This window comes from Colius striatus, chromosome 1 (genome assembly GCF_028858725.1).
Source record: "Colius striatus isolate bColStr4 chromosome 1, bColStr4.1.hap1, whole genome shotgun sequence".
Taxonomy (NCBI): domain Eukaryota; kingdom Metazoa; phylum Chordata; class Aves; order Coliiformes; family Coliidae; genus Colius; species Colius striatus.
This window is the reverse complement of record NC_084759.1, coordinates 202,880,689-203,003,127: the sequence shown is the minus strand read 5'-3', so window position 1 is coordinate 203,003,127 and position 122,439 is coordinate 202,880,689. Positions and strand designations below refer to the sequence as shown.

The window sequence follows — 122,439 nt, the reverse complement described above, 5'->3', positions numbered from 1 at the left end:
AGTCCAAAGGGGAGGAAAAGCATCCCCTATCTAAAGACTTGACAGTCATTAAAACATCAACTGACTGTCCAGCCAGTCAATTATCACTCAGAATCACAGCTACAGAACTATATAGTCTTCTACAGATGTTCTTACATCTGTGCAAAACACATTCTCCACCACAGCAACACCCTTACAACATCTGTTGAATACTTGCAAATGCTTTTCCAATATATAAAGAACACTGTCTTGCTTTAAATGCATCTACAGTCCTGCTACCCTCTGCACCTTCTTAAATCATTTAAAAAGGTATTTCCTTGTTGTTTACAATGTACTAGTCTCTTGATAGCTCTTTGCCCTATCTATTTAAATGGCTTTTAGATTTTCACTTAGTAACAGATTACACCAAGCCTCCATCTTATCACAGGAGTTATTAGGACCTAATCCTCTGTAAGCACTGAAGTTATTAGACTTGTGAGAATACTTTTTTCCCTTCTATAAATAATGTGTTGAGTAGGAAAAAAAAAGGAAGATAGAAAAAAAAGGCTACTTGCATCCCTACTCACCCAGGCAACAGACCCAACCCCAGAGAGAAAAACTGCCTCTCCTGCTCCTCCTCTGCCCCTAGCAGAGGAAAACTCATTTGTTTGTACCTAAAGGCTTCTTGGGAGGAAAAGCAAATTGAACTAAATAAAAATCCCTTTGACTAGCTGGGGTCAGTTGCCTTGGCCATCTTTGTTTCCTCACAGCTTCTTGTGCCCACATTGTCCCTCCTGCTCCCAGTTCACTCACTGGTGGGACAAGGTGAAAAGCACAATGGCCTTGATGCTGTGCAAGCATTAAAGTGTTACCATCATTTTCTTCAGCATAACCCCAAAATACAGCCTCATAGCACCTACCAGGCAGAAAGTTATTCCAGCTGAAACCACGACAAGGGATGAACCCCATCTTGAGTGGGTGGCAGCTGCAGAGACTGAAGTAGGCAACACTGATGCAAAGCAAGGTGTTTCTCATCAGAAAGTGTGGTTTGCAAGCAAAGAGCCATTTTTAGATTGTTTTTTTCCATTTTAAAACAGATTCAAGGCAAAGGAAAAACAAAAAGAGGAGAGGGTCCGGAACCCAGACAGAGAGGGATCTGCAGAGACCTTCTTATTCCCTTCATCCCCACATTAACAGCACACAACCAGGTGAAGCTGCTTCTCTGCTCAGGCACGAGGTCACTCCACTCCAATGCCCCAAGAGTACAGGGGCTGCAAACTGATTTTAAGAGCTGTTCAAGGGGCTGCAAACCGGGAACAGAGGTGTAGTGCTTCCACTTTGCAATGGCTCCATTCCTTCCCATCTCACTGAAAACCTCATGAGCTGACACTACTTCCCTTCAGCTCTTGGATTTTGCCATCTGAGTCCCACTGCTGTTTGACAGCTGTTTTCCACGCCACTCTGCTCATAATTAATGCTGTTTGCTGCTATTTTGATAAGAGATCACAATCCTCTCCCACCAAGTCTACTTCCTCTGCCCTCCTCCTCACCAGAAAGTCCTGTGAGGCGAGCTGCTGGCTCCTTGGGCATTAAAGCTTGCTCCTGGCAGGGGCTGGAGAAACGGGAGGGAAATGGGGTGGGCAAGATGGAGCAGAGCCCTTTTGGAAGGTAAAACTTCAGCCTTCACGACTAGGGGTGCAAACAGCATCTCCTGCTAAATAAAAGCATGGTAGGTTTCTGGACAGCATCTCCAAGGGGCACAGGGAAATGGGCTCGCCTCTTCTCTCCCCTGGATGAGGATCCAACCCCAACCAGGCACCGACAGCCTGCCATGCTGGAGCATCCCATCCCATCTCCTCCCACGGCTACAAACCACGGATGCTTCAAAGTTAACATCTTGTAACCACGGTAAAACAATCCCACAACAGCAGCAACGAAGCACCGCCTGCACGAGAACAAGGAAGTTTCTCTTGCCTTTGAAAAAGCCTCACTTCTCCACTCCCCTGGAAAACGCACTTTGCAAAAGGCAGCTGGGAAGGGCACAAACAACTCCCTGAAAACTCCCAGCAAACTCTCGTTTGCTCACTTTGCAAAAGCTGTCATGGGGTTTTTAGGGTAAAAAGAGACGATCATTGCAACATACGCTGCTTAAACACCTTGAATTTGGCAGCCTAAAATTCCATGCGAGGCAACTTCGGAGCATTTTTACTAAACAACGGGGGAGGGGAAAAAGCCCACCCCAAGCACAGCAACCTCACATCCCCAGCTGACTGCACCGAGGCGAGCAGCAGAGGCTTGACAAGGACAGTCCATCCCACGACATGTCTACTGTTAATGCACCAGACATCCTCGCTGGCTCTCTAGGCGTTTTTAAATGGGTTTGGTGGGGTTGGTGTTTTTTTTCCTCATAGCACGTCTGTAACTTGGGCGTTCAAAGGCAAATCGGCTGGGTTCCCAAGTCCTCAGCTACTTCTCATGGTTTCCTCGCAGCACTTTTCCCACCGCTGAGTCCTGAGGAGGGGACCCCAAGGATGGATCCCACGTCCTTCCCTCCGCATTGAATTCACCAGCGCACCCCTCCCAGCGACAAAAGAGTTGAACTCAACGTGTGGCAACCTCGGCTTTAACCTTTTCCTCCTCTCCAAATGTTTCTTTTCAGATTTTAAAGACACCTTAACCCGCCATGTTGAACTGACAAGCTTTATAAATATTCATTTACCGCAGTTCGGGAGCGCTACGGGAAAATATGGATAGAGCAGGGCTGCACATTTTGGCACAGCTCATCGCTTTCTTTTCTTTCTTTTCTTCCCATCCGCCTTTTGCAGCAGCTTTTTTCTTTTTTTTTTTTGTCCCCTTCCCTTTTCCCCTGCAGACACAGAAGAAACCCACCCGCACACCCAAAATAACTCTTTCCGAGACGTGCATCATCACCCTAGTAAATCTGAAAGGCACAAGCATTTGATCAGGAAAGCACCCAAATGATAGTTACTACTTTAAAAGAAAAAGGAAAAAACGGGGGGAGGGGGGCGGATAAAAGAGAGAAATGAAAGCATCCAAAATACGATGCGCTGAGGTGAAAAGAAAACCTCTGCACGCTTGCGATTAATTGCACGGGCACAGCAAACCCTGCCCGCGGTAAGTCCCGCCGTGCCCGGCCCGGGGGAGGCAGTCCCGGGGAGCTGGCGGAGTGGGAGCCCCGAGGAGCGGAGCGGTAGCCCCGGGGAACCGGGCGAGCGGTAGCCTCGGGGAGCCGGGCGAGCGGTAGCCTCGGGGAGCCGGGCGAGCGGTAGCCTCGGGGAGCGGTAGCCCCAGGGAGCTGGGGGAGCGGCAGCTTCGGGGAGCGGTAGCCTGGGGGAGCGGTAGCCTGGGGGAGTGGAGCGGTAGCCCTGGGGAACGAAGCGGTAACCCCGGGGCCGGGCGCAGGTAGCGGCTGCCGCCGGGGAGCTGCCCGAACCGCCCCGACACTCGCTCGCAGCCACTTCCCAACAACTCCGCCACCGCTTCTCTCCTTTGGAAGGGGGTGGGGGAAAGAAAAACCCACCTTCAGCTTCCCCCGCTTGAAAAGAGGAATCAAAGTAAAAATCACACAAAAAGAAAATATTATTGTCCTCTGGAAGGCAAAAACCGCAGTAAATCACGGGAAACGCCAGCCGGGAGGGTTTAAGTGGGGAGCTGCCGGGCGCGATACCTTACCTGAACAAGTTTGGTCGGTTTATTTTTGGGGAGGGGAGTGTTTTTTCTCTCTTTTTTTTCTCCTCCGCGCCCGAGTGCGCAGCGTTGCGCGGAGCGGAGCCGACCCGTCCCTGCGCCCGCACCCGCGGCACACTCATTCCAATATGGCATCCGCGCAGTGCGCATGCCTGCCGCTCTTTTTAGGGCTCTTTTTTGTGTGTGTGCGTGTGTGTATTTAGCAGCCAACTCCTTCGGTGACCTTTTTCAGCAGTTTCCAAAAATATTTCAACCGAAAAAAAACACCACCGAAATGAAAATAAATGACACACGCATCCCAAGTAGCATCTCCGCGCTGCGCGCCCGCGGTGCCTCCGCGCCCCGGGCCGTGCCTCCGCTGGGGGAAAAAAGGGGCTCAATGACCCACGGGAGGATTGAAATCCACTCGTGAAAATCACTGCGATCTCGTCCTCCGCGCGTTAATAAAGGCGGTGAAACGGCGGAAAGCGTTCTGTACCGGCAGCTCTCTCTCCCATCTCCCCCTCCCTACAGCTCTCCGCAACCTTTGATTTCGTTTTTCCCCCCCTTCTTTATTTTCGCCAAGAAACTTCCAGGGAGGGAGACGGGGAAAGATGAGAAAGCAAAAAGCATCGCGTCTCCTTCCCCAGCCCGCCCGTCCCTCCGCTTCGCCGGGCTCCCGCCTTACCTGTTTATTCCCTCTTACAGAAGATAATAGCTTTTAAAAGACGTATAGAAAGAAGGTAAAAGCACACGGCAAGATGCAAAATCAACTGGTGCGCACCCCCCGCGCCCCTCCCGGCGCTCAGGCACACGCACAACTTTCTGCCGTTTGCACATGGGGTTATTGATAGTGTTTTATATATATATGTATATATGTGAATTATTTGTTTAGCGGTTGCAGGGGATTCGTGGCAGAATTGCGCTGAGCGTCGGGGTGCGCGGGTGCAGGGGTGTTCGCACGCACAGCCACGCTGCGGGGTTTGTTCTCATTATAGATATGTGTGTGTGTGTGTGTCTTTTCCCTTTCGAGAAAATCGGCACCAATGCAAGGCTGGAAAGTCTGCCCGGACCCTATTGCTGATGCTCCCTCCCCAGACTATTCCTGCTCCCCGGGATGCCAGGGGCTGGGCCTCCCGTGTGCAGCCGGGATGCCTCAGGATGCTCCACCCGGCTGCTGCCCGGCTGTCTTCGGGGCTTTCTCCGCCCGGGTTTGCCCTGGCTGTGTTGTATTTTGCAGGGATTTCGATCCCTCCCTTGCAGCACTGCCCAGGGGCTGCATAACGTTTCTTGCTAAGGATTTTTGTAGCCTGGAGTCCGTTCAGGCAGGGCATGCATCACTGGCAGGGCTGGGGATGCAGAGTGGATGATTTTGGAGCATTCTCCGGGATGAGGAGCTGGCGAAGCGAACACACATTCAACAGGTCTGGAGGAGAGCACAGGGAAGGGGGCATCGTTGCTGATGGGCAGCAGCAGTCCTAGGCTTTGTCCTTTCCATCATGAAATTCACCTCAAACACTGTCATGTCTGTCCCCACGGCCAGGCTGCCGAATTTGCATCTCATCCCAAAGGCTCAGATGCAACCGCTGCCTCCAGTGATTTTCCTCCAGGCATTTGTGAGCCGAGGTTTGAAGTTTGCAGGTGAAGTGTGCATACCTTCTTGCAGGAGCAGGGGAGTGCTGCAAGGAGGGGACACACCTCAGGACACACAGGTTTCCCATGTGTGGTCCCAGCTCTAGTCTGCTCCACTGCAATCACCTCCACACTGGTTCTTGCTAGGGATTCATCACTGAATCTTCACGTTACCTTCCTCTTCCACTCTCCCCATCCCTTTTCTTCCCTACCAGCCTCTCACAGGCACATTAGCACACCACAAGGCTTTTGTGAAGGAAGTGAGGAGTGTAATAGATATGAAGAAAGGTGTTGTTTGTTTTTCTGGGATACATTTATGATGATGACATGAAAGACTGGAGAAAAGGGCAAACATTGCAGGCAGCACACTCCTCCACCACAGTCCACCTTCTTACCGTTCACAGTCCATCTCTGAAAGGTCATGGAGATGGGTTCAGTCCCTCCTGTTCCAGCAGAGTGCCTGTAAAACATACAAATCAAGCAGCTCATATTTTTGCAGGCTTTGGGTGGGATGGGATTTCAAAACAGCAAAGGGAACACTGTCAGAACTTCAAAATAAGTAAAAAACCCAACAGATGTCAGGAAAGCATTGAAGTCCCGTTTCTCCAGATGATCCTGGAGGTGGCTGACATTTTCAGCATGGTGACATTTTCGGTTTTCAGCATGTTTTCAAAAGGGAGATGTTCTGCAGTGTCTGCGCTCTCCCTCCGTTCAACCTCCTCTAAATTAGGCTACGCTGAGGTAGCTCTGGCTGCAGCATAGTTCAACCTAAAGGTAGTGGTGGGTGACACTGCCATCACACACCTTAGGAACACAGTAACAGAGGCACTCACAGCTTTTCAGATGTTTCTCCATCTCCTTTCCATTAACACTGAATGCCTTTGTGCTTTATTTCCAGTCAGAATTAAATGCTTTAACTTCTTTAATTAACCTCAGGAGCTGAGGTTCCACTGACCTCTCTGAAGCTTCTTCTCTCCTCTTGGTCTTGGTTTTCTCTGTCCTGCCCTCTTTTAGCTTTATTTAGAGATGTAGAAGAAAGGATTGTCCAAATAGTTTGTGATCTAAATTAGCACCATGGATGATGTCCAAAGAGGTGGATTAAAAAAACAGTGAAACTAAGCAAGGTTGTGGAAGGAAACCCCTTTGGATATTTTTTTCCTAAGTGGCTGCTACAATAAGACTTTCAGGTATGAATGAAAAGGTGCAGATTTATATCAGGTCTGATATGAAAGTGATTGTAACAGCTCCTATTGGCAGCAAAGGCTTTGGATCTTGCTCATAGCTGAGAATACAAATCGATTTAGTGGACATGAACTGCAGGAATGGCTGAGGGATTTCATTTTGATGCTACCTTTTAGAGCATCACTGGGAAAAAGAAAGCACTGTGAGAAAAACTGAATTGTTACAGTATGGTATCCTAAGATGTAAAATAGATTTAGTCCCTGGTGAAAAAAGAAAAACCCACACTGAGATTAGCTCTGGTTTTAGTCTCAGTGACATTGTGTTCTCAGGGATGTGTCTTCAAAGGATCAAAAGCAAGATGGCTGCATGAATGTCACTGCTATCCATGCTGTTTAATGGCACATCAGTGGCAGCTGTGTGACACCCAAACTTGCATTTCAAGTTGGCAATAGAAGTTTCACATCAGAAATGTATTGTTGTGGTGATTTTTAACAAAAATGCCCTTATGCAAATAGCTGTGATTAAAAAAAAGATTTACCTGAGCATCAAGTACTCAAGTTGCAATGATCGACCATCTGCCCTTGTCTCTGCTCATCACCCACAAAGGATATAACCATTCACACCCTAAGTTTTTCATAGCTGAGCAAAAGAAAAATGCCCCAACCCAGTGAAATTCAGATAGCCCCATTACTTTAGTTCGGATATCAGCAGTTGCCTGAGCTCCAGGACAGATTATCAGCTCACAAAACCTCTCTCATTTTCCAGACTGTCACCTCCAGCAGGTTCAGCTTTCTGGAGAAGTAGTGGTAGGAATGTAAAAAGATCCCCTTCACAAAGAGACACAGGCATGCACACACAGACATTATGGCATTAAGACTCCTATTTTCTCTCTTTTCTCCTGGCTTGGAAAAATAAATGCCCTGGAGGACATTACAGGATTTGTAGATGGATGTGTATTTGGATCTCCGTTTCTGGCCCCACTTTAGTCAGGTGCCTGAAGGACTCAGAGGATCCCACAGGCTTAACAGGGTGCTGAGATGAGGCCTTGTACTTGCAGTGTCAGGACATGTTCATAAACATGAGTAAATGGCATTAGCCTTGCAGACAGTGCAAATGACAGGATCTGAGACAATCCTTCTATTGGTGAACTGGCAAAACTCAGGCTCAACAGGTTCATTGGTGAACCAATGAACTGGGATGACTGGGGCAAAGTAATTTGGCAGCAGCCAGGTCTATACCCAAAGGAGCTCCACTGTGGGGAGATTTACCTGCTTTGGGATGCTGCCATCCAATCACTCTGCACTGCAAGAAGGGATAAGGCTGTGAAGCTGACGCTGGTGAATTATTTGAGTATGGTTAGAGGTATCTAACCTGAGTGAGCTGAAGCAGGGAGGTTATCTAACAGCAGCCTGATGTCAGAGGGAAGACCTATGGACTGTCTGGCACCAGCTCCATTGCCAAGTGCAGCTCTTCTGTCATAGACATCTTCTTTCCGTGGGACTGCTCCTGAGTTCATAGTGAAGCTGCTCTGCATTTTCTCCCTGATATGCATCCATCTCTTCAGCTTCAAAGTCTCACAGCGTTCAACCCACCTTATACTCAATCTTTACACGAGTCAAAAATGACCCTAAGGCTCTTATTTCACTGTCATTGTGTCTTGGAACAAGTTCTATCGCTTCCTTACACCTTTGTCTTCTTCTTATTCATCAGCCCTAATTCAGAGAGAAGTTGATCCCTGGAAGCTGGTACTGGGATGCTCAAAGATTAGTTTCACAGTGCCATCTCCTGGAGAGTGATGTCAAACTTAAGTTGCGTTTTTCAGGTACCTTTTTTTTGCCTGATTTACTGGCGAGTGCTGGGTGCTTTGAAGGCAGGTGTTTAAGGCATGATCTAAGGGAGAGATAAGCGTAAGTGAAGCTAATCCAAAATTTAAACTCCCTCGTTATGCTTTGCAGTAAAAGTCCTGCTTCTTAAACGCTGTGAACAGCAATGAGATTACTGCCTTGGGACTCATAAAATGTTCACCGGGTTATAGCCTCACATCACTTTGCACCTCTTCCTTGACAGCACCAGCCCTGCATGGAGTGTATGCAGAGATAAAAATCTGGACCCTTTCTGTATCCTTTCTCTGCAGCAGCTCAGGGGATATTGTAGCAAAGGGATCATCACCTTTCAAATGAGAGGTCTCAGGGCCAGGCATCCCCGTGGCCTCCAGCAGCAGCTTCCCTGCAGACCCCTGACCGGGTCATACACAGCACATGGAATCCCACACATCAAATCCACAGCCCAAAGCAGTCTTCAGTGCAGCTTTCATACCAAATGTTATGTATTTTTTTATTGCCTGTTGATTAGAAACCACCGTGGTGGACTTGTGATTATTCAGCAGAGGGACAACTAGCTTTAGCATTAACTGGAAAATCTGATCCTGTGCATCATGTCTGCAGCTCAAGAATGCCTAGAAAGCGTGGTCTCAGTGCTAAACAATAGCTCTTCCACCTTAGCAGTAAATGAAAAGGAAGCACATGTTATATCCAATAAATCACAGCACTGAGGTTCGATACTGAGGCTCACAGCTATGACTCTTATTGATCATGCCTGCAGTGCGGAAGAGATCCATTCTCATGTCAAGAACTTGCTCATTTCTACCTCTTATTAACAGCTTCCTTATTTATTTTGAGTATTTACAGGCTTTTCTTCAGCAGCAAAACACCTCCTGGAGGTTTTTTAACCTCTAAAATCTGGTGTTGGGAAGAGTTGTTGGGGAAACCGAGGCAGGAGGAGCTAAGCTCTCACACACAGATGTGCAGCCCCAGGGAAAGGGTGCAGTGTTGGAATTGGATGTAGGCCTCAGGTGTAGGGCTGCATGGCACAGTTGTTATAGCTTTCACTTAATAGAGGTGTTTCTGCCCAACTCAGTGATGCTAAACAAGTCACCTCTCCATTTCCCTTCCCTTTAATACAGGAGTCTCTGTAATAGCAGGACAAGACTAAAACCTCTGTCTGACAAGGATGACCAGGAGCTCACATCTTATTAAAACATGGAAATTGTGTCTCACCATCTGCATTTCTCATCATTGCTGGAGCACCCTGATGGGGGATCAGAACAGCTCTTGCACATTGAGTGAACTCTGTGTCATCGTGTGCAAAACCAGGAGTTGTTGTGGGTCTCCATGTGCCCTGCTAGCACAGCAGGCTTGAAAGACAGCCAGAGCACTTCCACCATCTGGGCAGTGAATTAGATTTATGAGCTGGTCAGTTGTGAGCAGAAATGCCCTGATACCTTCCCATAACACCCTGAAAGCCCATCCATGATATGCTTTAAGCTCAGTTTTCTCTGGCAAACATCTCCCCTTGCAACAAAAACAAACCTTGCAATTATACACTCTTCTCTTCTCTTCTCTTCTCTTCTCTTCTCTTCTCTTCTCTTCTCTTCTCTTCTCTTCTCTTCTCTTCTCTTCTCTTCTCTTCTCTTCTCTTCTCTTCTCTTCTCTTCCCACCTTCTCCTTCCTCCTCCCTGCTCACCTCCATCCCCAAAATAACAGTGAAGAATTCAAAGGGCATATAAATGTTCTTGTTTGTATTTACAAAACAAAGATGAAAATGATGCATTTGGCAGCATCTCCCTGATGCTGACTGTGAAATGGGCTTGTGGATGGCTCTTACTCTTTTTAACAGCTCCTTCTGTATTAAGGAGGAAGATGAAGAATAAAATGCCACTAATTGCACATAAAGGCCCCAGCTTCCACAACAGTGCAAATGTACATTGTATTCAGCTTCATCTCCATCTGCCCCTCGGAGCATAATTGATGTTTTATTTTAATTTGAAGAAGCTGACATTTCTATTTCTTCATTGCCAGGTTGTTAAGCACATTTAGTAAGAGTGTATGTGATTGGAGCAGTCTACAATATACCATTAAAGGTAATAGGTAACATATTTAAGGTCATAACAAGCTCGGGAGTAAGTATCACAGACCAGGAATCTGGAGGGAAAGTGTATAAATAATTTCCTTTCTAGGACTCTGTTAAGCAAGTCATGGCTGTGGGTTAATAAATAAAGAAAACAGCTTTTTTTTATGGAGTGCATTTTCTGATCTCGTTTCAAACTGTGCCCCTTCAGTAGTTCACGTCCTGACTATAGGTGATCATGGCTTTACTCTAGACTGACTGACCTCTGAAGTGACAGTCTCTATGCCTCAGTTTCCTCATCTCTAAAATGGAGAGAGAAATAGTTCCCTGGCTTTGCAAACTGCTTTAAGAATTCATTATTGAAAAACAACAGTATCCTGTACCTTATAGTTGAGTCTTGCACATCCAGTGAGCCTTTTGCCCTGAAATAAATCCTGTGGCATCTCTCCTATTACTTGTCTCTTCTCCACCCCTCAGAGATGCAGCTATGTAGGATTCTCTCCCTCCTGAGATAATGCAAAGTCTCTGAAATATTCCTAAAGCCATATCTTCTTTAAAAACATTATGCACCAGTACAGGCTGGGAGTGAACTGCTGAGGAGCAGCTCTGCAGAGAGAGAGCTTGGAGTCCTGATTGATAATAAATGAACCATGGATGAGAGGACAGAGTGTACCCTCAGCAAGTTCACTGATGACACCAAACTGGGAGCAGGGGCTGATTCCCCAGAGGCTGTGCTGCTGTTCAGCAGGATCTCGACCAGCTTGAGAGCTGGGCAGAGAGGAACCTCATGAGGTTCAACAAGGACAAGTGCAGAGTCCAGCAGCTGGGGAGGAACAACCCCATGCACCAGGACAGGCTGGGGATTGAACTGCTGGAGAGCAGCTCTGCAGAGAGAGACCTGGGAGTCCTGATTGACAAAAAACTGAACATGAGCCAGCAATGTGCCCTCGTGGGCAAGAAGCTAACGGCAGCCTGGGATGCATCAAGAAGAGTGTGGACAGCAGGTCAAGGGAGGTTCTTCTCTCTCTCTACTCTGCCCTGGTGAGGCCTCATCTGGAGTCCTGTGTCCAGTTCTGGGCTCCTCAGCTCAAGAGGGACAGGGAACTGCTGGAGAAAGGCCAGTGCAGGGACACCAAGATGATCAGGGGTATGGAACATCTTTCATACAAGGAAAGGCTGTGGAACCTGGGGCTGTTTAGTCTGGAGATGAGGAGACTGAGGGGGGATCTTATTAACATTTATAAATATCTAAAGAGTGGGTGTCAGGAGGCTGGGACATCCCTTTTTTCTATAGTAGCTAGCAACAGGACAAGGGGTGATGGGATGAAGCTGGAACACAAAAAGTTCCACTTAAATATAAGAAAAATCTCACTGTGAGGGTGAGGGAGCCCTGGCACAGGCTGCCCAGAGGGGTTGTGGCATCTCCTTCCTTGGAGGTCTTCAAGACCCGCCTGGACACATTCCTGTGCTACTTGATCTAGGTGAACCTGCTTCTGCAAGGGAGTTGGACTAGATAATCTCTAAAGGTCCCTTCCAACCCCTACTATTCTATGATTCTATGACCTTTGGTCTGAAAACTCTTATGTTCCTCTATTACAGAATCACAAAATCTAAAGGGCTGGAAGGGACCTCAAAAGATCATCGAGTTGTGGCCAGCAGTAGGATGGAAGTAGAGCTCTGTCCACAGAGATAAACTCTGATCTGATCAATATCACAGAATCACAGAATGGTAGGGGTTGGAAGGGACTTGTAGAGATCATCTAGTCCAACCTCCCTGCTCAAGGTCCCACCTAGATGAAGTTGCGCAGGAACATGTTCAGGCAGGTTTTGAAAATCTCCTGAGAAGGAGCCTCCACACCCTCCCTGGGCAGCCTGTGCCAGGGCTCCCTCACATCAACAGTTAAATGGTTTTTCCTTATGTTTAAATGGAACTTTTTGTGTTCCAACTTTTGTCCATTACCCCTTGTCCTGTCAGTGGACATTATAGAAAAAAGTGTTGCCCCATCCCCTTGACATTCACATTTCAAATATCCGTAAGTATTAATGAAGTCCCCGTTGAGTCTTCTCCAGGCTGAGCAGTCACAGGTCCTGCAGGCTTTCCTCATAGGAAGATGTTCCATTCCCCTGATCATCTTGGTGGCCCTGCACTGGACTCTCTCCAGCAGTTCCCTGTCCCTCTTGAGCTGAGGAGCTCAGAACTGGACACAGGACTCCAGATGAGGCCTCACCAGGGCAGAGTACAGGAGGAGAAGAACCTCCCTTGACCTGCTGGCCACACTCTTCTTGATGCATCCCAGGATGCCATTGGCTTTCTTGGCCATGAGCACACATTGCTGGCTCATGGTTAGTTTATTATCAACCAGGACTCCCAGGTCTCTCTCTGCAGAGCTACTCTTCAGCAGTTCAACCCCCAGCCTCTACTGGTACATGGGTTTGTTCCTCCCCAGATGCAGGACTCTGCCCTTGTCCTTGTTGAACTTCATGAGGTTCCTCTCTGCCCAACTCTCAAGTCAGTTGAGATCCTGCTGAATGGCAGCACAGCCTCTGGGGAATCAGCCAGTACTCCCAGTTTGGTGTCATCAGTGAACTTGCTGAGGGTACCCTCAGTCCTCTGATCCGGGTCATTGATGACAGCACAGGACTGTGAATTCATGTTGCTCCTCTGAAGAGTGACAACAGGAGCCAAGGTATGGGAGGGAGTAGATTTTTCTCAGGACACACTTTAAAATGGACATGATTTTCAGCTCAAATTTTCGAAGAATCAGGCCTCTAGAAGTAGCTGTCCAGGCACGGATGGGACACGCCTCCTGGCAGCACAGGCTCCAAAGACATTTTACCAGCTATTTCAGAGCATTCTGCTACAGCTAAAAGGCAGAAAACACAGCATGCAAAGTCATTCAAAGGTGTCTGCACAGCAAAGGCAGAATTTCAAAAGAACCAGAGCAAATTCAGGCCCAGTGGGAGAGAGGCAACGTTTCCCTTTGACTGCTCCGAAAATCTTCCCTGTGTGTGCTCAGAAAAGTGGCCCTTGTGAGGGCAAACCATACCCTGACAGAACAATATCCAAAAACTGATTACGGAGGCACAGAAAGGTGACTTTCCCACGTGACTGGTCACAGCTCAGTGATCCATCATTAGGCCATTCTGCCTCTCCATTTTTCATCTCGCCAGGTAGTTCTAATGCTAATCTCCTTAAATGCCTTTTTATAGCTGGTAGCTGGAGGCTCGTTGAGTTAGGAAACCTTTACAGTTGTACGGTCGTTTACAGGGCTGCTTTAAGACATGGCATATATTATGTATGAAGCTTTATAACAACCATCCATATCAGAGCTGATGGAGAACATGAAAGCAATACAGCAGCACTCCTTCCTACAGCACTTTGTTACAGGTGACAAGAGAGAGGAGATCCAAAGACTGAGGGAGATCAGTAGCAGGGAATTATTTTCCTAAGAGACTCCTAAAGAATGTAATTATACATAAGACTTTTAAATCTATTCCTTTAAAAAGAACTCCTTTAATTAAGAAGAAGTCTGATGCCATAAAATGTTCAAGGTTGTATTCATCTGTCTGAACTGGGATATATTGAGATAACTGCGACTAAAGTATTAATCCCCTTTGTAATTGGTGGAGGAAATCACTGTAGGGAGCTGGATAGGAAACTCATCTCACCATGGGGTTAATAGCAAATGTTGTATCTATGCTTGAGACTTCCTAACTCCCACATTTGAGTATTCACTCCAGTCATACCCTGTCTCAGCACAAGAGAGCTGGCTTCCAGGACCAAAGCAGCCTGTGAGACCCCTTGGTCTGGATCTTCAGTTGAAAAGTCTCAAATCCAGCCCAGAGGCAAGAAGAAATCCTGGTCCCACAGATTCCAGCAGGAAGCAGAGAATCTCTGTCGGGTCACTACTCAAGTGGTGAAATTATGCTTGTATTTATGAGTTTTACTTCATAGGATCTACACTGCTTTGTACCTCTTTGAATTAAAACTCCAAATGAGTGCCATAACTGGGAGGAGTTTTCCTCCTAGAAGATAAAGTAGAGTTTGCAAAACTACATTAAATTGACTGTCACTGTAATCCTTCCCAATGTATACAAAAGTCCCAATCATCCTCCTTCCTATCCCAAAACACATCTGTCCACTCCCATCTCCATTTTTCAAGGCTAGTTATAAATAGAAAGTCTTGCTGCTCCTGGGGTTTAAACAGTTTTGCTTTAGTGCCAAAGTGGAGCACAAATGTGAGTTTCACTCTTAGTGATTTCAGCCTTTTCCTTTCCAGAGAACCCAAGAGCCAGCTCCTGTGAATAAAACAACTGACAATCACTAAATGCTTTTCATTTATACCCACAGAGCATCTGGGTCACCTTTCCCAAGGAATGCAGTTGTGTTCTCACTTCTCTACTGTTTTTGCCTGGGCCAGGATTTTGGTAGTGGGCAGCTACAGGGGTGGCTTCTTTAAATAAAGATCTGCCACAAGCTTCCCTTGTAGCTGATAGGACTAATGCCACTCAGTTCTAAGATGGACCCCACAGCTGACCAAGTCCTGGCCAATTAGTGATGGAGGTAATGCCTCCGTGAGTAACGTATTGGAGAAAGGGAAGAAGTTGTTGCACAGTTGCTAAACAGCAGCAGCAACAGGGAGTGAGAATGTGAGAACATCTCCACAGACACCAAGGTCAGTGGAGAAGGCGGAGGAGAGGGTGCTTTGGCCTTGATAGAAAGATTCCTGTGACCTGCGATGAAGACCATGGTGAATCAGGTTGTCCCCCTGCAGTCCATGGAGGCCACGGGGAAGCAGAGATCCACTCGCAGCCGATGGAGGATCCCACACCTGAGCGGGTGGATGCCTGAAGGAGGCTGAGACTCCATGGGAAGCTCTTCCTGGAGCAAGTTCCTGGCAGGACCTGGTTGTCCATGAGGAGAGAGGAGCCCAGGCCAGAGTAGGTTTGCTATGAGGACTTGCGATCCTGTGAGGGACCCATATTGGAGCAGTCTGTTCCTGAAGGACTTAAACTTAGGGAAATAGTCTAGTGGTTGATAGGGCTGGACAAAGGCTGGACTTCATGATCTTAAAGGTCTCTTCCAGCCTAAATGATTCTACGATTCTATGACTGTTCTCCTGGTGGGTGACCCACCCTGGAGCAGGGTGTGAGGAGCTGCCCCTGTGGCAGGCCCCATGCTGGAGCAGTCCGTGAGGAACTGTAGCCCATGGGAAGGACCTACGCTGGAGAGGTTTGTGAGGGACTGTCTCCCATGAGAGGGACCCCACACTGTAGCAGTAGGAAAGGTGAGGAGGCCCCCACCTGAGAAGAAGCAGCAGCAAAGTCCATCTGTGATGTACTGACAGTAACCTCCATCCCCTGTGCCGCTGGAGGGGAGGAAGAAGAGTCCTGGGAAGAGGAGGGGTGGGAGGATGTGTTTTATTTTCCCTGCCCTGTTTTGATTGTTCATTATAAAATCAAAGCATTTCTCCCCAATTGGAATCTGTTTTACCTGTGACTCTAATTGCCGAGTGATCTCCCTATCCTTATCTTGACTCACAAACCTCTCATTATATTTCTTTCTTCCCTGTCCAGTTCAGGAGGGAGAGCGATAGAACGACTTGGTGGGCACTTGGCACCCAGCCACAACTCCTTACCATAGTGGTCCACCTCCAGGTAGAGCAAACTTGTACAAAGGCATTATGAGACATTCATGAGAAAGACAGGTAGTGTAATGAGACTGAATGAAAATATATATGTCATGAAAGCTTGGAGTAAAAGCATTCTCTCCTAGGAGTGTCATCGTGTTAGCTGCACACACTGGTTATGAAAAGCTAATGTCCACTTTAAGTGGTATCAAGAGCTGGAGCAATTGAAAGATAATAAGAAGAAAATGAGCAATGAATCAATTTTATTGTGTGCTGTTGAAGAGGTCTCACTGGAAGAGTGTGCGTTGATACTGCCATATAAAAGGGATGGATGAGAACTGACAGCAACAGGGACAAGCACTCTCACACTTTCTGAAGAAATAAATGATTCTTCAAATTATTTTTGCCTTGGCTGATAGGATCCTGCTAAAAAAATCAGGATATTTTCCTGTGGAGTTCAGTATACATACAGCAAGTGAATGATGTGATCTTTATTTACAGAGAGAGAAAATACCAGCTTTATTGGAGAGACAAACTCACTTTGCACCTTTCCTGGAGGTTGGCTTCCCCAGGAAAGGTGACACTTGTACCGCTCAGTTCTCCCTGTAGGTCTTGTCTTTGCTGCTACATCTCCCCTTCTCATGTGCTACATCCCTGAGCCATCACTTCTCATTTCACCTCTTAGGTTTGGTACAGATGTAAATGTTACAAGTCACACTTGCATTCATGCTACCTCCTGATGCAGAAACACCAATCCAGAAAAAACCCCACAGATGCTGTAACACACTCCCAGCTGAAAACAGAGTTTTTAACTAAAAACTACACGGAACATGGATTCTACCTCTAATAACTGTATTGTTGATCCAAATATGGTTATCACCCTCTGGACTTTCACTTCACCTGCTTCCTCATCTCCTCAGTGGTGTAAAGTTTTGGTCTGTTACCTTGCTTTCTATCCAAAATTCATGGTCTTTCCTGGCTTCATTCTGCTGTCTATCAAATTCTGGTATTTTTTGTAGGTTGACATTAGGGCATTTTCATAAGCTCCTCTGAGATTGTCTTTTTCTTTCTTTGGAGTGTCTATTCTCCTTCATGGCTAGTCTCAAGCAAAAGATTCCACCAGACCTCTGAAACTGCCCCTTTGACTTGGAAAACACAGTATCTTCACACATTTCTTAAACCTTCTCCTTGGCTCAGTGTTCATTGATGCACATGACATCTTTCTAAAACTCCATTCCTTGTAGAAGTGCCAAATCCTGCAGTGCAGTTTGAAGGTCAGTCTCAGAATCTGGAAGAGCAACTTCCCTTTAAAATCTTGGGCAGCAACAACAAATGCAGAAGGCTGGGATGAACATTACAGTGCCTGCAACAGAGCTGCAATAGGCTCTGCCTTCATGAGAAATCACCCCAAAAAACATTACAGAGTTTACAAGAGTTTGTCCAGATCCATTACAAAGATGCTTTCCCTGGAGTAAAGAACATTTTGGTTTTATCTCTACACTCCATGTGTTTTTTCACCACGTTTTCAGTCTGGGTGTTAAGTTCTGCAGTCTGTGCTGTGACCTAGCTGTGCTCCCTAGAGAAAAACCTTACATTTTCTGAGTGATCATGCTGATTGCAACCACCAAGGCTTTACAAGCTCAACACACTCACATTACACATCCTCATCAGCCTTACTACCTGATGGTGATGGCTCTGAGACCTACCTCACCCCTAGACTGCTACCTAAAGAGCCCTCCCATTGACTGGAGGAAGCTCCAGTGAGTAGCTTACATCAGACAAGGATTAGTTTCAAATTTAGATGATCAAAGATAGATCTCTGTGAATGTCTTGCCCATTGCTGTGGGACAGTGATCAGAAGTAAACCCAGCTCTAGCTTTCATCTAGATGCTGGCAGGAGGGGGGTTCAGTTTATTAAGCCTGAACCCTTGGCTAAGGCTCAGCATAGTTGCAGATGTACCTTCTGCCCTTGCCTTGCCAATGAGTGAACAAGCTTGGTCCTGTTTACACTGGAAAACTTTTACAGGAAAGATCCTCACTGTTGAAAAGAAATTATCATACATCATAAAAGAAATTGAAGACTTCAAATATAACAAAATCTGCAACTAACTAGGAGTATTTCAGGCAGCTGCAGAAAGCAAGAGCAGGACTGTGAGGTTGGATGGATTTGTATGATCCTCTGTAGCAGCCACTGTCTTGCTCCTTCAAATATTTTTCTCTCTGCTAGAAATGGAAATGTAGTAAAAAAAGAGAAAGCCCTGGCTCCTGTAGGATATAGCTTCTCTGGACAGTTGCCAGGCATTTTGGATAGCTTTGCATCCACACAGTGCAGGGCTCGGGAGTCAGAGAAACAGAGTCTGATCCGCAAGCTGTGCTCACCCGGCTGAGCTCTGGGGATCCACTGTAAAGAGGTTAAAGATCCTTTTGTCCATTCCAAATGCTAAATTCAGACACAGGGCAAGGAGACACAATCTGAGAAAGCCTAGAAAGCCAACTTTAACTGCATATCTGCTTATCAGAGACCTTAAGCTGCTCAAAAGCAATATACTCAATGCCCTGCAGTCACAGCCTCTCCTCCAAAACAGACAGAGGCAGTGAGCTCAGTACCCATGCACATCTTTGCTACAATATTCCTGCACTAAGAGAAGTTGTGTGTTAGCTGTTTGTGGCATGGGTCCATTATTTGGGAACTAGAATGTGAAAACACATCTCCAGTAAAATGGGATCATTCAACCCAGACAGTTTCGTATCAGATCTCATCTAAGAGTGTGATTCACAGATTTGGCCTAACATCAACCAGAGTCAGGAAAAAGACTGCCCTTGAATTCAAAAGCACATAGGACTAGCTTAAGTAAGCTCATCACTGTGTTCATTGCTTTGGAAAACCACTGGATATCACAATGAATGAAAAATCATAACAGTAAAGTGATTATAATCAATTCTTCTGCCTTTTGCAAAACATCCATTCTGCAGCACTAAACCAATGCTTGCATGTTGGGTGATATACTGGGCTGGGACTCTCACTCTCTGGTTTTCTGAGTGGGATCCTAAGGATCACAAGAAAAGCAACACGTCTCGTTGTTTTTATTCCTCCCTCCCATTTAATTCCCAGTATGACCATTATGGACTCCTGTGCTTCCCACAGAGCTACCAACAGCTTGGCAATCTCCACACTTGACTTATCCTGAAGAAAAGATGTGCATGATTCTCAGCCAGCTAGGAGAGTAACAAAAAACTTTAAGACAGTGGGTGTTTGTAAGCAATCCCTGGGAAGAAACACCATAGGTTAGCATGAGGCAGATTTTACCGAGGTTTCTAGGCTGAAGTCAGGCTTCTTCCTGAATCCTAAACAGCATTGCTTGCTGCAATATTCATTGCATCATTTCTAATCCCAACACCATTACCACCTCTTTCCCTGCACAACCAGGTGTTTTTTTCTGGAAGGAAACACTCTCATTAAGAGTGAAACTTAGCCAGAGGAGCGAGTCCTCTTCTGAAAGCTTGCTGTACCTGTGAGGTTATATCACACTCCTAACCCATAGCTCTGCAGCTGAGTTTGCATCATAAATGCTAACCAGAGTCCTCCAGCAGGTTATTAGCTGAAAGTTAGGTAGCATTTGCTGATTTGGAAACATCCCAGGAGAGACAACTGAGGCCTCTTTCAGGATGGCTGTCTGCAGCCTGAACTGAAATAGCATCTCTACTGCAGCTGTAAAAAATGCATTAAAGGAAGTAGAAATGATGTCTGAGCTGTAACATTTATAAAACATCAAGGATGGCTTGTGAAGGAAACTGTGGTTTTCAAGTGGTAATGGAAGAAAGGTTTGGGAGTGGTGAATATTTGCCAGGTCTCAGCAAATTAGCATTTTATTTCAAGACTTTCGATGAGCGATAGAAGCCGGGGGGAAATAATCAAGGTCCTCTCTGGTTCATCCTGCATGAATTTTTGTGAATGTTTAACATTTCTGCAATTTCTCCATTTCCTAACTGATCTTTTTGCATAAAGAGTTACCCAGGCAGCATCCTGCATCCAGCAAAAGATCTGAAAGGACTCATCCACGGCCGTGCAAAGAAAAAGGCTTCCTTTTCCTCAGGGAAATCTCTGGTCTGCCAGAGAGACAGAAGAGCTGTAAAGAATGAAACTGTGTTTTATTTGATTTTTTTTTCTCTTTATCTCTTTCTTTGCCTGAGGAGGAGTTTGGTCCCTCTGAAATGGAAAGGCGTGAGACAGGCAGATGGGCAAGTGCTGCTGCTTCAGTGCGATCCTGCCTGAAATAAGTCCAGGCTGGGTCTGCCCTCAGAGGGGATGACGGGATAGTGGTGTGATCACACGTCTCAACAGTCACCAGAGATTGATTGACAAGCCAAAATATTGTCAGTGGTACCTCCAAGTCATATCTCCCAAAGCACAGGATGAAGACACTACCTGACTGGCCAATAAATAACAATGCATCCCAGGCAGAGGCTGGGCACATGGGCTAAAAAAAGAGGCATGGCAGCCCAGAAAATACAGTTCATGGAGGACTTCAGATCGGCTCATCCATCCTTCCACCCCAAGCAGAAATTACCTAGCTCCTCCTGAGAGAAGACTAAAAAGATGGATGTTCTTAAAACCCACCAGTGGCAGAATTTCTCCCTCTGCCCCCAACAATTTGCTGCATCTCTTAATTAGCCTTACTCCTCAAAAAGATGTCCTGATGCCAGCCTAAATCCTCTCTGTTGCAGTTCAGATTTGAAGCATTCTGCCCAGGCCACAAAGACCATAAACTCCAGCATCATCTCAAGCTTGAAGGAACTTGCATCTGTCCATGCCATTCCTACAAAAGATTCGCCCCAGCCACGAATCTGAATGTGGCATGTTCCCAAAGTCCAGCCCCATGCCAGGAGCTACAGAGAGCAGCTGATATTGTACTGTAATTTTTAGTTTATGATTTGAGAAGAAAGCTTCATTTTCAAGAAAGAACTTGATATGAAAAGCAAATTTTGAGCTTTTCAACAAGTTCTGTTCTGATCTAAATAGTCACAAATCCGGGGATCATCTTTTCACTAAAACCTACTGTGTTTCAGGTCCGACATTCTGTTGTGATGATTGTCTCACAGACACTTGCACAGCACTCACGAGAGGATTCTGGACTCAGGCAGAGTTTCCTGGCATTGCAGTGTAACAAATAATAGTCAGATGTCCTACCAAAATGAACCCATTCAGGAAATCTGGAGCATATCCAGAGACAGACACTGGAGCTGAGGAAGTGTCTGGAGCACAAGACTGATGGGAAGCATCTGAGAGTGCTGGGGTTATTTAGTCTGGAGCAGAGGAGGCTGAGGGGAGACACGAGCACTCTCTGCAATTCCCTGGCAGGAGGTTGTGGCAATGGGGTGGTCGGTCTCTTCTGCCAAGTAATGAGTGATAGAACAAGAGGAAATGGCCTCAAATTGTGCCAAGGGAGGTTTAGTTTCCCTGAGAGGGTTGTCAGCCCCTGTGCCAGGCTGCGCAGGGAGATGGGGGAGTCCCCATCCCTGGAGATATTGCAAAGCCGTGGAGCTGAGTTGCTGAGGGCCAGGGGTTAGTGGTTGGCTTGGCAGTGTGAGATCAGTGGCTGGATTAAATGGTCTTAAAGGTCTTTTCCAACAAAAACAATTATAGGATTCTATGTTTAGCATTATCCTGACATCTGTTAGAACAGAGGTGATGCTCCTGAACTGAGTAGCTGAGAACTGGACACAGGACTCCAGATGAGGCGTCACCAGAGCAGAGTAGAGAGGGAGAAGAACCTCCCGTGACCTGCTGCCCACACTCTTCTTGATGCTCCCCAGGATGCCATTGGCTTCTTGCAACAAGGGCACATTGTTGGCTCGTGTTAAGTTTGCTGCCCACCAGAACTCCCAAGTCCTTCCCTGCAGAGCACATCTGGAGTACTGTGTCCAGTTCTGGGCTCCACAGTTCAAGAGTGAATAGAGAGTTCCTGAAGAGTCCAGGGCAGAGCTACCAAGATGCTGAAGGGATGGAAACATCTCTCTGTTGAGGAAATGCTATGGGGCTGTGGCTGTTTAGCCTGGAGAAGCAAAAGCTGAGAGGGAACTTTATCAGTGCTGACAAATACTTAAAGGACATGTGTCGAGAGGATGAGGCCAGTTTTCTTCCTGTGGTGGCCAGTGCCAGGACAAGGGGTAACAGGCACAAGCTGGAACACAGAAAGTTCCACTGGAACATGAGGAGAAACTTCTTTGGTGTTCAGGTGAGAGAGCCCTGGCACAGGCTGCCCAAGGAGGGTGTGGAGGCTCCTTCTTGGCAGGTTTCCAAACCCACCTGAACACGTTCCTGTGCCCCCTGACCAAGGGGAACCTGCTTTAGCTGGATGAGCTCTAGACATCCCTTCCAACCTCCACCACTCTGCAGTTCTAGGATTCTACCAGGATCACTTTAAGGGCATCCAAAGCCATGGCAACATTCCAAAAAAAGAATAATAGACCTAAACCAAAAACTGCACTGGGGCATTGGATGTGGAGAGGAAGGGAGTTTCCTGCACTGTTACTTCCCTCAGCTCAGTGCAAGGAGCAGCAAATGCAAATAAGCTGGAATCCCTGGCTCAGTGCAGAGCATTCTGCCTGATCCTGAGCCAGCAGCTTTTCAGAGCTCTGTGTCCTCGAAGTGAGGAAGCCTTGAAAAATGTGTCCTCCCTCCAGGAGTTGTTTTGAAATCAGAGCTCAGCCATAGAGAGGGCTGCTGGGTGTGCTGGGTGTACCTGAGCTGCAGGTCAGACATCCCACTCAGCTGTGTGGGAAGGGGTGACATGAGGACAATTCTCATTAGCCATTGCAATAGGATGGACAATTCACAATGCTCCAAAACACCCCCACCTGTTTTTCTTTTCAAGCAGGAACAAAACAAAAGCATACTGTTCTCAAGGAATACAAGCAGCCCTTTGCAGGAGGAGATAAGTACCCAAGGTCAGGAAGAAAATGAATGAAAAAAACAGGATTACTGGGGGGAAAAAAATGCACTTCAATCTATCTAAGAACTGTGCTCCATAATTTTTCTGGCAATTGCTATGGCTGATTTCGATGATCAGATCTGCCTAGCCCAAAATGCTTACACTGATCCACGCTGCTGCCCTTGCCTGATGTGTTGAGCCCACATGCCACACTCACACAACACAGGAACAGCACACAAGATGCTCTGGTACCCAGCTGGGATCTCTCCAGTCAAGGTTAGGTTTTAGTGAGTGAGGAGAATGCTTTGAATGCAGTGGTGATAGGCTCCACCAGTGCTGCAACTCCAGTGCTGCAACTCAAGTGAATGAAAAAAGTCTCTTCAAGCCCAAAATGAACACCTGATTTTTTCAGTCACTGCCTTCTCAGCCAGAAAAGATGCATGAACAGCTCATAATGATGCTGTCCTTTTGAGAAATTAACATGTAGATGTGAAGAACAACTTTATTAACTTTCTGTAATATCCTTTTCTGATAACTTTCTCTGTACCTGAAAAGTTCTACCACAAACCCTGTCTCTCTAATGACACCTATTACTCCTGTGGGTTTTTCTGTAAGGAATAAATACACTATTTCCCTTCTAACTATTGTCTTCTTAAATGCTTACCATTCTTCATTCATTTCTCCAGATTCCAGCCTGTACACACCTTCATGTGATAGAAAAACTGGGCTGAACACAGCAACTACCCCAATTTTTCTATAAAACACTCCAGCTAATCTCCCACAACAGGATGTGCTTTCCTTGTTATATCTTTTTCTGTTATTAACTCACATTCTGTTTGCAGGATGTTTACATCTCCTGATCCTCTTCCCAGGCACTTGCTGCCTCCTTCCCTCCCTGTCACTCATTGCGTTTCATGCTGTTGACTTTGGAACCATCCCTCCAGTGTAAGAAAATCATTTCTGAGTCTCACCCTCATCTCACCAAAGTTTGCAGACTCTTCTATCCTTGATCATCACCTAAGGGTGTTATTTACCTCACCAAACTTTAGATACCTACCTTGGAAACATTGCACCTCTTCTGATGCAACCACAAACAGTTTTTCGAGGGGTTTAGAGGTTGTGTTCATGCAGAGCTCATAGAAGCCATATATTCTTTCCTTATTTACCAGAGAGTCACTGGGGTAGCAGGAAAAGCCTTCCCCAAGCCAAGATACAGCCAGTCATCCTCTCAGAGTCAAAAATGAAACTGGCCTAACACCATTTATTCTTGTCAAATCCACACTGAATGTTTTTGTTACTGCCTTATTACCCTCTGGATGCTCATAAGTTGATTGTTTGATAGTTTTTAATAGTATCTTTCTGGTTACTGGAAAAAACCTGCCCCGTCTGTGATACTCCAGACTCTCATTCCCCTCCCTCTCACAGAGACACAGCATTTGCCCTTCTCCATTCCTCTGAAACTTCCTCACCAAGTCCCCTGTGATGAATACCCAGCAGCCAGGCTTTACTCTGCTCACTTCATGGCTACTCATGCACAGATTCCTCGAGCCCTTTAACACATCACACTCGCCTCCTCTCACCTTTTAACCTATTCTTGCCCTGCATTAACTTTGCTACCATTGTTTTACATGAATTTGGCCTGGTAGTCCTTTTTTGAATGGAGGGGATTGGGGATATTTTCTGTGGTTTCCATTATTTGCTTTTCCACTCTCTGAGGACTCACAGATTTACTCCATCCTACATCTTCCTCTTGCTTTCATGCCTGCACAGAATTACCTGGATTGTTTTTTGCATCCCTTATTACTTGAAACCTCTTTGATGCCTTGGCTTTTCTGATTTTATCCTTAAGCATGTGGTCTATTCAGTTTTCTTGGGCCTTCTTTTTCTTTAATAACTCCTTTGTTTATTTCTGTTTCTTAGGAAATGTCTCACGTTCTTGCTTGCTTTGCTTTTTCTTATTTTGCTGTTTGTCAAATGCCATCATTGTTTTTTCACCAGTCTTTCTGTAAGTTCCCAAAGATCAATGGAGTAAACCAGCAGTAACTGCCCAACGCACTGTGATGCCTCCCCAGACATTTATTTGTCCAATCAAGAAAAGAATTGCAGCCTTTAACCTCTCTTCTCTGTCTTTATACTACTCTTTCAGCTGAAAATGACTGGGAAGTTCTGCTACCCTGAAGAGATAAGGGAGCACATTCAAGGGTTTCTAGAAGGAAACAGCCTCAGGTTGCAGCAGTGGAGGTTGAGATTGGAGCTGAGGAAGAACTTTTTCCCTGAGAGGGTTGTCAGCCCCTGTGCCAGGCTGCCCAGGGGAGTAGGGGAGTCCCCATCCCTGGAGATATTGCAAAGCCACGTAGCTGAGGTGCTGAGGGCCAGGGGTTAGTGGTGGGCTTGGCAGTGTGAGGTGAGTGGTTGAACCTGATGATGTTAAAGGTCTTTTCCAATCAAAATGATTCCACGATTCGCTCTCTGAACTTTCCTGCTTGGAAAACAGATTTGCATTAACTCAGGATAAAATCCACAGTCCCCAAGGAAAATTTTCCCAAAGGAAACTAAACAGTTGAGCTGTGGCTCCTGGGGGCATCAGCTCTGCACCACGATGGGTACAGCCCATGCAGCTGTATCTTGCCCTGTTTGCAGCTTGCATAGATCACAACCAGGGAGACACACACTTTAGGAACAGTGCTGGGTATAAACAGGATCCAAAGCCTCCCTTTGTGGCTGCAGGAGAGGTGGAAAACCCTGGGGAACACGGCAGGGAGACAGCTGTGGAGCGTCCCAATTGACACAATAATATAGCAGGATTTAGTAGCCAGAGCTCTCAGACAGAGCCCAGCCTTAAGGGCTTTCTGCATGGGTTCAGAAAATCTAAATATTTTGAAGTGCAAATCATGCTTTTGATAAAGCAAAGCTGTGGTTTCACAGTGGGGTGTGGAGCAGCAGTAGCTGCTAAAGGCTCTCTGCTTCCTCCCTCAACCAGGGGTGAAACCAAGGGGGTTTCTGCTTATTGCCCTCTTTTCACACTTGAGGTGCTGTGCTCTACTGTAAATGTAGCAGCACTTGAAAATAAGGCTTCAGACAACTTTGTGCTGCTGAATGCAGCAGCAGGGAGAAATCAGGGTTATTTGGGATAGCAAGAAAAGGGAGGACAGAGCCTAGGAAAAACTGTCCCCTTGTGCATACACAAGCAGGCCATGGAGGCCTTGCAGACACCATCTCTTACAGATGATTTGCAGGTTATTCATGGAACATGAATTTTTGTTGCAGAACTACCCCTTTAGTTTTAAATGTCTGTCTTTTGGCGGTGAGGTTTGTTTTTCCTGCGTGTTCACAGATTGCTGTGCCTTGCTCAGGCAAACCCAGGCTGAGACAGTTCCCAGGTGAAAAATTATCAGCCCTCAACCAATTCTTGAAAATAGTAATTTAGCAGCAGCCCAGGAAAATCTGAGAAAGTGTAAAATGTTAGAGCCTGCAGAGATCTGTGTTAAGATATGTATTTACCTAATAGATGCTTCCACATACAGCCTGTTGAAGTGGCTTATGTAAGAGTATCAACTTTAACATTTGCTTTAGAATTTAATATGAAGGCAACTGATTGCAAAACACAGATTTACCAGCCCAGGGGAATGAACCTTTTCTATGAAACTAACAGTTACACACGTAAAATCAGCTGAAAATGGGTTGGTGAGGTCAAACTTCCAGCTTGCTGACTGAAATGATTAAACCTCGCTTAAAACCAGTGAGGTGAACAAACATCTATCAACCCAACATTCAATTTACCCTTGAAAAAAAAAGAGGAGGGATTGTTTCTGGTGGGGATTATTTCAGTGATGTGGAGTCAGCACGTTGATACCAGGGGATGTGACTCAGTTGAGGGGCTTGGGAAATTCACAGCACGCAGGAAGAGGCAACTAGAGGAGGGAAAAGACAGAGCTAACCTATGCCCAAACTGCCTGGCACTCATCATCTCACCAGGGTAGGGGATTCCCAAGCCCATATATAATACAATTCCCTCCTGTGTTGTAAGCAGGACCTACTTGGGAAGCAGGCCAGCTCCCACGATTTTCTTGTAACATTTATGGCTGTTTTTAAGGCCATTGCTCAGAGTCATATGATATGATGAGATTTGCAGCCTCTTTGGCTTTGTAACTAAACACAAGCTCCTACTCCTCAGGCATGTGACCTCAGTACTCCCTAAAGACATCCTTAAGTATACTGAAAAGAGAGAGAAAATGAAACTTACCCTCTGGTGAGGAGGCTGTAAAGGGGGATGGGACCAGTATTACAGAGGCAAAAAACCCCTCAGGTTTGAGGCTGTAGTTTGAGATCCTGACCCCATCAGCAGACCCTGCAATGTTTCAGATCATCTTGCTACAGACAACAGGAACAAGAGTGTTGGATAATTTAGGTCAGAAAACTTCCTACATAAGGCAGGTTCAGCTCAGAGGTCAGACCAGGATACTCTAGGTTTAATTCAGTCTTGGATTTCTAAGGATTGGATTACTCAATCCCTCAAACTGGCACCCCAATCCCCATGAAGACCCTGATCCATCCTCCCCAGCCTGACATCCTAGTTCCTGCCAGGACCCTGTTCTGTAAATGGAGGGGGGTCAGCACAAAGAACACAGACACCAAACTACAAAGAAATTAGGCAGATTTTTTATTTGTGCTTTAAGCATGAAGATAAGTGAAACAATGCAGCAGGTGTAGCAAAGCAGAAGAGAGAATAAGTAAGGTAACACACTTAACTAACTACTACATAAAGTTAGTGATAGTAATTAAGAAAAATACATCCCCAATTGCCTTGCCTGACATCATCTACAGTCTCTGGGGAGCCTCTGTTGCAGCAAGGATTTGGAGAACCTGTCCCAGCAGCTGGGAGCTGTTCTGTGATGCCAAATCACAGAATCCTTACAGTTGGAAAAGACCTTTAAGATCATCAAGATCACTAACCACTAACCTCATACTGCCAGGCCCATTGCTAAACTGAACCATGTCCCTCAGCACCTCATCTATGCATCTTCTGAATATCTCCATGGTGATTCTACTATCTCCTTGGGCAGCCCCTTCCAATGCTTAACAACCCTCAGTGACAAAGTTCTTCCTAATGTCTAATTTAACCCTCCCCTGGTGCAACTTGAGCCCATTTCCTCATGTCCTGTTATTCTTTGCTACAGAGAAGAGATCAGCCCCCACCTCACTACAACTCCCCTTCAGGTAATTGTAGGGAGTGCTCATGTCTCCCTTCAGCCTCCTCCAGGCTGCACATCCCCAGCTCCCTCAGCCACCCCTCATCACACTTGTGCTCCAGACGCTTCACCAGCTTCTTTGCCCATCTCAGGACACACTCCAGCACCTCTATGTCCTTCTTGTAGTGAAGGGCCCAGAACTGGACACAATATTCAAGGTGCAGCCTCATCAGCAACTAGTACAGGCGGACAATGACTTCCTTGTCCCTGCTGGTCACACTATTTCTGATCCAAGCCAGGATGCCGCTGGTCTTCTTGTCCACCACTGGCACCAACTCTCCCAGGCCCTTTCCTTCCAGCAGCTTTCCAGCCCCTCTGCCCCAGCCTGGAGCTGCCTGGGCTTGGAGTAGCTCAAGGGCAGGACCCAGCACTTACCCTTGTTGAACCTCATGTTACTGGCCTCAGTCAATTGCTCCAGCCTGGCCAGAGCTCCCTGAAAAGCCTTCCTGCCCTCAAGCAAGTCTATATAGCCTCCCAGCTTTGTGTCATCAGCAAATTTACTGAGGGTGCACTCAATCCCCTCATCCAAATCATTAATAAAGGTGTTAAACAGAACAGGTCCCTGCACTGAGCCCTTGGTAACACCACTGTAACTGGCTGCCAGCTGGATTTAACTCCATTCACTACAACCCTCTGGGCCTGGCCATCCAGCCAGTTTTCCACCCATCTCAGAGCAGGTCCATCCAAGCCATGGGCAGACAATTTCTCCAGCAGGATGCTATGAGAAACTGTGTCAAAGGCCTTACTAAAGTCCAGGAAGGTTCCCTTCAGAAGAGAGTCTCCTATGACAATGATCTGCCTTTTTGTCTTCTTTGTGAAGCTGTTTTGATGTTGTGCACTGGTTGCCTGAGTTTTGGTAACTGCTGCAGCTGGGGAGAACCCCCCTCCTGGTCACTGCTCAGCTTCACTTGCATGGCCACACACCTCTACTGTAAAGGGATACCTAGGAAGGAGGAGCAGTCACACAAGGCACTCTGCTGTGCCAGGAAGCAACCTGCTGCCATTGCCCTCCATCCCTTGAGTCCCTGGATTCAGCTGGGCTAAGAGAGGAGGGGGAATCCTCTGGGTTACCCCTTGATTGACCTGCTGTAGGGAGGGTAGGGTAAAATCCTGACAGTCTATCTCTCACTCTCCCTCCCTGATGCTCAATCTGGGTTCCAGCTGAGCATGCAGAGGCCAGAGCTCTGGCTCTCAGCTGGTGACTACCATTGTCCCTTCCTCAAGCTGATAGCACTTATGCCTGTCCTCCTTACTCGCCTTGCCTGTGCCAACTACCACACAAACTACTGCAAGAGAAGCCAGCTTTTGTATTGTTGAACAAACAAGGCTCCAAAGCTCCAAATGTGGGAACATCTGTTTTCATTCTCCACTGAGATGCTGCCTAAAACCCATTCAGGGCTCAGGGAGGGACCAAGAGAGTTTCTTTATCTATTTGGCATTGATCATGTGGTTTTCACACAAGGCCATACAACTGGTTTCATGGCCTTGACAGCTGCCTCTGAACAAGCAAAGGAAAATTCTCATGGTGTCCATCTTCATTAATAACTGTACTCTCTCTAAGCTACATCTTTCACTAATAATCACATGTACTTCACCAATAATCAGATAGTGATTTTATACAATGTTTGGATGGAAGGTTCATCTAGAGGTCAACTTTGTTTTGGGGCATGTTGCTCAGGCCTCAGTACTTCAGACTCCCCCAGCCTTGCACCCCAAACACCACCAGGATTTCCCCCAGCCTGGCACCTCAAATCTTGCTGGGCCTCCCCCAGCCTCACATCCTATTCTCATCCCCATCCCATCCCATCTCCATCCCTATCCCCATCCCCATCCCATGTCATCCCTATTCCAGTTCCCATTTCCATCCCATCCTCATTCCCATCCCCACTCTCATCCCATCCCCATCTCCATTCCCATTCCCACCCACATCCCATCCCATCCCATCCCCATTCCTCTCCTCATTCCCATTCCCATCCCTATCCCATCCTCACTTGCATCCCTTCCCATTCCTCTCCTCATTCCCACTCCCATCCCTGCTCCATCCCCATTCCCATGCCTGTCCATATCTCCATCCCATCCCATTCCCATTCCCATTCCTCTCCTCATTCCCACTCCCATCCCTGCTCCATCCCCATCCCATGCCTATCCATATCCCCATCCCGTTCCTCTCCTCATTCCCACTCCCATCCCTGCTCCATCCCCATTCCCATGCCTATCCATATCTCCATCCCATCCCATTCCCATTCCTCTCCTCATTCCCACTCCCATCCCTGCTCCATCCCCATCCCATGCCTATCCATATCTCCATCCCATCCCGTTCCTCTCCTCATTCCCACCCCCATCCCTGCTCCATCCCCATCCCATGCCTATCCATATCTCCATCCCATCCCATCCCATCCCATTCCTCTCCTCATTCCCACCCCCATCCCTGCTCCATCCCCATCCCATGCCTATCCATAACTCCATCCCATCCCATCCCGTTCCTCTCCATTCCCACTCCCATCCCTGCTCCATCCCCATCCCATGCCTACCCATATCTCCATCCCACCCCACCCCGGTCCCCGCCCGCTCCGTGCCGTCCCTCGCTGCCATTGGCTGCGGCGCGGGGCGGGGCGGCGCGGGGCGGTGTTGGCGGGGCCGGGGCCGGGGCCGCGGCCGGGCGGGCGCGGGGCCATGGCTGCGGGGCACGGGGCGCAGGGCTGCGGCAGCGGCGCGTTGCTGGGCCGCTTCGGCGTCCTGCTGCAGGCGCTGCTCGCCCTCTGCGCCTTCAGCACCCTCATGCGTGAGTATCGCGGGGGGCCGCCCGCTTGCCGGGGCGGGGAGGGACGCGCGAGCTTTGCGTCGCCTCCCGTGGGGTTGGAAGCGGCGTGCGGGGGTCGTGGCTCCTGCCGTACCGCCCCGCCGGTTAGGGCAACAGATGCTGCTGCTTTAAACTCTTGTTTCGAGCCTTAATGCGACGGTAACGAAGCGCCGCGAGCGTGCGCATCTGTGACGGTTACTCCGTGGCTTAGAAAACGGTGGTGAAGGGTGAAAGCTAAAGGCTGGAGGCCGGGGGTTTGCGAGGGGGAGCAGCCGTGGCAGAACCAGGGCGGGTGTCGGGTCCGCCGCGGCTTGGTCGGAGTAACGGGGCCGGTAATTGGCACCGCGGCGTTGCTTTGTTTAACTTTCCGTGGAACTGTCAAGTTTTGAGGCTCGAAGGGCTGGGGAAGGAGGTGGCAGAGAGAAAGCGTTGTGCTGCTGACCGGTAAGGGGGTGAGGGTGATAGAGAGCAGCTGGGTAGTGAGGAAAGGTGGGGAAGGCTGATCCTGGAAGAGCTGAGATTTGCCGTTGTTTGTGCTGCAGCTGTGTTTTACTCGGAGCGACGTGTGTGTTGCTTCTCCTTTGGGTTAAGTGGTTTAACACGAGTCGAAAAACGTGCCAGAACTCGATCTGTTCTCCTTGTTCAATAGCCTGTGGTGACTGTTGGGGAACTAAAGCTCCCAAGTTTTCTGGCTGAGTAGCCGCAGATGATGAGGCTCCGTTACCCCTCTCTGCCTTCTGGAGAGCACTTTGGAAGGCTCCCGTGCTGTGGTTAACGCCAGGCTGCCAGGGAGGAGTGCAACAAGCTCTTCCTGTGCTAATTAATAGCTTTCTCCAGCCCAGTTGCAACAGTTGACTGCTTGTGTGTCACCAAATATAGGTAGTAACAACAGATTAATTTGGTGTGGCTGTTCCCCTTAGTGATGTGCACGGATGGGTTAATTGTCCCATCCACTCCACGGGGTATCTCATAAAATTAAGGCCAGCAGTTAATCATAGTAAAGTAATCCTGTGGATGAAGGCTTTGTAACCCCTGCTAGCAAATCATCAACTTTGTGCTGTTTTCCTCCTCCAAGGGCTAGTACTTCCTTGAACATTAACAACCTCTTGCTTAATTAAACTGAAAAGAAACCAAAAGCTGATCCTGTGAAGTTTCATTCTGAGGCTGCTTGATGACTGAAGCTGGGAAGGAAAAGTTCTGGCTGAGAACAGGGAAAAGCAGGTGTGTTTCCAGCCCTGGAATCTCAACTGCAGCATCTCCTTGGGCTGGTGGTCCTGAATTCCTACCCCCTTCCCCCGCCCCCCCCCCCCCCCCCCCCCCCCCATTTCTTGCCTGTGCCCCATTCACACATTGCCAGTTGCAAGCTTTCTCAGATGTGTTGTTGGGTCTGTTTGTATGCAGACTTCTAACCCAGGACTGTTACAGGGGGCTTACTGATGACTTTGTTAGGCAACAACTTGCTTTGAAGCAGCTCTTGGTCTGTTCATGTTGCTTGTTTAGTTGGCAGCCTCCTGGGGAGGAGAAGGCTCCAGCAGCTGGGAGGTATATGGGAACCTCTTGAGCTGGTGGTGATGTGTGTTCAGAAAGGTTCCTGAGAACCTTGGCTGTATCTTTTATCCAGCCTGGCATCAAGTTGGGCAGTCCCAACTGGATGACTGGCTCACCTAGAACTTTGGACACTGCTGTCACTGGAGTCAGTGTCAGCCTTTCTGTGATTCCTCTTCCCTCAGTACCAGGTCAAGAAGAAACAATCTCAAGTTGTGTCAGAGGAGGCTTAGATTAGATATTAGGAGAAAAAATTGCACCAATAATATTGTCAAGCATTGGCACAGGCTGCCCAGGGTAGTGGTGGGGTCACCATCCCTGGAGGTGTTTAATGGATGTGTAGGTGCTGCCCTGAGGGATATAGTATGTGACAATATTGGGTTGGTGGTTGAACTAGATGCTCTTAAAGGTCTCTTTCAGCCAAAATGATTCTTTGATTCCTGGGTATTTCTGTTGTTTGTGTGTCTGTGATTTCTGCTTTAGTGGGATGTTTCAGGCCAGCTTACTCAGTCTTACGGGTCAATGAGTGGAAATTCAATTCTTCTCTGAACCCAAACCAATGCCTTTTGCATTCTTTCTACTTTAAAATACCAGTTCAGCTCAGCTATAGGAACACTTGAATTTGATTAGGTAAGCTTCCAAATTATGCAGATACTGTTCAGAGCACTTGGAAACATATAAGGGAACCTGGACTAACAGTAAGGTTGTGTTCTGCAAAGCTTGCAGTGGTATGTGCATGGGATGTCCTCACAGGGTATGCAACTCCAGCAAATGGGCCCCAAGTATGGTCCACTGCAGGAAGGATACCTTTATATATTTGTGTCAGAAGAGATTGTGTCCCTATATTTCTATCTCTTGTGACTGTGGAAAGATCTTCTCCTGCCAACCTGGTAGGAGAACCCCAGGGAGGAGGAAGTTAGTCTGGTATGGTTGTCTGAATGGTATCAGTGAGGTGGCTGCTCCTCATCACTGTGGAGTGTGGGAAATGGGTCCTATGTGTGGTGAAAACGGGACCCAGAAGTAAATGATGCCCAGCCTTGGTAGGGAATTAGTAAATCTGTTCAGTGTGGTTATATTAGTCTATCAACTGCCATGAGCAATAGTGATGAGAGAGTTCATCTGAGCCTACAAATCCTCTCTTGCTTTTCCAGCAAGAAGGTCTTCAAAGTTGTAGTTGAACCTACTTCCAGCATGGTTCAGGGCTTGCTCTGGGTGCAGCTCTGCCTCATTTGGTAATCAAATGAAAATGAGTTGTTATCCTTCCCACCTGCCTGCAGTGGCTTTGGAGGTACTTTGGCTGCAAGGACACTTGCTACAAGGAACTGTAAAGGCAGTAAAGCCTTGCAGTTATGTGTGTGGCAATCAGGTTTCCTGTGCAACAACTTGCCCATGGAGACGTCATGACAAAGGATTGTGGATAATTGTGCAATCCCATCTGAAGTAGTTTTTAATGCATTGCCTTGATCATCACTCAGCTGACTGGAGAAAGGGTGTTGCAGTTATTTCAGCTGCAGATGCTGGGTGTGATTTGAGGGCTGAGTCTGTGCAGTTGCTGCTAATTGTTTAAAGCCTCCTTTTTTGAACAAGCTAAAGTTGTCCAGGTCTGCAACCTGCATAGCAAAATGCTTTGAAATGAAGATGTTGTGTAGGAACTTTGGCTGTTGCCTTCTTTGTGGATTGATTGAATGCAAGAGAAACTAGTTTGGAGAGTTCAAGGATCTTTTCCCCATGGTGAATGGGAAAAGCTTTCCTTGAAGCTGGTATACTTGTTTTCTACCCCACTACAAACAATGTGGAGGATGTGTGAGAATATTTATCCCTCTTCCAGCTTTCTCTCTTCCTGAAACTGTCTTGACAGTCGTTGGAGCCACTGGATGAGATTTAGTAGCTCCAGAGCACTCTTCACACAGTGAAACCTGATTTTCAGGTTGACTTTTGAAAATGTCTTCATCTTGCCTAATCTGACAGCAGTGTCCCCTTGTCTCCTCTTGCATGTCACTGCTGATTGCATTCTTTAAGCACAGTCCTGCCTTGAGCTTAGTCTAAGAAGGAGGAGCTGGTGCTGAAGCCTTCAAGCAGGGTGTGGGGATTGAGGTGCTCTGTTAACAAGCAGGGTAATGTTTAATTCTCGGGTCTAAGTCAGTTGTCTTGAGGCAGGACCACAGAATAGCAGTTTGCCAAACTGACAGTAAAAGAAGCTCTTGATTGTGGTAAAGAAATAGAAGCATCACCCCATTGCTGGTGGCTTTCTGGTCCCCATGGAATTACCAACTGACCTTCCAATACATTTTTATCCAGGATGGTGGGCAATTGGTTAGTGAAGATGAGAAACAGCATTGCAGTGTATGGAAGTATCTGAACTTTGAGAGGGATTGATGGAAGCTGTGGTATTCATCCCCATCACATAAACTTGAGCCACTTTTGGTGACTTTTTAGTAGGCCAAGGGGTAATGGCTTTAAAGGAGAGTAGGTTTAGACTAGGTATAGGAAGAATTTTTATGATAATGGTGGTGAAACACTGGCACAGGTTGCACAGAGAGGTAGTAGATACCCCATCACTGGAAACATTCAAGGCCATGTTGGATGGGGCTCTGAGGAACCTGAACTAGTTTAAGATGTCCCTACTCGTGGCAGTGGGGTTGCACTAGATGTCCTTTAAAGGTCTCTTCAACCCAAACAATTCTATGATCCTGCTCCAGAATTATCCTCAGTGTTTTCTATGTTGTGTTTTGGCTTTTTACCTGAAAATCTTTCTTAAGGGTGTGTGGAAGAGTGAGTGTATGTCAGGAAAGAGAAGCAATCCAAGATCACTTGATCTGTCCAGACTTCCATTCTGTTTTGAAATTTGCCCAGGACATTACAGGTTTACTGTGCCCAAGACAGGCTTTGCTTCCTCAAATACAAAAGCGTAACTATGTGTGATTGTGATCATTCACACACAGGTATGTTTAAATGGGAACTTCACCACTGCAGATGTTTTTATGTGCAGAGTAAAACAAAGCTACAGAGGTTAACTGTATCTCTGGAGATGCAAAGCACAAGGCTTTGATTGTGGTAGTCTGTGTTCAGCTTAATAAAGCACATCAAGTGCTGCACAGACCTTCCAGCTTTTGAGTATAACATATGTGTGCAAGCTCAGCCAGTTTTCAGACCTACTGAAGCAGAAGAAAGAGTCTTGAGAGTCCTGCCACGTGTAACTTTTAGGCCTAACCCACAGACCTACATGTAAATCAACCACTACAGTCAAAGCCTTGTGCTTCACAATTCCAGAGACAAAAAGCTGAGCAGTGAAAGCTGCCTGCTAAGCAGGGACTGTGGGGCTCCTGGTTTCTGAAGGAGTGAAATGGGTTGGGTGAGCTGAGGAATGAGCTGGCAAACTAGAACTGCATGAAGAGTTGTCTATAATGCAAGGGCTGCAGAATGGCTTGCACCTTGCTGAATTGCTTCTGCAACATGTAGTTAATAGTTGTCACTGTGGCTTTTAACTGTGTATAAGTTTTCTACAGGAGAAAGCTTACAGGGAAACGAGTCTTCAGTAGGTAAGAGATGGTGCAGTAAAGCTTTGAGGAGTCTGTTAACTTTTCAGCTGTTTTTTTAAACAGCTTTTGTGAGGGGAAAAAAAACTCTATGGCAGAGAGACATCAACAATAACTTCATTCTTCAGATGTTGTTCTCTCAAAGTTCTCAGATCTTATGGCCTTAAGGCAAAACATTCCTCATTTCAACCCCATTTTTTAAGAGACTGACTCGCTTTATATGGAGGGAGTCATATGGTGAGCCCTGATCCAGGTCATCAAAGGCTATGCCCTGTTCTCTGTGTGTAAAGCATGACTAATGCTTGTTACCTCAAAGCTATGGTTTGTGACCACATGGCACTTAGCTGTAATGATGTTGGCTGGAGAAATAAGACACACACAGGGTAGAGTTTAAAGCTGAGGACCAAACCAAAGTGCTACATGGCCTTCATTTGTGCAGTTAAGGTCCTGAAATGGATGAACATTCCAGCTGAGGTTCTTGATGTCTCTGCAGGGTGATGATGCTGCAGATGGCTCTAGTTTTCTATAGGGAATAGAAATAGATGGGCTCAACAATGTCAGCAACTACACAAGAAAGGGAAGAAGAGCAGCTCTTATATGAGATCTCAGGCAGGAAAGATGCCCAAGTCTTTATTTTTCAGTTAGAAAAGAACAGGACTATTTCTTGTGGTCCTCCTGCCTCAGCCTGGGAGCTCCCAGTGTGAAGGACTTTGTAAAACTCTACATAGGGCCACTGCTCCAGGAGCAGATTCTCAAGTTCCTGCTGTTCATGTGTGCTCTTCATGCACATCAGAGCACTCTAACCCAGAACAACCTCTTCTTATCTGAAAGATGCTGTAGTATAGCCCAGCAATAGCTGGTTATCTTCAATAGCAGCTAGTTCACTCTATGTGCTTCCCTGCTGCCTCATGTCTTGCAGACCTGAGGATAACCTAGAAACATATTTCCTATTCCTTGAAGTATCTCCACTGGCAGTTTGGCTGCAGGTGCTTTTATGTTCCTGAAGCATTGGCACAAGGGTATATGGGGAGGGTTGACTAAATACATCTAGCGCAGGCTAGAGGAGGCAAGTCAGTCACAATCTGTTTCCTTAAGCCACTTACAGGAGTTGTGCTGCTCCCTGAACTGATGGAAGGCCTCTCTTTTCAGGCTTTCCAGCTCAGACGTGTACTTATTCCATACTTCACTCTGCAAGCAGTGGCTGCTGCTTCCTCCCATTGTGTCTCTGGTCCAGCTGTCTGAGTAGCTGCATGCTCAGGCTAAGAATAGTGCAGACCCCAGGGTTTTGGCCTCTGTATCCTGCATGTTGGCTTCTTTCCTGCCTGGGGCTTGGAAAAAGCCTGGGAAAGGGTGTGTCCTTCAAAATAGGTTGGAATACGTTACTGGAGACTATACTGCCTTTAAATAACATGGAGATTGGGCAGGGGAAGAGCTTCTGTTTCCTCCCTGGTACAGTGGCTCCAAGTTCTCTTCTGCAAAGGCCAGAAGGAAAGGTCTGACCCTCTTGCTAGAGTGATGTTGCCCAAGAGAAAGGCTTTCTGGCTTTGTGGTAGGCAGTGTCACTAGCCCTGCTCCTAAAAGCAGGTGACAGTGTAACCAGTTCTGGGAATTGCAGCCTGGTTTTTGGTGGAATCATTTTAGGTGTGTTAACTCTGCAGCACTTTCTCTGAGTGGTTCTAATATCAAGTTAATTCTCAATATTCATCCTCTAAGGGTTGTTGCTGAGCTCAGTGGGGTCAGGCTTGTGTCTCTTGTAAATCAAGTCCTAGAAGTTGTAGGGTCTCCTTCTCTGGAGACATTCCAAACCCAGCTGGATGAGTTCCTGTGTGACCTACTCTAGGTGGTTCTGCTCTGGCAGAGGAGTTGGACTGGATGATCTTTCAAGATCCTTTCCAACCCTTGAGACTCTGTGGTTCTGTGACATCTCCCTCTCAAACCACAACTTCTGAACCCTTTGTGTGACTGTGATAAGGTTTACCAAGGTGATGGTCTGACTATCAGTGAGGCACACCTAAGCTAATCTTAAGGAAGTTAAGTTTTCCCTCCTTGATTTTGTAGAAACCTGACTGTGGTTTTTGTTTTTTTTCTAATCAGCAGGTAGCTGCTACTGCAGCTAATTCTGCCTAAATTTGGGGAGGTTTATTTCCAAGAGGGGTAAGAGGCACCTGTGTTGATGCTGGCATCTGTAGCAGAGCTATTGGAATGCAATGTGGAGTGGGGATGCAGGGAAGGTGCTGCATGCAGAGATCCTCCACCCTGTATGGGATGAACAACAGCATGAGGGAAGTGGGTGGTCAGTGCTGTACTTGTCTTAATTGATTGTAATAGAGTATTTGATTAAAGCCAGAAGTAGACTGTGGGGCAGCATTGCTGTGGACTGAGGGGACTTCAGGGAATACTGTGTCTAGAGCAGGCAAAGCTGTCCCTTTTCTACTTTATCAAGTAAACACCATAATAAATGTCCACTTATTCTTACTCCATACAAAAACCTGAGAATAGCTATTGTTGAGCTTTCATCTCACAGTTTTCTGACTATTTACAGCTCTCTAATGAAGGACTCTCTACTCCCAAACCATTTTTTTCTACATTTCACAGGTTCTTATTCAGATCTTCCACCCAGCCTGGTGCTCCTGGGGGAATTCCAGGCATACATGATCTTTATTGTCCTTGGCTGAAAAGGAAGGGCTTGGAAGTATTTTGTTTCCTGCCCTGACCTCTCAACCATGGGCAGGGAATTCCTCTCAAATTGTCACTCATCTTCCTTGCCTTTTGTTTGACTTCATGGCTTTTTATCTGCAATAACCAAAGCCAGTTGTGGGGGGAGAGTGAGTGGTAACTTGTGAGGACACCAACTCCAGAAGGCAGGCTGTCTTGTCAGTGATGCCTGTCTAATGGGATAGACCTGGGTCACTGCCTCCTGGCTCTTGTAGGAGCATCTTTCCACCTGACCAGCCTTTTTCTGAGATACTTTGGGGCAAGTGGCAGGTCTCAATGGTCACACAGCACCTTACCTCTAAGCTCAGCAGGGCTGTGTGCTTCAGGCTGGGGCTTACTTTTGTTTTTCTTGAGGGCTGTCCTTGCATTTCCTTCAGCAAAGCTTAATTTCTGAACTGTTTTCAGTGTTGACATCCACCCACTTTAGTGTGAAATGAAGTGTAAATGAAATAGGTTCAGTGCAGGGTTGGGTCCTGCAGGAATAACCTGGGCAAGCAGCCTCCATCCTCCTCCATTTGGCAGCTCGCTTTTTTCATGGTACTTGCTGTAGCATCCTGCTCTGTTACACTGACTCTCAGCCATGGACATGGTGTGTTCAGCTTTGTTTTACTCAACATCTCCTGCCAACACATGGTATCCCTACAGCAGCAGTGTGCAGTGCTGGGTGGGTTTGTGTTGTCAGAGAGGTAGGTGACTTGTCACAACTCCCAGATTTGCTGCTATTCAAAACACACATAGCTCTGCTCTGTGATAAAAGGAGCAGCTCATGGGCCATCAACACTGGCTTGGACTTACCTTAAACATACTGCAAACAGCCAGACTTTACATCAGCAGTGAAAATGTGAGCTGAGGCTGACTTGCCAATCTTCCCTGCTTGAAGTCAACCCTGGAGCAATTGTTCCCAAGCTGCATTCAGTTTCAAGGTTCTTTGCTGATTTCAGCTTTCAGGGATTTGCCTGGAAGCTTTCCTGTAGTTCTGCTGGTGGTTTTTTCCACCAGATTTGGGAGATGAGGAGAATCTAAAAGTTCATGTGAGTTTTACTTGCTTTATAGGTTACTAGAACCTGTTTGCTGTTTAGTGATGATGTGAAGAGGCATCAGGAGTCCTCAGTGTGTGTCTATAGCATGTCTGCACAGCAGTGACGAGCATGTGGGTCCACGAGGAGCAAATGCATGCCAGAAAGCTGTAGGATCTGTGCTTTCTGGCCTGTGGTGTGGTCTGGGCAGCTGCCCTGACTAGGCTTGCAGGTGTCTGGCAGTTTGGAGAGATCATAGAATGGTAAGGGTTGGAAGGGAAGTCTAAAGATCATCTAGTCCAACCCCCCTGCAGAAGCAGGTCCCACCTAGATCAGGAGGCACAGGAACATGCCCAGGCAGGTTTTGAAAACCTCTTGAGAAGGAGCCTCCACACCGTCCCTGGGCAGCCTGGGCCAGGGCTCCCTCACCCTTACAGTAAAGAAGTTTTTCCTTAAGTGGAACTTTTTGTGTTCCAGCTTTTGTCCATTACCCTTAGTCCTATCTCTGGACCTCAGTGAGTGGAGACATGTTTTGTGAAGAACTCAACCTGTTGCTTCAGAGCCCTGCTGTGCTCCCCAAACACAAATGAAGCAGTGCTGTTTCAAAGAGGACTTCATCAGCAACTTGAGTTTTCAAGGACCTGGTGCTACTTTTATATGGATTTAACACCACCCCTAACCTCTGGGTCTCAGCTACTGAACGACTCTGCTGCCTATTTAAGCTCTGACAATCTTGGCTGGATTTCTGGTTTAATTTGGAGACAGCCTGCTGCAGCTCTGCACAGTAAATGCCCTATTAAGCAGTTAATTATTTCTCTATAATACTAGCTTTTATCTTTAATACAACAGTTTTACTGTCTCTGATAATTACACAGTCTCGGATAACTCTCTTAAATCTAATGAGGCGTGACAAGCTGTGTTCAACAAGGCACCACACCATTAACTTCTTACCTCTTACTTGTCATCTTATCACACTGAATTACTGTATTTCTAGGGTGGCTGTGGATACATAACATGTCACTTCTCATTAAGAAAATAATGCAAGTCATCCCTGATGCTTTTTGTGGCTAGGCTGGTGGTCAGCTGGCTGGCCCAGGGGCTTGCAGACCCCTCCAACAGCAGCATTATGCTGTTTGCACTGTGAGCTGAGCAGGTTTGTTAGGCACAGTTTATCCACTACTTCTCTTCTGGCTACTCAAACAGCTTGGTTAGTCCATGGGTCATTTGCTTGCAGGTGGGTGAAGTGCAAGTGGCCCTTTGAGAGGCATCAGTGATAATGCAACTCGTTTGTGCTGGTGGAACACGTTGCTGTAGGGATATCTTGTGGGATTCAGCTGGAAAAGAGAAACCATGTTGGGGTTTTTGTTTGGGACAGGGATGGATCACAAGCTACTGTGGAAAATAACCTGACTTCTGCTTTGTTACTCATTAGTGGCCATAGTGGATGGGGTCATTGGAATGCTGGCTTCTGTGGTTTGAGATTGGCCTCAAACCCTTCAGATGATTAACCAAAGTCCTGGGGTTGGAGGGATCATCCTGTCACCTTGTCAGTAAAAGGTTGTTGAGGCTTCTGGCAGGGAAGTTCCTGCATCCATCCAGGTTGTCAGGAAGGCATTTCCCAGGGGGCTGAGCCCAGGCTGTGCCTTGGGGCAGATGGTGGGGCTCTGGCTGGCAGGATGAGTGCTCAAGTACAGCTGGACTGGACGGGTTGGTTATTACCCTCTAGAACGCAAGTCAACAAAAACCTCTTTCTTTGGAAGTCTTTTTAATCCAGCCAATGCTTTGGTGCTTGTTCCCAGCCTTTTCTGAGCCTGGGGCTGACTCTGCTGTTGGAGGTGGGTTTTGTCCTCTGGTACCTGGAGCCTGTGTGAGTTGTGCTGTCAAAGCTGTATGTTTTGCCACCAAGCAGGAGAGGAAAGCGCCTTGTTTCAGGTTATGATCTGAGTCATTCACATTCCCTGTGGGCATTTTATGTGGTGCCCATGGGACCAGCTACTGTGGTGTGCCTGGATTAGGTCAGTTCCTGGCTCTAAAAGTACAGTTTTTACTTGAACAGAAGCTGCTAGCTTCTCAGCAGTTTCATTAACTGAGAGACTAATGAGTGGGTGGAGTGTAAAGCTGGAAAGAGAGCTGGATACTAAGTTATGCTTAGAATTGTACTGGCCTTAGCAGCAGTGTTAGTGATATAAAATAGACCAGAGATGTTGCTTGTGCCCTGTTCCTCAACAGGCAGTAAGAAAACTCATGTCTAAAAGTGCATCTCTTTATCTCACTGGAGAGCAGGCAAAAGAATGTGGCTCTGATGCCCCAGATTTCATCTGTGCTACTTGGGGACCCTGTCTTCATATCCCCAAGCTACCTTGGGAAGCATCCTCATATGCTAAGAACTGCCAGCAGTGAGAAAAGTGGCTGCTTTGGCTGTAAATTTGAAGGCAGTGGCTGATTACACATAGCTGAGATGACTGAAGAGAAAATAGCTGTGACAAATGGAATGTGTCCCGACTTTTGGTTGATTTTGTTTGTTTTAGAGGAACTGACTTCCAATGGTGAAGATTTAGGGATGATAGAATAGATTAGCTGATGGTGTGTTTGGGCTCCTGCAGTCTGTGTGCCCTACAGTGCTCATCAGTGATGAGCACTGGGATGGGTGGAAGAATTTGATGATTAATGCTTACAATATGTACTCTTGGGGTGGCTTTTCTAACAGGGTTGTACATTGGATGTTGATTTGCACCTATGGGTGCTGGAGCTCTGCTCACATCCCTGGCTGGATCAAATGCACCAAATGAGTATTTTGCTTCCATTTTCCTCAGATTGAAATAATGAGCTGCTACTCTTCTTTTTCAATTCAGAATCCTGTTCAAGCTGGCAGCGTGTCTGGGAACTGATTGTGGCAGATTTAACCTGCTGTCCATCTTGAGCTCATTAGCAGTGATGAGGAGCAGAGTGGTTGCAGCAGCTGAGGCAAGGTCAGGGATCTGTCCCCTCTGTGTCTGCCTGAGGTTTCAAGGCAGTAGCTGGGATGATGGTGTCTCTGGCTCTGGGTGTAGCTCTTAGCAACCTGACCACAAAGCAAGACAAGTGACACTGAATGCCCTTTACTTTTATGCCAGGGATTTTTTTCTTCTAATTAATATATCTAATGTAGTGGAAAAGCCTCTTCTAGGTCTGCTTGTTCCAGAGCATCAGTACATATGTGTGTTTAAAGGCAGAGGAGTAGCTGGTACACTTTAAAATGGGTTCCTGGCTGGGGTGACAGCAAGACAGTCAAAAAGGGCTTCTGCGTGGGATGTAGTATGTGGTACTTGTCTGTTAGCAGCTCCTGTTTGTGTATGTAAAAGTTGGTTGAACCCAAGCAGACCATCAGATCTCTGTGACAAACTAACTGCAACCCTTTGAGGTGCTTCTGCAATGGCCAGACCACACTGAGCAAAACTAGGTAAAAGTCATAGAATGGTAGGGGTTGGAAGGGACCTTTAGAGATCATCCAGTCCATCCTCCTGCAGAAGCAGCTCCACCTAGATCAGGTCACACAGGAACGTGTCCAGATGGGTCTTGAAGACCTCCAAGGAAGGAGCCTCCACACTCTCCCTGGGCAGCCTGGGCCAGGGCTCCCTCACTCAAACACTGAGAGAGTTTTTTCATATGTTCAAATGGAACTTTTTGTGTTCCAGCTTCATCCCATCACCCCTTGTCCTGTTGCTAGATACCACTGAAAAAAGGGATGTCCCAATGTGCTGTTATCCCCCAGGTAGTAACTGAGAGAAATAGCACCAGAGGACTCCCTAGGAGAAGAACAAATGTGAAGGGCTGCAGAGAGCAGTGTCTTCTATGGCCAGAGGGACTTCATTTAAAGAACCATAGAAGGGGCTGGGCTGGAAGGGATATTTAAAAGTCATCTAATCCAACTCCCCAGCAGTGTTTTAATACTAACTTGTAGCTATGTGAACTCACGGGGGTTTTGAGGCTGACACCAGTACCTTCATGCTGGAGATGTGAGCAAGGTTCTGCTTCCTCAGAGGTCCTCTGGTCCTTTCAGCTGCAAGGAGGTGTCTTTATTGCACTTTATTGTCTTTATTGAGTCACTGCTGTGATTCAGAAGCTGAATGGACTCTCGAGCCATATAACTTCACTGTTGTCACCATAATTTCCATATTCCTGTAAGAGTTATTAGGGCTGGTATGTAGCAATGAATCCTCCCTAGCTGCTCTTAAGGCTCTTGTTTGGCATGAAAATGCTGGTGCTGAAGGAAGCCAAAAGCACACGGGTACCTCCCAAACACCTCTGCTGCTCATGCCTCTCAGGTACCTGTGTGATGTGATCTAGGTGGACCTGCTTCTGCAGGAGGGTTGGACTAAATGATCTCTAAAGGTCCCTTCCAACCCCACCATTCTATGATTCTATGATGGGTGCATGTGTTACCTCTGGGTAATTTGAATCAGGTCCTTTGGCTTTGCTCAGTTTTAGACTGACAAATGCTGAGGGTTCTGCAGATCTGGGGTTTTTTTTACTTGTGCATTGAAGATTGGTGCAGACTTACAGGTGTATTGGTTCAGCTCTGCTGGTTAATGTCACCTCTCTACTTTTCTTTGCAGTGAAACGATTTAGGGAACCAAAGGAAGAGAGACGGCCCTGGAGGATATGGTGAGATGTTTGATTTGGAGCTTGAAAAGACCATGTGTGTGCAATATTACTTCATCTTTATACTAACAGTCTTCTATATCTTGAATATCCCAAATGGTGTTTAGTCACTGAATGAAATGCTTTGCTGCAGCTTCCCAAGGAGACCTCCATAAAGGAGCTGGTTTTCCCTAGAAGGAAAATGCTCAGCTCATCCAGAAAAGCTTGTTCTTGTTGTAGGTAGCTGAACCAAGAAGTTATGGTCCTCTCCAGTCTCTTGGTGTACCTGCACAGGGGCTGTCTCCCAGATAGGGTCAACTTTCATTCTTAAAGTCAATTAATGACTTTAGTGTCCCCTGACCCAGCTCAGGCATAGGCCAGGCAACATGTCTGGCTGTGTTGATGTAAGGTAGCTGGGTGTTGCTATCAGCTTCAGACACCTCTACAAAGCATGTCTGTTACCTGCAGGATTTATTGGGTGTGTGATTGGGATCAGCACAAGGTCAGGCTGAGTTGGCAGCATGGAGCTACCAGCCAAAGCTAGTGATGAAAAGCCTCCTCAGTTTGGTGGTTCTAAAGTAATTTGGGAATGTAATCCAGTTCCCTCTCTATGGGTGCAAAAAGTGTAAGTGTCTGAACACCTTCCCTGCACCTACTGCTGGTTGGAGAGACTAAGGCTGAGCTGGGCACTGAAGGATGAACTGCCCTTCACTGCTGGTTAAAACTCAACAGCAGATCTGCAAGACTGAGCTCCTACATGCTGAAGTAGCTTTTTTCTAAGCCTTTGGAGTTGGCCAAACTGACCCTTTTAGTACATAAAGCTTCTTGGGCACCAGGAATGCACCTTGGAGGAAAGCAGATCCATGCAGAGGCTTGGCTTGGGTGACTGCTCTGCTGCTGGTGCTCCAGGGCACAGATCCATTTGCTTTTCTTTCCCTCCTAGGTTTTATGATACTTCCAAGCAAGCAATAGGTGCTATTTTCATCCACTTTGCCAATGTTTTTCTGTCAGACCTCACTGAAGAGGACCCTTGCTCTCTGTAAGTACACAAGTTGCTTGCATTTATGTCCTACATCTGTAAAAGGAAGAAGCAAACCTACTGGACAACATCACACAGGGTGGAAACTGATCTTATTTAGAGAGTCTTGTCTCCTAGTCTATGCAGTCTGCTGGTCTGATGGAGTAGTGCTGCCATGCTCTTCTGCTGATTAAGAGCACCTGGAAATAAGCTGGCAGAAAGCTGCAGTAAATAATGCAGTGGTACCCTGCACAATTGCAACAGTGAAATGTGCCATTTGCTTGCACACCAGACTCAGTAGTTTGAATGCTCTCAGAGCTGTGCTGAGAATGCTTTCCTAAATGTGTGGGTGAAAGCCTTCATCCAAAGTAAAGATATTATTTTTGGATACTGAGTTGCACCTACCACGTGTATTCCCATAGTTTGGGGGTTTTCAGAGCCAGACTTTGGACTTCATGTAGAAATGCCACTTTTACTTCAAGGCAGCTGCTTTGTAGCTGTGAGTTTAGTTTCAGAGTTAACTTTATCCTCTAGAGAAACTCCTCTAGGCTTCAAAGTGCTGCTGAAAACTTTCTGCCCCATCTCCTTTTTATACATTAAAATGCTGCACCTTGATATGTTTCTTTAAACGGACACAAGTTTGGCTGGGACTGAATATAGCCTCTAAAATGATTTCTTGTTGTTTTTGAAACAGAGCCTGTTTTAAAATAAACCCTTTCATGCTTATGCTATGCCCTTTGGGGTTATTTTTCCTTAATGTGTGTTTTGTGTGCTGCCTGACTTGTCATCCTGAACCAAGCAGCTTTAAAACTCTACAGCCTCGTCACTGGGCTTTGAGGCTCATACTCTACATGTTCTGCCCACCAGAGCCTCATGTTTATATCTCAGTACTTTGGTTTTGGCAGCTGGAAACTATAATAAGCCAGTCTGAGCCTTTGGATGGAGAAAAACTTTAATGTTATGTTTTCAAACTGGATATCAAAAGCAGATTGTTATTTTCAGTGTCTTTATTCAGAGGCAGTGTCTGGAAAAGGAAATGTTCGTTCCTGGAGCTCTCTGCCCAGTAATTTCTTCACACTGTAGAAATCTGGCCTGATCTGGCAGAAGATTTTCCAGTAATGGAAAGCTGGCCAGAAAACCTTTAGCCTGAATGGTATTATTTTTTTTTCCTCTGGACTTCATTAAAATACCAACCCTTGGATGTGAGGCTGGACCCTGCAATCCCCAGAAGGTCCCTGCAGGTCTCCTGCCTCTCGTGTTCTTTCCAGTGAGACTTAAACATCCAAAGCCACTGAGCAAACCCATTGGGCCCAAGTCTCCTGGTAGGGATGGGTTCAACTCCTGCATCTACAATGTAGATCCTGAACCAGAGGCTTTTGTGGACCACAGGATGCAGGCTGTGCAGCCAAGGCTCATTGCCTCTCCTCCTTCTGCCTCTCAGAGCCTCTTGCAGCCACTCAGTGAAATGGACTTTTTGCCTCCTCAGCTGTGCAGTTTGCAGAGCAGCTGTTGTGTCTAAGAAGCTTCCATTTTCTTGTATTAAATTCCATAACTGTTTGGTTCTCTTCCCCTGAAACCTGGGATTTTGTCTGAAGACCATAAGATGCTGCAAATGGAATTCTTCTTTTTGGGAGGTAACCCTTAAGCAAGGCTGACTCAGGAAATACTTAATGCTGTGTGGATAAATGAGCAATGCCAGAGAGTTGGTGGAGCCTGCTCCCTTCTCTACTGAACAGGCTTCAAGACTAAGAAATTGCTGCTGTGGCTGCAGGAGAATCTAATAAAGGGAAAGGAAGTGAGCTTGGACTATTAAGTGGGTGGGTTGTTTTACATCTTGGGATCTTTTTAATAGATTTCCATATTGAAACAAAATGCTTTGGATAAGAACATAACTGAAACCTGAGTTTTCTTCTGCTTTTAGCTACCTTATTAATTTCATCCTTGATGCCACGCTGGGGATGCTGCTGATCTGGTTTGGTGTCAAAGTTGTCTCCTGGGTCGTGCAGCGGAAGAAGTACACGTGCCTGGTCTTTGGAGAATATGGTAGGTGTCAGCTGCTCTGCACAAAGGTGTTTTGTCTGCTCCCAGGGAGGAGAAAGTTTGGAGATAAAACATGTGAGCAGCCTGTGTCTATTATCCCTCCTCCAAGGAGTTTAAAGGGCAGGGTAATGGCCAGCATGTTAAATCACCAGGCCCCAGGTAACTCTGCCAAGCACACTGAGCATAGCAGTTGGTGATGACAGACTGAATGTTTCTTTGGGTGGATAATTATACCCCAGAATATGTGTATGAAAAATGAAGGTGTTTGCATGTGCTGGTAGTGACTTTTCTGTGGTTCATAGCATCATCTAATTGTTTTGGTTGGAAAAGGAGTTTAAGATCAAGTCCAACCACTCACCTCACGCCGCCAAGTCAACCACTAACCCATGTGTCTCAGTATCTCAGCTTTGCAATATCTCCAGGGATGGGGACTCCCTCACCTCCCTGGGCAGCCTGGGACAGGGACTGACGACCCTCTCAGGTAAAAAGTTCTTCCTCATGTCCAATCTAAACCTCCCCTGGTGGCAACTTGAGCCCATTCCTTAACATTTTGTCACTTTTTACTTAAGAGATTGACTCCTACCTCACTATAACCTCAATCAGGTAGTTGCAGAGAGTAATCATTTCTCCCCTCAGCCTCTTCTTCTCCAGGCTAAAAAGAACCCCAGTTCTTTTAGGTTCTTCTAGGGTTTTTTCTTCCTAGCCTAGCTCAAAACATGAAGTTGTTCTGCTCCAGATCAAGGCAAATGAAAGGCCACAAAACCAAAAGAACCCCCAAACAAACTCTAAAAACCCCTTCCCCTCCTCCCTAGAAAAAACGAACAAAAAACCCCAAACAATTTTAAGCATGCCCTAGTCTGACCGTTCTGTCTTCTTCAATTCCTGCCTTGAGCTGGAGAAAAGCTTTTCTGACTGTTTTTCTCAGTCAGCCCCACTAGAGGGTAGCACTTCTCTTCGGAAAGAGCAGAGCCAGGTTCCAGAGCATCAGTGCTCTCTGGGGCTGCAGGGAAGGGAAAAGTTAACCCTTTGCCTATTTTGTATCCAATATAGAGGGAAAAAATCAGTCTTACTTTGGTATGAATAGGATGCATTTACTAATTTCAGCCTTACCTTTAAGACCATCATTAAGTCCATTCTTGAAGGTAGTCTGATTCTTTGATATTTTCAGTAGCTGGTCTGATAACTGAGCTGGTGAAATGTGGACCAAACTAGGACCAGTGTGGAGACCCCGCTGACTTGTGAGCTCTTACACAGGTTGAACTTGAGCCTGAGTAAATGGGTCGTGGCACAGGGTGAAGGAGGTGGTTGGATTTGTGAGAGAGCAGAAGCAGCTACAGACTGGGAATGAGATGATAACAGATGGGTTACAATTGTCAAGAGGATGGGACCAGTCATTTTGATGTGGAGGCCACTGACAGGACAAGGGGTAAGGGGCACAGGCTGGAACACAGGAAATTCCACTGGAACATGAGGAGAAAGTCCTTTGGTGCTGAGGTGAGGGAGCCGTGGCCCAGGCTGCTCAGGGAGGGTGTGGAAGCTCCTTCTCAGGAGGTTTCCAAACCCACATGGACATGTTCCTGTGTCCCCTGATTGAGGGGAACCTGCTTTAGCAGAGGCTCGAGCTGGATGAGCTCTGCAGGTCCCTTCCAACCCCCACTATTCTGAGATCCTGGATTGTAATGATGGGATGTGGTAGAGCTGACTCTCATCAAACCTGAGAACAGCTCTAAGAGCTGCAGTGGTCTCCAGAGCAGGTTCAGCATCCTGACAGCATGCATTTGATGGGAACTCCCTCTTTTCCCCTTAATGATTCTTTCTCAAAGAGCTGAGGAGCCAAGCACACAGTGCTAAAGTCATTCAGATGGGACAGTAGAGAAATACAGATATTCTTGGTTCAGAGACTGGCATTTTTCCCCTTGGGACCAAGCAACAAGGACTCAAAGCCCAGCTGCAGTCATCCCAGGGCAAAGCTGCAGCTTCACATGCCACGTCTGCAGTTGAGCAGAAGCAAGGAAATGTTAATTTGAAGTGAACTTCTGTTGAGCTGTAACTGGCCCCTCATGAAGGCTGGCTTAGACTACAGAAACAGTTCAGTCCTCTGAGGAAATCTTGTTTCCATTAATAAACAAAAGCTGCTGCTGTTGCTTGAATTTAGCTTTTGAATTGGGGATTCAGTATCTCTTCCACTGCTCTTGATGCAGGTCTCTGTCCAGAGTGACCACAGTGGAAAAAACTAGGTTGGAATCAAGTGGCATGTCCAATGCAATCTTGTTGTAGGGGCAGGCCTGTGGTAGGGCTGGGGAAGGAAAACACTGCTGTCCCCATCTCGGGTGTTAAGCAACTTCCAAAACAGTTTGGAAGAAGCTCATAAACTCTGTACAGTTTGATACAGGCTCCAGAAACATGATTCACTTTCTGGTCTAATTGCTGTACCAGACTTCATGTTGCTTTCCTCAGTTCTCCTGAGGAGTAAAATATCTCTTGCAGTCCTGCAGAGAAGGAAGGGCAGAATACTAGAGAAGCACCAAATCACTGTTGGTGAGTGCTGTTGCTCCAACCATCAGGAAAGAACAGTGTTGTCTTTGCCCAGTATCTCCAGTACCTATCTACCTGCATAGTCTTCAAGCAACAAACCAAAACATCTGTTGCAGCTGTTTCCTTTCTGACCCCTCTGACTCTTGATGTGTCTCTTCAACTGATGCAAACTGCTGCAGTTGTCCTTTGGGTTGAGATCCATCAGTCCTTTCTGATCTGCTGTTGGTACTCCAGTCTCCATGGCCCTGGGTGACTGCAATGGCTGCATTAATGGAGAAACAAAGGAAAGGGCAAGCACCTAAATTTATGCTACTATTTTAAGCATCTAGCTGTTCAGAAAAATCAGTTACTTTTGTATTTCCAAAAACCAGGAGATGGTATTCTGAGATGACCCTCTCTTTGCCTGAGCTCTCAGCCAAAGACTGCTGCAGCCAGGAACGATCTGGGTTTTAGCTGCTGGAGAGTCCTGTATGCTTATGTTCTGCTGTCATCAAGAGGAAAGAGGAATAAGAAGAATAAGAGGAAATGTCCTCAAATTGTGCTGGGAGGGTTTAGATTGGAGATGGGGAAGAACTTTTTCCCTGAGAGGGTTGTCAGCCCCTGTGCCAGGCTGCCCAGGGAGGTGGGGGAGTGCCCATCCCTGGAGATATGACAAAGCCATGGAGCTGAGGTGCTGAGGGATATGGGTTAGAGATGGACCTGGCAGTGTGAGGTGAGGGGTTGGACTTGATCTTAAAAATCTTTTCCTACTGAACAGATTCTTTGACTGTATCTTTGCCAAACAGCTCTTAATTTCTCTTTGGACTCCCTCTGAGCACAAGAAGCTGCCTTTTAAAAGGCTGCTGTCTCTTCTGAAGATGCTTGGTTGCTAAGATCAAAGATGGAGAGGTTTACTCTTCATCTTACTTCATGTAGACTTTGGAGAATGGTGGTTGACTTACACATACTCAGAGCTGACAAACTGCACAGATGCTGTGTGCACCATTGCTCTGGTAGGGTAGCAGTGAGCTATGTCCATAGATCCCTCTTGCACGGAGAACAAAGCAGAGTTTAAGCTGCTAAGGGCTCTGGAGGTGGATACTTAAGGTCTTGGAGGGGCTGTTGGAACTCTACAGCCTGAGCAGAGGAGATGATGGAGTATGCAGCTGAAGGCTGGCTCAGCTTTGTACCTCACCTCCAAACTGCCCCAGCCCTTTTCTCTCTTCTTCTTTGCCACAGCAATAAGCAGCTCCCCATAGGGAACTTCTGGATGGCTGGAGCATCCTGGTCATTTTAGTTGCGTCTAGTAACTCTAAAGCATCACTTGGAGCATTTCTTTTCAAGAAGCAAATACTATGTATTTGCATCAAGAGATGAGTTCTGCAATGGGCAAGTACAAGTCTCTAGAAGAGCATTAAGAAATGAGGGGGAGAAAAGCTAGCTCTTGCTTGCAAATGCCTCTCTGGACGCTGATGTGTATGACTGTGGTTGTGGTCACTGACTCTGAGCTTTGATGCTTTGTGCTCTTTCACTGGAAACGGAAAGGCATTTTGCCTGAGGGCCTTTCAAGTCTGTTTAGTGGCCTGTTGAACTCTGCTGGTCAAATATAGTTACAGGAGAATACGTTGTGTGCCAGCTGCTGAGTTTAACTGAGGACCTGTGTAGGCTGCTTTTGGCCCTGTCCTGATGTTGTACAAATTTCCGTAACAAATGTTCCCACTTCCTGCTACAGCCAAGGGAGCTGGCTGCTAATGCCTGAGGAAGCACTGCTCAAAATAACTTGGGGGCTGTCCTGTCCTTACCATGCTTGGCCTTTCTACCCTTAAGACCAGGGAGAAAAGTGAGGAGAGGACTGAGCATTGTGCTCAAATGAAGTGTGTTGTCAGGTGCCCTGCTCTGAGCAGAGCTGCAAACCTTTGAACCCTCCCAGATCTGTCTGGTAGCAGCAGTGTTTACCCTACTGCAGTAAGAGCATCTTACTTGCAGGGACTGAAGGCCCAGAGCAGTGGGGTGACGCTGAAACTGGGCTCTGATTCCAGAGAGGGTCTGGGATGTTGGCTGGACTCATCTGGCTGCTCTGATGGGTCAGGTCCCAGTCTCTGAAAACATGTTCTTGCCCTCAAACTGAGCACTTCTGTAACTCGGATGCGTTACTGCCCTTTCTTAGCCTCTTCTTCACGTGGCACTGATAATTAGATCCTGTGGGTTTGGACGTATCATTTGAGTATCTCTTAAGACTTTTTAATTTACTTTTTCTCTCCCTATTATATTGCCCAGTACAACTTTTGGTGCTTTCAAATGTTTGCTTCTCCTTGGCTCCCTCCCCCCAACCCTCTGCCTTGGCTGTGGTGAAGCATTTTTCCTACCTGCTCTGTGTGCACACTGTCCCTAAAAGACTGTAAATAAAGCTGTCTGGCAGAAACATGTGGGCTATGCTGACAGCTTGGTACATTAGACAGGCTGGATTAAAACTAATCCTGTTGTGTGGTAACAACTCAAACATCTCAAGCAGTGCTGCTTTTGCTCTGCAAGCACTTGGGCTCCCAGGCACGAGCAGAATATGAGATGTGCCTTTGTGTAAGGTTGCTGCAGGCACCAGTGGCCCTAAGTCTGCACCAAGGGCTTTGATGATGGGGAGCAGCGGCAATGCTGCTGGAGAACAGTCTAAATGCAGTATGTGCATCCTTTTGGGTGAAGAAGTGGTTGTGAGAAGGTTTGTGCAAAGGGTATTTAAGTTAAAAGGAGAGGCTGGTGGTAGAGTCCATGTGTAGAGGTGAGATGAAATGGATTACCTTCCAAGTAGGACTGGGGACAAGAAGCTGGAACCATGATACGTGTAATCTCCTAACAGACATGATGTGGAGTCTGCAAAGATCCTTTGGACCAGGTCCCCACTCTCCTGAAAGGAAAGCAAAGCTCTGGAACACTGGAAGTTCCACTTGAACATGAGCCAAAACTTGTTTGGTGTTCAGGTGAGGGAGCCCTGGCCCAGGCTGCCCAGGAAGGGTGTGGAGCCTCCTTCCCAGGAGGTTTCCAAACCCACCTGGTCGTGTTCCTGTGCCCCCTGATCAAGGGGAACCTGCTTTAGAAGGGGCTTGGGCTGGGTGAGCTCTGGAGGTCCCTTCCAATCGCCACGATTCTGTGCACACAGCAAAGAGGAAGGCATCTTTTATTTTCCATTACTTATTTATTTTTAACCTCCTGGTAGCAGATTGGGTTTTACTGGCTGGCAGTCTTGAGCGGTAGAAACTGCCTTTTAGGCCCTCACCTAGATTTATGTAATGGGAAATAGCTCATGTAAGAAGAATCCTCTCCAAACTATGGAGAAAAGTGCCTCTGGACAGTACTTAATCCATTAAAGATATTAAGTTATATCTGAGGATGCCTCTGACCTGAAGATGCTGCTATAGGAAACCAGCACCTAAATAAGGCCCATGGTTAGCTGGGATCAAGTTTTCCACCCTTGCTTCCTAACTGGAACTCTCTTCCCTGATGAGATGGTGACTCGTGTGTTACTGGCATTAGTCAGAGTTAAATGAATTAGTGGCAAGTTGGAGGTGGATGATGGCCACTCTGAGGTGGATCAGTGATCCTGGGATGACTTCAAACATGCTGAGGTAAGGAGCAGACAGCTGAGCTCCTTGGTGAAGAGGAAACAAGCCACTGTTGACAGCTGAAGTCATCCTTGCAGCCCTGTGGACAATGCTGCTGCTTCACTTCCAACTTTGTCCTGAGTTATTTTGGTAGCCAGCAGCCTCCTGTCCTTGAGACACCAAGATGCAGTAAAAAGTAACTGCAGAGACACTCTCTGATCTTTCAGGAGGGAGATGGAAGTGAAGTCCTGTCTAATTCTGTGCTGCAGAAGCTGTTTCTCTGCACAAACATCTTGTCCCATAGTCTGAAAAACAAAGCTCAGGATGGAAGAGGAGAAGGAGGAGGGTGCAAAATTGAGCTGCTTAAGGTGACAGTGCAGATAGCCAAATCTGCACCTCTTTCCATTTCCTTCCACTGCCTACCCTGGATGTGTAAGAAGTGCTGGTGTGTCTCTAACTCTGGAGGAGATTCACAGCATCTTCTGTAGGTGATGCAGAAAAGACCAGAGGGAGAAATATGAGTTTTTGAAGCTCCATGCTGTGGTGGAGGCACCTTTGACAGGGTGGCATGTGGTGGGTAGAAAGGTGTGCAGATCTGTCCTGCTTGGTAGTGCAGGCTGCTGTACCACTTGAAGCTGGATAAACTGGACAGAGCTCTGGTCTCAAAGAACAGAGGTTCCTGAGGTGGGATCTTGCAGCTGCACAGCAAAAACCATTCTCTAGCAAACGGACCAAAAGGTTTTCCTTTCCCAATGGTGGTTAAATCTCAAGAAAAGCAGAGAGCAATTTGATGGCTTGCTTGTGAACTGAAGGGGCAAGGTTTTCTTGGTTGAGGAGCTGTTAACCTTGGAGACATGGACCTAGGAAGGAGGTAGTCTCTTCTAGTGTCTGTGTGTCAGCTCAGTAAGCCAAAACCCATCTAGTACATAGTATGCAAAACTAGGAACCATAGCCTGCTACTTGTGCTGATGAAATGAACCCAAAAGGGTGTGAGGAGGGCAGGCATTTGGGAGAGATCCCAAACTGGCTGCTGCTTTTTGAGTGAGCTGAGATGACAGAGGGAAGCATTCCCTGATGTGCAGAGGAGCTGACTGCAAAGGGTGCTGTGACTGTCAGCTGTCTAGCCAGTGGGGGTGAGCACAGCTGACAACACACAGCAAAAGGGAAGCAGCTCAAATGCAGGGAGGACAGGACGGGGATGTTTGTTTTCCTGTTTGGTTTGCACTCGGAGCTCTGATAGCCAATGGTGAAATTGGTAGGTCTTGGGATATGGTACAAAAGGCCTGATTGTACTTAAGTTGTGCCAAAGACAGTGGCACTCATGTCTATCAGGAGAGGTTGTCCTTCAGGGGGATCAAAGCCTCTGCCAGCTGCCTGTACACTACTCCTCAGCAGACCACCCATTAAGCTGTTGCCTGCCAGGAGCAGACGTGTGCTTTCTGCAATCCTCAGGGCTCTGCTGCTTACACGTAACCTTCCTGGCTCCCTCCTCCCTCCCTCCCTCTGTGTGGTTGCCTGCTGGTCTGACTCACTCACTTACTGTCCTCCCACCTCAGCAGCTTCTCTGCACCCCTTGGTCCTTCCCTCTCCCCTCTGCCCCCTTCTCAATCATGGTTTGAGCAATTGAAAAGCTGGGATGCAAGGTGATCCTTCTGAGGTCTCTGGCATGAAAACATTAGCTGGATGCCCCTAATTCTTAACTGTAGCTTTGCAATGGGGCAGATAGTTTGGTTTGTTGCTAACAAATAACAGAATATAGGCAAATATACACACAAACCTGCTTTGTCCTTGCTGGGAAGCAGAACCCCTAGAGCTGGGCTTGGTTGGATACAGCTAACTAAACCTGGTATAACCTTACTTTAGTAAGTGAAGTATGTGCTTCTGGTCTCTGGCTGAAGGGTTGTGAGATGGTTTGGGTAAATGTGCTTTTGCAAACTCCTGGTGGTGTCTTCCCCTGCCACGTTTCAGCTCTGTTATGCTGAGGAAAGTGTGGCAGAGCTCCCAGGCTGCTTCCACCTAGCAGCATGTCCAGTGTCAGTATCTCCTGGTGGGTTGTCTTCCCTGGCACAGATGCCATTCCAAATGCCAGCCCTGTTGCCAGGGGTTACTGAAGTGGTTAAGAGGAAATGCTGCAGCTTTTCCTAAGCCCAGATACTGTAGCTCAGCTTTGCAGACCTGAGATATTCTGATGAGCCTGGGAAGATGATAAGCAGCTGGCAGGGTGCTTGCAGAGGGCTGAAGCAAGCACATGTAATAGATACAGCACCATTACTGTTGTTAACAATGCAAATATGCTTTTACTTATTACTTGGTAAGCACCTCATTGGAAACATTCATATTTAATTAGCATTGATTCTTTTTGAGTGAATTGCTGGAAAACCCAGAGCAATGGAGCCCCTGTCTCTTGCTCAGACAGCAAGTATCACATAGCCAGACATTCACTTGATCAGCAGAGAAGAATTCTGTTTAGGACTTGGAAGTTGATGCTTCTTGTATTGAAGCTGGTGACCAGAAGATTTCAGACTGCAACTGGGTGGATAGAGCTTGGCAGGAAGCAAGCTGCAGGTGATATCTTTTAGTGACTGGTTTATTTTAATCTTTGTCTAGAGGAGTGTGCAGGATGCTGATCCTTGTGTCAAGGTGGATCGGTCCAGCAGCAGTGTCTAGTCTTAGGGGCTTCTATTGGGATTAGCTTTAACTCAGGATTACCAGTCTGCTATTCTGGTCTAAATGGTCAGGATTTTGAGAGCTACTCCTATCCACTGGGAGGGAAGGGGAAAAGTGGAAGGGACCTATCTCTGCAGACTTCTGTAAGTTTGCTAATGTGAAGAGAAATGAAATCTCTAGGACCTTGACAGAAGGGTACTGAACAAGAGGCAAAGGAGATGCCACACATGCTTATAAGGAACAGTTTGAGTAAGGTGCTGAGGCTTCTGAGCTTTGAAGGTTTCTGTAAAGAGGATTTTAGTGATCTGTACTTTGAGAAGTAGGGATATGTGCACCTGTTGGCAAGTAAGCCACCTCCCCTTAGACCCCTGTATCCATCCAGCTCAAAGAAGCTCAGTGCTGTGGGGTCAACCTTGGCAATGCACTTGAAGGAGAGGGGGGAAGGCATCTCCAAGGCTCTGTGCATCCTTTCCCCCAAGTGAAGGACAACATATTTGATATCCAAACCAAGACTCCTAAAAGTCGATATGACCTTACAGTTGCCAGGAACAGCTTTTCCACTAGGCACTTCTGCTACTGCTGTGGCCATTGAGAGCCCAGGAGTGTCTGAGGCCTGGGATTGCTGGATAAAGACAAGGAATTTCAGGTCTTTCAGGCAGAGCCAGAGCTGTGGCTCTACCCTTTTAGAGAAGCTGCCTGCCTGCCTTGTAGAACACCTCTAGAACTTGCTCCAGCAAAGCAACTGATCTAGAAAGGAGAGGCAATGGGGGAGGAGATGCAAGACATGATTTTTTGCTGGTGATTTTTCTCCTCTAGGTAGGTTTCAGAGGTGGGTTGGTGGAATGGAGACCAGGGCAGTAGAAAGGTTGAATACAGGTAGCATTGGCATCTGAGATAGAGAAGGTTTTTTGAGTCAAGTCTGAAATTCTGTACTTGCTTGCTCTTCAAATTAACCAGAGGTCGAGTTAATTGCTGTCTCCATTCCAAAATCAGCTCTGAAAAGAGTAGAAAAAGAACAAAAAGCTGCTGGTGGTAATGATGTATGTGGTGTCTCATGGGGGAGAGCTCTCTTGCTTGTAGCAAGTTGAATTCAAGCACACAACTGCAGAATGAGACAAACATCAGCCCCAGTACAGGATGTCTGGGCAGGTGGAAGGGAGGTGCATTTTTGCCTTTCTGCACTTATTTTCTACAGCAGCTTGCAAAGATGCAAAGTGAGCTACAAGTCAGCTAAATTTTCTCTAATACAAGTCAGATTTACTTTTTCTTTTGAACTAGAAAGATCTAAGCTTAAGATCTTGGTAGGTTTGTGTTCTTCAATGGAGTAGTGACTTGGAGACCCAACAGGAACCCCATTCTGCCCCAGACATGTGCTCCTACAACTGCAGATAAAAAAATCTCTCCACTAATTCTAAGTCTGGTATTGAGTATTTGTCTTGCTGCAAAACCTGAAGTGGGGAAAGACTTCCTTGTCCCTTAGGGATCAACCACAAGGCAACTTTTCTGCAAGGCTATCTTCTCCTCTCATCCTCTGGCTCAGATTTAATGTGCTGTTTTCCCAGGTGACCCTCCCCAAGCTGCTGCCTGGATTGGCCAGTGTGTCCTCTATTTCCTGATAATGGTTTTTGAGAAGACTGTGATTAGCCTTGTCTTGCTTATCCCTGGTTGGACGAAGGTAAGTTCCTGAGCTGGGGTTTTTCTAGCCACAGTGTGGCTTGTTTCTTGTCAGCTTTGCCTTATTAGTGGTCCACATCATCACAGGGCTTTAATCCTTATGACTTGTTGATGTCTCTGTAATCATTAGCTATTACTTCAGTTTGGGGAAACATGACTTTCGTTAAGAAAGTTTGGCTTTTGGGGCATTCTCCTGCTAGTCAAAAGTTAGTGCAATAAGATGATTCTTTATCCTTTCCCTCCTTGGAAGAAATAAAATGTGCTGGGCTGGCAGCTGAGCTACTTCAGTTCTGCCAGAGGATTTCTACATTATGTAGTCCAGTCAGTTCATGTTGGTGTTTTGTGGTCCCATGTCTGAACTAGGAGGACTTTTAGAGGTTAATTTGGAAAGAGCTATCCCTATAGTATGTTGTCCTTTGCCTCCCCTGACTGCTTCTGTATGATAGCTCATGCAATGGTAAAGGTGTTGATCATAAATTTCTCCTGTAAAAAGTAAAAAACAACAATCCTGTGGCAGTTGTGGCCCCAGATTTGGTGACAGGGAGGTGTGATGGGTATAAAAACCATTTCAGGGTGTTGATGAGTAACTCCAATATTGAGTGCATTTACACATAGTACCTAGTACCTCCCAGGCTGATGTGACTTGACTGAAGAGTTATTTACAGCAGTCTGGGAGCACTTATCTATCTGTTCGTGTCAAGGGCTTGTGCTAAAGCAGTAGCACACAGTGGTGTCTTGGATGTGAAGATGTTGTACTAGATCCAGAGACGCCGCTGGATTCCTCTCCACATTTATCACACATGGCTGGTGTCTTTATCTTGTAGCTAGGCTCTAAGGAGCCAAAGAGAGTTCTAGCAGTTGTCATGAGGAGTTAAAGACCAGCACTTCTCATTTCTTGATCTGTCCAAAATCCTGTTTGGCAGCTGGGCTAAAGAAATAGCCCATGCAATCTAAGAGCTGGCTGAAGCAAAGGCAGTAGAGCCCTAGCTAGGAGGCTGCCAGTGTAAGGACACTAGTTTGCAGCAAAGGTCTTGCAACAGAGCTGTTCAGATAACAATTCTAACTGCTTTCTCTTTTGCAGCTTCAGCAGATCCTCCTGGGTTATATCCCAAACCCTCAGCTGGAGCTCGTCCTTGTCATGCTTGTTGTGCCTTTCATAGTCAATGTAAGTGATGCCTCTGCAAGTGCTGGGTGGATGGTTTGCAAATTATGGTGTCCCCCTCAGTGGGGAGTGTGTGCAGGAACTGGCTTAGGGCAGCCTTGAGCAATTGAAGTGGCTGGGACAGGGAGGAGGGGAGTAGAAACAAACACATTTGTTGTGATGGATATGTAAATATGTCACTACTGCCCTGCTGTGGTTTCTGCTCCCCTTGTCCAAGCTGCTGGGTGGCTGACTGAAGAAAGCTGAGACTCATAAGCTGAGGGCTGTGACTCAGCAGCGAGCTACGGGTGTGGGAATGCCCCAAAGCCCTTTAATTTCCTATGGAGTGGCTTGTATAGAGTGGCTTGACTCTTGGCTACCTGCAAACCTGGCCATTTGGCTAGACTTCAAATTGTGTTACAGCAAAGCAAGGTGCTCAGGTTACCCAGAACCGCTGATCTTTGCAAAACTAGCTGAATAAACATCTTGAAAGCCCAGGGTTTGTTTTTTTTCACCTGGTTCCCCTCATTCTGGGTAAGCTTTGACCTGCAGTTTAGTTCCTGCTAAAATCAGAACAAGGTGTTAATACTCAGATCCCACCTGAACAAGGAGTGATTCAGACTCTCTTCAGTTTATGCCATGAGCATTGCAATGGATGCAGAGTTGTTGGCATAGCTGAGTTTACCTGCCTGTGCTACCAACCTCTCCACACCCCAGGCTTACTTGAAAGCAAACTCTGGTTCTTAAAGAACTAATCAGTGACTGATGCAGACAGAGCAAATGAACCTTCAGTGGAGCTTGGCTCATTGGTTATTTTGTGGTGGAAAAGTGACCTATCCTTTTTTGTTCACTGGGTGTTAAACAAGGATGGAATTAATAGTTTCTGTAAGAAAAGGTCTCAGGAATTTGTCTCATCCAGCCTCCATGGACACACTTGATGGACACAAACTTAATTTAGATACTAGGTTGGTCAAGGCTGGACATCTGGAGAAACCAAAAGGAGAAGAAACAGCTGTGATTTTTGAATGACTTTGTATTTAGATCTCTGCAATTTATTCATGTAACTTCTTTCTTCTCAAGGCTATTATGTTCTGGGTTGTGGACAGCTTGATCATGAGGAAATACAAGCAGAAGGATACCCTAGACATCAATGGATCTATAGAAAGTCCTTGGCCTAGGAGGACTGAGGAATCTCAGGTAAGACCAAGGATGTTCTGTGTTTAAGGCCAAACTGCAAGCTCGTGGCATCATCTATGTGCATCCCCAGAGTCATGCAACACATCATTGCATTGCAAAGGCCTCAGCCTGCTGCAGGGGGGTTGGACCAGATGATCTCTAAAGGTCCCTTCCAACCTCTACCATTCTGTGATGCTGTGTGATTCATGCACCTGATCCATGGACCCTGCCAAATCAAACTGACTTGTAGCTGAGGTCAACAGAGGGGTGTTTTCTGAGATGATCTGGCCCTGTCTACCAAAGACAGACATTACAGTCTTACAATTAAAAATGGGGAGGTTGAAATTAGCCTTGGCTTAGAGCTTGCTTTCCTTGCCATAATCAGTAGCATCCTTTCTAGAGGACAAGGCCTAGCTGAGAATCCCATTTTTGCCAGCATTTGGACTTTTTTTTTCCAGCCATATGATGGTCTCTCAGCTGTACATTGTGTAATCTGATCCTGACCCTTCAGTTATGAAGGGGAGGAAGTGCTCCAGTCCCAGCAGACTTTGTTTTTGTTAATGATGTGTGGTTTGCTGGGCAGGTGCTGCCTGTGCTTCTCATCAGCTTTCAGGCAGAGACCACAACCTGAGTTGCTGGGTTGAGTTTCCTTCCTTCCCCTGGCACCCAGACCTTGTTTCAAAGTGCTCCTGTGTACAACTGCTGATGTCCTGCAGCTCCCAGGCGAGATAAGGTAGCTCCTGGCAGTCTCAGGCTGGCTTCTGTGTTGAGGAATTTAGATGAACAGAAATAGCTCTTGCTTTCTGGGCACCTTTTTTGAAGAATATCTCTGCTGTTTTGCTGATGGGTGGGATGGCCAGCTGCTGCTGACACTGCAAGGCACAGGGAGGTAATAGTGTTTGAGAGAGTGCTTGCCAGCCTGCACAGCAGTGATGGCTTCCATGGCTGGAGGCTGCAGCAGGGGAGAGGCTGATGCTGAGGGATGCAGTGTTGGAGGCATCTTCCCTCTGGCAGGATTGGACAGGCAGATGTGAGCAGCTGTTGAGACAAGTGAGTCAATCCTCCTGGCCTAGCCTCCAGATGAACACTTGTAGCTTGGCAAGGTCACTAGGAAAATGCAGACAGTGTGAAATGGTTTCTTGAGTGGCGTTGGTGATGAGAGGAGGGCACCCTTGACACATCCTTGTTTTGGAGAGAGGAGGGAAGAGAGGCTCAAGCTGGGCAGTACCAGGATGTCTTGGGTAGCTGTGCATTGAAGCTAAAAAGCTGTACCTAGGCCATTAAGGTGGATTAACTCTGGATGTGAATGTGTCCCTGGTTATGGCACAGTCCTGGTTTCTTAGTGGTGATTGGTGTTCAAGGGTGGTGCTGCCTTCAGAGAACTAGTTAGAGGGTTGCTCCAAGTGTAGAAGTGGGGAAGATCTGCCTCACTGACTGGATATGCTGGTGTGTTCCTGAAGGTTTGAGATGGGTTACAACTATACCATCTTGGAAGCAAGGCTAAGGAGGTGGTGTCTCTAGTTGAGGCAGTCAGTCCCCTTTCCAGCCTTTCAAACTTAAATTTGAAGCATCTAGGCTTCTAGATGGTTTGCTGCTGGACATGCAGATGGTGTCACAGTTAATGGTTTTCCATGGAAATGGAGCTTGTCCTCTGCCTTGCTCCACTCAAGGTGGGACAAGTGCTTTGTTGCCTCTAGCTCTTTTCTGGATAATCTGAGGGGGAAGATGTCTGTTAATCTGATATCTGTTAATCCCCAGAAGCCATGAAAGGCTTTTCTGGCAGCTCAACTAGACAGGTTGTTTCAAGCAGCGGACTGGGCTCCTACAGTCTGACTCTTGTCAGAGGCTTCTTCCATCTTTCAAGTACTTGACTTTTTTCTCAGGCAGCCTTTTGCTGAGAGCTTCCTCATACAGGTCATCTGCCAGTCTTGATACCCTCTGATCCACCTCTGCAGTGGAGCTACCAAGGGGACTGGTTTGTACCTGGGGCAGTTTCCAGGGTCTGTGTCTCCCTGGCCTCTGGCCCAACAAATAACTTTGGGCAGAGAAGGCAGGTAATAAATACAGACATGAGTGACTTGTTTTTTTCCAATTCTGTTCCTTGTCACTGGGCCTTGAGTTATAGCCATAGGCTCCTGCCTCATGTGTCAACATTTTAGGCCCTGAATTAAAGAATAAGTTGTCTGTCTGGGCCTTACAACTGGATGGGTAGGAATTTAGGCTTGAAAACAGAAAAATGAGGGTTTGCTGCTAATAACCTGTCCAAGTGGGGGAATTTCTTCCCTTTCTGCTGTGCCATGGAGAGGGAGGGAGGGAGAGAAGGGGGGCTGAGAAGTATCTCTGTGCAGGGCAGAGCTGGCTGAGGCTAATGTGTCCTGCAGTTTATCAGGGTTCATCAGGGCTGTCTGGCAGCAGGCGCCAACAGCTCCCCATCCTGCTGCCTTCTTGAATTTCAACCCTCTGCCTATCTCACCGACAGACACCATCTTTATTCTCACTAGCAGTATGTGTTTTGAAGAAGGAAGGGGAGAGAGGAAGGAGGATGGAAAGGGTAGGCTGGAGTTAACCTGTTAACACCCCCCACTGGTTATTTCTGTGGGTTATTTCTGCAGGCAGATGGGGCTTTGTCCTTGTCTTGGTGAACCAGCTGGGTAGCAAGAACCTCAGCAATCCACTGTTGTCACTTCTAGCCTCCATGGTTGTACTGTAGACCAAACAACTGTCAGGCTCTTGTGGTGAGCCACAGATGTGATGGTGGGCTCTTGCTTGTAACAGAGCCACTGCTGAGCTTATTTTTCACTGAAAATCCAAAAGGGTTAAACTCACTCTTATGGCTGGTGGAATTGCAGCATTTCTTCCAAGTCAGTCTTTAGTTTTCTGTTTCAGACTTGTGCCCTGCCTTGGTAAATCTTCAGGCAGTCTCTTGTGTTTTGCCCTTTCATGGGATGGGAAGAGATCTCTCAAGAGTGAGAGGCTGAGTCCAGTGCTATTCAGGCTGGGGAGATGCATTCATCTGCGTGGCCCTTGTTTCTGCATTGTATGTGTCCTGTACTTGACCTGAGTCTCTCTTCCCTTGCCCTGGCAAGTGCCAATAAACTTTAGATCTTAGCAGTGATTTCTTTGTTTCCTCCACTCAGGGAAACAACTCAGTTTTATTTGATCTTTTTTGTTTTTTGAACTTGTTTCTTGTTTGTTTTCTCTTCCCAAGAGTGGTTTGTGAGTTTCTGCTCCTTTTCCTGAAGACTTGGTACATTTTCAAAGATGAGCCTTAAGGCAAAATTTGGTCTAATGACAGTGGTATTTGTGAGATCTCTTAAGGTGAAACTGGGGGCTACTTTAAGCTTGGGGAAAAAAGCCCATATGTCTTTGATCAGCATGGAGTTCAGCACCTGTCCCAATTTCCTTCATAAGAGCTGTGATTTGTGACTGAAGATGCTGATGAGTGCCAATACCTGTGCTCCTTGCTTGAAGAATACTTCAAGAGTGAGTTTGCTTTGCTGGCTGCTTAACTGATCTGATTTTTAAATAGCTCAAGGTAAACTAAGGTGCCTGGTCCTTGTGGAAATGCTAAATGAAGGTGGGCATAGAGGTGCCTCTGGAAAGAGACCTTCCTACCTGTCAGTTCTCTGAACACTTGGGAGTTCATCTAAGCTCAGGTGCAGGATGGTGGGGTGGTTCCTACCTGTACACAAGGCTGGTGGGGCTTTTGGCAAACAGGTTTCTGTGGCTAGCAGGGAAATGTAAACCAAGGCAGCTCTGGGAACAACCTGTGTCACAGTTCTCACCTGTCTGTTAATCTTTCTCTGCTATGGAGATGTCTTTAGTTATCTGAAGGAGGATCAAACCAGGAGGCAGCCTCTTCCCCCAGCCAGGAGGGGTTGGCAGAGCACATGGGCAGCCGTGTGACCCGAACTGTTCCACCAGCCATTGGCCTCCTGGAGTGGGGAGGAATTTGTGAGGTATTTGAGGACTGCTGAGGGAGACAAAAGCACATTGTCCAGGGACTGGACAATTCCATTCCCAGCTGTGCCACCAACCTGCTGTGATCCTGACCTGGACACAGCCACAGGGGAAGTGCCTCATCCAAGCTGTGCTGAAAACTCCCAAACAAGAGCTTGGCACAAAAACCATATGTGAGAGTGTCCTGGGACTGTCAGAGCAATGAGGTGGTGAAACTCCCTGGGGAACTGTGGAAAGGTTACTGAGGGGCTCTTGGTTGGAGCAGCTTTGTGCCTGGTGGGCAGGTAGCAGCCTGAATGGGTCTGGATGCTGAACACTCTGTGCCTGCTTCTCTCACCCATGCTTGGCCGCAAGGGGATTTGAGTTTGCAGCTGAAACCCACTCGAATCACAAGTTCATTAGGCCCTAAAACTAGCCTGTTGCAGCCTGTCAGAGTTCAGTGAGTTTATAATGCTGTGTGTGACTAATTACCCAGCCATTTTTCAGGTTGAACAGCATTACAATATTACTATGACAGGGGAAATCTTCACTTGGAAGAGATGGGAGCTTTTCAGTGTGTGTCTTGAACAACAAATAAGTCCTTGAGACCAATGGAGGGGGGAACGGACACAAGAGAGCTTAATCTGATCTACTTCTATCCTCTGAGTGTCTGAGGTGCTGCTGTGAGGCTGATAACATCAGATGGAGGAGCTGGAGTGTTTGTGAGGGTGGGGAGGAAACCTTCCCCTGCAGCTTTTCTGCTCCTTTGAAGTCGTTGACTCATTGCTTTTTTGCTTTTCCTGTTTAGTCATTTTTGTTGCTGTGGTGACTGGCTTCCTAAGTGCTAACAAGTGCAGGGCATGTTAATACATACTTGTGCCTGGAGTTAGTCTTATCTCTGGCTAATTCCCCCATGCTTCTGGTTTTGCCTGAGCTCCAGGACTGTCTGTGATCTTGGGGATGCTGCTGGTGAACGTGCTTGGCTGAAAGCCTGCGCACCATTCCTTGGCTTGTGCCTTTGAGCTGGAAGGCTCCTGTGAGTCAGGCACAGGGAGGCTTCAGATTCCTTTGATTCAGTCTTTGGAGGAAAGTGGGGTCAGATAGGGCTGAGGCTTGGGTGAGAGGTCTATGCTGTCTTGTTGAAGGAAGCTGTATGTGGGATTGGTTGTGGTACCTCCTTCTTGTCCCTGCATCAGCCATGAACTAATGATGTGGACAATGATGATCTGGGACAAGTGTAGGAGGAGAAAGGGCTCCTGCTTTTGCTTATCTAGGGAAATATCCCTGAAGGCTTTTGCTTGTCCTATTAGACTTGTGTCACTCTAGAGTTTGGTGCTGACGTGCCAAGGACCTGGCCAGGCTGCTGATGTTGTGACTAGTGTTGACAAGAAACTTCATGACTTGACTGAGCCCCCAAGTACTGCTGGGCATGGCCCCAAGGGTTCACAGAATTATAGAATAGTAGAAGTTGGAAGGGAGATCTAAAGCTTATCTAGTCCAACCCCCTGATCAAGCAGGTTCTCCTTGATCAGGGGCACAGGAAGGTGTCCAGGTGGGTTTGGAAACCTCCCAAGAAGGAGCCTCCACACCTTCCCTGGGGCCAGGGCTCCCTCACCCTTATGGTGGAGGCTCCTTCTCTGAAGACATTCCAAAGCCACCTGGATGAGTTCCTGTGTGACCTACTCTAGGTGGTCCTGCTCTTGCAGGGGGCTTGGACTAGACAATCTTTGAAGGTCCCTTCCAACCCTTAACATTGTGTGAATTCTGTGATTCAGCTGTTCTTGGAAATAGCTGCTTTAGCTGCTAGCTCTAGCCAGCTACAAACTGCTGTTAGGAATAACACAGGTTGGGCTTCTCTTGGCCAAAGCTGGAGTTTTGAGGTAAGGAGGAAGGGGTAGGATGGGGCTGAGCCAACAACCTGTCAAGCCATGAATATTCCCCATGCATAGCTGCTCCTGCATCCAGCTCTGCTGCTGTCCCTGTAACTGTAGCCCCAGTAAAATCCAGCCTTTTTCCTCTTCCAGATGATGTGGCTGGAGGATGTCCCACGCCTGGCTCTACATCCTGCAAACACTCCAGGCCAGTGGCAGCCCCTTAGCTCAGGGGAGAATCAACCTGTTGGTAGCTTCAAGCCTTAGGGTAGCTGCTGAGAGAGTAGATGTTTCCTGGAGGCCACAGGCAGACTTCCCATCCTGCAGCAAAGCTGGGGGCTCTCTTACCTGGAGAAGTGCTGGGGAGAGGTGTCAGTGTGCTGTTTTGGCTCCCACCACTCAGAATGAGCCAGGAGCTGCTGTGCCAGGAGGAAATAAGATGCTACCAGAGTAGGACAGCATTCCTGAGCCTGCTGACCGTGGCTGATTCTGTAGCTGTGCTCTCCTGGCAGAGCTCTGGTGACAGCAAGTAGCTGGGGGCCTGGGCAGAGGTTTACACTTGGTACAGCTGTTTGAGAGGTACCTGGCCTAAGTTTTGTAATCTCCACTGAGACTACAGCCTGAACATGTCTCTGTGTGAGTCCTGTCCCACAGTGAACAGAGCTCTTAGCTTCATGTCTTGCTCTTGAGAGGGGCATGGGAGTGGGACACCAGGTAATCATGTCTGCGCCTGAATCTATCTGGCTGTTGTTAGAGAGATGGTCTTGAGACCATGGTCATTTGGATGGTGACCTTGAGACCTTTCCCATCTGCTAGAAAGGCCTTAGATCTTGCAGCAGACCCCTTTGGGGGTGCTTGACCATTTCCTTCAGCAAGCAGTATCAAGAAGAGCTGAGAACTTTCACTTCATTGGTATCTGTTCTCCCTTCTAGGTGCTACTCTCTCCAGACGTGGATTTTGATCAGTCTGAAAGCGACCAAGATATTTCAGGACTGCAGGGAACAAACCAGAAGATGAAGCAGCCCAGCTATCAAGTGGTCATCTGACAGCACTGAGATGAGGGAGGTGGAGGAAGGGAAGCAGCACTGTGATCCTTGAGCTGGCTGAGGAGAGGTGGGGTGGGCAATGCGAGTCCATCCCTATGGATCTGCAGAGATCCTTTTCTCCTGCCTTATCAAGGCCTGTCCTTCTGCAATTGTCTCTTTGGGATGGTGTCTGTGTATGCTCTACAAGCTCAAGCAGTATCTGCTTGACCTGCCTGGTCCTGACCTTTACACATGCAGGCACATTGAGGGCTAGGGGTATGGATACGTGCTTGCCCTGGCTTGGGCAGCTGGGTGTAACTTTTTATCAGGGCTAGAAACAGAAATCAAAAGACTTGTCTGCTTTCTTTTTTACAGAAAATAGTAAAAAACAATCTGTCCTGTACTATCTGAAATGTGACACTTTTATATTCACAGTTCTCAAAGAATTGGTTTGCAAGATGTGTTTGAATGTCTTGGATTGGGAAGATGGTCTCAGTGGATCTGATGCTTTTTACAGTTTTATAAGGACTGCAATAAATACTTGACCTGGAACTACTTCATAAATTAAATGCCTCCATGTCCTTTATGATTTGCAAGACCCTAATGCTGTAAAGGGGAGGAGGAGGAAGACCTTGAAATTCATCCTGACCAGCTCCTTGCAGGGCATGTTGTCTTTCAGTGGCAGGGCAGAAGAGGAGCTGAGCTGCAACACTCAGTGTCTGTAGGTGGGCTGTATGAGCCTCTTCAGTGCAAAGACCTGATGCTGCAGCATCAGCCTGGGCTGGACCCCAACCAGAACAGACTTGGAAGTAGATCCCAGTTGCCAGTTGCCACTAGTGAAGGAACTAGAAGTTCACTACTTTCCTTTTACCTAGTTGAAAATAAACATATATTACACAGGGCTTGATTCAAAAAGTAGATCCAAAGCGCCAGCTGCAGCCCCATTAATCAGCCATCATCTGCAGGGTGTAAGAGAATGGCCTCAGGTAGGACTACTGCAGAGGACCCCTGGGTCATCTCAGATCCTGGCACCTTTGAGGCCTTTGCCCTTGACCTCTTGTTTTGCATTTTTGTGTGTTTATAGATATAAAGGGTGTGTTAGCACTTTGCAGCTCTCTGAGGGAGGGAGCACAGAGCTGCTGCACAAGGCACTCCCAGGCTGGGTGCACATACACAGCTGTGAGGATACCCATGTGGTGGAGAACCCTGAGACTGGGATGCACTGAAGAGGACTGATAATGAGCCATAGTCAGGCCTTGCTTCTTGCAAGACAGTCCCTGGGAGTGTTAGGTGGGAGTTATCTTCTCTTTTCCCTTGCCTGCCTTTTATTTTCCCAGGAAAGCACTCCTTAGTAAGGAGAAGAGAATAAAGGCTTTTCTAACATAGACAGATTTAGACACTTAAAAGCTGAGCTGACAGTGTGTGAAGTTTTGTGGGTTTTTTAGGGGTTTGTGGGTTTTTTTGGGTTGGTTTTTTTTTCCAAACTTGACAGTATTTTAGAAGCACTAGGTGCAAAGCAAAGCCTTGCCTGCTCCTTAGTGAAGCAGACAGGCTTGGCTGCAGCTGCACAGCCTTACACTGTTTTTCTTGAAATTAAGCCTTGTTTTTTTACCTTAATGAAGGGTCAAAATCCTATGTGTGTTGGCACATCAAATGGCTTTTGGAACACGTGGCACACAGCTCTCTGAATAGAGTGGTTCTGTTACTTAGTGAAATCAGTTTCACAATGCAACTTTTGCTTCTCTGGCAGAGTTCTGTGCTGATAAGGGTTGGAGGAACTCCTGTGCTATTTAAGGACTTGACTGAAAAGAGATTAGAAGAAAACAGATTAAAATAGCTTCCCTATTAGAAACTTAGATAGTAGAAATGATGTTTAAGAGACCAAGCCCACCACTACCCCATGGCCCTCACCTCCACAGCTTTGCAAGATCTCAAGGTAACACAACCCCCTCCCTGGGCAGCCTGGCACAGGGGCTGACAGCCCTAGCCAGGGAAAAAGTTCTGCCTCATATCCAATCTGAACCTCTCCTGGTGCAACCTGAGGCCATTTCCTCTTGTCCTATTGCCTGTTTTAGAGAAGAGATTGACCCTCACCTCACTGCATCCTCCTGTGAGGAAGTTGCAGAGTGCTGCTGTCTCCCCTCAGCCTCCTCTGCTCCAGGCTCAACACCCCCATTCCCTCAGCCCCTCCTCACAGCACTTGTGCTCCAGCCCCTTCCCCAGCTCTGTGCCCGGCTCTGGCCACGCTGCAGCCCCTCAGTGTCCCTGTGGCAGTGAGTGAGGGGCCCAGCACTGAACACAGCCCTGGAGCTGCGGCCTCCCCAGGGCCCAGCACAGGGGCCGGGCACTGCCCTGGGCCTGCTGCCACCCCACTGCTGAGCCCAGCCAGGCTGCCACTGGCCTTCTTGCCCCCCTGGGCACGCTGCTGCCTCCTGTTCAGCTAGCTCTTGACCAATACCCCCAAACTTGCTCCATGTTTGAGGTGAGCAGGTATTTTGGGTTTTTTTCTTGCCACAGCTCTGCAAGGAGCAATGCTGCAGGATGTGAAGAGTGCAAATTCAGCTACAGCAAAGTCCTTGCCCTAAAATGGAAGGTGAGTGATGTGATCTTCATCTTAGCCTTTAGTTGAGGCTGAGAAGGCTCCCAACATGCAATAGCAGGGCAAGTCGGTATGGGGGAAGGGTGCCCCTCTTGTGCATTGCATAGCCCATGCTGTTTCAGCAACCCTAAATTCAAGAGTCCTGTTCCTTTGTGTGAAATGGTTCTGTGCAGTTATTTCCATGGCACTCCAAAGCAATTGCTAAGCCTTCATTCCTGAGCCATCTGAGCAGCTTGTGATCCCTAACAGTATCACTGCAAAACAAAGTGCTCTGTGAGCTACTGAAGATGAGCACAGATGTGTGTCTGTGTGTGCAGTTGTTGCAATGCACTTCCTGGGAGCTCTCTGTGCTGTGGCAAAGGGCTATGAGGACTCAGCCTGGCCACGTTCTCCTTCTGTCTCCTTCTGAAGTCCCTTTATAGGTGGGGAAAGGTGAAGTTTCGATTTCATGCCCTGCTTTTGCTTTTGCTCTTACTGCTCTTGAGGCAGCAGAAGTACAAACTCTGATTTCCTATGTCCTATATTTAAAGGCTGGATCAGCCTTTACATGGTTAAAGTCTCAGTTTAAAGTGGGAGTAGAAACCCAGGGTCTGCTCACCTAACACACTTCTTGCTTCCTGCCAAGCAGATAGAGGCTGAAGAACATCCCTGACCTTCAATTTTCTGCTCAATTTTGTTTCCCAACCTATTGTTAAGTTGTGAGTGGTTCTTTCAGCCATCTGGTAACGTGAGTTTGTCCAGCAGCATGAAACATGCATAACCTTGGCTTCCAAGCTCGTTTTCTCTCTGCTAAATGAAAGCTTCACCACAGCGTTCACTGTAAAATATTTATTGTGAAATGGATAACTGGAGCCTTAACAAGAACTTGAGTACATTGCTCCAGGTGCTTCATAGGGCTGGCAAGTTGGAGTTGAGCATTGTTCTTTTAAGGCCCTGAAAGGAATATGTTTCCTTGGCTGGAGGAAGAGGAGGAGGAGTAATGATGCACCTGAAGCACTGGCAACGTGTGTGTATGTGTGTGTGTATACACATCTATATACAGGAGAGATGAGAGGAGAGTCAAAGCCAATTGCTCCCCTTAGCAATACACTGGAACACCAAAATCTGGGAGGAGAGTGAAGACTTCAAAGAAATCCCTTTTCAGTAAGGACAGTATGAAGAAGACACCCACTGAACCCTGGACTGTCTAGAAGGTTACTGCCACCACTCTGTTCACTCTACGTGAGTGACATGGGAGATTAGTTGGAAATGAGCTGAGTGATCTTCCCACTGACTTGTGGGCTGGAGAAGTCAACTTCACAGATGCTCTTTTGCATCTCCTTTCTGGCTCATGAGCACACTGCAGAGCATTAACCTCTTCAGTCATTGCATGCTCAGGACTGTGCTGAGGGCCTTGCCTTCAGTTCTCCCTGGCAGGACAGTTATTTCTCAAGATAGCTGGGCCCAAACCAGTAGATTTTTCCTTATGTTTTGTTCCAAAGCATGAACCTTGGCAGGAGTTTTGCTCTAAGCAAGCTCTGTAAGGTTATTCCATTTAAAGCTAGCTGGTTGCTTTTGGCTGTTTCCCTCTTCCCCACAGCACATGGTGAGAGAATAAGCAACCATGCTTGCTACCCCCTCTGCTGCCACAGGGCTAGCAGTACTAACTAGATGATCAAGCAACTGGAAAATCAGCACCCCACCCCCAGCAGCTGGAGCTCCTGCAGCAACAGTATGATTTAGTCGTTAAATATGCCAAAAAAAGTCAGTCAAGACTGATCCTATTTCTGTAGGACTCTGGCAACTCTGTTTTCTCCTAACACATGGATGTCATTTAGCTCCTGGAGATGCTTCCACACCCACCCTCCTTCCTTTCAGTCCTGGAAAGGCAGAGTGGACATGAGCTCAGTTTGGCCTTGCCATGTAAAACGTCTTTGTGGTTGTCAAAGTCCCCTTTGGCCAAGTTCTGTGCTTTGCAAACTCCCTTGTGACTGGTCTATAGCGTTACTCAGCGATGCCTCACTGTAAAACAGACCCCAGCTTTGCAGTTTGGGTTTGGAGGTTTCTTTGCAGAGCAGAACCACCTGCAGTGGGGGTGGCTGGCAGACCCTTCTGTAACCTCCTGTTGCCAAATTCCTGCTGTGTACAAATTCCTGCAGTGTAGGGAAGGAAAAAGAGCCAGAGGGGGAAATTGGGACAAAAAAATCTTGACAATTTGGAGTAAATAGAGACTTCTTCCCTGATTAGAAAAGCAGTGAGAAATGTCTGGTCTAAATTCAAGAGGCTGCTTTGTGGGGTCACAAACTGTTGCTGGTTCGTCATCCTTTAGAGAGTTTAAATCTGTGCTAAGCAGAAGTGGTGCTCTGCTCAAGGAGCTGGGAGGTTTGTTGGAAGCTCACAGTGGAACTTTGTTTCTTTCTGAAGGGAGTCAAGACTAAACCACTAAATCTGCAGCGTTATTTACACGAGCTGCTTCATGGAATGGGAGCCAGCACCACTCCTGTTGCTGCTGAAGACCACAGGTGGGTTTTTAAGCATGCAGCCTGTGCACTGAGACAGCAATAACCCCCAGGAAGGTTTTCACCACTATTTTGAGGGTCCTTAGTGATTCAGGGAACATCATACTTAGTGGCAAATCTAGACACCATCTCAATAGCCAAGAAAGCAATGCCCTCTTTTGGCCTGTTGATTTAAGGGTTTGATTTGTTACTTCTTTGATGCTAATGGGTCACTGCAGATGAGTATCCACCCCCCTCTCATCTCTCTCTCTCTTCTTTTCCTCAGTGGCCATGGTTGGAGCAGGGGCTCCAAGTCACTTCTTTGCAAGGTGTATCACCCAAGCTTCTCTCTCTAGGTAGGCACTGAGCTGTTTGATCTGTGCCTGTCTCACTTGGTGACCCACCAGCCCCTGAGGGTATTGCACAGATCCCTGTGTGGGTTTCTTTTAAGGCCAACAGCTCTCTGCACTATTTGATATGAGTGCTGGCCCATTTTTCCCTTCCTTCCCTCTGGAAGAGCACCGACTCCATCTTTAACCATGTCCTCAACCCTTCCCCCCAAAACCCCAACCTCCTTGTCTTCAGGAGTTTGATGATCAATGTTCATCTACCATGAAACAGAGACAGCTGATTTCCAAGGGCACCAAAACAGTAAAGAAATATTCATAAGCTGCCTAGCTCTAGAGGCTTCAGCTGTCACACATGCTGCTGTAATGCATTGCTATGGTCGGCCTTAAAGGCTGTTATTTGTCCCAAAGCTGGTCCCTGTGTCGAAGGGATGAGAAGCCAGATAGTCTTTGTAGCTCCCATCGATCAGTTTGTCCGCGTTGTTTTTTGCAAACCAGCAGTCAACTTCCTCCTGGCCGTTGTAGATCCTCCTCTGCTTCCACACCACAGGAACCAGACGACCCTTCACTTTCAGGGTGTTTGTAGGGTTTGACTTGAATGCTTCGGTTTGGTTCTGACCAACCTGCTGATGACTTGTGTTTAAATATTCCTGAAGAAGTTTAACTTCGTGGTTCAAGAACTGACCTGTAAGGCAAGATAAAATAGAGTCTGTGGCTGTTCTGTGCCCGTTTATGAGCTGGTTGTGCTGTGGGGTTTTTTAATACACTATGTTTTGAATTCTTAGTGTATAAAGGGGTTGTATAAAGGGCTTCTCCACAGGATGAATCTAGGTCCTGTGATTCTAAATCTCACAAACAGAATTAGATTAGAACAAAACCCTCTTTCTTTGTTTTTTTCACCCATCAAGATACATTGGCTGAGCTCAAGAGCTCTTTGAGCTGCCAGTAGTAACTTCCCTTCTATGGGCCACAGTTACTAAAGGCTAATAATCCATACAATATCCATCAGCAAGCAGAAAGAAGATCTAGGCCTGAAGCTCCAAGTTCTCTTCCCTGGCCTTCTTGGGGACAAGCTGTTTTTAGGCCAAACCTAAGTATGCATTTAGAGGTTTGTGCACGAGTGACCTGACTCCAATCCCCCACTCATCTCTTGCTTTATCTGGAAGTGCCTGAATGTCACAGAAACTCTGGCTTCAGTCTTGGAGTTCTGTACCTGTACATGGCCATAAAAATTGGTTGAAAGAACCCAACCATCTAGACATTCTTTGACTCTAACTAAAGCCTAGTTGCTCTAAAAAGGTGGGTCAGCTCTTTTTTCACTTCACCTTCAAAAGAAAAAGGCCATAACCACTAGCAGTGTTTCTCAGTCTCACTTAGGCTCAGGTGTAAACAGCTCAGTCCTGCAGAAACAGACCCACTGGTCATGTGCAAGTACAGTACTTGAAGGTTAAGCCAATCATAGAATCTTAGAATCGTTTCAGTTGGAAGAGATCTTTAAGACCACTGAGTCCAGCCTTTGTCCCAGCCCTGCCCCCTGGCCCAATGATGTCTGGCAATGTGCTAGCTCTGTGACTAGAGCTCTCTTTCAGAATCTGCAAGACCTCAGCTGATTGTCCCCTCTGTCTAGAGAGATTCAGAGCCTGCTTTGCTACATCCCTTCAAGCACGTTAGCAACTAGGCTATTCTGGATTAGGGCTGCTGTTAGACAATCTCTGTTTTGTGCCTTATTCAGGGGAGTTTTTTTTGTGCAATACTTGTTTTCTGTCTGTACTTGGGAGAATTAGGCATGTGTATTTTAATGACAACTGTATTAAACAATCATGAGGCATGTGTCACAGAATTACAGAATCTTGAGGGTTTGAAGGGACCTCAAAAGCTTATCCAGTCCAACCACCCTGCCAGAGCAGGGGCACCTAGAGTACGTCACACAGGAACTTGTCCAGCTGGGTTTGGAATGTCCCCAAAGAAGGAGACTCTACAGCCCATCTGGGCAGCCCCTTCCAGTGCTCCCTCACCTCAATATGGAAGAAATCCTTCCTTGTATTTCTTTGGAACCTCTTGTGTTCCAGCTTGTACCCATTGCCCCTTGTCCTATCATTGGCCATCATTGAGTGTAAATGTGAAAAAGAGACAACCATATAGCTAGAATGGTGGGAGACAGCTCTTACAGAAAATGGTGAAAGAGGAACTACTGATACTAGCAATAGAGAAGTTGTTTGAGAGTGGATGTTAGTGTCTCACCTGGGAACTTAATCCCCACCTGGGAACTTAATCCCCACCTGCCTTGTTCATTATCTCCTGTCTCTGCCCTTTAAAACTGTTTGGTGGGATCATTTTTGTCCCCTTTACAGCTCTGAACGTGAGAACATGTTACCTACCCAGTAGCCCATGGGAGTCAGAAGAGAGTCCTTTACTGTTGGAGATATAGAACCCCAAGTGATGCCTCTGATGTGGGGCTGGCCTCTTGTAATGGTGGATGAGGATGACAAAGCTGATTGTGTCTCGTATCGTCACTGTGATGTTGGAATTGGCAGAGATGGACACCTCAAGGTTGCTGCTCCGCACGACAGCGCTCCGACCACAGGACAGGATAAGTCTTTCCCCATCGTCCAGGATGATTCTTTTGGGTGTGATCTCTAGGTAAGATCTCTGTGGCTTATTGTTAAGGATGGTGATGGTGCTGAAGTAAGTCCGATGCTTCTTGTGGCCGTTCGGTGGTGCAGGAGCTCCAATTAATTGGCCATTCACAGTTACACCTTGCAGGAAAGTAATCAATAAATGAAAGCTGGAACAAAGAATAGGTCTCTCCTCTCAACCCCATACCTATCAGTACTCAAGACAGTATAACCAGTCTGTTATAAATGATTACCTTATACAGAGCACCTAAATTTACCCAAGCTCAGAAATACTGGTCTTCCCTGAGACAGGTGCCCCCAGCCCCTTTAGTCCTAACATTGTGTACACAGTGCTAAGGTCAGCTGCTCCTCAGCACAGCCACTTCCTAAGCCACATCCAACCTGAGACCTACCGATGGTCAAGACAATGATATATGTGGATTTTGAGCCAAATAAGACAAATATTTAACTTCCTGACTACTGTAGTCTGACCTACCACGGTATGATTTACCTGGACAACATATTTGTTGATAGATAAGCCTGGGAAAACACACCAGACCTTAGAGGGCTAAGAAAAGCTGCTGGCAGGCCTGCTTTTCCTCATATCACCAACTAGCAGAGGGACTGAATTTCTAGGAAGAGGACCTGAGTGTATCTGAATGCTGCTGTCTCAGACAGTTGCAGTTTGATGTTCCTCTCTACCTGACTCCCAAGAAGAGAATTGTCCAGGGGAGGACACAGAGTAAGGGTTACTACCTTGGCTGACACACAAAAGGCTGAGCAGGACCTGTAGAGTGACCTGCAACAGTCTGAGGTGAAGTGCTAAACCTCCTCAGGTGGCAATGCAAGAAATTCAGGTTCTCTTTGTGTTGCAGCAGAAGACCCTGAGCCCTGCTCTCCCAATGGCTTATTTCCAGCTTCACCAGTGCTACTTTTTTCCCCAATTCCCCCAGTTCTGCCTCAAAAGAACCACTTTTGAGTAGTCCAAGGTAGAGATCCCACTGAGTCAAACAAAGCCCAGATGTCCACAGTAAGATTCTCTGTGATTTTAATGATTTTTATGTCTTGCTGTCCATAAGACAATGTCACCCTTGTCACATCCCTTTGAAAAGCCACTGGACAATAAAGGAGGCATCTTGTTGCTAACCCAAGCTAGACCCAAGCCATCAACCCCGAGTTGAAATATCTCCATATCTCATCAATCCAGGAGGGATCTCTCATTTCTGTCTTCATAGACTTAACTTGCTAGTGCTGCAGATTCTGTTTTCTTCAAACTTATTCTGTATTTGAGCCACAGAATCATTCAAGCAGTAGCACAAAGTCTGCAAAAGAACTTTAAGGGAAGCACTGCCAGGAGCTGGATCTTACTCACTAAGGCAGGCATGAACACAGAAATATGGAGGCTGGACCACTACCACACAGACCAGAATTCTCACAACTTTATTCTGGTGGTTTTTCTCTTCTTTGTAAAACAAGTCTGTGCATTGTCTTTGGGTTTGACACCCCTTCCCCACAACATTTCCCTGCTGAGGCCATAATCTGCTTATTGGCTGCCCTGCTTAGAATTCCAGATGGGATCAGACTGGCTCGGGCAAAGCAGATCCTGAATTGTGTGGGTTTCTCAAGGGTGTCATGGTGTGGTAACCAGTTTGGTAATCTCTTCACTGAAACAGCCTCAGTTCTTCTTTAACCTCTTTGGACACTTCACTCTATCCTGAGGCAAACAGTACTGTAAGTAAAGAGTGAAGTTCCAATAACAGAGCAGTTTTGGTGAGTCCAAATCTTCTATTAACTTCCTGTGGCTTTGTAACAAGAGGGCTGATGAAGTTTCACCATCACAAAAATGCACTGTCCCTGCACCAGAAAGCTGAATCCCCTGTGTGATCTCTTGGCATAGAGGTGGCTGCATGTCTCAGGCAAACACGACGTGCAGTATGCAAAATGCCTGTGGCTGTTTGTTCAGCTGTGGCTGTTGTAGCACTGGTCAAGTGCAACCCCCAGACCACACTGGGTCTAATCATCAGGAACTGAGCTCTCCAAACTCACTGAACTGAAGGGGTACAACGTGGCCCTCCTGAACTCAAGTGGGTCTCTTGGCTGTTTACATGTAATTTCTGTTACCTTGATTCCAGTCAATGAAGACTCAAACTAGGAGAAGTGTGGATACACACAAAGGCCAGTTCTCTCTATGGTTAGGGCTACTCTGGTGACAAACACTTCTGCAGATGCATTGTGTATTTATCAGTGGCCAGGCATCCTCCTTGCTTAGTCTTGCTGTGAATTTACCCATGAGCTATGATAAAGCTGGAGGTCAATAAGTGCAAGTGAACAGTTTACATCCTTTTCTAATCCACGTGATTAGAGCAAATAAACTGGTGTGCACCGATTTTCTGTTGCTTGGCCAGAAAAGCAACTCTTCCTAATTTCCTGCCACTTTCTTGCTTAAGCACCTTGGTGCTTAGCCTTGCTGCTAGAGAGCTGGCCTTGCACTTCAGCTTTCCTCCACAACCTTTGCTTGGCTGCTCACCAGATTCCTTATGATCAGAAACCAGCCGGAGAATGTCCCCTGGTTCTCCGTCGATATTGAAGCAGACAGAGAACTTGCTGGAGGGAAAGTCAATGACAAAGTGAGGGTCTCCATCCGCTGAGAAGACATGGGAAAAAAAAAAAAGAGACAAATGTGAGAGGCATACAGAACTACAGTGTCCAAGAACTTCACAAAACTGCTTGTTAAAGTGTGTTTGTCCCTGTTGTTTTTTTTCTGAGACCTCCCAGTTTGTTGTTTTTAGTGGGTCGGATGGAGTTTGCCAGGAAATGCCAAGTTTTGCTTTGTTTTTTTCACACAGATTATTTAGTTTAGTTTTGTTTTTCTCACGGAAGAGGCTGAGTTTTCAATGAAAGCTCAAAACCCAAAGCAGTCCAAGTGAAAATCAGGGTATTTTGTTTCTGGAGTATCAGTGCAATGATTTATGGGAATTGTCATGCAGATGTTTTACACTCCTCTTCCTGAACAGCACACAAAAATGAATCCTTTAACCAAGGACTGCTGCGTGGGCACACCTCATATGAACCCTCCTGGTCCTCAATATCAACTTGGAGCAGTCCACAGCAGATTTTAAACAATCTCACAACCTTATTTTTTCAGCAGTCCTTGACTTATCCTCAACTACCAGACAGTTGTTCTTAATGATAAGGCAAGACAAAACCCTACCTTTTAAGGTAAATTTTACCTTATCTAGTGAAATTAAAGTCTAAAGTCTTGATCTGGACATATTCTTGAGTGTTTAATGTTTGCAAAGGATGTTAAGAAGAAGTGCAGAACCAACAGGGAAACAGTAAAACACTATAGATTGGTTCCTTTCCTTCAACAACACTTTTTATGTCAGTAACATTACTTTATAAAATGGTTTTTTACTAGTCTTAATACAGAGAAAATGTGCTTCCTGTTCTCCCCTAATCTACAGAAGTTTCAAACACAAGGATCAACTGTTGCAGATCATCTGCCTTGCTATGTTTCCTCACACTTGTTCTCATTACTGATTCTCTCTGTATTTTGGTTTTCTTTTCATTTTCCTCACTGCTCTGCAGATCACAGAATCTCCAGGGCTGGAAGGGACCTCAAAAGATCATCCAGTGCAACCCCCCTGCCAGAGCATGACCACCTCGAGTAGGTCACACGGGAACTCACCCAGGTGAGTTTGGAATTTCTCCAGAGAGACTCCACACCCCACCTGGGTAAAGTCTAGTAAATAGGATTTTGGCTGATCTGTCACGATGGATATATCACAGTGGCCTGCAACTGAGGCTTCCATAAATCAACCATTATTATTTTGGATTATTAAAAGCCATGAAAACAGCACTGACCTGAAGTTTTGGAGATCTTAATTCTTTCTTTGTCTTGCTGTCTGTGTATACCTAGAAGTGGGAAAGGCAGGCTGTTACAATTACTTACAGAGCACCAGAAAGGACCATAGTATAATTATGTTACAAAAATATTATTCAACAATATTATGGGACATATTCCTGCAGCTACCTTAGGCTTCATTTAGAATACTAATTTTTCTTAAACGGTTTCTACAGAGTAGTACATTCTTCCAGGGATTTAGTCAGTTGCCTAAAATCTTTGCTCAAGGTCACCCAGGCCACAATTAGCAAAATGGATATGAAAGTCTCAGCTTTCTGTTTCCCACCTCTCAGTTCATTGGCTAGATCACCCCTGTTGCCAAAGTCAGCCATGAGACATTGCCTATGCAAAAAACATTTCTTACCAGCACATGGTTATTTTGCCCTCGTACCTGGTGGTGCCTTGTGTCCCTGCAAGCTCTGCAACTTCTCACCAATGCCATCAGTAGAAGGGCTGATAAACTCCTCTTGAGGCAGTTCTGAATGGAGCCCAGCCTCTCTCATCTTCAGAACGGTGAAGGGAGTAACAAAGTTGTAAGCCAGGGCCATTGACTTGGCTTTCTCCATCAAACGATCCTTTTCCTGATCGTCATCACTCTTCAACCGGGAGTTAAGCAATTCCTTGATGGTGAGGTAACTCCATGCCCTCTCGATGTAATTATTATCACCTTTGCCATCTTCCAGGCCAGGGATGCCTCTGATGTCATTCCTGCTCGGCAGGTCGATAGCCACATCTGTTTTGAGGAGGATGTACTTCTTGGAGTTGCTAGCAGTCACCTCCACGTGAAGACTGTCCGAGGTGCGGTTGATGAGTTTGCCAGCTATTATGATTTCAGAGCCATTGAAGTAGTTGGGGAAGAAGTTCTGGGTGACTTCCTCCACATTGTCTTCAGGGTAATCAACACGGATGTCAGAGAGAAGAGGTGTTCCTATTTCATCATAGAACCTTAAACAAAGACACATCTCGCCTTTAGTACCATTCACCCAAGGGTATGCACACATTCTTGCACTTATACACAGCCAAGGATACAGGCAGACTATCTAACATGGCTCCTAAGGCATTCAGGAGCAGTTAGAGCTACCAGGCCCCAGATTTAACTACTGCATACACTGTAGCTGGGCTCAAAGACAGGGGGGACTGTCTACCCTTAGAGGTGTTTAAAATTTGAGTGGACAAGACCCTGAGAAACCTCACTGAAGTTTGAAGTCCGCTCTTCTCTGAGCAGAAGGCTGATTAAATGACCTCTCTTTCGACCAGAATTATTCTCTGCCTCATTTTAGTTTTTAGTGTTTCTTAGGCATCTAAACAGAATCTCTTAAGTACATTCAGAAGCATCCAGCATGGTTTGTCAATCATCTACCTTTCATTATGATCCAAGAACTTTGCAAGAAGATCTTAGGGACCGTTTTGCTTAAGAGGTCCTGTTTATAACAAGTAAATTCTTGGCTTCTCAGACTCACAGAAAGCACCCTAATTATCTCAAAATGTTCTTTGAAGAGATGCTGTTACCCACAGTTTTCTAGTGGTATTATGCCTGGTATTACAGAGCCAGAAACCAAGATGCTAACCCATCACCCCCAAAGCTAGAGCATATATAAACCAAAGCTGCTGTATCACTAGAAGAGTCCTAGGTATTACAGTTTGAGATGGTCAGTGGGGGACAGGCAGGAACACGCTTTCTGAGGACCAGAGGAGAAAAAAAGCAAGAAGGAATCTCACTGTGCCCCCATAAATGAGGACATTTCCAAGCACTGCAGGAATCCTAACTACAAAATACAGGAGGATTGGCAGAAGAGAACTCACTGCTACCTTATTACTGACTTTCTGTTGGAGCAAGCAATGGCTTCCATGGAGCCAGAGTTTAACCCTATAATGTTTTAGTGACATGACCTACAATCCTTCTGAGAATACTTTGGACAGGCCAGAAAGACTTTACAGGGGGTCACAGCCTAAGTTTAGGGCTCTGTTTTCCCTGCAGCAATGTGCTTTTGATGAATCTTCCTAAGATGCTCAAAGAATACCATATTTCCCATTTAAATGCCAGACTTCTCATCTCTTGGCAAGTCATTTGAGTCTAATTTGGTAAATAAACAAAGGACTGGCCTCAACCCTTTTTAAGTTCAGGCTGGATTTATTTTTCACATCTGCTTAAACAGATTATCTGGAAGCTAGAGTCACACTTTCTGGTTTATTCTCTCTCCAAGGAAACCCAAAGCCTGAATTGGTTGGCTTTAGTTTAAAGTCTCTCTGAGCACTCATTGCCTTTGATGCAGAGATGTCAATGCATTTTAAAACACAAGTGAATTAAACCTGAGAACTTTCTGTGAAGTAGCTGTTGGGGTGTAAGAGTGGAGTGAGGGATACAACCTGTGTTACAATGCAGGGAAATATCTGTGTAAGAATTCCACATATGAACACAAAACCCAGAAATTACACTGACACCCATGTAGCTTTTTCCCTGCATCAGTGATTTGAATTGGCCTCCAGCAAGTGATTGTGCCTTTCCATGTAGAGTTGGCACCAGATGCCAAATGGGTTTGTCATCACTGAGCTTGATAAACGGTGAGCTCTTTTATCGGATAGAGGTGTCTGAACAAGTACTTGTAGTGCTGGATTCCTGTGACCCAATCAATCAGCACATCCTTCATTTGCCAGAGAATGCCACTTGCTATCCAAAATGCGTGTTCTGAGAAGCAAATTGCATGGGTGGAGTGGCAGATGGACCTATAAAGTCCATTTTAAAATGGGAAAATATTCTTGTCTACATATAACCACTATAGAAAGAAAAGTTCTAGTGGAAGGTGCAGAGTCTCATTGCTCCAGATTAAATAAACACCAGTTAGGTGAGAGGTCTCTGTTCAATGACTGCCTCTTCTTGGTTTCTCAGGTTCAAAACACAAGTACTTTGGGAGTGAAAGCCAAGCATTTTTATTTGGAAGCACTGACACACTGCCTGATATTTTAGGTAGAGCTGGGATTTAGATATCTTTTTGCTGTTCCTCAGTAGTGTATCCTCTTGGACTACAGCTCCCTGATCACAGAAGAGGACTCAATGATGAAGATTACAGGAAACTTGTTAGGAGTTTGGGTCACACAGAATGAGAGAATGAAGCAATTACATGCTCATCCCAGGAATGGCCCTTGTGTATTTTTCAAAGTTGAATATTTTGGAGTTTGGATATAAGGTTACATTTCTCAAAAGCAATAACTTTCTGTCCCAAACTGGGATCTCCATTCCTGAGCCCTTCCATGCTGTTTATGTTGTCAATTTGAAGTGAGCAATGCCTCCTCTCTTCCCTCTGTCCACCTCCCATATCTCCAGGTTTACATGTGCCAAACAACTATCTGAAATAGGGAAACAAATGCCTTGTTCTGAGGGGCTGGGAAGTTCTAGTACAGCTCAAGGGGTCTACTAGGAATGAGACAATTTCTGGTTAGACATCCTCAGTATCCAAGCATACTCTGCCTCTCTTAACCAGAGCTGAGCCTCAGAGAAACTCACATCTATTGTGATGTGTCCTTAGAGGATTTTTCTTCCCAAAACCCTTGCCCAGAGGATCCAATGCAGATATAAACACACAAAAAGCAGAACAAACCCTTTGAGGTGGCTGGCTGCATCCTCATCCTCCTGGAAATGCCTCGTCATGCCACAGTTCTCCAATGCCATCCTCTCCAGCAGCTTGTGATCCACATCATTGCCAATGCCAATGGTGAAGAGGCAGAATTTATCATGGATGGCATCCTTGATGTTGCTGAGGATTTTGGATGACTGTGTTTCCCCAACAGTAGGCCTCCCATCCGTGAGGAAGATGATCAGAGAGACGCTTCTGGCATCAATATCGTTCTGAGCAATGTAATCATTCAGCAGCTTTGCACCAGTCTGCAGAGCACCATTAATGTTAGTCCCTGGGAAGGAATCAAAATGATTAGCTCATTTCTCCTCCTAAGAGTGGTACAAATAATCTCCCTAAGTAAGGTGACAGCATCTCAGTTCATCAGGGTGTGCTTTTGCTCCACATGAGGTTGCACTGGCAACTCAGTTCAGCTCTGTTACTCAGCACCACTTTTGAATATGTGTTTATGGTCTTGTGAATTGAATTATGAATTGCAGTTTATTACATGAAATTGCTGCATCCTTAAATGTCTCAATGTATAATAAGTCAGCCACGGTAAGCAGAGTTCCAGCACATACCATGTCCTAATGGTACATACAAAAATCAGTTAAACTTAATTAGAGTCTCTTTCAGATGGTATCTGATCTGGGAAAACAAGTTCTGCTTATTTTGTCTGAAGGGCACAAGATTTGAAGAGAGGAGAAAAACCTCCAAACGGGAAAACAAGTGGTTGGGTTTGTTCTTCAAACCCCAGGGGCTAACAAAGTTTAAAGAGCAGAGAAATGTCTTTGTTAGCGGGGGAGTGTTTTCACAAAACAACTGGCTAGTGAGGAATGAAGCTGCCTGAAGTGGGGAGGGATAAAACCACAAATAAATGAGGGAATAGATGTACTTTAGAAGAATTGCCATGAAAAGAACTTAAAACCTCATTCAGAAAGAGAAACCAAGCAGGAAAATGAGTACAAGTATCTCCTTGCTCCATGCATTTTTTGTGCTAGTCAAAACAAAGAGGGATTTGGTTGTGGAACCTTTGCTAGATAGGTATATCTGGGTTAAAACAGCTCCCAGAAAAAAAGCAGGTAAAATAAAAGTCATACACAACAGACTCCTTCTAGGGGTCTGGAAGGAGATATCTAGGGAGGTTAGGTTGTCAAAAAGGATGTGTTAGGAGGTTTGACCATTCATCTTGTACCTAGAAACTTAGCATGTACAGCTCCATTGACTGCCTGCAGCAAGGCAAGGATGAGAAAAGGGACTAAACCTCTGGAAAAGCCCTCAAAATAACCTCTGGAAAAGCCCTCAAAATCCAGACTGTGGGGTTTTTTTTGCAAAATGGTTTTGAAGCCAAACCCTGCAAGTCTCCATATCTCAGTCTCCATGTTTCCATACAGATCCCAAACTTCAGAAAGTTTTATTTTCCCCTGAAACAAAAGAACACCATCTCATGGGACAGATACTGTAGTTTCAAACCCAACCACATCAAAGCTACCAAGCACTGAAAACTGCCTTTTGCCACACACACAAATAGTTGGCAGCAGTATTTTGTTGCCATTTCTTTGGTGAGTGTAAGCAGAGCATGTTCTTCTTGTGTGTGATCTGTGAGCCTGAGTGCATTCATGCTCACTGGGAGAGACTGAAGCAACAGCACCTTTAGTCGGGAAAATGCAGAGATAGCCAAAACTAAAGCACCACTGGCCTGTAGTGGAGAATCTCTGCACTTTCCTGTTGAACCTGAGTTAATCATTTCCTTTTACTTTTGTTCTCTGGCAGGTTCATGGACAAACTCAGCTGGTTTCTGCACAGCCTTTTTGGCATTTCATGAGTAAAAAGCTTTGTACTCTGAATTTAGTATTGGTAATTGTTTAACTGGGCAGGTCCCTTGTCCACTTCCTAAACTCTTCCTCTCACAATACAAACAGTATGGCAAACCATCCTGTTTGCTGTGTTTTTCCATTGGAGAGTTTCCTTTGTTAGGAGTGGTCATTGCTCTTGGGCAGCCATGGGAAGGCCCTGTCTGACCTTCAACCAGCTGCGACTGTTTGCATGGGAAAGGATTTGCATAGGTCATTTTGCAGCTCTCTGCTTACTTGGGGAGTGCTCAGCTAGGATGGCACAGCTGCTAAACTGTGTTTGGTTACAATATTCACTACGTTTTTTTATATTAGTGTCCACAGCCTCATAGGAGACTACTGATTCAAAATCGTGCCTGCACTCTGCCACTGTTCTAGGGTCTCCTCCTCTCCCCTCTTCACTACTGACAACAAGCCATAAGCTAAAAAGGACAATAAATTCTTAAACTTCATTCTATCTACTCCTTGGCAGAGACAAGAGGACAGCACAAGGTGAGGAACCAACTCTTGCAGAAAGCAATTTTGCAGCCCACACTGGGTAGTCCATCTGTGGAGTTTCCAGCCCAGACAAAACTATGTGCCTATTTTTACACAGGCTTTCAGAAACTGCACAAGTTCTGGCTCTCTGTGTCCTTCACCAGGATATGATATATTGCTTCCCATGTGCTCAATCATAGAATGGTAGGGGTTGGAAGGGACCTTTAGAGATCATCTACTCCAACCACTCTGGTAAAGCTTGTCCACCTAGATCAGGTCACACAGGAACACATCCAGGTGGCTTTTGAAGACTGTCAGAATAACCTTGGGCCCAAATAACCTTGGGATCTTTCCCACCCTGAGGGTGTCACCAGATAAATGGGAGAGTGGGCTCAACTTGGCTTTACTATCGGATCAGATGATTGGACCTGGGGACATCTCCATTTATATATGTACACATTTATTTATGCACACTAAATAAAAGGCACATATCCTTCTGTCACATAACCCTGACTGAAGGTAGGGAAGGGCTCCCCTTGAGCCACAACTCAATGTCTTTTTATTACTACATGCTACAGGACCATATTCACAACTCTCCATTCTGTTGTAGTTAATTAAATAGCAAAATTAATCTCATTCATATCTCTGGATCCTACCTCCAGTAGGTGACATGTTGTGAATGTACTTTTTGGCATCTCTTATGTTATTTGGAGTAACTGGCACCAACTGGTCCTGCTGCCAGACCTTTATTCGGTTGGAAAAGCCAATGATATTGAAGTGATCTTCAGGCCTTAAGTCTTGGAGGATCGTGAAGAGAGCTTCTTTGGTCTAGAAAGAGAAAAGAGATCAGTAGGTACAATTGTTGCTGCTTTAGCAGGCAAGAATTTAATTCTTAAGATGTTTACTGATCTTACAGATATTTCCACATGGCTAGTTTGGCCTATGAAGAAAATTGAGATGTCCTTCCCTGTCTCAAGAGCTGATCTCTTTAGTGCAAGGTGCTATGCAAATATGAGACAAAAGAGCAACTCTTACCCAAAAGATCTTATAAAGCTGTGAGACACATGTCTAGAACTGTCTAAGCTTAAAAAAAACATGCAAAACAATTATGATAAAAGCTCCCAGTGACTGGGAGAACTGTGATCTGAACGAGTGGATGCTGAATAATGTTGACTAATACCAAAAAAACTTGTGGAGTTCTTCTAAAGCCCTCTAGACTTGCAGTAAGCTGTAAGTGGCATATAGTGAAAGGTTGCCTATAAGTTGAAATACCTCTAAATATGTCAAAGATGCACGTGCTCTGTTCACAATTCGGATACCAATTGGTATATACACGCTTCAATGAATAGTTCCAGCAAATAACAAATGTTTCAGCTAATATGTTCAAATGAATAACAGAGAAAAAGCAGCCCTGACTAGTCATTGCAGATGCTACCTGCTAGTCAGCTTTGTTCCAGGCATGTTGTTTTTCATCAATATGCCAACATTCTATTGCTCTGCTGTTCGTCATCCTGTGTAAATATAGGAAACCAAAGTGAGGAAAGCTGGCATCAAGACAAGTTCATAGAGAGAGAGGTTAAGGTTTCTGGGTGATGGAAAAGACAGACCACTGAGGATAAGACAACAGGAAGAGTGCAGATGTGTCCAGTTCTCCCCAGCGTCACCAACTTTGATTCAGCAGCCATGCAGCTGTGTTCACACGGAGACAAACTTCAGCTTAGTTAAGACAAGCTGAGAGAAGATGCTCAAAAGCAGCCTCTCTCCATGCAAACATACCCTACATGTATATGTACCCTACAGATACGAGGCAGCATCTATAATTAGAGGGATCAGAAGGTTCTCAGCTCTACCCATTCTTGGCCTTTCAAATTCCAAGGAAAGCTATGTAGCAAATTATATGGTGGACTCATCAGCATTTAAAGGTTTCTCTCATGTCTACCAGGGAAATATGTGAAGGGTTTGTACAGTAAAAATACAAGGGGTAATCAGAACTGTTGTAAAGCAGACATTTCTAGGCCTGATGTTGCTATGTAAAGACAGTTTAGGAAGGAGCTCAAAGGATGGATCAAGCTGTGTCATCACTATGCCTTTGGATTCTGGGTCAAAGCTGATGATGCAATGATGCAACTGCAAACAAATGACCCACCACAGTGGAATTTCTAATCCTCCCAGCTGGTGACTTGGCTTCCAGTCCATCTGAAGTTAAGGGGAATGTTTCCCATAGCTTCAAACATTTTAGAATTAGGTCTGGAGTCTGTCTTTGCCTGTTTCTGTCCTCTCTGTGAAACACTTTCCTCCATTGGGAAGGAACAACCCCACACACCAGGACAGGCTGGGTGTCAAACTCCTGAAGAGCAGCTCTGCAGAGAGAGACCTGGGAGTCCTGACTGATAATAAGCTAAATATGAGGCAGAAATGTGCCCTTGTGGCCAAGAAGGCCAGTGGCATCCTGGGATGCATCAAGAAGAGTGTGACCAGCAGGTCAAGGGAGGTTCTGCTCCCTCTCTACTCTGCCCTGGTGAGGCCTCATCTGGAGTCCTGTGTCCACTTCTGGGCTCCTCAGCTCAAGAGGGACAGGGAAGTGCTGGTGAGAGGCCAGTGCAGGGCCACCAAGATGATCAGGGGACTGGAACATACAAGGAAAGGCTGTGGGACCTGGGGCTGTTTAGTCTGGAGGAGACTGAGGGGGGAATCTTATATTTATAAATATCTAAAGGGTGGGTGTCAGGAGGTTGGGACATCCCTCTTTTCTATAGTAGATAGTAACAGGACAAGGGGTGATGGGATGAAACTGGAACACAAAAAGTTCCACTTAAACATAAGAAAAAACTATTTCACTGTAAGGGTGAGGGAGCAGTGGCCCAGGCTGCCCAGAGGGGTTGTGGAGGCTCCTTCCTTGGAGGTCTTCAAGACCCACCTGGACATGTTCCTATGAGACCTGATCTAGGTAAAGCTGCTTCTGCAAGAGGATTGGACTAGATGATCTATACCATTCTATGATAGGGACAGTAAGATTCATCCTTCCATTTGCTTAGCTGGAACATTGCTCCACGTCACACCACCATGCATTATATGAATCATGTTTCACAGATGAAGAATACCAAACCAAATGCTGGCAGAAGAGGCTCTTTGAAAGAGAAGGGGAGAACCCCACTAGGTTCACATCACCATGTGCACCAAATAAATGTTCAAAAACATGAATGCCTGCCCCAAACATGAGGGCTGTGTCTCCAGTCTAACAGTCCCTAGAGAACTTGCTGATATGAGCTAAATAGTTATTTGAAAATGAGGGTAAGATTTTATGCTCATTTCCTCTTTTACAACCACCTCATTTGTAAAAAAATGTATCAGATAATCCATGACATCACCTTTCAAAGAGACCCTCAACCATTCACAGTCACATTTTACAGAAGTGATAACCAAGGCACAGACTACTTCAGTAATGATGTCAAGGCCACGAATGGAGAGCTTTCCAAAACATGGAGCTCCCGGCTCTCCATCCAGTAGGCCAAACCATCTTTCATGCATGCATAGAAGGGCAAGGCAGCAATACCAGTGGAGAAAAGGACTTTATTCCATGATTACAGGAATAGCCTATGCATTCTCAACAAATGGAGAAGCTTCTGTCCTGTGTGAGTGTGATCAGGCCTTCAGGCCAACTTATTTTGAAGGAAATTTGAGGCACGATGTTAAAGCAAAAAACAGTGGGACCACAACAGCTTCCCATGTGCAACAACTCCTTCTGCTCTGCCCCAAGGTGGGTAAGGGGGAGAAACAGAGGTGCCTAGAAGCTTTGATTTGAAGGGAAGCTCCACAGATCTCATTATCCATATTACAGCTCTGATTATCATTAACAACACTTGACCTTTCCCCTTACAAACCCCCTCTTTTCAGGTTTTTGCAATTCTGTCAAGCTGCTCGTTTCTCAGAGGGATTTGTTGGGTGTGTGTGGCTCTGTTGTTCCTGAGAACAAGGCAAGAGGAAAAATAATCATGCCTTGGCCTTCTTGCAGAGAGACTGCATCTCACTTCCAGCGTGCTCAGAAATTCCTTTTGTCGTTTTTGCTTGTGTTCAGCCAAAAGAAAAGGAAAAGGTGAAGCAACGTAGAGCAGCTGAGTAGTTTGATGTACACAGCATCCAGGCTAGGATTACAGAAGGGGTCAAGAGGGAACTGAAGGAAACTTTCCTAGAAAACATAGCACAAGTGTGAGGCTGAGACCATCTCTCTCTCTCTCCTTCTTTCATTCTGTCTTTCTTTTTTGCTTCTTATTTTTGTCACAGTTAAGTCATTTCCATGGAGTTTGAGTCATTTTTTCCCAGGAAAAATATTCTGTCATATTTTAATGCATATATACATCCAGCCTGGCTTCTGGCATCTCTATCATGTGCCTACCTCTGCAACTTCAACAAAAAGCCTTTGGCTTTATGCAATATATATACACACAAACATATGTACAAGTGTGTGTGTGTGTGTGTAGATGATTTTGCTCCAAAGCAAACAGAATGAGGGAGGCCATATGGTTCATTCTCCTGTAGCTTTTACCTCATCCTCAGGAAAAATGAAGGGTGGGATTCAGTTTTCCCAACTCAGTCATCAGAAAGCTGGGCATTGCATCTAATCTCCCTCTAGGCAGGGGAAGACACCTCCAGAGAGTAATCCATCCCATCTGTTTTGGATGGGTTTTAGGATGGGCTGAGTCACTGTCTGGAAGTGCCTGTCTCCCAGCATTGCCTCCAAAAGACTGATTAGCTCAGCTAGAGAGAAGGTGGGACTCACCTCAAGACCTAATCCTGCCCAGTCCTGAGCATTATGGTGCTTACTGGAGCAAATAAAGGATCTGAATTGGCTCTCCACCTCTCCCAGAGTGCTCTGAATTGCCTGTCTCATCCTACTTGTTTCCATCTCTCCTCCCAGCCCATAAGGACCTCCCAGTTTATCTTAAAGGCTGCAGCCTCACACAGTGGCAACACACACTTTGCTACCAATCCTTCTCACCCATAAACAGGCTGTGAGAGAGATGTGACTTCCCTCCAGAGGGCTGGGTATGATTCAGGAGCTGGCAGGCAAAAGCCACTTGCAGTATGGAGAGTATCTTGGTAAAAGTGCATGGCTTGAAATCCTTAAGTATGCAGCTGTGCCTGAGTGCTCTTGGTGCTTAGCCCTCTCAACCAGCCTCCACCAGCCCCCAGGCAACGATTTGCAAAGCTCTTCGTGCAGAAAGTGCCTGGCATTAGCTTCAGTGGGAACACAGCAGCAGGTTTCTGGTTCTGGCTCTGGAAGGCCACAGCTGGAACTTCTCCTGGCTCAGAGGAGCAAAGGGCTCAGGCTGCCCTGGGATTCCCAAGCTGCTGACGGGGTCTTTGCACTTCCAGTCCAGCTTGGTCTCAGTGAGTCATTGGACTGAACCTCTGTGTCAAAAGTGCTCTCCTTTGAGGCAGAAAATTAACCATTCCCTCCCTGGTGAGGTCCAGATTGTTCCTTCAAGGCTGTGCACACAACACTGATTCATTCTGGGGACGAGTAGAGCACAGATCTGACCCACTCACAGTTGAAGGGTCCAGTGCCTTTGTGCCAGATGCTGCAAGGTGAAACAGTTCCCCAATGTGTTTGTTTGGAGAGATGCATTTCTGTGTGGAAGGTAGAGCAGGGGATTAAAGGAGAGGATTTTGGGGAGTAGCAATACAGAACAGCTATAAAAACACAACCCCTTTTGTGAGTTAAGAAGGGTTTGTAACTAAGACAAGCTTTAAATCAGGATAACTCTGTCAAGGAAGATTCCTCTATTGTCCCCCAAATTAGCATGGATTAAATTGAGGAAATTGAGCTCAAAGTGCAGACTGAAAAGCCACTCCAGCACATTTGAGTGGAGAAGCTGAGCTGTCAACACAGTTGGAACCTAGGGCTTGAAACAGCGATCTCCAGGGCTGCAAAATATCACTCCCCAAATCTGGAGCAGAAGAGATATGGACTACAGCTGAGGACAAGTGGAATGGCCATGTCTGCTAGGGTGCAACCAGAGTTTCTGTCTGCTCCTCTGAAATGGTGAGAGGCTGAAGATGGACTCGTGCTGTCTAAATGATCAACATGCATGTAGTGTCTTCTCAAGCTTACAAGGTCAGAGACAAGCCAGCTCCCAGCCACCACTCTGGGTCTTCATTGTCACCTCCACACTGATACCTGAACATGCAACACAACTGCTGCTTTTCTGGTTCTTGCTTGACAAGGGCCCTGCATCATGGCCAAGATGATTCAGGGCTCTATGACCTGCAGCAATAGCAGGAAGAGAACTGCCTCAGCCACAGTCCAGCTTGGCTGTGGATTGTTCCCTCTGCACTCGGCTCTTAGGGATAGCTCTGACGGACTTCACTTTGCATCAACACTGGTAGAACAAACCAAAGGGAGAAACACACACAGTCGTGGGAGAGTTGAGAGGCTTCAGCCCTTTCTTGGGTCAAAGAGCTGCCTCAGAGACATCTGAGATGATGTCAGACCATCTGGGCACCTTTTAGGAGGAATCTGAGTCCCGGTGACATTTCTCTCACAGTCTCTTGTTTGTTTGAGGAGCAGGGCGAGGGTGAAGCCTGGCTCCTCTGAAAGCTGTGCAGTTCAAAGGGACACAATGTGTGGTTGTTAGATGCTTTGGCATTGCCAGACATTGGCCCTACTATGAAGCAAGGGGGGAATTCAAACACCTCATTATAATGCATGTCCCAAGCCCACGTATTCACACTTTCCATTGCCTAGGAGCAAATGCTTCATCCTAGGCCCACATCCTTCATACCAGCCCATAAAAATAAACCCAAAAGCCTTTCAGTTCTTGCTGAATCCAATTCTGTATGGACAGTGGGTCTCTGCAGCACTGTAGTGCAACACAACCCCTCTTGAAAAGGGCTTCCAGATGCAGCAGGAGCTATCCCAGCACCCATCCTGCCAGTGCCTCTGAGATCACTTGGCAGCCCTGAACTGCACCCTGCACGCCCAAACACAGCTGCCATCTGCCCTCAAAAGGGCTGGGCAGGGAGACAACACCAGCCTCTTTCCAGCTTCACCCAGCCTCAGGGAACTGTGCAGGCTCGAGATCAGTCAGTCTAAAGAGCATGGCTAGCAGAGAGGAAAGCATTCACAACCAAAGCTTTTGGGAAGATGTACCCATTGGCTGAAAGAGATGCAGAACAGTCTGTGGATGGCAGACATGGGACTATCTGCAACCATATGCTGAAGGATGCCACAAAAAGAGGAAAAAATGTCTGTGGCCTGTACTTTGTCCTTCCAAACCCCCTGTGAGACACAATATTTGGCAAAAAAAAGAGCTAAAGCACAAAATGTAAGCCCAAAGGGAATTAGGAACCCATAGGTCTGTCCAGTAACTTATCTGAGAGTGCAACAGCACAGAGAAGGGCTCAGAAACTACATCTCCTACAGCGAGGAGAAAAGTACAAGTAAATATGTTGTTTGGCAAAACATTGCAAAGAAACACAAGGAGAAAACAAACAGGAGCTCCCTCCTCCCCTTCAATAGTTCCCATGCTTTGGTACATCTTTCCCCTTCCAAACATGCAAAGACAGCTGACAAAAAGGTCTAGAGGTGACTTTTCCAAGCTACAACAGCTGTATCTTGTCACATCTGCCCATAGTCTGTTAGAAGGATTGATAATGTGACTTAAAGAAAGGCTGGCATCTAAGTCACACCTGAAATGGTCAGAGGAGGTACTGCCATAGACTTGCTTGGGGACCCAGGAGCCAAAGGAAAGTGTGAGCATCACTGCCATTTTTCAGGAAGGACCTGAGGTACAGAGAGAGAAAAGGTTTGGGCAGTGTCATTCCTGCTGAGGTTTGAAGCTATATCTTGTGAGTCTTGCTTTCTTCTCCATCCTAGTTTCCCTTCTCCCCATATAATGCAGATCACCTGCCAGATGCCAGCAGCAGGGACTTTTGTTCCAACAACCAGTTTTAACCTAGAAGTGTATCCTTGGAATTTTTTTTACCTTCCTGCATCCCCCTCTTGGGGAGGACAATCTGTCCTCTCTTCCTCTGCAGGGAGCATCATGCAGTTCAAAGACTGCAGCTCACCCTCTCCCTGTCAATGCATCTTTGTCCTTACTTCCTGGCAGCCACTGATCGCATAACCATGGAAAACTCCTTCACAATTCTGGACAAAAAGCATTTTGTTTGACACTGACAGCGGCCTGCAATGGGAGGGAGTGTGGTTGTAGAGCTTTGGACAATAAAAGTCTGTCTCCAGTCTGTGGTCCAAGTCTCTCCCATCCAAACATTGCAGATCCCTTGCTAGTAACTTGAACATTGCTGACTCCCTATAGCGCCTTAGAAAAAGTTGCTTTGTAGTTTCCCTGTCTGCAAAATAATTTCTCCATCATTTAGAGCAACTGGTTCAATTGCCTTTTCTGAAAAGTTTTTTTCCACTTAACATTGAGTGCATTGCTTAGCTCCACATTCACCCAGGGCACTGAAACACTGGGTTTCTGCTCAGTGGAAAGTAAAACTGTCCTCAGGGATGTGGACAAGTTAAATATCAGTTGGGGTAACTTGCTTCTCTATTACTCAACAGCATGGTGAGGATAAATACATGAAAACTGCAAGCTGATCTGATCCTCAGGAGCTGGAGTTTCATGTGCCCAGAGGGCAGAGCAGATGCTCAGTCTTCACAATCTTACTGCAGCATTGAGGACAGAAATAAATGCCTATACAGAGACTTCAGGAGGCAAGTTTTTATCAGCACCAAGCCTCATTTCAAGTCCTTATCAACAGTGCAATATGGAATACAGTTGGAGCAGTAAAAGTTTCTGTACAGTAAATCAAAGGGAAAAGCTTAAAGGCTGTCCCACAGTGCCATACTGAAATAACCTCACTGGAAAAAATGGGGCTAGCCAGGCAGACGGCCAGACAGGCACAGTACCGTATGAAGGCTCCATTCTTGTCTTGTGCTTAGCTCATTTCAAGTGGGATCACATCCCATAACATGTCAGTTAGACACCCTGTCCTGTCAGCAAAACAAACAATTTCCATGGAGGTAGCAGCAAAAAGGGCAAAACCAAGGGAAAAGTGCCCCAATGCCCTCAGTGAAGAGCTTAACATCTCTCCCTCTGCTCGTCCTCTGAAGATGGAGTTAGTCACAGCACATTAAACTGTTCCAACAATTTGGGACTTTCACTCTCTGTCACTCAGATCAGCTGCCAACATGGTGCTGGTAAAGGCTGACATGCTCTACAGGCTGTCCACAGCACATCTCGAGTTCAGCAGTCACTAACTGTCCCTCTCTTTCGTTGGGCTGAGACACAAGTTGCTCTGTTTTTCGTGCCAATTGGCCTCTATTTTTCAAGTAGCTACTCTCTCACAGTGGCTGCCTCAACAGTCAGAGATCTGCCAGGCTTGAAGCTTTCTAGCACCTTCTCAGAACATCCTATTTGTGCATGTAACGTACTAGGACAAACATCCTGCTCCCTCATGGAGAGATATTTTCTGTATTATTTTACTAAACAGAGATTGCACCATTCCTACTCAGGAAGAAAGTGTTACCTGTCCATGAAAAGGAGTGCTGTACTTCCACAGAGATGAAGTATCTGTTATCCCTCTGCAGAGGCTTTGGCTATGTAGCCACCTCCTCTCGTAGCCCTGACCTTTTTTCCTTGGACTGTGGTACCTCTTACTTTTAGATACAACTTCCCCATTTTCATCTCCAATGAATGATGGACGGTAATGATGGTTGGTTGGAGCAAAGATCCAGCACTTTTGCTCAGGGTTAGAATTAAGCAAGACAAAAAGCACTAAATTGTTCTTTTAAAAAGGCAAAATGTCCTTTTTTTGCCCTCTAAGAATCTGCCCTCACACTCCTTCAATATTTGTTCACCTTCCTATTTTCTCCATTTCCAAATCCCCTCAGCATCTCCAGGCTCCTCACTCCCTTCTGCACATCCCTGCATCCAGTCCTTCCCCTGCCCACTTCCATGTCCAAGAAGTTGGCCTCAGACATGAGCACAGGCCAACTATTTGCCCAAAATGATACAAGGAAGAGAGCAGATGTTTTGGAGAAGTTGCTACATCAAGGATAACTTTCCAAGCAAAAGCTCTTTCCTCATGACACAGGTAGCATCATATCCCTCTATCCTAAGGGATCTTAAGGGATCTCAACCAACACTGTGTGACCCACAGCGTCAGAGCTGCCTGCAAACACTAATGACTTCACAAAGTAATATCACAAGACCCTGCACCAGCCAACTCCCACAGGAGGTCCCACAAGCACTTCAAAGCTTCAGCTGCTCTTCGCAGTTAGAAGCAGACTGTCCCAGTTGAGCAATGTGTAGTATATGTATTAGTAGTCTAACACCATATACAGTATATGGTGTTAGACTAACAGCTTAAGTTTTGGCAAAGATCAAGTGTCTTTTAGACTTAGGGTATCTTGTACAGCCATAAGCCCAACCATGGGTTTGCTAGCTAAACAAATAAGGCTCTGCAGAGACAAGCACAGACAAAGAAAACAACTTACCTAGTTTCACACAACAGAGATATGATGAAAATGTAAATAGAAGCCAGGCCTGGCTTCCAGATATTGCTCCAGCAGCTAGAAAAACACAGTTCCAGCTTAGAAATGACAATTGGAGCTATATCTTCATAGACTTGCATGTGTATGTCAGGGCCTTGAGCATGCTGATAGACTTTAATGGCTCTGACCAGCCCCACCTGGGGCCTCCACCTACACTCCTGCCCATTTAAGCTCCAGCCTGAGCAATCAGTTCCCCTCTGAGTCTCAGACTAAGAGCTGAGTTGTTTCCATCTCTGTTACAGCTATGTCTAGTCACGGATTTCAAGGATCCTGATCCAGGTATGGACTTCCCAGTTTAATTGAGCCCTTTTTTTTCACTGTGGATTTGTCTGGGCATTGGTGGGCTGTGTCTGTCACTTCAGCAGCATCTGTTTTCAGTTAATCCTTCAATTAACTCAGCAAAGAACCAACTGAGAGCCTTGGGAGAACCCAATGATTTCAGTTCAAGCCTCAGCAGCATTTCCATGCCAAACTCTGCACTTGCCTTTGCATCTGATTTCATCTGAACCTGACTGAAGGGCTTGTCATTTCCAAGTAGGCTGGGCTTTTCCTAGGAAAGTCTGTCTCTGCTTCTGCTGCTTCAGTATGGAGCAGATCAGCTGAGGGCATGTTGGCTCTTAGTCCTGAGACCAGAAGCAGATTGTTCCCTGTCCTGAATATCTGAGGGCATCTTGCTGTGAAGTTTTCTTCTTTCTCTGTATGACCTTGTCATTATTTGCAAGTGTTAAGGTTTGGGGAAGGCAAATTATTTTGCTACATGACAACTACTTGCAGCTTTCTTGGAAGCTGGGCAATTAAAGTCTATATGGATGTGATGCCTTACTTACACCAGCAGTTCCTATGCTCTATAAACCTATCTACAAAGAAGACTGAGGTGACACTGTTGCTGTGTATTCCCAAGAAGAAGGCAGCTGCGTGGAGCTGTCAGTGCTAGAGACACTGCAAATAGTTCTGCCTTCACTCAGTTTGTTACTTTGTGGTAGAAATGAAAAAGCTGACAAAGTTTTCCTCTTCACAGTAGCTTTAAACTCACTAAAGGCTGTAGAGAATCAGTGCTTTTTTTCCAAAGTTCCCTGGAGATATAAGGCAGTTGCCCTGGGCAGCAGCTATTGTTTGGACTAGTGGTCCCAGGCCTGCAGACAGTTCTGCAGCAAGCAGCACAAGGCCAGGGGAGTTTGGAGTGAGACCACTGAGTGCTCAGGTGATTGTCTGCTCTCTCACCACCTTGAAACCCCACAGAGGGAATCTGTGTGCTGAGGCACAAAGGTTTAGAGGTATATATTTATAAGGCCCTAGGGCTCTCAGAAGGGCTCAGACAGTGTGGGTCATGGATCAAGGGTACCAACAGTGTCTCTTGGAGGGATGCAGGTAAATATACTGAAGCACTTGCAAATAAGCAGCAGGTTCCAACTTCAGCTGAGTTCCTCCTAGAGCAATTAACCTCAAAGAAAATTACAGTCTGGCACACTACCATTGACAAGTTGCCAGGCCTGTGGTGTAGCCAAGTGTTTAACTGAGCGTGTGGGCATTTATTGCCTGTGGGAAAGGTAAGGTGAAATGAATCTGTGATTGAAACAACCACATTTCACTGCATGTCTGCAAAATATCTGCAAATCCATCCTCTTGTTGACACGTTCATAACTTGGAACATGGTTATTCTGTAGCACTGAGTTGCAGCCTGGTAAAAGTTCTTTTTCACATTTAGGGAAGCTGGGGATAATCATGGTAATCACAAGCTGGTGAATTTGTAGCTTTCTCCCCTTTCTCCTAGTTATACCAACGTGAAACTGCTATGTGCCCTGTACCTGGCCAAAGGCACCACAAAAATCAGCAGGTCAGATTGCTCAAAGGGCAAATCATTTTGCTTCCCAATAAAAGCTTGCAGACATAACCTATTCCCCAGGCTCTTCTGGCTCCTGTTAAAAGCAACTGTTTCATACAGAGCTTAATGCTTCTTTGTAAATGAAGGAACAGAACTCATGAGGTCAAAACCAGGGTTTTCCTTGCCAGTGGGACAACAGTAATGATGTGCAAAGTTTTGAACACATGAAGAATTTTATCTTCATGTTCAAGAGTTTTCTCTTCCTGAACTTGATCTCCCTGCCAGTGCTAGATGGAGACTGTCATAAAAGCCCAGAATCTCAATGGTGGTGACATCCAAGTTTGTTAGAGAAAGTGCAGGATGAATATGCATGTTAGCTGATCTTCCCACAAAGCTAATGGATGTCTCAGTGATTGAGGGGAGTGTCTCAAAGGTCTTATTTGATTTAAGCTGAACATACAGTCTCACTATATATGTTTGCAACTCAGTATAGACATAGAATCATAGAATGGTAGGGGTTGGAAGGGAACTTTACAGATCATCTAGTCCAACCCCCCTGCAGGAGCAGGTCAACCTAGATCAGGTTGCACAGGAACATGTCCAGGTGGGTCTTGAAGCCCTCCAAGGAAGGAGCCTCCATGCCCTCCCTGGGCAGCCTGTGCCAGTGCTCCATCACCCTCACAGTGAAACAACATCTTGTTGCTTCAGACTGAGATAGTTTAGGGAGAAAGGGATGTCACAAACATAAAAAATCACGTAGGACAAGGAAAGGTTTGGAAGGGGAAAAGAAGAAATTACAATTAGACTGTGGGAACTGCATGATGCATGAAATCCTGACACTATTTGAGTCACTTGGCCATTAAGTTCATGAAAGCAGCTGAGTGAAGAATATAAAATCCCTAGTTACTATAGAAAAGAGTGCTCAGCTGATGTCTCTCATCCTTCCTTATACAAGTTTTTATCCTAAAAACTGTCCTTTGTCATAGTTACCACAGCTGACCTGTAAGAGCACTCCCTATAAGTGCTGACTGTATTTTTAGCTGATCTTGCATGTGACTCAGCAGAGAGAAATGAGGAAAGGCAGTCCCACGAGACTTCCCAGCTCCCTCTACACCATCATCAGATCACCACAGCTGCAAGAGTCGGAGGGAGAAGAAGAAAAAGAAGCATTTCCTCTGCTCAGATGTATCCTGACACCAGGGGACGTGGCTGTAATTTAACAAACATCTCAATAACAACAATTGCATAAAAAGGCCACTGAGCAAAGCTGGGTCATGGCTGTAACTGATCACACTTTGAGTTTACCAAAAGAGACATATTATTCAGCCAGTCCTAGATTCTGGTCTTTCCTTGTTTAACCTGTGTGAGGGTTTTATGATTTAGGTCATAAACCATAAAGTTCTGTTTTCTGGAGTAGTTTAAATTAGAGGAAGATAAGTGCTTCCTGCACATAGCACTCCTCTATAATGTAACAGTGATTCTCCATAAAAAAGAGTGTATCTGAGATAATAGGGGAAAAAAATGGGTACACTCTTTGCAAAGGTTCTGGCTAGACACTTCTATCACTTCAGGCTCAAGAAGCACCCATTTGTAGCTAATTAGCCTGAGATTCATGTACATTTAGCAGTAGGAGATGGCTATGAAATAGACCTTCAAGGGTTAATCCCTGGTCATGTTGTTTCTAGTCAGTATATGAAAAAGAAACACAAATACACTCAGGAGAATAAAAGCTTTCATGGTACAAGGTTAATCTGCTGAGCCAGAGCACCACTTGCACAGCTCACAGTAGCACTGAAGCCCTTCAGAGTCTGACTCTCCTCAGTTCAGCACCGTATCCCCAACTGCCTGCTTTCGGCATGAAGGGCTGGGTCCATTTGTGCAGTATCTGGTTATTCTGTGAGTCAAGGTGGACACTTTTCAGCAGAAGAGTAACAGGAAAGCCAAGAGCCAGGCTCTGTCCATAGGAATTGGTAAAGATTCAAACGTATCTTCATTCAAGACCTCAGTGAGTGTAGTACTAGGTATGTTTATTAATAACTCTCTGCCACTGTAGTCACTGGGGAAGGTAATTAGGAGCCATGTTCCATTTTTCACGGTGGAGAAAATGTGATTTAATAGGGGCCACAGCTTATAAGTTAAGATTTATGATTACCATTGAAACCAGACAGTAAAGTTTTTAGCAGAGGCATATATACCCCCAATGTCCCTGATCAGTGACAACAGAACTATCAGAGAATGACCGTGGTTGGTGTTTTCAAGGACATTTGGGCTACTTTTGGTGGCCAAAGGGAATGAAAAAGACTCTCAAATAAACACACCTTCCAGAAATATCAGCGTGTTCCAGGCAGGTCACCAAGGGGCCTGAATGGACTAATTAACTGAGCAAGATACAAATCCAAGCCATTGGCTTTCAGTCATTCTAGCAGAGTTACAACATCACACCATTCATACAAGATGAAACTGCTCCACATTGGTGTCAACCTCTGTGGAAAGTGTCACTTTCCACTGTCATTAGCTCAGCCATGGTAAGAAAGTAGAAGGTAAAGATGTGGCCATCCAATAGAGAGAAGCTAACTAACTTCTCCATGTCTCATGCCTGTCTCCTTCAAATGGAAGGAAACAATACCAAACCTACCAAGACTTCTGCACAGACATAGAAAATGGAAACTCGAATTAACCTCTCTGGTCTGAGTGCTGACCTGAGATATATCTGTCAAATCATTCACAACAGGACTGAAGTCATAACTAATCTTTGCTTCTAGTTTAGAGACTGGTTTCCATCTGTCCAGCTCAAAGAATTGAAGAACCAAAACCATTTAGGCATCAGCCTGAACCCTCCATGTCAAAGGTCAATTTTAAGCGTTGGTGATGTGTTCTTCATCTTGGTATGTTGGCTCATGTCAAGATCTGTGCCCTGGAAAAATGTTTAAGATTTCTGCTGAAAGATGTTCTTAAATAGGACAAATTCATCTTTACTTTCAACAGAATCCATTGAGTTACACATCACTAAGGATTTTGCCAAGGTAGCATAAGACAGTGATATCTTCTCTCTGCTGGATACGATGGTCTGATGAATTCACTTTGCTGGGAATTGTCTCTGTTCTTCCTCTCTTCAAACTGCCCAGAACAGAAGTGCCCAGGACTATCCCACCTGCAGCATCTTAGCTCAGTTTTGACAGCACTAACCTTTCATATGAAGTACTCTGCACTTCTTTTTCCCATTCCCACTAACATGAAGATGTCTTGCAGGTGAATCATCTCACCTTGAGGTTTCTTCAGAGCCTCCTCTCACCTCAAAAATAGCAAATATTTTGCAGAACCCACCTGGTGAGACAAAGCCTGAACCAAGCTCTCTGCAACCTTACAGCCAACCAGTCTGCAATAAATGCCAGGGCCTCACCTGTTTCAGTTTTGTTCCCACCATGGAAGCACTGCTGTCAAGCACAAATACAACGTTCTTCGGCAAGGGAGGAAGATCCGTGGGGGCAAAGTAGTGCACGAAATATCCATTAAGAATCTGTGGAAGAGCAAAGAGGACAGGAATCAAAGGTGGATCAGGATGCAATGCTCCACACACATCACTGCAGGATATTTGGTTGAGCATCAATGCCTGTATCTACTTTGGAGTATATGAGTAGTCCCTGATACTCCTCTTCATCCTTGTTGCCTGTTTATTCAGACTGAAGGAACCTACTGGAGCTCTCCACGTGTCCTTCCACATTGGACATTGGGTTTTGCTTTCAAATGTAATAGGATGTAACCTAAAGACCCAGGGATCAGAACCACAGTTCTGATAGTTTTTACAACTAGAATTTCTAGGATGGTTTTTACAAGATGGAAAAGTAGCCCTCACTTGGAAAACATTTTCTAGGACATCTGGAGCATACAAGACAATTGAACCATCTCAGGAATACTTCATAAAAAAAAAGGTGAGTTGTGTACAGTACCTGAACATCCCCAACACTCAGCTCCCTGTTGACATCATATCTAATTATGAAGTCTCCCAAAATGCCATTTCGGGCGATCCTGGTTTGCTCGACCACACTGGGATTGAAAGTAACTTTAGCTAAGGTTTTGGTATGCCCAATTACAGTAGAAGGAGGAGGAGAAACATCACCTGTTGAGATAAAAACACAATATTACAAGTTTTTCCCATTGTTTTACAGATGGCTAAGCACAGCACACAGTTTTACCATGGAATCAGGTCAACTAGATTGGAGGTTCTGCTCACTAGTGATAAAATAAGAACTGAGTAACCCATTCCCTCTAATTCTAAACTGAAACCAACATTGCAGTGCTATCAGGGATAAAAATGTTTAGGTGAAATTCCTGTGCTCAGTTCTCTTTGGAGGTCATTGAACTTAAAGGCCAGACACTCTCTGCATGACTGTTAATTGCTTTCTGTAAATAATGAACACACAACTTCAGACACACACGTGTTATTCGTTCCAGCCAACTCCAGACATCTAGAATGCAGATCCTACACCTAAGATCCTGCCACTCAATGCAAGTATGAATCATTTCATCTGTTGAAACATTTCCTCTAGGATTAGATGATTCATACTGAAGACTTCTATTGATTATAATGAGTTCATGAGGTGACTTGTTCAGATGTACTGTAGGCATGTGAGGTGGGATTGAACCAACAATTGATGGCTTGATCTGACAAATGTCTTCTGTGTAGTGTCTACATCAGAAGAAGTCATTTAGCTTCCTTTATGTTCAGCAAAGAATCTGGAAGGGACCTCAAAAGATCATCCAGTCCAACTCCCCTGCCAGAGCAGGATCACCTAGAGTAGGTCACACAGGAACTCGTTCAGGTGGGTTTGGAATCTCCAGAGAAGGAGACTCCACAACTCATCTGGGCATGTGCTGATTAAAATGGGTGGAAATGAGCTGATTAATTGTACTCTGTGTGTGAGCCACAAATCTTTGCCAAAGATGGCTCAAGAAGTCTGTGGTATTGCAGGGAAAAGAAAAGATGGGTGAAATTCAGTTCCATTTTAGGTGTTCACAATGCAAGTACCTTCATCTGGGTTTACTTTCTAAGTTCCCCATTATGTTAAATGGAAATCAGACCAAAAGTGTCAGGTGAGATTAGTGTATGATACATCTGGCCAGACATAAACATCTGATTTAGCATAGTTTTAATTGTCTATTGTATTCCATTAACAATACTGATCACAATAAGAAGGTGCAGGTAGTCTTGGAAAGCTCCTCTCCAGGGGTTCTTATAAGACTGTCTATGTAAGGAGGAGTGGCACTTCACCTTTGTCAAAGGCTAAGCAGGAATGCAACATGACATCTGTACACAACATCAAACACAATCCACCTCACCTCCAGATCCCACAATGACTTACAAATTTGTATATATATTAGTATCTCCATTTAACAAGCAGGAAAATGGAAGCATGTAGTGGTTATCTAACTCATCTGACTTCCCACAAATCAAAGTCCATAGAAATACTGGGACTAGAGGTCTTATGGATTTATAAAATGATTAGCTAAAGCTGTGGTGTTTATTCTAAACTACAATCTAGACTTCTCCAGGCAAAGGAATGAAAGTAAGAGTCATAAATCAATAATACTCTTGGATGTTACTTCCATGTTTATTTGACTTTATTTTTACAGCTGTCCTGTGAGTGCATTTGAATAGACAAGATATAAGACCCTAATACTGAAAGGGAAGAGTTTTTTTGTAGGCTCTGTGTTTGTATTCCTCTACAATTCCTCTGATAAATTATAGCTGGAGGATCCAGAATGTGAAACAAACTCATTAGCAAAAGTTTTGACCAAGGAGGCTGAATGACAGATGTTACTCAGTTTCAGTAGAATCAGGAATTGGGTCTGTATCTTGGTTTCTCTGATTGTGCCAATTCAAATCCACCCATTCTGATGGAGGGAGAGTGGTCTCAGCCAGTACATCTAAATAAGGTAAGTGTCATTGGATCTTAAAGGGGGGTTATAAAATTATTACCCACAGCTTTGACCCTTTTTTCCTAAAATTTGTGTCCAGTTCAGATTTATCCTGGCAAAGAAAAGTCATAGATCAATAGACCTGTAAGATTTTTACCTCTGTCTTGATTTGGTTTTACTTTTATACCTGCCCCCTGATCTGATAAATCAACAGATGTAATGTGTTGTTAATACATCAGACGTGTTTGTATTTGCCATCCTGGATTTTTCATCTATCTTTGATCACTTCCAAAACCCCATTGAACTTTCAGTGTGTGGGAAACGCCCAGAATTCATAGAGATGGCCTAACAGTTCATTTGTATCTTCTGATCTATGTGAGGGTTTCACATTACTTCTCCTCAACTGCTGAAAAGCAAGCACTGTCATCAGTTAGGCTGCCTGGTCATATCACATCAGGGTTAGTGAAAGTCAGTCTCACACTGGAAACAGAAGCTCTCTCCTTATATGTACTTCACATACACATCTGTTGATGTGGCCTTTGAACTTTACTTCTGTGTTTCTCTGCCATAAGTACATTGATGGGTGAACACAATGTGCTCCACATCACATTAGCATGAGTTTCAGCCCTAGCATTTCTATGGGCTGAGTTAGGCAACCACTCCACTCCTCAATTTCCCCACCTGTTAAATAAGCACAAACACATGTATCCAGTTTTGTAAAGCACAGTGGAATCTAGAGAGGATCATGACAATGATGTTTCATTCCTCTATCACTCCTCAAAACACTCTTTGAAGGTGAGAAATGTCAAGCCCTGTAATACAGTGCTCTAGGAACCCCTGGAGAGGAGGTATCCAAGACTGACTTACATAGCCATTGCCAGTGATAAGAATAACTAGGCGTCTTCTTCAGAGCTATTCATCTCCCATCCACAGGACAGAGGTTAAAAACAAGAAGCAGTCCACTAGAAAAGGTGCAAAAAACCCCTTTTTTTTTCACTCTGGCATAATAGAAATCAGATCTGGAAGACAGGTTATCTAACTTAGCTCATGTTCCCAGGCAAAATCCTTTCCTACTTGGTTTTATGACATAGCCTAGAAACACTACAGACCTCCAGTAATGGAAACTCAGTACCTGCCCTTGCCAGTCCTTTCCAGAGCTTCACATTTGCACTGCTAGGCTTTTTCAATGTCTGATTTATGTTTTTCTTTCTGGATTATAAAACCATGGCTTCTTCTTCTTTCTGTTATTGACACAAACATAGTATTTTTCTCCTTCTTGCAGCAGCCTCTTATATATTTGAATAGTTACTGTGTCTTACCCCCAGATTTCTTTTTCAGACAGCACTTGATATCTAGATCATAATTACTCTCCTCTATTTATGGGCCCAGTTCTTTTCAAACAAGTGACTGAGAGGGGAAAATCTACAAGATATTGCAGAATATAGAGCATGGATGAACTCCAAAGACTGGAGCTGGTGCTGGACTGGAGCTCACACTGAGGTAATTAGTGGGGCCTTTAGACAAACTTTCCACCAAATTCAGATAGAGAAGTAAACAGAGCAGAAAAAAACATTTTTCATATGAAAGTGTGGTCCTTGCATGATGAACAATTAAACCTAAATTACTTTGGAGATTGACAGAATGGGGATTAGAGCTCAAATGCAAAGTTTGTCCTCCATTAACACATGGAAAGTTTTAGACAATTGGTAATAAATAAAAAACATTGAGATTTATGGCTTTGAAGAGGAATAGTAATTATCAAACAACCTAGTGTCTCCCTGCCCAAGCCTATGACTAGTTCTCACATTGCTGTTCTTGAGGAAAAGGATAAGGACAGTCATCCTTGAGGATGCTGGATAGGACATCATTCAGAAAATGATGTCACCAGAGAAGGCCAGGATCATTGACCTCAGTGTCTCCTGTTTTGGGGTTTGGATGTAACAGAAGACAACATCTGCACATGCCAAAAGATCGCTTTCCAAACCTCGCATACCTAATATCTTCCTTTGGGAAAAATAGAACTCCCAGATGGAGCTGTGTGTGCAGGAGTCCTTGACAAAGGAAATATCCTGGAAAGACCTGTCATCACGTTGTCTCCATATTCAGAGAGCATGTACACAGGACTTTCCAAGAGCCTCTATCTATAGCAAAGCACAGGCTGACTTGTCATAAATCACTGGAAGTCTGTGGAACCAAGTCCAGCCTTTATGTCTTGGACTCCTACAGCCCAAAACAGGCAGAATTGGACTCTTTACTGCCTCTGCTGCTACTGCTGTTATTTCTGAGCTCTTTTATAAATGTTTTTAAAAGTGTCCTTCACTCTTTCTCATTGAATGATATCTTTTGTCTTTAGGTCTTGTAGTTTTATCTCTTTGGTTCCTCACAGACTGTATGAATGCTAGCAAGTTGGCTGGAGTCAAAAGTGCAAATCTTGAATGACCATTAGAAAGAGAAATTGTTTTTTCCACTATGCTTTCTGCATGGTGTATTGGCTCTACGGATAGCACATAGAAAGCACTACAGAGGTGAGAGGACTGCTCCATGAAATGAAGTCAGATCAGACATTTGTCCACTTTTTGTCATCTATTGTTACTATTTTTTTCATTAGTTTTGCTAACAGTGTCTATCAGATTGGCACTTCAGTTATGAACATCAATCACTGCTGGTACTCATCACCTGGAGCTCTGGATGACTCCAAAGCCAAACATATTTTATTTCCATTTTAATTTCCATTTCCTACACTGCATCTTCAGGACTGGTACTCAGAGAAAGAATGTAATTTCTTATCCAGGTCAATCAGAGTCAAAAGTATCTAAATGACTTGTGAAGCTACATCCTGTCCTCAACTATGGTTTCAGGTGGCAATGCCAATGTACTTTTTCCACCCAATACTATCAAGGTCATTTATTAATACTTATCAAAATCTCACCTTTTGCCATTTACTGTGAGATATAACAGGTATGTTTGTAGACATAGGAAACAGAAGGAGAGCGTTTTCATGACAAATTCATACTCAAACCAGTCAGGCAGCACCATTTTCCAATGTGTGGACCTCCGTTCCCTACTTGGCCATTTTTTACAGTCATGACCTCTCTCATTGGGAGCAGCTCCTGGTCTGGCATCCTTTGCTGGCCGCTTATTTACTAGATTGCCACCAAGCTTTCCAGCAAAATGATACTGAAGTTTTAAGCCACATGAGTCTGAGAAAAGACTGGACACTGTCTTTTTCTTGTTTTGTATCCAGACTGTTTGCCAGGCAGCCACTCAGACCTGACAGGAGATTTATGTTTCACTTAAAACCTCTAGCCTTCACTGGAGGTCTCACTTCATGTGCAGATCTCTTTAGTCTTTGGTTGTCATATGAAAAAGTAGCGTTTGCAAGGAGCATCTAATGCCTCAGATGTATTGCCTTCTGGATCAAGCTTGAGAGATGACAGCTGACAAGAGTACAGTGGTTTTCCAAGTGAAATGCTCTCTTTGCCTTGGCCTTGCCCTCCCTAGGGATATGCTTGTGGTTTCCATTTGTGTTTAGGAAAGCAGGAAGTTCCTGTTGTCTGCACTGAGCGTGACTGATCTTGTTGGCCAAAAGAGGTCACAGGCAATAAATCCCTGCTGTCCAAAACAAGCTGTAGTCTGTGACCTATATTAGACCCTTCTGGACTCTCTGCCAATTCTTTTCTGGTTTGTTTTTTTTTTTTTTATCTGGATGCAGGTAATGTCCTAACCTTCTCATCTTCCTTTAGATCAGGAAGAAGCTCAGCAAACCTACTGAATTCAGTGACATTATACCCCCATCTGAGTGGCACACCCCTGAATACCAATGAAGACTTGATCTGGCAGAGACACAACCCACTTCTGACTGCTCATGATGGACCCCTAAAGTATGTCTGGCATTTTGATTATTTCCATAGCAGAGATAGCAAACAGACTTCACCAACTGCATAGGACAATTCCAGGTAGAAAGGGTCTGTAACTGAATTCTGAGCAAGGGTAAAACACAGAGAATCTGAGCTTCAGTTGCATTACCCATCCTGCAATGGGACATCTCTTTTAAATACATTTTTCTGGCTAGGGAGGATTATGGAACCCTAGAACTTGGGCTCATTTTCATATGAGCTGTTTGAAATCTGAAGCATGATGCCAAGAATGATCAATGCTCACAGACTGCCATTTGGACAGCAAGTTATGAGTTTTCCTTGTATGTCACTTACATATAGGAATTTCCATAGTGTACTAAACCGATGTGTGTGTGTCTGCTCTGCTTAGTCTGTCTCTAACCTTGATCAATGCCAGATGTTTTGCAGGAAACCATATGCCATAATGTACTATGATACTCCCTGATAGGTGAAAAAGGGTTCCTGTCTCTCCTGATGAAGAGCAGAGTGCTTTTATCATACAGTGCATGGATGTATGGCAAAGAGACTAATTAGCTGCATGAGGCTTGATGTGAAGCTAGTCAAAGTCACTAGGAGCCTTCGTTTCACTTTGCTTTGGATGAAATCAGTAGGCTTACACAGAACAATCAGTTTAATTCCAGTTCACATGCTTTAGGATCTTTCCCTGGCAGACATGAGCAGCTCCACTGATTTTGCTGGCATTATGTCACTTAGAATAACGAAGGATCGAGTCCCATAGGACTTCACATCCTGCTTCCAGCTCCAACTCACCCTCTTGTTTTTGGTGAGGATTTTTTGTCAACATGTAGCATTCACAGTGTTCTGTGCTCCTCACTGTTAGTTTACACTAGAAAAATTAGTTTTACATGGTCTGAAGATCAAGGGGAGGGTTGAGGGTAAGAGTAGATCCCCTGGACCTCAATTAGTGCTTTTGCAAAACATGGCTCTTCCTCTTGGAATTTCCCATGTTCTAAAATGCAGGATTTCCTATCTCCCCTGGCATGGATGGATGGAAAAAACAATTCACTTAAACAGTTCCCAGGAGACCTGGAGCTAGGGAAGAGCCTATTCAAATTCAGAGCAGAAGGTCTGAAGGCCCAGTTCAAACCTCATAAAGGCAATAGAGAAAAAAATCCCCTCGAGTTGAATAGGATCAGCACTATATTCATTAGAATCATAGAGCACAGAATGGTAAGGGTTGGAAGGAACCTTTAGAGATCATCTAGTCCAACCCCATTGCAGAAGTAGGTCCACCTCGATCAAGTCACACTGGAAATTTCTCACATGCTTATGCACAGATACTACATAGATACAGTGACCTAGAGAAACTGAACAAAACTCATCAGCCTTTCTGACAATACTGAATTCCCACCACTGAACCTCAGAGAGTTCATAATCCTGAAACCCCTTTCAGGTTGAAGCCATTATACCAGCTTTCATGAACCTGGAGATCTCTAAATAGGAATTGCTGGTGGGCTGCAATGCTTAGAGACACGCTTGTCCCTCAAATGCAGCCACCTCTGGGGTGGAACATGCATGTCATACAGTGAGTGCAACAAGTGTTAAGAAGAGAAACTGAAAATATTTATCTTTTTTAGTTGTTTTCTTCATGACATGTGTCCTCTTATTTCTAATATAGCCTTGATCCTAGACAATTCTACTTTAATACAATGTTGGGTTTTGTTTAATGGCATCCCTTTCTTCTGTTGTATCTAGCAACAGGACAAGGGGTAACGGGATGAAGCTGGAACACAAAAAGTTCCACTTAAACATAAGAAAAAACTATTTCACTGTGAGGTGAGGGAGCCCTGGCACAGGCTGCCCAGGGAGGGTGTGGAGGCTCCTTCCTTGGAGGTCTTCAAGACCTGCCTGGACATGTTCCTGTGTGACCTGATCTAGGTGGAGCTGCTTCTGCAGGGGAGTTGGACTGAATGATCTCTAAAGGTCCCTTCCAACCCCTACCATTCTGTGATTCTATGATTTGGAGCAGAGGGAAAGCAAATGAATATCAGTCTACCCAATTATCCAAGACTGCCTTGGGGAGCTCCCAACACTGCCACTCCAGTTCTTGAGAAGTGATTAAGATCTTGCAAGTAACAGAACCATGGGTCATAAAATCGGTCCTTACCTTCAACTCTCCCATTGCCTTTATGCTTGCTGTTTCGGAGAGGAGGCACTTCCAGTGACACTATGCCTGAGTTCTCCAGGATGTTCACCTCCACTCGTAACCTCCCCACCAGCTGCTGGGGCCGGATACTGACTGTATACTCGTATTTCCCCAGTCGCCTTTGCAAAAGCTCTTCATAATGCAGCAGGAATCTGGCCTGCATCTTGCGAGGAATGAAGACAGAAGCTTTGAATGTCTCATAGCCATTCTCCCTGGAAGGAAAATTCAAAGATACCTTGACAACCTATACACATCACACACCATCTCCTCCAGTGAATGATGAATCTGGATTTTGTTGATCCAATGAAAGTATTTCCTATCACCGAGTATGTGAAACCAGCAAGAAAGAAAACACTGCAATGCTTCACAAAACATTGGGCATATAGGAAGTTTCCACTGGGCAAAAGGTCTTAAATGGCAAGATGATTTCTTACAGAGAGGAACATGTCAGATTTGTATAATATGGAGCAAGGCCAGAGGAAAGGCTTTCTCTTGGTTTCTTACACAGAGGATTTTCAAGACCCATATTTATGTATTGACTTTTACACTGCTGACTCTTTCTCAATGGTGTCCAGTGATAGGATAAGGGGCAATGGGTACAAGCTGGAACTTAACAGGTTCCAAAGAAATACAAGGAAGAATTTCTTCTCTGTTGAGGTGAGGGAGCACTGGAAGGCACTGCCCAGATGGGCTGTGGAGTCTCCTTCTCTGGAGACATCCCAAACCCAGCTGGACAAGTTCCTGTGTGACCTACTCTAGGTGGTCCTGCTGTGGCAGGGTGGTTGGACTGGATGAGCTTTCAAGGTCTCTTCCAGCCCTTTAGATTCTGTGACTCATTGCAATATCTTAAGCAAAGTACAAATAGATTAATCTTCCCTAATATTAGCTATGTATAGCTACATACTCAATGGGGAGAAATAAGACCCCTAAGACAATTCTACCACTGGACACTTCTCTGAGAGGACTTTTCTCTTTTGATTGGCCACAGTGTGCTATCGGTCACCCAGCATACAACTGGCAGACAGCTTTCTGTTTGCTCATTTGAAGTGAGATGAATTCCCACCTTTAGCTTTTATTGGCTTTGGCTACCCTTCTGTTAAACAGAAATAACTTGATATGCTCTACCACTCACACAGGGCACAGTACTGTCCAGCTACCAACCACTGACATGATGCCAGGCACTACTGTTTGTGAATGGAAAATAAAAAAGCCACACAAGAAGAATGCAAACTTTTAATATCATGTAAGGATAACTTGAGAACTCACTGATTGGAGATTTTGAGGATGCTTACAATTCAGTGAGTACTGAAAAGAATTTGAGACTTTGATTTTTCTAATACATATAGATTTATTCTATTTGTGTATATATTAGTCTTTAGGACAGATGGAAAGACATCTCTGGGTCACACTAGTGATTTAACAATAACAGGTAGTGGTCATCTACAGAAGAGGATGCAACAGAGCAACAGAGAATATAGTGCTTCAAGAGGTATCTAGGACTCTTTCCACTTCTGTGTCTGAATCCTGAGACAGAATTCCTTCCTAAAAGTACCTGATGGATTTTTCCTACAATGAATCCATCTAGTCAGTTGTTGAACTCACATCAAGTTTAGCATGCACAATTTCCCATCTACCACTGCTTGGCCAAGTGAAACACTGAGAACAGGACAAATAAACATGACTGCAAAAGGCTGCTTGTGGCTCTATCACTGACTAACTTTGCAGTCTTGAAGTTGTAACTCATTGGATTACTGTGTGCCTTAATTTTCCTGCCTGATATGCAGAAAATACTAAGATTTTTTTGTCTCTCTCAAACCTGTCTTAGGGTATCTTGGAAGTTAAAATGTTGTGTAACAGGGCTAGAAAAGGCCACACACAATTTTACATGACTTGGAGTACTTGAATGACACCAGGCAGTGCAGATAATGTTCTGTCTAGCTTCATATAAATCCATGGGTAGGTATGCAAAAGCAACCAAAATAGGGAGAGTACGTCACTTCAAAGAACAAAGTAAAATGCACAACACTTACCTTCCATCTGTGGGGCTTGGAGGTTTCTTGGGCTTCTCTCTGTCATCGCTGCTATGTTTCTTTTCTTTCCCTGTGACCTCTCCATAGTAAGTCTTGTTGCCAATGCTCCTGGGGAGACCAGAGATGTCAGCATGACTGTTCTGCACCCACAGGTAGTGACAGCTTTTGTAGCTTACACAGACTATGCACATGGGGAGAGGGCAAGTGTGCTGCTGGTGTAACTCTCCCAGAGACCACTCAAGTCACTGAGACAGAAACTGACTTAGAAGTTCCAGGGCTGGTTAAACCAACAGAGTACAGTTTTAGTCCAGTTTACTTCTCTAAAATGCCAGTTCAGTAGGTAATCTCCAAAGCATAAGGAAGCCAAGCAATTGCCAAGAATCCCAAAGAGGACTTTTTCTGTTGTTTGGTCTCAGATCCACAACCTGTGTCAATACACATGCCAATATTCAGGATGGCTGCTCTCAATTAGCTGCCTCTCAAACTGAAATGCTTCTCCCTGGGGATGAGTTACAGGGCCGTGGATTGCATCAGGAACAGCTCTTAACACACAGTTTGACTGGCAAATGGCAAAAGGCTATTGTTCCTCCTATTCAGCCCATATAGAAGTGATTCTAAACCAGTTGATTCCCTATCTGTTATGGTCAGGTCTTAACTTGTGCCTCAATATCTACCCCTAGAGGGGATCTGAGCATGACCAAACCAAACAGGTTTTTGAAACCAAGAGCTTAATTTCTTCCTTAGTAATTTTAATATGAGCTTAGTTGCCCTCAGCCTGCTCTATCATACACAGAGAATGACCGTCACCTCCAACAGCAAGTCAGTCTATCTGCTAGTTGGAGTTCCCTCTCCTCCTTTATTGACAGTATGGAGAACTTGCAACAACACAGAGCTTCTTAGGCACCACAGTCAGTTAGGTGAGGTAACTATCATGTGCTAGTGTTACTGAAACTTTAGTTGGAAAGGCTTCTGAGGGCCAGGAGAGGCTTTTTTGCCCAAATGAAAGAGAGAGGAGGAGAAGGGCATTGTTAAAAGGCACTCAGATGGGAAATGAATCGTTTTCATGCTCATATACATTGAGGGTTTGAATCTCAGCATCTTCTCATCCAAGGAGTTGCTCTGTGCTTCTGGGCCATGACCAGTCTCAGATATATAGCATGTGTGTGCTTTTATCTTTCCCAAAGAAATGCAAAAAGGGCTTTGATACAGCCCTACTGCAGACTAGCTGGTTTTTGAAACCTCAGAGATTTCACTGGATGGCCGAACCATTGCCCACTCAGCTGTCAGCATTACCGACTTACTTACATGGTAAAGTTGGAGATGAAGGCTGCAGCTGGGATCTGCATCTCAAACACAGCCTCACGTGCCTCAGACCCGCTGTTGACCATGGTGCAGGACACGGTGGTGAAGGCGTAGCGAGAGATGATGGTGGATCTCACCGCGAACTCCGACATCCGAGGTCTGGTTTCCTGGAGGTATCAAAAGGTTATCTCTTAACACTGACACCTTCAGTGGCTTTAATACTTGATGTGCTCAAGCAAATCACCATCCTAAGAATATTAGACTCCCCTATGAGAAACAGGCAATGGCAGGCAAGGTGGGCTTGCCTTCAAAACCTCAGGCGAGCTGCAAGGGGTAAACCAGAGATATGGCACTGCCTTTGTTTTACACACACAACAGCAAAGGAGACAGTCATTTTCTGATGCTTGGGAAAGGTCCAGGAAGGATGAGAGATAATTATTCACATCTTTGTCAGTAACGTGAGCAGTGGGATTGAGAACACTCTCATCAAATTTACCAACAACACTAAGGTGTGTGATGCGCTGGAGGGAAGGGATGCCATCCAGAGGGACCCTGACAGGCTTAGGAGGTGGATCCATGCAAGGGCCTGCATGTGGATTGGGGCAATCCCAAGCACAAATGCAGTCCAGGTGGAGGATGTGTCGAGCACAGCACTGACGAGAAGGACTTAGAGGTGTTGGTTGATGGCAAGCTCAACGTGACCCAGCAATAGATGTTTGCAGTCCAGAAAGACATTCATATCCCAGGCTGCATCAAAACAAGCCTGTCGAGCAGGTTGTCAGAAGTGACTCTCCTCCTCTGTGCTACTCTGGTGAGACCCCACCTGCAGCACTGTGTCCAGCTCTGCGCCCACCAACATAAGAAGGGCTTGGCTTGGACCTGTTGAAGTAAATCTAGAGGAGGCCACAAAAATGATCATGGTACTGGAGCACCTCTCCTATGGAGACAGGCTGAGAGAGTTGGGGTTGTTCAGATTGGAGAAGAGAAAGCTCCAGTAAGACCTTAAAGCAACCTCTAGAACTTAAGAGGCTCACAAGAAAGCCAGAGAAAGATGTTTTAGAAGGGCCTGTAGTGGCAGCACAAGGATTAATGTCAAACTGAAAGAGGGGAGATTTAGATGAGATATTAGGAGAAAGTTCTTCCCTGTGAGGGTGGTGAGGTACTGGGACAGGTTGCCCAGAAAGCTTGTGGCTGACATATCCGTGGAGATGTTCAAGGGCAGGTTGGATGGGGCTTGCAGCAACCTGGTCTAGTGCAAGGTGTCATGGCAGGGAGATTGGAACAAGGTGACCTCTAAGGTCCCTTCCAACCCAAACCATTCTGTGAGTCTATGATTATGCCAGCCTTTATGGTGTGAAACACACTGACAAAATCCACCTGTAGCCTAAATTGTACCCTTTAACCATTTGAGAGGATCAGTATTTAGTCCCTTATGGCCTTGGAAGAGAAACCCAAAATATGTCCTCAAAGGGTTCAGAACTGATGTCAGAGGAGCTGCCCTATGGACTGTGCACCAGAGCAGGTGTAAGGCCTCTTGAAAGACTGTGATCACTGTATCAAGAAGTATCTTCAAGTTCATACAATCAGATTAATAAGTTAGGTAAACAGAAAAAATGCCATCAGTGGAGTCAACCGAGTCCTCCTCTGCTGAGAGTCCATCCTGGAGGTCTGAGGCAATGGAAGGAAGACATTTAATAACAAACACTGACACCATGATGTCTCAAGTAAAATATTTTAAGCCTTTGGGCCCACACCGGATTCTTTCCAGCAGAGAAGCAGCAGAGACTGCAATGAATGACACATGATCTAGCAATGGAAACTGAAAGCCAATTTCTGTTTCTTGGGAATGTGTTTCTGTGTACAAGTCTTGGGTTAGTGCATTTCTCCAGTCTAATGTTTTTTCAAAGCAATGTCTCCATGGAGCTCAACAGTTTTCTTCCTGGAAGACTTCAGTTTATTTAATTATAAGCAGTCCATGTAAATAAAAATCTGTACGTTGCTTTAAACAGTCAAAGACCAAACCCTCAAATGCAGAAGGAAGCCAAAGAGTAAACTACATTGCAAAAACAGAGCAACTTCACTAAGCCAAATATACTGAGAGTCCTCCTATTGAGTTTGACAAAAAGTCTGTCCCATAAGACTTGTGAAAGCAAGAACTGCACTTCCAGGATTTCCTTTGAAGACAAGACCATGCTCTTCAGCTGCTCTTCCAGGATTTTGTTTTGCTGAACAAAACTAATTTTGACAAATTGCTTAACAAAGGGAACAAGTGTTTGAATGAGCAAGGATGAAGCAGGAACATTTCTGCAGTAGCTGATGGCATCAGAAGCAGTAATATGTGAGCATCCAACTAACCACGTTGCTAGGTGAGTGATTTCGAGGCGAATGGAAGAACACAGATCCACTGGAAACAAACACAAAACTGTCAATAGGCTTGGAAGAAAGTCCCACCTGCCTACATTTTCGAGGCTTGGAAAGACACTGATAAATGTGTCACAAATGAACCTCATCATGATAGGTATCTTTAACAGCTGGAGAATGTGTGATGTGCTCTGCATCCATGAATATCCAGCTTAGCACAGGCTCAGCTCACACAGAGCAGAATGGCAAGAAATTAGCACTTCTAGGGTCTGACTCATGATTTCAGATAGCTCAATGTGCTGGATCTAGATTAGAACACACCTGCTCAGATCTCATGAATCCCCCTTAGGCCTCTCGTGGCTTTTATTCAGTTGCTGTTCATTAGAAGTAGGCCTTGCTGTTCTTAGGACTTTCCCAGATCCACAGGCATGGCTTTACAGTCTCATTATCCTGAAGGTGGAGAGGATGGGGAGTTTTGATCAGAAGTAGTGTTGTAAGAACATTTCCAGACATGAGCTGATGTTTCACACAGGCTTCCACACCACTAATTGCCTGAGGCGTAGTAGGAGACTTCAATAGCAGAAGTAAAAGAATGAATTTAAACCTACTGCAAATTCTTTGGTTCCAGATCTTGTGCATCCACTCCTGTGTTCTGCATTTCATCATAAGCTGTGGGTTTAAATATACTTGACAGCTCAACAGCAAAAGAGGATCAAGCCCTTTGCCTTTTACTTGAGATAGAAGTGGCTCTGAAGTGACAGATCAGGCACTGAGTCTAACACGGTGAATGCAGTTACGGATCCATCTGAAGTCAGAAAGTCTTTAGGCTATGACAGAGGACATGGACTAGCCCTTGTTATGACAAGAACATAAGAATGGTTGTATTGGGTGAGAATAAAAGCAGTTCTAACCCTGTAGCCTATCACTGGCAGAGATCAATAGTTTTGTGCTTAGAGGAGAGTGTAAAATCGGTCCAGCCTGCACAGACACTACCCAGAAATATTCCTTCAGTTTTCAATAACTTGTGGAAGAAGGAACTCCTGAACCAAGGGTGTTATTTTTGTGCTTAGAAAACCTCTGTGGACTTGACACTTCTATGGCCTTACACAGATGCTTTTTGAATCCATGTAAACTCCTAGAACTGGCAGCATCTTGTAGGAAGGAGTTCCACAGCTTAATGATATTTTATATGTATAACCACACAACTTGAGGATCTTTACTGTATATATTATTTGCTGGCTTCAACTGATCTGTCATATTTCTTTCCCTCACTGAACAACCTTCATCTCTGATATCCTCATAGACTGAGGAACAGCAAAAACAAAGGAAACAAAGGCATTCAACATCTCTCCCTCTTCCTGGTGGTTAGGAGTTGCTGTTGGAGAAAGCAAACACTGAATAAGAACATCACATACAACTGAGGATGAAAAAACTGATTCATCTTCCCATCCCTGGAAGGGATCTGCCATTCCTTGTATATAGAAAATATAAATGGTGGGGGCAGAGGCAGTTTCCACACAGGTTGCTAGGTCAGGCTTGGCAGGCAGCCCAAGTTCCACTCTGCGTTTCTTGTCCGTTCCCTGGAGCTCTTACACAATCCATCAGTGCCTGATGCTCTGACTTACAGCTGCACAAACGCCTGTTTGTTTTCTCCACTTTTTATTAAACCCTTCAGAAGATGAGAGGCAGCAGGAACGAAAGAAAGAAACCCACCAAACAAAACAAGCCATTTGTTTAACGTTGTTATTACTGTGATTTATTATCCCTATTAAAAATAAAGCTGAGGAATGCCAAGGCTGCAGATTAACACACAGCTATGAAGCAGGTTAGCTGATGTCCTCGTTATGATGATGAACTGGGAGCTGAAATTTTCTTGCCAAACAAAAGATTTTTCTCTTGTTTACATCTAACATTTGGAAAGACAGAAGAGACCTGAAGATAAATGAAACACGCTCCATGATTTTACCCTTATCAGTTGCTTTCATCAAGACAGATTAGAAGTAATAAACTGGTAATAAGACTGAGAGTTGCTCTCCTCTAGGCTGCTGATTCAAATCTGTCAAAGATCAAAGGGACCAGAAGCTATTACAGGTGATGGCTGCTCAGTGTGTGAAATTACATGCTCCAGTTCTCAACTGGAAAGCCCCCATCCTTCAGACAAAGCCAGAAAAATAACTGTCCTTGGACAGTAATTTCACTGGCTGCCTCTGTAGCCAAAGTTTCAACCTAAACCGTGCAATTGTGAGTTCAGCAATATAGCCACATCTCACAGGTTTGCTGTAAATCTTGTTTAAATTCCTATGCTCAAAGAAGAATATTGGCTTCACAGAATCTCAGGGGCTAGAAGGGACCTCGAAAGCTCATCCAGTCCAACCCTCCTGCCAGAGCAGCACCACCTAGAGTAGGTCACACAGGAACTCGTTCAGCTGGGTTGGAATGTCTCCAGAGAAGGAGACTCCACAACCCATCTGGGCAGCCCCTTCCAGTGCTCCCTCACCTCAAAAGGGTGAAATTCTTCCTTATATTTCTTTGGAACCTCTTCTGTTCCAGCTTGTACCCATTGCCCCTTGTCCTATCATTGGGCATCATTGAGAACAGCCTGGCTTCCTTCCTTTCTTCCTTTCTTCAAGAAATTTCAGACAGAGAACAGAGATCCTCAAATTTCAAAGCAAACTCCCCGTTTTTCTTCAAATTCAATCAGGCTTGTGCTCACTGTATGGTTAAGGTTTGTAACACTGGATGTTCTCTCCCCAAATCTGGAGTTGAAAAGATGGGTTGGGAATTATTAGAAGAACTTTTGCCCGTTGCATTGGTCAAAATTAAGCTGTTGTTTTTTTACCTAGAATCTCATTATACCATCGACCACTGTCATAGTTCATTCCTGGGCACAGGGATGCACATACATATATACATAGAGCAAGTACAATTCCCATGAGGTAAAAGAAAGTGTGATACATACCAGCCTCTGCAAAAATTTGGCCTGTCTTGGAACACGGCGTATGACCTGCAAAGAGTTAAGGAAGTTAATGAAGCCTAGTTAACTCACTGAAGACATCACTTGTTTCAATCCAGACATGGGTTTGTGTGACCAATCATCCATGGCCAGGTTCAAGTGTTCCTCTGGTTAAAATTAAAACCAAAATCTCTTCTATATTAACTGAGCCATTGATCAAAGCCCACCAGTGGAATGCTGCTCTTGCAGGTGAGGAGGTGCTGCTTGTTTTGCAAATGCTACTTGTCAAGAGATCTACTGTATAAGGACAAAGACCTCAGTCTTTAGTCCTAGCTCTGGACCCTATGTCTTAGCCCTGGAAGGATTCCCTTATAGCTTCCTATGGGGTCACATAAAGGCTCTGTTTCACTCTCTGCCCCCATTGCATAGCATATGGCATATCATGAGAAGGGCTGCTAAATGGTCCTCAATGCTCATCACATGCCTTGCAACTCCCATTTATATCCCAAGGTAAGTAAAATCCAAAGCCTCTCCCATCCAGATGTGACCTTTACCCATGCAGGAGTGCTCAGCACTCACCTTGGGTTACAGACACTGGGCAGGAGAGGGCTGAAGGCACGACAAGTGCAGTCGCCTGAGGCTGTCCTCAGCTAAACACAGTGAGGCTGCATCAAACATGAGCAGCAGGTTAACAGCCAGCACTCATGTGGTGGAGCTTAGCAAGCATCACCCCATTTTGCTGCTCATGTGGACCTGCTCCAAGAGAGGACTTGTGTAAATTAATGGTATGGCATCATCTTTACAGATATCACCTCAACAGCTGATCTGTTACCTAAAAACTCTCCACAGGTACTGTGTATTTATTTTGCAGGGACATAAACACACTAGTTATGTGCAAAAAGGGGATAAAGATATTTAAACTCAGCCACAGGTTTTGTTATGAAAAAAGTGCTTCACCTGTAGCAATTCAACCAGACTCACTGAGTCACCCTTCACAACAACTCCTCTGACGTCTTCCCTGCACGTGGCTTAAGCCTCAACTTAGCAACATGTCCAAATCAAATCTCTCCCCAAAACAGAGATTGCAAGCCTCTTGTCAATGAGAGAAGCCAAGTGACTTCTTAAAATCTCAGTAAAACTCCAGAGAGCAGAGGAATGCAATGATTCTTTCTACCTGATGTGCCCTTTCTGTTGATTCACACTGAAATAATAGCAGTCCTTGCCAAAAAGATGATTTTATGTGTGTTTATATCATGCATTATAAAGCTCAGAAAAAGTCCAATGGAGAAATTAAAGTATCCTTTGCTAGAATCTTTATTCTTTCCCTCTCCATTATTTTAGGCAACAGCTTGTGAAATTAGAACCAAGGGAAAACAGCTCCCTCAGGAAATTCTCAGTGGAGAGGAGAGGAGAGGAGAGGCAGAGGAGAGGCAGAGGAGAGGCAGAGGAGAGGCGAGGCAGAGGAGAGGCGAGGCAGAGGAATTGTCTGCAGTTTAAATTTTGGAAGAAACTTTCTGTCTGGATCTGTTATCTCAGGCAAGTAAAGCACCTCAAGGAGCCTGCTATGAGAGGCTGCAGTCTCCATCACTGTAGGTTCTTCAGAAGAAGCCAGGCAAATGTCTGTGCAGATATTCCTGCTTGGAGCAGAGGCAGGGATGAGAGATCAGTGTTCCTCAGTACCTTTTTTACTAAAGGATTAGCTTTTAGAACAAATTAATCTGTTATTCTGTGTGGAATGGTCACAATAGTTTTTATTGACTACTTGGTAGAACTGGAAATTTAGTTATTGGTTTTATCTTTTGCCATCACACACCAAGTTTGTTTGCTTGCTTATTTGCATAAAAAGGCTTTATATGACTTGGCTCCTTCAAAATCTACCTTCTAAAGTCTTGAGGATAACCAGTGGACGTCAGTGAGTAGCTAAGATTCACCAGGTATCAGTATTCTGTTTGCTAGGTCTTCTGCCAAAGCACTGCCACAGAGTTTATGACCATGATCAGTCCATCAAACTGTTTTGGATCAGTCAGCTTCACTAGCATCATCTAAAGAAATAATTTCCAATAGCTACCAGTAATGACCCCATACCTGTTACCATCTGCAAATCTTAACATGGTACACAGAGAATAAACTGGAGAGTACCAACCCAACTGCCTGTGAAGAGCTGTCCAGAATAACTACCTCTACAGCAACAGTAATAACTAGCAACCTTGTCAACTACCTTAGCAGAGTGGTCAATCATTGGATAAGTCAACAAGTAACCCACACTCATTGCAAATGCCACGATCCTGTAAAGACCTGTGTCTGTACTTGCTTTGGTGTAGGAAGAGCCTTACAGAATGCTATAGTTAAATGCATCTTTATGTACTCTTCCAAATCTGCTAGAGATTTGTTTATAGTGCAGATCTAGGGATGCACCTGCTTGTTCTTAACCTGGCTCATATTCAGTGAGGACAGATAGATGTCTGCTTCTAGGACTGGCTGTCCAGGGGACTGGATCACCACCTCTATTTAGACATGACTGCTTTTCTGTTGGAAGTTACTGCTGTCAGTAACCAGATGCTGCCACTGATCTGCAAGCAACATAGCTCCTGTGAAAACTCTCTCATCTGCCTCAAGCAAGATCAGCCAGGTTATTTCAACACTATGAGCTATTTGCTTGAGCTTCACAACCAGTTTTCCCCCTAAAGCAGCTAAGTGAGCGTTCCCAGATACCACTCCATTGACAGGACAGTAGTGAAGATATTTTCTCTCACTTGAACAAGTGAGTTTGTAAGACAACGTTGGTTTGTGGCTGAATTCTCCAACAAGGAATAAGTGTTCACAGTAAACAGAATCAACAAGGAAGTTGCTGAGATCCTCGTAGCAGAGAGATGGGCACTTCTGGGGAGAAATTCTTCCTATTCTAGCATGGGTGAGATGAAAGAGAATGACCAGCTCTGTAGCAGGTACTGATACTTATAAAAAGTCTCACTCTTCCTGCTCACTGTATGGCAGAAGATGTCAAATACGGGCATTTGTTGACATTTTAAACATGCTGGGATATCTCACCAGTCCTCCAGCAAGACACAGGTCATTCGTAGGTCCTGCTTTGTATCTGCCAGCCCCACATGAGTTTCAGATCACAGAATCACAGAATCTCAAGGGCTGGAAAGGACTTTGAGAGATCAGATACTACAGAGTCTTTCAGATCTGACCAAGTTTAGATAACAGATTGATGCCCTAAGTGATTCAAAGCCACATGATAGCTGTTACAGACCTGAAGGATTTTAGCACAGCCATTTGAATCACAGACTCTAAAACCACCACCCAAACTCTCTTCCTCACCTGCAAAAAGTTTATTACCCTTTCAACCCTATTTCCCCAGAAAATCTAAGCCACACAATGACACAACATAACAGCCTTCAACTGTAGAATGTACTTTTTTTTTCTTTCCTGGTCAAGAAGCTTTTTACAAGCTGAAACTCATGTGGTTCATTTTGTCCAGCATTGGTTAAAACCAAGTACAGTAAGACTGACACCATAGGCAGAAAAACTTTCCTCCGAGCCTGAAATACTCTGAATTACTCAGACTGGCACATGGCCAGGACACTGAGTTAACTCCCTTGTCTCTGGGAAGCTCCTTGTTAGCACTGCTATAGGGACGTCAGCTTTGAATCCATCCCCTGGCAGTGGGGATCACCTATCATGAGAAGCTGCCGGGGCTCTCCTGGCTTAGCACCTCTTAACTGCCTTGTTGGTGTAGTAACAGCCTCCCATAGAGCTGAGGCACAGCTGTGGGCATGCTGAAGGGATGAGGACAATAAATGCAGTTTTAGCATACAGCCCTGTGTTTAGTCACTGACAGTTAAAAGGGGACAAGCCGGCCCCAGCCACCAGATTCTCCCACACAACAACCACCTTAAAAACCTACTTGTTCCATGATGCTGTAGTCTGCCATCAGCTTCTCCTCCAAGTACCTTGCCATCAGCTCCGAGTCAGGCTGCCCTGCTGAGGTGGAGAAACCCCAGCAGAGCCACAGCCAAAAGATCATGGTGAGAGGAAAGCCCTGCTGCCTGCAGCTGCTGCCTGCGCTGCCAGGCAGGCTGAGAGGAGGCTGACAGGAGACAGAACGACCCACCCTCTTCTCCTCCTTCTCGGCTCCGGACCGGCCCCTTTTCCACTCAGGGCTGCTTCCAGGAGATCCTTGCAGGGTTTCCACCTCACAGCTACTCCTCTCAGCCAGGGGTTCTGTGGGCTGTGGCCACTGCCGTGCCCCTTTGATGCCCCACAGCCTCAGCCCCATCTCACCTCCAGCAGTGAGGAGTGGTGCAACTGAGGGTAACCAAGGCACCTGCCATTTTAGCAACAGCAGCGCCAAGGTGGCCCTCAGTCAGGGAGAAGGCTGAGGAGATATTTCCTCTCCCTGGCTGGGCTCTGAGGCCAGGCCTAGGATAGCAGCTGAGGGGCCTGTGCCCTGGAAGAACATGCTGGGCTGCCAGGGTG

The 122,439-nt window shown here is 45.7% G+C and overlaps 2 protein-coding genes across 3 annotated transcripts; one reads left to right on the top strand and one right to left on the bottom strand.

The window, feature by feature from the left end:
* Window positions 1-30,831: 30,831 nt before the first annotated feature.
* LOC104550802 (store-operated calcium entry regulator STIMATE) lies at window positions 30,832-67,606 on the top strand. 2 transcript variants are annotated; one of them, XM_061989457.1, is made up of 8 exons: window positions 30,832-30,958; window positions 44,384-44,432; window positions 45,352-45,447; window positions 47,348-47,469; window positions 57,803-57,915; window positions 58,996-59,079; window positions 60,136-60,252; window positions 66,974-67,606. In XM_061989457.1, the coding sequence occupies exons 1-8, from the start codon at window positions 30,850-30,852 to the stop codon at window positions 67,085-67,087; spliced, it is 804 nt and encodes a 267-aa protein (XP_061845441.1). In that variant the 5' UTR covers window positions 30,832-30,849; the 3' UTR covers window positions 67,088-67,606. The 2 variants fall into 2 exon arrangements, with proteins under 2 accessions (XP_061845441.1, XP_061845431.1); XM_061989447.1 differs by lacking the exon at window positions 30,832-30,958 and adding an exon at window positions 42,682-42,757 and having other exon boundaries at window positions 44,384-44,466.
* A 2,918-nt stretch (window positions 67,607-70,524) lies between these two features.
* On the bottom strand, window positions 70,525-122,239 carry ITIH5 (inter-alpha-trypsin inhibitor heavy chain 5). The gene is made up of 14 exons (XM_062020318.1): window positions 121,868-122,239; window positions 117,964-118,008; window positions 112,647-112,810; window positions 111,342-111,449; window positions 109,273-109,523; window positions 101,280-101,449; window positions 100,733-100,849; window positions 85,606-85,777; window positions 82,605-82,914; window positions 79,400-79,953; window positions 78,969-79,019; window positions 77,632-77,748; window positions 74,868-75,245; window positions 70,525-73,174 (listed from the first exon to the last, which is right to left on the bottom strand). The coding sequence occupies exons 1-14, from the start codon at window positions 122,237-122,239 to the stop codon at window positions 72,876-72,878; spliced, it is 3,108 nt and encodes a 1,035-aa protein (XP_061876302.1). The 3' UTR covers window positions 70,525-72,875.
* Between the last annotated feature and the right edge of the window lie 200 nt (window positions 122,240-122,439).

Bases quoted from the DNA above. Each gene is read 5' to 3' on its own strand.
- ITIH5 (XM_062020318.1), bottom strand. From the start codon at position 122,239: ATGGGGCTGAGGCTGTGGGGCATCAAAGGGGCACGGCAGTGGCCACAG. The intron at 100,850-101,279 runs GTACTGTACACA...GCTCTTCCACAG, and splicing joins TGAGTGTTGGGGATGTTCAG to ATTCTTAATGGATATTTCGT. The intron at 85,778-100,732 runs GTGAGGCCCTGG...TTCTCTTTCTAG, and splicing joins TGGGAACAAAACTGAAACAG to ACCAAAGAAGCTCTCTTCAC.
- LOC104550802 (XM_061989457.1), top strand. From the start codon at position 30,850: ATGGCTGCGGGGCACGGGGCGCAGGGCTGCGGCAGCGGCGCGTTGCTG. The intron at 47,470-57,802 runs GTAGGTGTCAGC...CTGTTTTCCCAG, and splicing joins CCTGGTCTTTGGAGAATATG to GTGACCCTCCCCAAGCTGCT. The intron at 57,916-58,995 runs GTAAGTTCCTGA...TCTCTTTTGCAG, and splicing joins TTATCCCTGGTTGGACGAAG to CTTCAGCAGATCCTCCTGGG.